General features: G+C 40.8%; 1 protein-coding gene across 3 annotated transcripts; it reads left to right on the top strand.

Moving 5' to 3' along the window:
* Window positions 1-78370: 78370 nt before the first annotated feature.
* Window positions 78371-108878, top strand: LOC140778148 (AT-hook motif nuclear-localized protein 14-like). Of its 3 annotated transcripts, none has more exons than XM_073122735.1 (6): window positions 78371-78824; window positions 81630-81682; window positions 84342-84473; window positions 89607-89765; window positions 89860-90124; window positions 108429-108878. In XM_073122735.1, exons 1-6 carry the CDS (start codon window positions 78425-78427, stop codon window positions 108488-108490), a joined length of 1071 nt encoding a protein of 356 aa, XP_072978836.1. In that variant the 5' UTR covers window positions 78371-78424; the 3' UTR covers window positions 108491-108878. The 3 variants fall into 3 exon arrangements, with proteins under 3 accessions (XP_072978836.1, XP_072978830.1, XP_072978844.1); XM_073122729.1 differs by lacking the exon at window positions 108429-108878 and adding an exon at window positions 97862-98016; XM_073122743.1 differs by lacking the exon at window positions 108429-108878 and adding an exon at window positions 91330-91406.
* Window positions 108879-144179: the final 35301 nt, after the last annotated feature.

Below are 144179 nucleotides of genomic sequence, written 5' to 3'. Positions count from 1 at the left end.
AAGAATATGGTGGATTGGCCGATTCCTACTAATCAGAGGGAATTAAGGGGATTCCTTGGATTGACAGGGTACTACCGGCGATTCGTTGCCAACTATGACAAAATTGCTGCCCCGCTGACCTCCTTACTCAGAAAAGGTGGGTTTCAATGGACGGGCAAAGCAACGGAGGCCTTCGAAGCCTTGAAGATAGCTATGTCTACCGCTCTGGTTCTAGCACTACCAGATTTCGACAAGCCCTTTGTGGTGGAGTGCGACGCTTCGGGTGAGGGCATTGGAGCAGTTTTGATGCAAGAGGGCAGACCCGTGACATATATGAGCAAAGCATTATCAAATCAGTCGCGACAGCTTTCCGCCTATGAGCGCGAAATACTAGCGATTCTACACGCCGTCACCATATGGCGACCCTACTTGATTGGCCAACGGTTTACTATCCGCACGGACCAGCGTAGCTTACCCTACTTCATGGAGCAACGTGTGCACACCTCAGCCCAACAACGGTGGGTCAAGATGCTCTTTCGTGCCAACTGGACACAAGTGAGCTTGCCTCATTTTCAGCACCAGCATTTCCTATATCTTCAGATATGTGGGGAGCCAATGCAGAAAATCATACCATGGAGGAACTTGAGTCAGAGTTCAAAGATCGCTTCACAAACTTCAAACCTTGAGGACAAGGTTGCGGAAGCGTGGTGGATTGATACGATTCGGACTTCACCGATGTCGTCTCGAGTATGGATTCACTTTAGGGGTGTTTTTGTTTAATGTTTTAGTGTTTAATTTCCATTAAAATAAGTTTTCTGTAAGTCACGTTCGAACGCGGATGGAGTGAGTTAGAACTTGAGTCAGAGTTCGAACGTGGGTGAAGAGAGTGCACTGTGCGTTCGAACACACTGTGAACGCTTGGATCGTGTTTGCAAATACTGAGAGGGGCGTTCGATCGCGTGTTCGAACGCCTGTATCGCGTTCGCAAATCCAGAGGAGTGAACTCGGTGCGTTCAAACGCGGTCGGCGAAAATTGTATTTTTAGGGTTAATTTTGAGTTGTTGGTTAGCCTTTAAAAGGATGTGGATGGCAACCAAAGTCAGGATTGATTATTGAATATTGAGATTGAGTTTTGCCTTGCCTCCTTCATCTTCTTCGCTCCTATTCTCTCATTCCCCGGCGACGCCGCTTCTAACCTCCCTCGACCGGCCAATCACCCTAGTCCCTTAGGGGTGACCCTCTCCTCCCCCTTCTTCCAATCTATCCAACACTCGCCCTAACCCTTCCATCAACCACAACCCTTCCACCAGCACTTTTTACCGGTGCCACCCCATTAACGCCGGTCCACCTTCAACCACCATTACCTAGGATCACGTGCCTCCATCCACGGATCCAAAACAGACCACCTGACCTTCTTCTACTAATCGGATGATATCTCAAGATCCCCATATACGATTTGCCTAAAAATAGATTCTTTGGAAAGCTCTTTTCTGGGTTTAGAACATATCAAAGTTTCACATCAATCCGACGGCGACATATTTCAGGATCTTATTTTAAAGTTCCGTGTTAGATCTAGTCCAGATCAGGAAATTGGAAGAGATTGAACCTTAGCCTAAGAAGAGATCGTATCAATTTGGTATCAGAGCTCCATAACCAGAGGCATGATCGTAATAGTTGGCACTGCGAGGAGCAGACATTGTCCTTGGTGCTTAGTGGTTACAAAGTTTGGGTCCCGTCATATTTGATTTTCGGAGCATATGGATGAAATATAAACAAGGAAACAAAGATGTGCGGCTTGATGGTGTTTGGTCTTCACTGATTCTTGCGATGCAGCCTATGGTGGGGCTGCCTTATGTGTATGATTTGGCTTATCTTCTTCAGTTAAGACCAGTAGGAGATGAGCCTTAAACGAGTTCAGGTATTACCATTGAATTGTCTAATTTATAAGATAACTTTTCTGAATTGTTTGAGGAGACACAGGAGTTGCCACCGAGGAGAGCGGCAGACCATCGCATAGAGATTATACTTGGGGTTGCACCGGTGAACGTGAGGCTATATCGGTATCCACATGTACAAAAAGAAGTTATCTCAAAGATAGTAGCCAAGATGTTGGAGCAAAGCCTTATACTGATACGATTCGGACTTCACCGACATCGTCTCAAGCTTGGATTTACCTTAGGATAAGATTGAGTTTTAGGATAAGATTGAGTTTTAGGATAAGATTGAGTTTTAGGATAAGATTGTGTTTTAGGATAAGATTGAGTTGTTGGTTAGCCTATAAAAGTATGTGTAGGGCAACCAAAATTAGGATTGATTATTGAGAATTGAGTTTGCCTTGCCTCCTTCATCTTCTTCGCTCCCGTTCCCTCAATCTCCCCGGCAACGCCGCTTCTAATCTCCCTCGACAGGCCAATCACCCTAGTCCCTTAGGAGTGGCCCTCTTCTCCCCCTTCTTCCAATTTATCCATCGCTATCCCTAACCTTTCCATCATCCATAACCCTTCCACCATCACTTTTACACCGGTGCCACCCCATCAACACCGGCCCTCTACAATCCACCATTACCCAGGATTTCGTGCCTTCATCCACGGAATCCAAAACAGAGTATCCTGACGTTCATCCACTAAACGAACGATATTTCGAGATCCCCATCTCCGATTCGCCTGAAACTAGATCCGTTGGAAAGCTCTTTTCCGGGCCTACAACATATCAAAATTTCACAGCGATCCAACGGCGGGATATTTCGGGATCTGATCTCAAAGTTCCGTGCAAGATCGTATTAATCTTGCAGAGCCATAGCACCAAAAGAGGGTTCGTATCAATCTGGTATCAGAGCCTATAGCCGAGGAAGGATCGTATCATATACAACTGAATCATAACTCATACTCATCCCCCGTGCTTTTGGTGCGAAAAAAAATGAGACATGGCGTTTTTGTGTCGACTATCGAGCACTAAACGCTATTACCGTCAAGGACTGATATCCCATTCCACTTATCGAGGAGTTGCTGGACGAGCTTATAGGGGGCGACTATATATAGTAAGCTTGACTTGAGGGCCGGGTATTATCAAATTAGAGTTCACCCGGTGGATGTGCATAAAATTGTATTTTGGACTCCGGACGGGCATTACGAGTTCCGAGTGATGCCTTTTGGTCTCACTAATGCTCCAACTACCTTTCAAGGTCTCATGAATGATATTTTTCGGCCACTCTTGCGAAGGTATGTCTTGGTATTTTTTGATGATATTTTCGTGTATAGTAGGACTGAATTGGAGCATTGGTGGTATTTGGAGGATGTGTTGAATTTGTTGGAGTAAAACCAATTGAACATCAAGAAGTCCAACTGCTTATGGGGAGTACCAAAGGTGGAGTATTTAGGCCACATCATTTTAGTGGATGGTGTAGCGACAGATCCTCAAAAGGTTGTATGTATGACCGCTTGGCTTTTTCCTACTACTACCATCGGATTGAGATGATTTTTGGGGCTGACCGGATATTATCGATGCTTCATCGCCAGATATGGCAGGATCGCTGCTCTTCTCACTTCTTTGTTGATAAAGGACTCTTTTAGATGGACGGATGAAGCCACTTCAGCCTTTGAAAAATTGAAAATAGCAATGACGACGGCACTCGTTTTAGCGCTATGGGACTTTACCAAAGAGTTCATTGTGGAATGTGATGCGTCGGGTGTTGGCATAAGAGTTGTACTAATGCAAGGATGTCTCATTGCCTATCTTAGCAAGGTTTTATCACAAAAATCTCAACAATTACCGGAGAATATCTGACAAATACTTTCCCACGATTGCGTAGACTAATTCCTATAATACATTCAGAACTTGAAGGAATCTTAGCGTAGCGTATCTTTTGTTCCAGAATCTATCACACATCAATTTGCTATCAGAGCCCATCAATTTGGTATCAGAGTCAGGCGAACCTCAGACTTCCATAAATGGTTGAAACAAGGAAGATGACATCAATGAGGAGACCTGTGGAGAGCACCAAGCTGAGTTTGAAAGAGTTAGTTATCATTATGAGCCACCGTGGCCCGAATGGATATTGATGAGTACATTTATTTTAGAGCTGTGGGATGAGATACAAGAGGATGTTTGTACTCTATGTCCTACTACTCTTGAGGAGGCCTTTGAGAAGGCCGTGAGGATGGAACGAAAGCATAGGGCTCTAAAGATGGAAACGAAAACTAATTGAGGCAATCAAGATGGGCGGTTTGCACCTAGAACCCCGGTTGGAAATTCTGCGGTTTCATAAACAACGGCTGCAAGAACTAGATCAGGACCACCTTTGAGACCTTCTTCTGATGTTAAATAAGGCACTAGACCCCCCGTTCAAACTCTCACACCTGCCTAGGTGGACGAGCGAAGAGCAAAGGGCCTTTGCTTTCGATGTGATGAGCGTTTTACCCCCGGTCATCGGTGTTCTAAACCAATCGGGAGTGTGATGCTTATCGACGGTCTTGAGGAGAATGATGAGGTTGTTGATGATGGAGATTGTCTAGAGGAGGTCCATGCAGAGGTCGTTGTGGAGGGCGTGGAGGAAGATATCCAAGCTAAAATATCGATGCATGCATATTCGGATACTTCCACGCCTAGGACGTTATGGGTAGACAGACTCGTTAGAAAGCATTGTGTGCACATCGTTATCGATTCGGAGAGTACACACAACTTTCTAGATGAGAGGTTAGTGAGGAGATTGGATTTGGATGCCGAACCGACCACGGGATTTGACATTGCTATTGGAGACGGCAGAATCTTAGGACGGAGAGCTTGTGTCGCTGAGTCGGTATATATGATATGATTCGAGCTTTACCGATGTCGTCTCGAGCATGGATACACTTTAAGGATGTCTTTGTTTCTTGTTTTAGTGTTTAACTCTTAAAAAAATAAGTTTTCTGTATTTCATATTCGAACACGGGTGGAGTGCATTCGAACGCGCTTGTGAACATCTACATCAGGTTCGCACACCTAGAGAGTGCAAAATCTACGTTCGAACGCTGCATTCAAACGTGCCTGCAAACGCCTGCATCGCATTTGCAGATACAGAGAATGCAAAATGTGCGTTTGAACGTGATCGGGCGCGTTCGAAAACGGTCGGCGAAAATCTACTGTTTTAGGGTTAATAATTGCCATTTTTGAATTGTTTGGTTAGCCTCTAAAGGTGTGGATGGCAACCATAGAATGATTATTGAATGAATTGCGTTTGGACTTGTCTCCTTCATCTTTTCCTCTCCCGTTCTCTCGCTCCCCGGCGTCGTCGTTTCTAGCCTCCCTCGACCGGCCAATCATTTTAGTCCCTTAGGGCGGTCCACTCCTCCCCCTTCGTCCAATCTATCCATTACTTTACCCTAACTCTTCCATCACCTATAAACCCTTCCACCACCACTTATTCACCGGTGCCACCCCGCTAACGGTGGTCCACCAACCTCCACCATCCCCAAGGATTTCGTGCCTCCATCCACAGATCCTAAGACAGACTCCTCGATATTCATCTACTAATTGGATGATATCTTTAGATCCTAATGTCCGATTCACCTGAAACTTTTTTTTTTGAAAACTCTTTTCCGTGGCTACAACATATCAAAATCTCACATTGATCAGACGGTGGCATCTTTTGGGATCTATTTTCAAATTTATGTGTCAGATCTTGTCCGGATCTGAAAATCGAAACAGATCGAGCCTTGGCCAAAAAGGGGAGATCGTATCAAGTTGGTATCAGAGCCATTGTTCCTTTGACACGCGCTTCCTATGACGACAACTAGAGCCATGGATGCACGACGAGATGAGGAAGAAGAGATTCTCCCAATAGAGGAGGGGAAACGGTTGCGGAGACTTCCGCCCATAGGACCGCTTATCCAAATCAGAATACGGAAGAGCCTAGCATTCAAGCCATATTTGGGTCTCTTTCCGAACAAATGGCTATCAACAACCAGATGATGATGGAGATGATGCGAGAATTACGGGCGACAAGGGAAGCTATGGTGAACGGGAATGCACCATCAACCCCACAACGCGAGTCTACCCCCATGAACCTGCCGCCATCGGTTCAGAATTTGCACCCTTAAGAGCCTTTGCTGCCACCACCTTATGGGCAAAGACAAGCAAGAATGGTTCCACCAGGCCCATTTGCGGGTGAGCCCATCCGACGAGCGAACCACTATGGAGATTGCCTTGGAGATCTAGATCAATGGGCGGGGCAATACGAACTAGAACCGCGTCGAGTTAATCAAAATTGAAGGAGGGATCATCAATCATTCATGGTGCATCCTCCTCTGGTTAGATAAGGACTTGGATATGATTCGGATCGAGACAACAATATCCGTGGGCAATTCGTGCGTCTTGAGTTCCCCAAGTTCAAAGGTGGCGATCTGATCGATTGACTGTATAGGGTGGAACAATTCTTTGCGTACCAGGGTACAGCGAAAGAATATAAGGTGATGCTCTTCTCTCAAAGACAGTGCGAAGGACCACGGTTGGGGCATACCAAGAAGAATTTAAGAGGATAAGTAGCCGATGCCAACCCCTATGGACGGATCAGCAACTTCATAGCACCTTCATCTCGGGGATACGGGGAGACATACAAGCCGACGTGAGGGCTTTAAGGCCTAGAACCTTAAAGGAGGCCTTCGAAGATGTGGTGCTCATAGAGGACAAACATCGAGCCATGAAGTTACACATGAAACAGAACTGGACGAGCCAAGGAAGCCGCAATCAAGCTCAACCAACCATAGCGGTAGGAAATGTTATCGGCGTACCAAGAACCGCTGCTGTAATGGTGCCTCCTCGAGCACTCCTAAAGCCCTCTCAAGATGTGAAGTATGCGCCCAGAGGTTCGGGATGAGCACTCACACCTGCTCAAGTGGAGGAACGAAGAGCCAAAGGCCTATATTTTTAATTGTGATGAGAAGTTTGTACCCGGACATCGCTGCGCTAAACCGATAAGATCGATGATGCTAATAGATGGATTGGAGGATGTGGATGATGAGGTGGTAGCTGAAGATGAAGGGGTGGCTGGACGGTAAGGAGGAGTAGCTGAGGAGCAACCTATGGAGGATATGATAGCCGAAATCTCCCTCCATGCCAATTCAGGGACAGACAGCCGCGCCAAAGATTTTGCGGGTGAATGGTGTAGTCAAGAAAACCATAGTGAGAATCTTGATTGATACCGGGTCCACCCATAGCTTTATTGACAGGAGGCTCCTTAGGAAGATTAGGCTTGAGTCAGAACCCACGGAAGGGTTCGATGTGACTATTGGAGATGGCACCACATTGTGGGTAGATTTTATTTGTGGAGGTGTGGAATTGAAGGTGCAAGGCCAAACTTTACCGTTGGCCTTGCGAGGTGCCGACATTGTCTTGGGAACCCAATGGCTTTGAAGCTTGGGGCCTGTGACATTTGACTTTACAAACCTCACATTGACATTTTGGAGGAATGACTGGAGAGTGTTGCTGGATGAAAGTCAACCACTGCTGGAACTTCTAAACGTAGGGGACGTAAGGGAGCTCGCTTCTTTCTTGGCACCCACCTTTCCTTTCTTCTCAGATCTGCATAGAGTGAGCGCAAAGGATAGTGATATGGTCTGACTCTTGGAGGACCTGAGAGAGAACCCATCAAGCCACCCCGATTACGAGGAGCGCGACGGGTTAGTACTCGAGCGCAGGCGGATCAAGGTACCCGCGGACGAAGAGCTACGAAGGCTATTGATAGCACACGTCCATGATACTCCTATAGCAGGCCATGAAGGTGTTACGATCCTTCCTCGGCTATAGGCTCTGATACCAGATTGATACGAACCCTCTTTTGGTGCTATGGCTCTGATTCAAGATTAATACGATCTTGCACGGAACTTTGAGATCAGATCCCGAAATATCCCGCCGTTGGATCGCTGTGAAATTTTGATATGTTGTAGGCCCGGAAAAGAGCTTTCCAACGGATCTAGTTTCAGGCGAATCGGAGATGGGGATCTCGAAATATCGTTCGTTTAGTGGACGAATGTCAGGATACTCTGTTTTGGATTCCGTGGATGAAGGCACGAAATCCTAGATAATGGTGGATTGTGGAGGGCCGGTGTTGATGGGGTGGCACCGGTGTAAAAGTGATGGTGGAAGGGTTATGGATGATGGAAAGGTTAGGGATAGCGATGGATAAATTGGAAGAAGGGGGAGAAGAGGGCCACTCCTAAGGGACTAGGGTGATTGGCCTGTCGAGGGAGATTAGAAGCGGCGTTGCCGGGGAGATTGAGGGAACGAGAGCGAAGAAGATGAAGGAGGCAAGGCAAACTCAATTCTCAATATTCAATAATAATTTTGGTTGCCCTACACATACTTTTATAGGCTAACCAACAACTCAATCTTATCCTAAAACACAATCTTATCCTAAAACTCAATCTTATCCTAAAACTCAATCTTATCCTAAAACTCAATCTTATCCTAAGGTAAATCCAAGCTTGAGACGATGTCGGTGAAGTCCGAATCGTATCAGAAGGGGTCTTACGTACCTACAAGCGGCTAATCGGAGGTATGTGTGTGAATGCCAAATCAGATCAAGGTACCCATGGATAGTGATGAAGTCAGACGTGAAGAAGTATGTGCGTGAATGCCAAATCTGCTAACGAGTCAAATCAGAGACACTCAAGCCTAGTAGGCTATTGCAACCACTGCCTATACCGGAGCATATTTGGGAGGATCTCCATGGACTTCATCGAGGGGCTGCCGGAGGTTCGAGGACAATCCGTGGTGTTCGTTGTGGTGGATAGGTTGAGCAAATATGCTCATTTCATAGCATTGACGCACCCATTTTTAGCGAAAAAGGTTGCTGATTTTGGAAGTGGCGAGCTTGCATGGGATTCCTAGGATATAGTGTTAGACCGGGATCGCATATTCATCAGCGAGTTTGGACCGAGTTCTTTAGATTGCAAGGGACTCGAGTCAACCTTAGTTCAACTTACCACCCCGAGACGGATAGCCAAACCGAGGTGGTGAATTGCGGACTAGAGCAATACTTGCGATGCTTTGTGGTGGACCGACCAAAGGATTGGGTCGAATTCCTTCCATGGGTCGAGTGGTCATACAATACAGTTCATCACTCTAGCATCAGCATGACCCCCTTTGAGGCGGTTTATGGGCGCACTCCCCCTGTCTTGCATGCCTACGATAGACTCGCGGCGGCAGATAGGATCGAGCTCGACTTGGAACTTGCTGATCAGTGTGAAACCTTGAGACGACTCAAGATTCACCTAGCAACAGCCCAAAACTGCATGAAGCAGATCATGACAAAGGCCGTGAGCGAGAGTTTGAGGTGGATCAATTGGTGTTTGTTCGAGCTCAACCGTATCGGCAATCCACATTGAGGCCAATTTTGAACCAGAAGTTGGACCTACCTGAGGGGACCAGGATCCATCCGGTTTTCTATGTGTCGGCATTAAAGGCCCAGATCAGGCCTAACCATGTGGTGGGTTCGGCCTTGCCCGAACCAATCGAGGAAAGATGGCTTAGCTGAACCGGTCCAAGTCTTAGGCCGTAAAAGAAGACGCCATGGATCCAGATTGGAGACGGAAGTGCTGATCGAGTGGCTAGGCAAGCCCACTGATGAGTCTACCTAGGAGTTAGAGTCAGATATCATGGATCGCTTCCCCAATTTCACACCTTGAGGACAAGGTTGCGGAAGCGTGGTGGATTGATACAATTCGGGCTTCATCGATGTCGTCTCAAGCATGGATATACTTTAGGGATGTCTTTGTTTCTTGCTTTAGTGTTTAATTCTTAAAAAGATAAGTTTTCCGTATTTCCGTTCAAACGCGGGTGGAGTGCGTTCGATAGCACTTGTGAACGCCTGCATCAGATTCGCACATCTAGAGAGCGCAAAATCTGGGTTCGAACGCGCCTGCGAAAGCCTGTATCGCGTTCGCACATACAGAGAATGCAAAATATGTGTTCGAACGTGATTGGGCGCGTTCAATGCGGTTGGCGAAAATCTACTATTTTAGTGTTAATAATTGCCATTTTGAATTGTTTGGTTAGCCTCTAAAGTTGTGGATGACAACCATGGAATGATTATTGAATAAATTGAGTTTGGCCTTATCTCATTTGTCTTCTTCTCTCCCGTTCTCTCGCTCCCCGGCGTGGCCGCTTCTAGCCTCCCTAGTCCTTTATGGGCGGCCCACTCCTCCCCCTTCTTCCAATCTATCAATCACTTTGCCCTAACCCTTCCATCACCACTTATTTACTGGTGCCACCCCACTAACGCCGGTTCACCAACCTCCACCATCCCCAAGGATTTCGTGCCTCCATCCACGGATCCTAAGATAGATTCCCTGATGTTCGTCCACGAATCGGATGATATCTCGAGATTCCAATATCCGATTCGCCTAAAACTTAATTTGTTGGAAAGATCTTTTCCGAAGGTACAACATATCAAAATCTCACATCGATCTGACAGCGGTATTTTTCGGGATCTATTTTCAAAGTTTCGTATTAGATCTTGTCTAGATCTAAAAATCAGAATAGATCAAGCCTTGGCCAAAAAGAGGAGATCGTATCATATGAGTACAAGGACACGACATCATTGTGGACTTGTATCCATTGGCGCTGCAAGGAGCGGACGTTGTCCTTGGTGCTCAGTGGTTACAGAGTTTGGGACCCGTCATATTTGATTTCCGAAGCATGTGGATGAAATATAAACAAGGAAACAAAGATGTGCAGCTTGATGATGTTCGGTCTTCGCCGATTCCTGTGATGCAGCCTATGGTGGGGCTGCCTTGTGCGTATGATTTGGCTTATCTTCTCCAGTTAGGACCAGCATGAGATGAGCCTCAAACGAGTTCAGGTACTACCATTGAATTGTCTAATTTATTAGATAACTTTTTTGGACTGTTTGAGGAGTCACAGGAGTTTCCACCGAGGAGAGTGGCGGACCATCGCATAGAGATTGTACCCAAGGCTGCACTAGCGAATGTGAGGCCATATTGGTATCCACATGTGCAAAAAGAAGTTATCTCAAAGATGGTAGCCGAGATGTTGGAGCAAGGCCTCATTCAACCAAGTCATAGCTCATACTCATCCCCCATGCTATTAGTGTGAAAAAAGGATGGGACATGGCATTTTTGTGTCAACTATCGGGCACTAAAGGCCATTACCGTCAAGGACCGGTATTCCATTTCGATTATCAAGGAGTTGCTAGATGAGCTTGTAGGGGCGACTATATTTAGTAAGCTTGACTTGAGGGTCGGGTATCATTAAATTAGAGTTCATCTGGCGGATGTGCACAAAACTGCATTTCCGACTTCGGATGAGCATTATGAGTTCCGGGTGATGCCTTTTGATCTCACCAATGCTCCAGCTACCTTTCAAGGCCTCATGAATGATATATTTTGGCCTCTATTGTGACGGAATGTCTTAGTATTTTTTGACAATATTTTAGTGTATAGCAGGGCTGAATTGGAGTATTGGCGGCATTTGGAGGATGTGCTGAATTTGTTGAAGCAGAATCAATTGAAGATCAAAAAGTCTAGGTGCCTATGGGGAGTACCAAAAATGGAGTATTTAGGCCACATCATTTCAATGGATGGTGTAGCGATGGATCCTTAAAAGGTTGCATGCATGACCGCTTGGCCTATTCCTACTACTATCACCGGATTGAGAGGATTTTTGGGGCTAACCGGATATTATCGCTAATTCATTGCCAGATTTGGCAAGATCACTGCTCTTCTCACTTCTTTATTGAAGAAAAACTCTATTAGATGGACAGATGAAGCCACTTCAGCTTTTAAAAAACTAAAAACAGCAATGATGACGACACCCGTTTTAGCGTTACCAAACTTCAACAAAGAGTTCATTGTAGAATATGATGCATCGGGTGTTGGAATAGGAGCTGTACTAATACAAAAAGGACATCCCATTGCCTATCTCAGCAATTATTGACTTATGAGAGAGAGATGTTGGTAATTCTGCATGCGCTGACAAAGTGGAGGCCTTATTTGATCGGTAGGAGATTCATTATCCGAACCAATTAAAGGAGCCTTCCATACTTTATGGGACAACGCATACACGTTCTGGCACAGCAAAGATGGGTCAAAAAATTTCTGGGATATGATTATGAAATCCGAAGGGGACGAAAAATAAAGCAGCAGATGCACTATCGTGCCAACCCGATACCGCCGAGCTTGCAGCCTATTCTTCTCCTACCTTCCCCTTACTTGATGAGCTGAGGTATGCATGTACATCTAACCCAGATATTTTGAGATTGTGCCAGGAGGTGATGGATGATCCGGAGCGCTATCCAAAGTTGGAGAACCGAGGCAGTTTGCTGCTGGATCGCGGATGCATTCGAGTGCCCGCAAATGATGGATTACGATAAAAATTGTTAGAGCACTTCCACCAAACTCTAGAGGCTTGTCATGAGGGTGTCTTGAAGACTTATAGGAGGATATCTCAGAGTTGCATGTGGCTAGGATTTGAGGCGGGATGTGAGGAGTTTTGTCCGTGCTTGCGAAGTCTGTCAAAGGGCTAAAGCAATTACATTGAAAGCGACCGGATTACTACAGCCTTTACCTATACCAGATCGTGTTTGGGAGGACATTTCTATGAATTTCATAGAGAGTCTTCCGCTGGTACGTGGATATTCTGTTATCTTTGTGGTGGTTGATAGATTGAGTAAGTATGCGCATTTTTTGACATTGTCACATCCATTTTTAACCAAGTCGGTGGCTGAAATTTTTATTAGAGATGTTGCTTGGTTACATGACATGCCATGCATGATTGTCTCAGATCGTGATCGTGTATTTATGAGTGACTTTTTGACTGAGTTTTTCAGATTGCAGTGGACTTGATTAAACTTCAATTCAGCCTACCATCCATAGACGGACAGCCAAATTGAGGTGGTTAATCGAGGCATTGAGCAGTATTTGAGGTGCTTTATTGGAGAGATGCTGAGATGATGGTTAGAGTTCTTACCATGGGCGAAGTGGTCTTATAACACCGCCTTTCATAGCAGCATTGCATGACTCCATTTGAGGTGGTGTATGGATGCACGGTTCCAGCGTTACACGCTTATGATCCAGTGGCATATGCAAACCGAATGGAGGTGGACTTAGCGTTGATGGATAGAGATGCCACATTTATGATCGTAGCCATAGGGAGCAGGAGTTCGACATCGACAGTTGGGTGTTTGTGAGGGTGCAACTATATCGACAGGTGATCTTGCGTCTGACGTGTAACCAAAAGTTAGCACATCGCTACTTGGTCCGTTTCGGGTGTTGGAGCTTATTGGTCTTCCATGTTTCATTGCTGAGGGAGCGCATTAGAGATCATGAGATCGTTGGATCAGTTCTACCGGAGCCATTGGAGGCGACAAAGATTGTAGAGCCAGTTCGTGTACTTGCTAAACATCGACGATGACGACATGATACTAGATTGGAGATGGAGATTTTAGTTGAGTGGCTTGGCAAGCCAACTGATGAGGTGACATAGGAGTTGGAGACTGATATCTTGGAGCGTTTTCCTGACTTTCACCTTGAGGGCAAGGTGGGGGAAGCGTGGTGGGCTGATACACTTAGTTATGATCTTTTCTTATTACATTAGTTTTTTAATTTTATTAAAATAAAATTCTTGTAGGTCGCATTCGAACGCAAGAGGGGTCGCGTTCAAATGCCGTTGTGAACGTTTGCATTAGGTTCGAAAATACAGAGAACGCATATTATGCGTTCGAATGCGATCGGGCAAGTTCGAACGCCCGCGTTCAAACGCCTGCATCGCGTTCGCACATCCAAAGATGGAGCTTTTTGAGTGCGTTCGAACACGATCGGGCGCGTTCGAACACGATCGACAGGAATCCTCTAGAATTAGGGTTTCATATTGTTTTAGGACTTGTTGGCTAGCCTCTATAAATATGTGGACGGCAGCCAACTTCATAATGCTATTGGATTATTGAATTCTTGCCTCTTATCTTCTCTCTAGACTCTCTCCCCCCTCTCTCTTCACGATCCTTCCACCTCTACAGTTGGTAAGGTTTCTCCTAACTTCTAATCCCCCTCGACTGTCAAGCCACCCCTCTTTTTTGGATCTCGACCACTTCGTTCCCTTCGTCTACTTTCCTTAATCACATCCACAATCCACCTTCATTTCCATACCCATCCATAACCCTAACATCCACTCCACCCATCACCACCACCATCACCCATGTTCTTTCATCTTTTCGTCCTAGTTACAGTTCTAATTTGCGAAGGCGTAAATATAAAAATTGTAGTCCAGGAAGTTATGGATCTAACCCACTTGGTTTCATAATTTTATGACTACCGAAGAATATCTGACAAATATTTTCCCACGGTTGCATGGACTGATTCATGTAATACATCAGGTCTTAAAGGAATCGTTGTGTAGCCTATCTTTGGTACGAGAACCCCATCAATTTGGTATCAGAGCACATAAAAAATCTAATAAACTATTAGTCTTATCCCCTAGGCATTTTTCACAAATTAGGATCTATTATATAATTATGTATATGCATATTTTAGCCTCTAGCATAATTATATGACCTTATTCAAAGTTGATTTCAGTCAAGCATATTTTATCATGCATTTGATTAGACTGATCTGGGATATGAATATACTGGTGATTTATAGAGATGACAACATGATACACTTAGTTAGGAGCTTTTCTTATTGCATTAGTTGTTTATTTTCATTAAAATAAAATTCCTTTAGGTTGCATTCAAACGCAAGAGGGGGTTACGTTCAAATGCCCTTGTGAACGCCTGCATCAGGTTCGCAAATATAGAGAACACATATTGTGCGTTCGAACGTGGTCGGGCGAGTTCAAACGCCCGCGTTCGAATGCTTATATCGTGTTTGCACATACAGAGAACGTCTTTTGGTGCGTTTGAACATGATTAGGCACATTCGAATGCGATTGGCAGAAATCCTCTAGAATTAGGGTTACATATTGTTTTAGGACTTATTGGCTAGCCTATAAATATGTGGATGATAGACAACTTCATTATGCTATTGAATTATTGATTTCTTGCCTCCTATCTTCTCTCTAGACTCTCTCCCTCCTCCCTCTTTACCATCCTTCCATTTCTACCGTTGGCAAGGTTTCTCCTAACTTTTAATCCCGTTCGACTGTCGAGCCACCCCTTTTCTTTGGGATTTCAACCACTTCGTTTCCTTCGTCTATATCCCTTAATCACATCCACCATCCACTATCCACCATCCACCTTTATCTCCATACCCATCTATAACCTTAACATCCACTCCACCTGTCACCACCACTATCACCCATGTTATTTCATATTTTCGTCCCAGTGTAGTTCTAATCTATGTGCGAAGGGTGTAAATACAAAAGTTGTTGATCGAAAAGTTACGGATCTAACCCACTTGATCTCATAATTTTCTGACTACCGGAGAATATCTGACGAATATTTTCCCACGGTTGTGCAGATTGATTCCTATAATATATCTAGATCTTGAAGGAATCGTTGTGTAGCCTATGGTATGAGAACCCATCAATTTGGTATTAGAGCCAGGCGAACACTAGACCTCCATTAATGGTTGAAACAAGGAAGATGACATCAACAAGGAGACCTATGGAGAGCACACCAACAAAGAAAGACTCAATCCATGATGATCCTAACCATGAGGCCGATTCCTTTAGAGTGACCACGGCAAGACCGAGTCAACCAACGTCCATACGTGTGAATATGGGCTTGGTGGATGAACTTAGGGGCATGTTGCAAACATTACTGCATAAAGTTGATACAATTCAAAAGGATCATAATGATTTTAAGGAATATGTCATGAACTGATTGGGTTCGTCATCTCCTCGATGACGATCGGAGTTTCAAGAAGGACCAGTAGTGGGACCTCATCGAACCGATACCTCACCGGTCCAGGTGCGTCATGGGAGTGAGTGTCAATGATCCCTTCTTACCTATGCCTACATATCATCCCCCACTTCCATTACAAAACCCAAGATCGGCGGTGGTGGAACCCGAGAGACGTGCGGCATCGGTGCACTTCGTCGATGAGAAGGATTGGCACTTTGAGGATGAGGCTGATCCCTTTGGAGATGGTGATAGACGTGCTCGAGGATTTAGAGAAGGTGATCAACATACACAAATATTTAGACCTGAACCAAGGATCTTTCAAGTTGAATAATATTTTGATTGCCAAGGTACAACAGAAGATGCAAAGGTCTAGATAGCAAGCTTTCACCTAAAGGAACGACATTGCATTGGTATAGATCAGTTATTCATGGTGGTGGATTTACTGGATGGGCTGATTTTTGTTTGAGGATTACATGCAGATTTGGAACTGCGGCATATGAAGATTTTGCTATCACATTAAGCAAGATGGTTTAGAGGATGACCGTATTGGAGTACCAAGCTGAGTTTGAAAGAGTTAGTAGTCGTTGTGAGCCACCTTAGCCCGAACTAACATTGATGAGCATATTTATTTTAGGGCTGCGGGATGAGTTACAAGCGGATGTTCGTGCTCTTTGTCCTACTACTCTTGAGGAGGCCTTTGAGAAGGCAGTGAGAATGGAACAAAATCATAGGGCTCTAAAGATGGCAGCAAAAACCAATTGGAGAAACCGAGATGGGCGGTTTGCACCTAGAACGCCGGTTGGAAATTCTACGGGTTTAAAAACAGCGGCTGTGAGCACTAAACCATAACCACTTTTGAGACCTTCTTCTGATGTTAGAGGAGGCACAAGACCCCCTGTTTGAACTCTCACACCTGCCCAAGTGGAGGAGCGAAGAGAGAAGGGCCTTTATTTTCGATGTGATGAGCGTTTCACCCTCGCTCATTGCTGTTCTAAACCGATCGGGAATGTGATGCTTATCGACGGTCTTGAGGAGGATGATGAGGTTGTTGATGATGGAGAGTGTCTAGAGGAGGTCATGAGGAGGCCGTTGAGGAGGGCATGGAGAAAGATATCCAAACGAAAATATTGATGTATGCATATTCGGGTATTTCCGTGTCGAGGACGTTACGGGTAGACGGACTCATTAGAAAGCATTGTGTGCACATCCTACTCGATTTAGGGAGTACACACAACTTTCTACATGATAGGTTAGTGAGGAGATTGGGTTTCGATGTTGAACCGACCACGGGATTTGACGTTGCTATTGGAGATGGCACAAAGCTCAAGGCGGAGAGCTTGTGTCGCCGGGTCGGTATACGAGTATAAGGATACGACATCATTGTGGACTTGTATCCATTGGCGCTGCGAGGAGCGAACATTGTCCTTGGTAATCAATGATTATAGAGTTTGGGACCCCTTACATTTGATTTGAAAAGCATGTGGATGAAATTTAAACAAAGAAACAAAGATGTACGGCTTGATGGTGTTCGCTCTTCGCCAATTCCTACGATACAGCCTATGGTGGGGCTGCCGTGTGCGTATGATTTGGCCTATCTTCTTCAGTAAGGATCAGTAGGAGATGAGCCTCAAATGAATTCAGGTACTATCATTGAGTTGTTTAATTTATTAGATAACTTTTCTGGACTGTTTGAGGAGCCATAGGAGTTGCCACCAAAAAGAGCGGCGGACCATCGCATAGAGATTGTATCCGGGGCTGCACCGATGAACGTGAGGCCATTGTGCAAAAAAAAAGTTATTTCAAAGATGGTAGCCGAGATGTTAGAACAAGGCCTCATTCAACTAAGTCATAGCTCATACTCATCCCCCATGCTATTAGTGCAAAAAGAGGACGGGATGTGAGGAGTTTTGTCCGTGCTTGCAAAGTCTATCAAAGGGTTAAGGCAACCACCTTGAAATTGGCCGGATTACTTCAACCTTTATCTATATAGGACCATGTTTGGACAGACATTTCTATGGATTTCATAGAGGGTCTTTCGCTGGTATGTGGTTATTCTGTTATCTTTATGGTGGTTGACAGATTGAGCAAGTATGCGTATTTTTTAGCATTGTCACATCCGGTTTCAACCAAATCAGTGGCTGAAATTTTTGTTAGAGATGTTGCTCGGTTACATGGCATGCCATGCATGATTGTCTTGAATCGTGATAGTGTATTTATAAGCGACTTTTGGACTGAGTTTTTTAGATTGTAGGGGACTCGATTAAACATCAGTTCATCCTACCATCCACAAACGGACGGCCAAACCGAGGTGGTTAATCGAGGCATTGAGTAGCATTTGAGGTGATTTTTTGGAGAGATGTCGAGACGATGGTTGGAGTTCTTACCGTGGACGAAGTGGTCTTACAACATCGCCTACCATAGCAGCATTGGCATGGCTCCATTTGAGGTGGTGTATGGACGCACGGCTCCGAAGTTACGCGCTTATGATTCAGTGGCATCTGCAAACCGGATGGAGGTGGACTTAGCGTTGATGGATAGAGACACTACATTGAGGAGGTTGTGTGCTCATCTTAAACTTGCTCAAAACCGCATGAAGCAAGTTTATAATCGTAGCCATAGGGAGCAGGAGTTCGACATCGACAGTTGGGTGTTTGTGAGGGTGCAATTGTATCGACAGGTAATCTTGCATCCGATGCGTAACCAAAAGTTAGCACATCGCTACTTTATTCCGTTTTGGGTGTTGAAGCGTATTTGTCCGGTTGCATATCGTTTGGAGTTGGCGGAGGGGTTGAGAGTGCATTTTCATTGTTGAGGGAGCGCATTGGGGATCATGAGATCGTTGGATCAATTCTACCGGAGCCATTAGAGGAGATAGAGATCGTAGAGCCAGTTCGTGTACTTGCTAAACGCCGATGACGACATAGTACCAGATTGGAGATGGAGATTTTAGTTGAGTGGCTTGGCAAGCCATCCGATGAGGCGACATGGGAGATAGAGACTGACATTTTAGAGCGTTTCATAGACTTTTCACCCTGAGGGCAAGGTGGGGGAAGTATGGTCAGCTAATACACTTAGTTAGGATCTTTTCTAATTGTATAGTTGTTTATTTCATTAAAATAAAATTCCTGTAGGTCGCATTCAAACGCAGGAGGGGGTCACGTTCGAACGCAGGAGAGGGTCACGTTCGAACGCCTTTGCGAACACCTGCATCAGGTTCGCAAATACAGAGATCGCATATTATGCGTTCGAATGCAATCGGGCGAGTTTGAATTCCTGCATCGCGTTTGCACATACAGAGAACGTCTTTTACTATGTTCGAATGTGATCGGGCGTGTTCGATTGCGATCGGCGAGAATCCTCTAGAATTTGGGTTACATATTATTTTAGGACTTGTTGGCTAGCCTCTATAAATATGTGGATGGCAGCCAAATTCATTATGCTATTGGATTATTGATTTCTAGTATCCTATCTTCTCTCTATACTCTCTCCCTCCTCCCTCTTTACCATCCTTCCATCTTTACCGTTGGCTAGGTTTCTCCTAACTTCTAATCTCTCTCGACTGTCGAGCCACTCCTATTTTTTGGGATCTCGACCACTTCGTTCCCTTCGTCTATATCCCTTAATCACATCCACCATCCACCATCCACGTTCATCTCCATACCCATCCATAATCCTAACATTCACTCCACTCGTCACCACCACCATCACTCATGTTAGTTCATATTTTTGTACTAGTTTCCATTCGAATCTGCGAATGGTATAAACACAAAAGTTGTAGATCAGGAAGTTATGGACCTAACCCACTTAGTTTCCTAATTTTCTGACTACCGGAGAATATTTGATGAATATTTTCCCACAGTTGCACAAACTAATTTATATAATACATCTAAATCTTGAAGGAATCGTTGTGTAGCCTATCTTTGGTATGAGAACCCATCACTATACTGTTGGGATTTTATGTCGAGATGATCTCTAGTATGAGTATGCATGTGATAGATTAGTAGAAGTATACATATGTTAGATATGTGGTTAGAGACTGCATTGCATCATTTTTTTGCGGGCAAGTGAATCCTTAGCTCCATAAAATAGGGTAAGCTCCGCTGATCTGTTCGGATCACAAATTGCCTCAAAATCAAATATGGTCTCCACCTCATCATTTCATGTAAGATAGCAAGCATCTCCCGCTCGTAAGTGGATAGCTGCTATGACCTCCCGGTCAAGCCTTTGCTAAGATAGGCAATTGGCCTCCTGGTCTGCATCAATACAACCCTAATGCTTGCTCCCAATGCGTCACATTCAATCACGAACTGCTTGGTGAAGTCGGGTAGTGCCAACACCGGTGCGGTCGCCATTGCTATCTTCAACTCCTCGAATGCCTTTGTCGCTTCATCATTCCATTCAAAGGCATCCTTCTTCAGCAAGGCTATCAGTGGTGTTGCGATTTTCCCATACTTGGCCACAAATCTACGATAGTAACCTGTTAAGCCAAGGATACTGCTTAGCTCCTGTACTGTCCTTGGTTTTGTCCAACTGAGCATGCATGCCACCTTGCTCGGGTCGGCTGTGACTCCCTCCGCTAAAGTGATGTGTCCCAAGTACTCTAGTCATCTCTCGCCCCATAGGCATTTACTCCCTTCACCCTGAGAGAGTGGTCCATCAAGAGTGCCAGCACGGACAGTAGATGAACCAAGTGCTCCTCCCAAGTCTTGCTGTACACTAAAATGTCATCGAAAAATACTAACATATATCATTGTAGGAGTGGACGGAATATGTCGTTCATTAGCCCTTGGAAGGTTGTCGGTGCATTCATCAACCCAAATAGCATCACTCGAAACTCATAGTGCCTGTCATGAGTTCGGAACGCTGTTTTGTGTATGTCCTCAGCACGCACTCAGATCTGGTGATACCTTGCATGCAGGTCAAGCTTGCTGAAGTATGAAGCTCCCGTCAGCTTGTCCAACAACTCCTCTATAACTGGTATTAGATATTTGTCCTTGACAGTTATGGTGTTCAGCGCGCGGTAATCTAGGGAGAAATGCCAACTGTCGTCCTTCTTTCTCACGGATAGAACCGGTGAGGAATAGGAACTCCGACCTGGCTGGATAATGCCCTGCTCCAACATCTCCACAACCAACCTTGAAATCTCCTCCTTTTTGACATGTGGATATCGATAGGGCCACACGTTTGCTGGTTCAGCCCCCGATACAATCTCGATCTTGTGATCGGCGTGCTTGGCAGGAGGCAACCCTCATGGGCCCTAAAAAAGTCCAAGAAAGTCAACTAATAAGCAATCCAAATTGAGACGAGTACCTAAGTCAGAGATGATCTCAGCCTCCATCGGCGCCAATTGAAAGAAGTAGGTAATTTCACCTATCCATGGAGCTCCTATCAATGGCTGTAAAGAGGGGCTCGTTTGCGTGCAAACTCCCTCGAGTTGTACCACATGTCCATCTCTCCGAAATGTGAGTCTCATTTGTGAAAAATCAAATGTGGCAAGAGCGAGACTCTGTAGACACTTGGTGCCTGGTACGACGTCAGCTCCTCGAAGTGCCAGTGGGTACAAGTCTAAGGTGAAGCTATGTCCCTGCACTTGTACCACAACTCCTTGATAGACACTGTCGGCTCTAAGGTGGGTGCCATCGTCGATGGTCACATCAAATCTGATAGTGGCCTCGGTATCGAGCCCTATACTACGTACCAATCTCTCATCCAAAAAGTTTTGCGTTCTCCCCATGTCAATGAGGATGTGCACACACTGCTTTTTGACGAGGCCATCCACCCGTAGGGTCTTTGGGGCGTTAGTACCAAAGTATGCCTGCATCGAGATCTCGGCTTGCATGTCCTCCTCCACTATCTCCTCAAGCTCCTCTCCAACTACCTCCTCTGTGACACCCCCCTCAGCCTCGTCATCATTGCCGATAATCAACATGACACTGCCTATAACCTTGGTGCGTTGATGCCCCGGAATTTAGCGCTCGTCGCACTAAAAACACAAGCCCTTTTTCATCCACCTACGCTTGGGACAAGGATCGACCTTTGGGTTGCATGCCTCCTCCTCTGAACCCGGTCGTCGGTCTCAGGGTACCCTACTGTCCCAAAGAGGGCGCGAGTGGTCTTGTCATAGAATTGGATTCACCATCCATAGTATATATCAGTTGTCTTTTGATGTCCAACTTGTCCTCATAGCCCCTTTTAAAGTAGTATACTTACGTTCCATCCTCGTGGTAATTTTGAAGTCTTCCATCAAAGTCTGTGATTGCATGGAATAGACATCGACTTTTATCTCCTCGCGTAGCCCTGAGGAGATGGCTTGATTACTTACCGTGGGTGGAATGGTCCTATAGTACTGTATTTTATAGCACTATTGAGATGACACCATTTGAGGCAGTGTATGGTAGACCACCACCCACCCTGAGTACATACAACCCCAAGGCATTTTCAGTTAGGATAGAGATAGAGATAGAGCTGGCAGATTGGGATGTACTACTACAAAGGCTACGGGAGCATATGACAGCGGCCTAAAACCACATGAAACAAGTATATGACCGCCGGCATCGGGAGTTAGAGTTTGAGGCTGGGGATCTTATTTTCGTGTGAGTTCAGCCATATCGACAAGTTACCCTATGTCCGGTAAGCAACCCCAAGTTAGCGCATCGGTATTTTGGATCGTTCCGTGTATTGGAGCGAGTTGGGCTAGTAGCATATAGATTAGAGTTATTGGAGGGATCTTTGGTTCATCCCGTGTTTGATGTATTGCTATTGAGGGCGAGAGTAGGGGCGGATCAGGCCGTAGGCACACATATACCCAATCTGATTGAGGAGATATAAGTATTCCAGCTAGTACGCATGTTGGCAAGATAGGGGTGACGCCGTGAAAGGCGACTAGAGATAGAGATATTAGTGGAGTGGCTTGGACGGCATTTTTACGAGGCAACGTGGGAGTCTGAGGAGGACATAATGGAATGCTTTCCAGACTTCTCACCTTGAGGTCAAGATGATGGAAGCATGGTGGATTGATACAACTAGAGCTGTATCAAGTTGTATCGAAAGAAATAAATTTACTTGAGAAATAAGGCTTTTTGCTGAAGGCGTTCAAATGCCAGGGACTCGCGTTCGAATGTACCATTCAAACACCTGCACGCGTTCACAAAGATAGAGAACGGGATTTGCGCATTCGAAAGGGGCCTCAATCCCGTTCGAACACACCCGTTCGAAGGTCTACATGCGTTCCCAAAGATAGAGAATGGAATTTGTTAGGTTTTTTTAATTGTTGGCAATTGTGTACAAAATATTCTAAGTATATTTTTTACATGTATATGAGCTTTACACAAGTCTAGAAAATCTCTAGTTTGAAGAATTGCAAAATTATTGAAGCAAAGTTGATGAGATCAAGTCATACCAACGAAGTTTGAAAATCTTGGACTTTCGTGAGTACGAATAAGACTCGGATTTGGCTCTATCTTGAAGATCATGACTAAGACTCGGATTTGGCTCTACCTTGAATATCATATATAAGGATTATAAAACCCTATCTCTAGGGTAGTTGAAGAAGATTATTGAAGGAGATTTCTTGAGGCTACATCGGTTCTTCAACTAACAAGGTTCCACTCATCTACAAGAATTTAATTTTTCATCTTAAGGGTTATCTAGACGAAAGATCAATCTCGAGGGCTACTAAGGTTGGACTTCAATCATGAGAAGCAGTGAATCGCGGGTTCTAGTGAGTAAGACTGAGAGGAACAAAGTCGTTTGGATCGACGGGTTGTTTTGTGAGTCAGTCTTGTAACTGCTAATATTCTAGTGATTGGTTTTGATCCAAGTTTGGATCCGTGGTTTTTTTTCCATTTGAGTTTTTCCACATTAAAATCTTGGTGTTCATCTCTACTTTCGTTTTTAATATTTCTTTCGACTTTTATTTAAGCGATCGAACGATATCATTGCCTAAATGTTAGATACATATGTGTGTCTAGGGGTTTTTTTAATTGGTATCAGAGCAGGTTCTCTCACTCTTTGAGAGAGATCAGATAGGCATGGATTTTCATAGAGATGGACCATCATCTGTTAGACCTCTTATTTTAGATGGATCAAATTATGGATATTGGAAAGCTAGGATGAGAGCTTATTTGAAGTCTATAGATGAGTAAGTATGGATAGCCATTGTGAACGGTTGGAGTCCACCAATGTACATGGTGAATGATAAGTTTTTTGAGAAACCGATTGAGTCATGGGATAAGACAGATTATGAAAAAGTTGGCTGGAATAGCAAAGCAATAAATGCAATTTTTAGTTGTGTTTCCTCAGAAGAAATTAGAAGAATTTCTACTTGTGAGATAGTAAAAGAAGCCTGGACGATCTTAGAAACAACTCATGAAGGAACTATGGCAAAGCTAAGTGATATAGTCAACTCTAGTTTCAACCTAGGAGAGAAAATTCCTGAAAACAGAATTGTCCGTAAGATCCCTAGGTCTCTTCCAGAAAGGTTTCATGCGAAAGTTACAGCTATTGAGGAAAGTAAGGTTATCGATTCTATGAAAGTTAAACAATTGATAGGAAATCTACAAACATTTGAGTCTAGTCTTTCAAAATCAAGGAAGTCCAAAGGAATGGCCCTATCCACAGTTGAACAAAATTTAGAGGAGTCTGATGATGAAGGTAATTTAGATGTTGAGATGTTGACTATGTTTGTCTTAAAGTTCAATAAATTCTTTCGAAAGCCAAACAAGTTGAATGCTGAAAAACTTGAGAAAAGCAAAGCCTTTGTGAAAAAGAAGAATTCTGTGAGTTCGAATATATGTGTGAGCAACAACAATATCAAACAGAAAAATAAGAATTCTGAGAATAAAATTCGATGTTTTGAATGTTCTGGTTTTGGACACATCACACAAGAATGCCCTAATCGTCTAAAAAGGAAGGGTAAAGCTATGAAAGTTACTTGGGATGACTCCGATGAATTTGATGATGATTCTGAAAAAGATGAAGAAAACTTTGTAGCCTTTGCCTCTTCTCTACTTAATACTGACTCTGTTGTTGATACTGATAGTACAGATGATCTTGATATGTTACCAGCTGAGGAAGATGAATCTGAAATTCAAAAGGCATATAATGACTTGTACCTGGAGTCGTTTAAACTCAAGAAAAGCAATCTTAGACTACTTCAACGACTCAAGGTAATCGAACCAGATTTAGTTGGAACTTGAACGTGTCAAAGACCTTTCTGAATAACTTGACAATGTAAAAAATAAGATGAAGGCTGATGAAATTGAACTAGAGCGATTGCAGAAGGAAGTGACATTTTTTGAAGGGAAGAACAAACTTGACGAGATTCTAAAAGCTCAGATCTCTGGAAAAAACAGGTATGGTGTTGGATACACTGGTAATTCAAATAATAATAAAACTGTTTTCGTTTCTGTAGGTATACAAAAGGAAGAATACCTAAAGTCATCAACCGCATTTACAAAGCAATCTTGGATGAATGCTTCTAAACTGAAGTTGAATCTACAAATTGGTGAATCTTCAACGGCACCAAAGGTAAACTTTAATCATACTCCTCGACAAAAGGTGAGTAGAAAAGGATTTGTTCCAATATGCTTTTATTACGGCATTCTAGGGCATATTCGACCTCATTGCAAATTATTTCAAAAACCTAGAAGTGCTTTCATTTATGGGATGAAAATAAAGGCCATATGGGTCAAGAAAAGTGATTTGAAATGTTATATTGTGCATACAGCCTTGAAAGCTTTAAATTCTAACTTGTGGTATTTAGACAGTGGCTGTTCAAGACATATGTCAGACGACAAAACCTTATTTTCTAATCTCGAAGAACATGAAGGAGGAGTTGTGACATTTGGAGATGGTAACTCATCCAAGGTAATAGGTAAAGGAAAGGTAAGTACTCCAGGTGTTCCTATTCTTGAAAATGTTATTTATGTTAAGGGCTTGAAAGCAAATCTACTAAGCATCAGTCAATTTTGTAATGAAGGTTATGAGGTAAAATTCTCCAAAAATAATTTTACTATTCTAGATCATGATGGTAATGTTATATGTTTTGGATCTAGAACATCTGATAATTGCTATGTTATTAGAACTTCACATAATCTGAAATGTAACAATGCAAAACATGCTAGAACTCATATGAGTACAACTACCAAACTAGGAAAAGACACTTTACGAAAAAGTGTTGATCAGACACTATATAGGAGCATGATTGATAGTCTTTTGTACTTAACTACTAGTAGACTAGACATTGCATTTAGTATCGGTGTGTGTGCTAGGTTTCAGTCTGAATTTAAGGAGACTCATTTGTTTGCTGTGAAAGGTATCATAAAATATGTCAGTGGCATAGTTGATTTAGGTATCTGGTTTACTTATGACTCGGGTGCTATCATATCGGGATATACGGATTCTGATTAGGCAGGTTCATGTGATGATAGAAAAAGTATTTCAGGTGGATGTTTTTATGTTGTAAACAATCTGGTTGCTTAGCACAGTAAGAAACAAAACTCGATATCTTTATCTACCGCGGAGGCCGAGTACATTGCAGCAAGGAGTTGTTGTTCTCAGTTACTATGGATGAAACAGATGGTCAAACATTACGGCATTGAACAAGATACTATGGTGCTTTATTGTAACAATATGAGTGCTATTAATATATCGAAAAATCCTGTTCAACACTTGCGTACAAAACATATTAATATCCGACATCATTTTATACGCGAGTTAGTTGAAGACAAAATAATAGCACTGGAACATGTTGAGACAGAGAAACAGTTGGGAGATTTGTTTACAAAACTTTTGGATATACAGAGATTTGAGTATCTTCATACATCTTTAGGGATTTGTGCTTTGGACTAATTTTATTGGGATTTGTGTTCTTTTTAGTTTGCGAGTTTCTTTTTATTTCGTTTCATTTTTTTTTAGGTTTTCTTTTACTCTGAAATTTTCTTTGGTTTTAGTTTCAGATTTGTCGAGAGTTTTTGTCATAAAAAAAATTGATGCACTCCTAGATTCAATAATATACTCTTGACATAAAAATATGATTTGTCTCTTGATTATGAGTTATTATAGTTAATTTTGTCATCTTGTAGTATATTGTATCAATTTTAATTTTGTCACTCTCTCAACTTCTATAATAATGAAACCAAATTTAATGCACTCATAACGTATGTATATTCTTGAGTGAGCATGATATCATGAATTATTTTTTTAAATAGCTCACTATTAACTTTGATTTGTACAGTTTGACCTCATTCTTAGTCATCAAAAATTTGTTCATAAAAGATCAATGAAAAGGGCTACAATGAGTTAGTATGAAAGCCGTCTTGTTTAGAGTCCAGTTTGACTCAGTACATTATTTGCAAATTAAAAAAAAATGATATATGTGAATTTCTTCTTTCACATTGGTTGATTTGTACTACAAGAAAAGGGCTACCTACTCATGTGTGAAAGTCATCATTGCACCTATATGTTTCAGTAAAAAAAAATTAAGGAAAAATTCTTGTCATGTTATGGAGAATAAGTCGAAAAGTGCAAAATTTTCTATACTAAGTCGGTTTGACTAATTGTTGCATCATTATTAAATAGAAAAGTTTGTTTAAATGATAGTTTCATGTTATCTATGCTCAACTTGTATATACTTATTGTTATGATCAATCAAGATTAATTTAATTTTGAGTGATGCATTAGAATTGATTATAATATGCTTTTGATGATTTGATTGATCTATGTATGACTTATTTCATTTAATTGTCATATTCTATGTCTTGAATCCATTTTGATTTTCTAGAATTGCAACTCCAAAAAGATTTCTGATTTTTTCTTAGACTTTTTACTTTAAAAAAAAGGGTTTTTTCAATGTTTTCTACATCAACGGCTGTAGGGCGATACAAACATAATTTTGGCACTCCACCTGTTGTATATGAACGGCCCGTAGTAATTTCTGATTTTTCTGAATTGGGGGTTCGAACGCAGATTTTTGCGATTGAACGTGATAACTTAGCATTTTCAAGTGGAAGATGGATTTCATTTAGGGTCTTCATGGTTTCTAGAATTTTTGGATTTCTTGTTATTTTTTTGTATACTTTGGGCATATGTTGAATCTTGCGACTTTTTTCCTTCTCTAGAATGCCTAAAAAAAAGCTACGGTTACTAAGAAACCAAGGCTGCCTTCGTCACTTACCTCGACTCCGTGTTGACGATTCTTCATCGTCAGTTCCCTCCGAGTTTCTAGTCTTTGGTATTTGTGTCAAAAAGGGGGAGAATGTGTGTGAGTTTAGACGTGAGTTTAAAGTTTAGGAGTTTACTGGTGTAGGGGGAGTGTTGGCATAAGGGGAGTTTATTATAGTTTACTTGTCTATGTTTACTGCATAATAACTTTGCTTAAGTACTTTTGAACTTATGCTTGCTTGATAACTTGTGTTTGGATTGTTATTCATTTCGAGTTATTTTCACTTGATTTTGGATTGGTATATTTTTATTATTTGCAAGGATTGAAGTGCGAAATCTTCTAGACTTGTTGAATGCTCATTTTGAATTCTTTGTAATATCTTGTAATCTAGTTGTTTTGTCACAAATTGCCAAAGGGGAGATTGTTAGGTTTTTTAATTGTTGGCAATTGTGTACAAAATATTCTAAGTGTATTTTTTACATGTATATGATCTTTACACAAGTCTAGAAAATCTTTGGTTTAAAGAATTGCAAAATTATTGAAGCAAAGTTGTACCAACGAAGTTTGAAAATCTTGGACTTTCGTGAGTACGGATAAGACTCGGATTTGGCTCTATCTTGAAGATCATGAGTATGGATAAGACTCGGATTTGGCTTTATCTTGAATATCATATATAAGGATTATAAAACCCTATCTCTACGGTAGTTGAAGAAGATTATTGAAGGAGATTTCTTGAGGCTACATCGGTTCTTCAACTAACAAGGTTCCACTCATCTACAAGAATTTAATCTTTCGTCTTAAGGGTTATCTAGACAAAAGATCAATCTCGAGGGCTACTAAGGTTGGACTTCAATCATGAGAAGCAGTGAATCGCGGGTTCTAGCGAGTAAGACTGAGAGGAACAAAGTCGTTTGGATCGACGGGTTGTTTTGTGAGTCAGTCTTGTAACTGCTAATATTCTAGTGATTGGTTTTGATCCGAGTTTGGATCCGTGGTTTTTTTTCCATTTGAGTTTTTCCACATTAAAATCTTGGCTAATATTCTAATATTCTTTCGACTTTTATTTAAGCGATCGAACGATATCATTGCCTAAATGTTAGATACATATGTGTATCTAGGGGTTTTTTCAGAATTTATGCGTTCGAACGCACCGTAGTGAGAATGCTTGGTTTTTAAGAATTTATTTTTGTTCTTTGGGTCAAAAGGGTAGCTTCTAAGTACTGTGGAGTGCACCCTAGTTGGGTTATACTATAAATGAATCTTCTTTCTCTCTATCTCCCTTCCTCTCTCTTCCTCCTCGTGCCCTAACTTCACGTCGACCCCTAGCCAATATTGGTTAGATCCTTTGCTTATCTATTGCTGCCCTACTTCTTCTAGGAGAAACCCCCTTCTCCTCCCTAGTCTAATTTCTTATCTAATCGCATGTATCCCTATCACTATATTCATTCCACTTTCCTTCCTTCCATCACCATTAAAGAACTTCCTTTAATCTAAATACCCAATCTGCACCTCTCTTTAGTTTGGTTTGTAACAAATTGCATTTTTGTCAACACTTATATTTGGATGTATAATTAGACATATTTAGCATTTTATTTTATAATTGCGTATTTACACTATTTTAATAAACATAAAAGAGTAACCCTTCTAATCTTATTTCACCACTAGCATTTTAATAATAATAGTATATTTATAATATTTAAACCTAATAAACCATCATATTTTACACGAACGGATTTTACTTAGATAAACGGCTAATTTCATGTTACCTAAACATTTTCAGATCTCGAACCTCTTACGTGAGACCCCGTTGATCCTGTTAGCGAATGTGAGGAATATGGGGTTTGTGTATTTTGATTAGATAAGAGTAGTCTTATCCTCTAGACGCTTTTCTCAAATTTGGATATATTATATAATTATGTATATGTATGTTTTGAGCTTCAGCATGATTATATGACCTTATCTATAGATGATTTCAATTGAGCATATTTTGTCATACATTTGATTAGACTGATCTATAATTTGAGTATGCTGGTGAAATATAAAAATGATCGGAGATGATTATACTGATATAACTTTATGTCAAGATTGTAACAACCTATCCTTAAAAAAATAATAATAATTAAAAAAAGTTATTTTGGGCATGACCTCGTGCCTATGCTATTTGCTTGATGCATAGGGGTGCCATGCAACGCCCTAACACACCGCTACCGTAGCGGGCCCTGGTACCATTGCAACCACCACTTTTTTGGCCTCCTCCACTACCTCTTTCTCTCTGTCTCTCTCTCCCTCTAATTCTCTCTCTTCCCCTTTTGGTCTTTCTCTCTCTTCTCTCTCAAACTCTCATTTCCCCCTCTCTACTAGCGCTAGTCTGTCATTGTTGCCGACACTGCCACCAAGGTGAGCTTCCTTTCTTTTCTCTCCTCTCTCCTCTCTCCTCTTTCTTTTTCTCTCTCTTCTCCCTCTCTCTTTCTCCCTCTCTCTTTATTTGTCATGGGCTCGAGCTTGCCAGAGCTTAGCCGCTGGCGAGAGGCCGACCATTGGCTGGCCAGCAACGATCGGTGCCCTCCCTGCCGACTTGGGTCTGCACCTTCCTTCCTTCTCCTTCTCCTTCTCCTTCTCCTTCTCCTTCTCTTTTTCTTTCTTCTCCCTCTTCTTCTTTCCTCCCTTCTCTCTTTGTTCTCCTCTCTCTCTCTCTTTCCTTCTAGCTACAGTGATGGGCTCGGTGCAACATTGTAAATAGAGAGAGACTTTTTTTCTTTTTTCTTTTAAAATATTTCTTTTGTTTATGTTAAATTTAAACGAACAATTAATTAGTTTAAAGATGTATATATATTCAGTAATATAATCATTAGTAACCATAAGTAGAACAAATATAATTAATTGTAATTATAAGTATCTTGATATTTATAGCCTAAGTATCATTATTAGATTAATATATTTAGTTTTATTAAAAATAATCAAATCATATAAGTTTAATTAATGTTCATGTTTATATATATATATATATAATGTATTTATATTATTATATATATTATTTTCCATAAAGTAAAATGCTAACCTCTGATAATTATTTTTATATTAATCGATAATGATTATTATATATATAATTAGTAATTAGTTAAATGAAGTAGTAATTGTAAACTAATTGAATTGTAATTAAATATAGTATATATAATTTTATTTTTAATTATATTATTGTATATTTGATCCTTTTATGTTTTATATCAAAAGAGAACAATTATTGTATGTCTAATATATAATTAGAAAGTAGAGTCTCTAGTAAATGCATATAATTTATAGTGTCAGCATGTTAATTTTATCATAACTTTATATTTATAATATAAACCCAGTTAATTAATAAAGTCTAATAAAACCATCATATTTTATAGTAACGGGTCCTAATTGGATAAACGACTAACTTCATGCTATTTAAACTTTTCAGATCTCGAACCCTTATGTGAGACTCCCGTGGATCCTGTTTGCAATGAGTTGACCATCGGTTGGCGAATGTGAGTAATTTTATCCCTTAGACGTCTTTCTTAAATTATGATATATTATATAATTATATATATATATGTCTTGGCCTCCAGCATGATTATATAATCTTATCTAGAGATAATTTCAATTGAACATATTTTATCATATATTTGATTAGAGTGATCTTGGATGAGTATGCTGGTCATATGTAGAGATGATTAGAGATTACTATACTATTATGACTATTTGTTGAGATGATCTCTAGCATGAGAATGCATGTGATACATATACCATTGGAGTTTTCATCGCATCATATATTTTTTTTGACTTTCCTACCATGCAAATTTCTGATATGCATGGCTTATTATAGTACTGGATAAAATGCATCTGATCTATCATTTAGAAGGGAAGCATAAAATCTGACTGATATGATAGTTGGTAAAAAGCATGAGGATACCCGAGTGGGCGCGTTGATTAGGGCATGCCTGGAGATGATTGATCGCTCAACATAGTCGCGATCTTGTAGCCTTATGTCCGAGGTCAGTAGTCTATGTGCATAGTAGACCTTCAAACACACGCTGTTTGCTAGGGCATATATGGCGAGTCACCCTTATGTGGTTTCTGTCAACTAGTTGGGTACCCGAGTTTGGATAATGATGATACTCTTAACGGTTGGCAGGATATGATTATATGATTGAGATACCCTTAACGATTGGTAGGGTATGCTTTGAGCCTTCGGGCTGGATTGTGAGACCAAGTATAGGATATTGACTATGCATAGTGGTCTAGTATGATGATGACATACAGAGATAACGTTGATGACTTAGATGTTAAGAAATGCATATAATTTTATTATCATTTGATATACCTGATTATCAAGTGGTCAATATGCATCATGTGTGGTTGCATTTAATATTGTAGCATTGTCATGGTTGACATGCATTAATGTGTCATATTTAAGAGAGAGTTATGATGATGGTGTGACATGGAGATTATTTATATATTGTTGAGAATATATACTTTGATCAATTATGACATGATATTTATATTTCATTTATTTATTATTGAGGATACATTCATATACTCATTCATGACATGATACTCCTATGTGATTCATATTAGTTAGTATATGATTTACTCTCTATTTGACATCACTGATTCGGGGTATGGTCTATTCATTGAGCTTATACCTCATGACTCTCTTTATTACTTTTCTAACCCTTAAGATATTATGATACATGATAACGACTTAAGATATCCTAAAAAGATATTTTAGAGTAAAGATAAGGTGAGCTATAGACGTGAGATGATATAAAAGATAGTTTATCTAGATATTGAGTTGTACCATTATTTGATATTTGTACTCCATTATATAAATGGTGATTTATATAATACAGGTCGAATTATAGTGTACTCATGAATCAGTAATTTTAGTTGTATCTTAATGGTTTGTCATGGTCTGTGTGGGTTCTGCCAGATTATGTAGCTATCTACTATCGTTGTTGTGGATTTAGATATGGATAAGTTAAACAGGTTTACCTTGATGATATCATGATATATTTTGTGATTGAGTATGTGAGCACAGGGGTGTATTTGTGCGTGACGGGCCCCACTCGGCGTGTTGCGTGAGTCGCGCATGCCATGTGGGCGCGTGGGTGTGCACGTGCTCGTGCCATGCGAGAGCGTTACAGAGATGATGTCTAATATGAGTATGCATGTAATAGACTAGCATGAGTATATATGTGATAGATATATGATAGGAGATTGCAATATTGTATTGCATCATATTCTTTTAACTTCCTTACTATCTAAATTCCTAAGTTGTATGACTTGTTATAGTATTCAATAAATGCATGTGATCTATCTTTTAGAAGAAAATGCATGAGTTCTCATGGATAGGATAGTTGGTAGAAAGCATGAGGATACCCAAGTAGGTACAAGGGTTAGGGCATGCTTGGAGTTGATTAATTGCTCGATATAGTTACGATCCTATAGCCTTATGTCTGAGGTCAGTAGTTTGTTTGCGCGGTAGACATTCGAACACATGCCGTTCGTTAGGGTACATGTGGTGAGTTATCCCCATGTAGTTTTTATCGATTAGTTGGGTACCTAGGTCTAGATGATGATGATATCTTTAATGGTTAGCAGAGTATGATTATTAGATTGAGATACCCTTAACGGTTGGCAGGGTATGTTCTAAGCCTTCGGGGGAGATTTGAGACCGAGTATTAGGTGTTGACTGTGCATAGTAGTTTAGTATGATGATATTGTTTAGAGTCGATATTGATGACCAAGATATTGGGAAATGCATATGATTTCATTATCATCTAATATACCTGATTTTTGAGTGGTCATTATGCATCATATGTGGTTGCATTTGATATCATAGTATGGACATGGTCAGCATACATCATATGTAGCATATTTAAGAGAGTTACGATAATGGTATGACATAAAAATTTATTTATACATTGTCAAAAATTATATACTTGATTAGTTATGACATGATATCTATCATACATTTACATATTATTAAGGAATCATTCATATACTCATTCATGACATGATGCTCCTATGTGATTCATATTATCCAGTATATGATTTACTCTCTATTTGACATCACTGATTCGTGAACAAAGGTAAGGTCTATTTATTGAGCCTTTAGCTCATGACTTTCTTTATTTCTTTTATAATCCCATTATATGTATGGTACGTGATAGCGACTTGAAATATATGTTGTGACAAATTAAGTAACACTCGTAAGCACACGAATCTATGGAGTAGATCAACAAGCAACGTATTGATCCCACGAGGACTTATTTGAAAACTTGAAGTGTTTAAAAATCTTTAAAATAATTTTAACCTAGTTGGAAAATGGGTTTAGGAGATTTATGGAGAAAGAAAACCTTCTTACAAATTTTTTTTAATTAAGTATGAGAAATAAGGTCTTGGAATCCACTTGTAGATAACACATTTCTATTAGATAATATAAATCTCTTCTTTTTCTACGATTCACCAAGAAATCAATCACTAGTGGATCGAAAGATTATCTTTGAATGAACAATTTAATTTTCATAAAAATTACGTTCTTCCTTCATTTTCAGAAAATATGGAGTAAGAATTTTAAATCATTAGATGTATCCTTTTAAAAAAAAATAACTAATATCTAAATTCTAAACAACAAATTTAAAATAGAAGAAACAAGAACCTATTGAGCAATTAAGAACACATAAGAGATTTAGAATAAAAGAAATATGTTCTCAACATGTTTCATCCTCAACCTTAAGAAAATTAGAAATTCATTTTAGTAGTTAATAACACAACTTGAATAAAAATAAACATGAGATTTAGCACTAGAGAGTTGCAGAATACTTCTTCAGAAATAAAATCTAAATCCAAAAACAAGAGATTATGCTAAAAGAAAATCAGAATATGAACTTTGCTGACTTACAAAGATTGAAATTTCTTCGAATATGCTCTATTGTTGTCAATTGAATTGAAACAATTGCAAGTTTGAATGCTGAATTTTAAACTACAACTACTTAAAAGAAAAACTTAATAGAAGATACACAAGAAAAGATATCATTCTCTAGCTCTCAACCCCTATATTTATAGACTTCTTGGAGCATGAAAATCTGGTCCAAATCGGCTGGAAATCTGTTGTGATTGTGTTCGAAATCTACTAAATATGTGCATAAAATCTGGTGAAAATCTGCATGAAATATGTTAGAAATCTGCCGCATTAGGTAAGAAATTTGCTTGGCTGGAATTGCTGCTCAAATAGAAATTTGAAATTTATTTACTGCTGAAATTTTGCCTGAATTGGAGATAAAAATCTGCTACATTAGGTGAAGATTTCTTGCTAAAATTCTGCAACTTGATAGAGATTTGATTGCTGAAAATCTATTGCGCGATAAAAAAAGAAGGAAGTTTGATTTATTCAGATTTAGATAAGGAAGAAAGTGATTAGTAGATCATGGTTTGACTTAAGCATGACTTGAAAGATGAGAGGTAGATTCAGTTGGTTAGTAGTGACTAAGCCTAATTCTGGTTTGAGCCCAAATTTGACCATTTTTAGTGATTAAATGAGATTCAGTTGACCAAAGGTCTACATATAACTAAAATACATTAATTAGTTAAAATAAAATATTAATATTTAATAATTTGCGCATAACAAATATTGCAATTATGAATTTAACAAATACCCCCAAACTAAGATTTTTACTAGTCCTCGAGCAAAATAGAAGAACGAAGAATTCAGAAAATAAAATAAAATAAATTCTAACTCACTTTCGGAGGCATCGCGATTGCATTTGGCATAAGCAACAAGCTTTTAAACCCCTAGCTTCCACTAGTGGATGAGTTGTGTCTCGTGAGGGTTTGCAGTGAATTTACCCACAAAATTTATTAAGTCAATTAAACAAAATAAAATAAAGAAAATACAAGACTCAAGTAATTAAAAAAAATCTTGAAAAGAAAACAATAAAATCACCTAAAAGTTTGCTCCTTATTGATTATGTAGCAATATTTAGCAAAATCAACCCAGGAATACTGACAATTACATCCACATAGATCAGCAAATCTCAAACTTTGCAATTATCCTCAAGACCTCATACTAAGAATATACACACGTAAATACTAGTAAATTCTCACAAAGCAAACATAGCTAAAGTCAATCAATCTAAAAAATGTAGGCAAGGTATCTAATTATCTTCTCATTTAGCATTAATATACATTCTAACCTTATTGAAACTATTCATTCTCCTAAAATCATAATAGAAAAGCATGCTGCAATTAAACACAAGGAGATAGATCTAGATCTGAATCACACTGGAACACCAGGGTATATATGTATAATATGCTTTATTACGATCTTAATTTTCTTATTAAGTTAACTTGGAATTTCATGGTTGAGCAATGCTAGTGTTATCTTGCTTTCTAGATGGTCCTTGTAGCGAGGATTCTACTAGTGGATTTGGCCACTAGGTAACGAGGCACCCCTCGGGCATCACACCTCGAACCAAAAAGGCGGTATACAACTAACAACCATGAATTAGAGATAGTAACTCTGCCTTTTGATGCGAACACTTCCCGAGTGGTTATGCGAAGGCCCGGTTACTCAGTAGAGAGACTGTTGCTCTAACATCAATTATACCTTTTTGCATTTTAATCAACTTGATATATTTATCATTAGCATATTATACATTCAACCTACATGTGATCTGAAAATTTCTCCTGAATAATAAGCATGAAACTCTATGATGATAGATAGAGAATTACTAAGAATACCAGATATTTTATACTGATCCTCGCATTTATTTCAGAAACATAATGGTAACAAGACTACATTTTGAGAATTGCATCACTAAAACACATGTCCCATTAGTTTTTTTTTAAATAAGTGTATAAAAATAGAATGAAGAAAATAGGATTTATGCTTCGCTTAATCAAAACATCACTTCGTGTTTGATCCTCGCTTTCTAACCAAATTGACTTTGCTAAATACCACTACATATTCTAAGGAGCAAAAACACATAGAAAAATACTGGAAAACAAAACATAACTACAAGTAAATGAAAAGAAAAGACCTAAAAAAAAGAAAAAATATGAAATATCACCCCCCAATCTAAATTCTACATTGTCCTCAATGCAAGAAAATAAAGCACAAAAAATGGTAGAATTTACCTGAGAAGGATAATTTATACTACAAGCTTCCTCCTATCAATTGTTGTACATATAATAATAAAAATAAAAAGTCAAATAACAATGTACAAAAATAATCTCTAGCAGATATAGAGATCAGCCTTGATAATTAGGATCTTCTAGAACTTGCTTCTTCCACTTCTCGATTGTGCAATTCTAAAAATGGTTTAAGCCTTTGACCATTCACCTTAAATACCCCACCATTTTTAGGGCTTTCAATCTCGACAGCTCTATAAGGATAGACAGTGCGTATAGTAAAAGGGCTTGTCCACTTCTCAATTTTCCAGGAAAAAGATGTAAACGCGAATTATAAAGTAGGACTCTTTGACCAAGACTAAATGATTTTCTCAAAATGTGTTTATCATGATATTGTTTCATTTTATCCTTATAGCTTTTAGCACAGTCATAAGCATCATTTCTAATTTCCTCTAATTCATTCAATTGTAATTTCCTATGAGCACCTGCCTTATCAAGATCAAAAGTCAATTGCTTAATCGCCCAATAAACTCGATGTTCTAGCTCTACAGGAAGGTGACAAGCCTTACCAAACACAACTTGATATGGGGACATCCCAATAGGTGTAACAACCCAATCCAAAAAAAAAAAAAATTCATGGCACGACGTGGCCGGCCACAGTGTAGTCGGCCTCGTGCCAAGCAGTGGTAGGAGGGGAGTGTGCCACGCACCCCCTCGCGTCGCCGCAGCCAACTGGCTTTGTCCAGCTGGCCGCGGCGAGCCCTAGCCAACCGGCTATGGCCAGCTGGCCACGGCGGGCCCCAGCGTCGTCGCAGCCACCGCCAAGACCCCCCCTACTGCCTTCCTCCATCTCTTTAAATCTCTCTCTCTCTATCTCTCTCTCAATCACTCTCTCACTCTACTCTCTCTCTACTCTCTCTTGCACTCCTTCCTCTCCTCATTGCCAACGTCGGCCTGCCGCCACCTTCCCGAAGCCACCGCCGGTGAGAAGCTCTTTCTCTCTCTATCTCTCTCTCTCTCTCTTACCTGAGCTCGGGCTCGTTGGAGCCGAGCCGCCGGCGAGAGGCCGACCACTGGGCTGGCCAACACCGGCCGGTGCCCTCCCCGCTAGCCTAGGTCCGCAACCTCCTCCCTCACTTTCTCTCTTTCTTCTCTTCCTCGTCTCTTCTTCTTCTTCTTCTTCTTTCTTTCTTTCTTTCTTTCTTTCTTTCTTTCTTTCTTTTTCTCCTCCTCCCTCAGCTCCTTCTCCTTCTTTCTGCATAGTGCTAGGCTTGGTCCAGCACTGATGGCAGAACTTATTTAATTAATTAATTTAGTTATTTATGTTATTTATTTAGGTATTTTTTTCTTAATTAGTGCAAGTAGATTATTTAGACATTAACTATTCTAATAATATTATATACTCTTCAATATAATTTTATTAATGATAATTTTTATAATCAATGATTAATTAGGTATAAATATAGGTAATACTTATATTTATTTATTTATTTATATATCTATTAGATTTATATTCTAATATTCTTATGATATACATTTTAAGTAATTCTATTAATTTATTATATATTGTTATTTTTGTAACAAATAAAATACTAGGCTTATGTATTTATTTATTATTTTATAAAGTAATCTTTAATTAATCAAGATATAATTATAGTTAGGTTTTCATCTATATTTTTATTTTTATTTTTATTTTCATCTGTAATTAAAAATCTAGCTAGTAATAAAGATAAGTAGAAATTCTAAAACCTTCTAAATCATCATATATTACATGAACGGATTTTAATCAGATAAACGGCTAACATCATACTACTTAAATAATTTCAGATTCTGACCCCCCTGTTCAGGATCCCGTGGACTTAGCTATCGAGGCTTGATCATTGTCGTAGCAACGTGAGCGAGTGGTTATTTGGTATTTGTAATGGTGGTAAGTAGTCTTATCCCCTAAACGCCTTTCTTAAATTAGGTTATATTATATATTATGTACATGCGTGTTTTGGCCTCCAGCATGATTATATGACTTTATTTAGAGATGATTTCAGTCAAGCATATTTTATCATGCATTTGATTAGGCTGATATGAGATATAAGTACATTGGTGATATATAGAGATGATTGGAGATGATTATACTATTATAATTGTATACCGAGATGATCTCTAGTATGAGTATGCATGTGAGAGACTAGTAGGAGTATGTATGTGTTAGATACATGGTTGGAGATTACATTGCATTATTTTTCTCTTGATTCCTGTTCCACCTAAATTCCTATTACGCATTGACTCGTTATTGTACTGGATATATGCATATGATCTATCATTTAGAAGGAAAGCATAAAATATGATTGATAGGATACCCGAGTGGGCGCAAGGGTTAGGACGTGTTTAGAGATGATTGATCGCTTGACATAGTCGCGATCCTGTTGGCTTTACGTCTGAGGTCGTTAGTCTATGTGTGCAGCAGACATTCGGACACATGCCGTTCGCTAGGGCATATGTGGCGAGTTATCCTCACGAGGTTTCTATCAACTATGTGGGTGCCCGATCTGGATAGATATTGATACCCTAGCGGGTGGCGGGGTATGGTTATATTTGAGATACTCTTGTGGGTGGTGGAGTATGCTCTGAGCCTTCGGATATGATGTTGAGACCGGGTATCGGGTGTTGACTATGCATAGTGGTCTAGTATGATGATAACATATAGAGCTAGCATTGATGACTGAGATATTGAGAAATGCATACGATTTTATTATCATTTGATTATCTAATTATCGAGTGGTCAATATACATCATATATGGTTTCATTTAATATCATAGCATGGTCATGATCAGCATGCATCATGTGTCATATTTGAGAGAGAGTTATGATGATCATATGACATGGAGATTTATTTATTCATTATCGAGGATTATATACTTTTATCAGTTATGACATGTCATCTACTTTTCATTTATGTATTATTGAGGATACATTCATATACTCATTCATGACATAATGCTCTTTCTGATTCATATTATCCAGTACATGATTTATTCTCTATTTGGCATCACTGATTCGGGGTAAAGTCTATTCACTGAGTCTTTTGCTCATGACTCTCTTTATTTCTTTTCTAACCTCCTCAAATATGTGGTACGTGATAGCGACTTGAGATATCTTGAGAAGATATTATAGAGTGAGGATGAGATGAGCTATAGATGTGAGATGGTATAGAAGATAGTTTAACCAGATATTGAGTTATACCAGTATTTGATATTTGTACTCTTTTGTATTAGACAATGATTTGTATAACATAGGTTGAATCATAGTGTACTCTTGTATTAGTTATTTTAGTTGTATCTTGATGGTTTGTTGTGGCCTGTGCGGGTCCTACCAGATTATATAGTGGTCTAGTGTATATTTTTGTGAACTTGGATATTTATATGTTAACAGGTTTATTTAGTTAATAGTATGATTTATTTGGTGATGGTATGTGATCATGGATAAATTAGCAGGTTTTATTTGATAATGTCATGATTATATGTGCACAGGAGAGTATCTATGGGTGACAGGCCCCGCTCGAACTATCGCGTGCGCTGCGCGTGCTATGTGGGTGCGTGGGCGTGCACATGCCCGTGCCAGGTGGAGGCATTACAATAGGAGTTTTAAATGCAGTTCGATATGCCCACAATGCATCACTAAGCCTTAATGGCCAATCTTTCCTAGTGGGGTTAACCGTCTTCTCCAAAATTCTTTTGATCTCTCTATTGGATATCTCGACCTGGCCGATAGTTTGGGGGTGATAGGGAGTGGCAACCTTATGTATGATAGAATATTTAAGCATAAGTCTTTTAAAATCTTGATTGCAAAAATATTTCCCTCCATCACTTATAATGGCACGCGGCGTACCAAAACGAGCAAAAACATTATCTTTCAAAAACTTGATTACAACTTTGTGATCATTGTTCTACAAGCTATAGCTTCAACCCATTTTGAAACATAATCTGCAACAACAAGAATGTACTCATAACCAAAAGAATTTGGAAATGGTCCCATGAAATCTATACCCCAGACATCAAAAATTTCAACAATTAAAATTGGATTGAGCAGCATCATGTTCCTCTTTGAAATACTCCCTAGTCTTTGACATCTCTCACAAACTTCGCAATACTCATGAACATCACGAAAGATGGAGGGCCAATAAAACCAACATTGCAAAAATTTTGCAGCAGTCTTTTGAGAGCTAAAATAACCCCCCACAGGCTTGATCATGACAAAAAGAAATGATTTTATAAAAATTATCATCAGACACACATCTCCTAATGATTTGATCTGGGCAATACTTAAACAAGTATGGGTCATCCCAGAAAAAGAACTTGACCTCAGCTAAAAATTTGGACTTATCTTGCTTGGTCCAATAAGGAGGCATTTGACCAGTAGTAAGATAGTTGACAATATCAGCATACCATGGTAGCTAGAAGCACTCATTAGCTGCTCATCAGGAAAAGATTCAGATATTGGTTTAGATTCATAAGATGATTCTAGGATAAGCCTAGATAAGTGATCTGCGACAACATATTTAGAACCTTTCTTGTCCCTAATTTTAAGATCAAATTCTTGTAGCAACACAATTGATACGATTCGGACTTTACCGATGTCGTCTCGAGCATGGATTCACTTTAGGAGTGTCTTTGTTTCTTATTTCAGTATTTAATTTCCAAGAAAAATAAGTTTTTTGTAAGTCGCGTTCAAATGCGGGTGGAGTGAGTTCGAACACGATTGTGAACGGGGTTGTGAACGTGGTTGAAGAGTGTGCATTGTTGAAGAATATATATTATTATTAAAATAATTAATGTCTAAATAATCTCTTTGCATTAATTAAGAAGGAAATACCTAAATAAATAACATAATAAATAAATAAATAAATAAAACACTGCCATCAGTGCTGGGCTTGGCCTAGCAATACTACTTTGGCCCAGCACTGTGCAGAAAAAGAAGGAGAAGAAGCTGAGGAAGAAGAAGAAGGAAGAAGAAAAAGAAAGAAGAAGAAGAAGAAGAAGAAGAAGATGAGGAGAAGAAGGGAGGAAAGGAGGAAAGAAGGGAGGGTGTCACGGACCCGGGCCGGTGGAAAGGGTACCGGCCATTGCTGGCCAGCCAGCAGCCGACGGCTCTGCTCCGATGAGCCCGAGCTCGAGTGTTAGCATGCGTGCACGCGCGAGAGAGAGAGAGAGAGGGAGGAGGAGAGAAAGGAGCTCACCAATGCTCACAGAGGTGGCGGCGGTGGTTTCCAAGGACGGGGGCGACGGTGATAGGTTGGCCTCGGCAAGATAGAGAGAGAGAGAGAGAGAGAGAGACCGAGAGAGAGAGCGAGAGAAAGAGAGATATAGAGGGAGAAAGAGAGGCGGTGGAGGGGGAAAAGAGCGGTGGCACTGGGCCCGCCACAGCCGGCTGGTAGCGGTAGCGACGGTGGGCGCGTGGCGCCACACCACACAAGCTGCTCATGCAACTTGCATGGGCACAAGGTTGGCCGTAGTGTGGTCAGCCACGTCATGCCCAAAAACTTCTTTTTTTAATTTTTTAATTTTTAATTTTTAATTTTTTTTAAGGTTGGGTTGTTACAAGTAGGGCTAATACGGGACCCTTGATCATGGCTCGCTTGACTTCTTCAAATGCCTGTTCCGCCTTGTCGCTCTACTCGAACCCACCTTTGCGGAGTAGGGCAATAAGTGGGGCTATAATCATTCTTAGGTGTCTTCGGTCATGGCTAGCAACCTTTGTGAAATCAGCCTCCACGCCTATGGAAGAGATGAAGTGCCCAAGTACTCAACTCATGGCTACCCCCAAAGGCACTTGCTTTTCTTCACCTTTAGCCCGTGCACCTATAGTATCTCCATGACCGTCCGTAGCGTGGTGTAGGTGCTCTTCCCTCGATCGATCATAAACGAGGATGTCGTCAAAATACACCAAAACATATCATCGAAGGAGTGGGCAAAATACATCATTCATAAGCCCATAAAAAGTTGTCAAGGCATTGGTGAGGCCAAAGGGCATTTCAAGGAACTCGTAATGCCCATCATGGGTTTGGAAGGCTATCTTGTGGACGTTGGCTGCCCGAACCCTGATTTGTTGTTAGTCAGCCCCCAAATCTAGCTTGGTGAAGATGGTGGCACTGACTAACTCGTCCAATAACTCATCGATAATCAGTATCAGATATCGATTCTTGATTGTGATGGCATTTAGTGGTCAGCAATCCACGTAGAATCGCCATGAATTATTCTTCTTCCACACTAGTAGCACCGACTAACAGTAGGTGCTATGGCTTGACTGGATGATACCTTGGTCCAACATCTCTCGTACTAGCTGTGTGATCTCATCCTTTTGGGCATGTGGATACCACTAGGGCCACACATTTGCTGGTCCTCCTCTTAGTGTGATCTCGATCCAATGATCGTTTGTCTCGGATTGGCGGTAGACCATGCAGCTCTTCAAAGACTTGACCGAACCCTTAAAGAAGTGAGTCAAAATTAGTGGCTATTGTGTTACCTAGGTTCGGTTCCTCCGTTGTTGAGACCAACTGCATAAATAAGGCATGGCAGCTGACTTGTGGTAACTCGGTTAGGGCTCGAATGTTAGCTCTAAGGTTCGATTGCAACCCTTTGAGGCAAATTGGTCTTCCCTCATTCTTGAAGTCCATCTACATCATATTGAAATCAACTAGGATTGGGTCGAAGCCCTAAAGCCATTGAACTCCTAGGACCAAGTTGGCCCTCTTGAGCGCCAATGGGTGTAGGTCCAATCGGAACATCTCACCTTGGATCTGCACCTCGACTCCATCTCACCTACTATCAGTCTGCAAGACTGTGCCAACTTTGACCCAATCCATCGAACCAACTTCTCATCTAATGAAATTAAGTGTGCTGCCCGAGTTGATTAGTATCTCGACTTGGTACTTCCTGAATGAACCCTCTACCCAAAGGGTTCGGGGTGCTCACGAGTCCGAATAGGCATGGTAGGCTACGGAATAATTCCTTCAAGATCTAAATTGATTGTAAGAAGCAGTCTGTGTAACCGAGGGGGAATATTCACCAAATATTCCTGTAGTCAGCAAATTACGAAACCGAGTGGGATGAAAACATAATATAATGCGGATGATGATGGTGGTGACGGGTGGAGTGGATGTTAGGGTTATGAATGATAATAGAGATGAGGGTGGATATTTGATGTTGTTTAAGGAATAAAGACGAAGGGGAATAAATGGTCAAGATCCCAAGGAAGAGGGAGGACTTGACAAATGAGGGAGATTAGAAGTTAGGAGAGACCATGCCAACAGTAGAGATGGTAGGTTGGTGAAGATGGAGGAGGGAGATTAGGATAGAGAGAAGATAGAGAAGCAAGAAACTAATATTCCAATAGCATAATAATTTTGGCTACCATCCACACCTTTATAAAGGTTAGCCAACAATCCAAAATAACAATTATTAACCCTAATTCTAATAGACTCTCATCGATCGCGTTCAAATGCACAAAAGGTGTTCTCTGTCGATGCGAACGCGATGCAAGCGTTCGAACGCGCTCGACCATGTTCGAATGCACATTTCGTGTTCTCTATTTTTGCAAACCTGATGTAGGCATTCGAACGTGCCCCTAACCATATTCGAACGTGACCTACAGAAAATTTATTTTGATGAAAGCAAATAACTAATGCAATATGAAAAGACTCTAACCAAGTGTATCAGCCCACCATGTTTCCCCTACCTTGTCCTCAAGGTATAAAGTCGGGGAAACGCTCCAAGATATACATCTCCCAATTCCCATGTCGTCTCATCGGATAACTTGCCAAGTGATACGATTCGAACTTCACCGATGTCGTCTCGAACATAGATACACTTTAGGGATGTCTTTGTTTCTTGTTTTAGTGTTTAATTCTAAAAAAAATAAGTTTTTTGTATGTCGCATTCGAACTCGGGTGGAGTGCATTTGAACGTGGTTGTGAATGCCTACATCAGGTTCGCACATCTAGAGAATGTGAATTGTGCGTTCGAACATGCCTACGAATGCTTGCATCACGTTTGCAAATCTAGAGAACTGTGAAAAATGTGCGTTCGAACGCGGTCGGCGAAAATGTACTATTTAGGGCTATTTTTTAATTGTTTGGTTAGCCTATAAAGGTGTTGATGGCAACCATGGAGTCATTATTGATGAATTGAGTTTTTGGCTTATCTTCTTCGTCTTCTTCTCTCTCGTTCTCTTGATCCCCGGCGACGCCGCTTCTAATCTCCCTCAACCGACCAATCACCCTAGTCTCTTAAGGCTCACTCCTCCCCTTTCTTCCAATCCATCCAACACTTGCCCTAACCCTTCTGTAATGCCCCCACCCGGCATAGGCACGTGCACACCCATGGGCCCATATGGCACGCGTGGCGCACGCAACAGGTCGAGCGGGGCCCGTCATACATAGATACTCTCCTATGCACATATAATCATGACATCATCAAATAAAACCTGCTAACCTATCCATGATCGCATAATCCATCACCAAATAAATCATACTATTAATCAAATAAACCTGTTAACATATGAATATCCAAGTCCACAATAATATACACTAGACCACTACATAATCTGCAGGACCCACACAAGCCGCAATAAACATCAAGATATAACTAAAACAACTAATACAAGAGTACACTATAATTCGACCTGTATTATATAAATCATTGTCTAATACAAAAAAGTACAAATATTGAAAAAATAAATCCCTAGACACACGTATGTATCTAAACACTAGGCAATGATATCACTCGTTCGCTTAAGTAAAAGTCCGAAGAAATATTAAGAACGAAAGCAGAGATGAACGCCAAGATTTTAACGTGGAAAAACCCAAAACGGGAAAAAAAACCACGGATCCAAACTCGGATCAAAACCAATCACTATAATAGTAGCAGTTACAAGACTGACTCACAAAACACCCCGTCGATCCAAACGACTTTGTTTCTCTCAGTCTTGATCGCTAGAACCCACGATTCACTGCTTCTTGTGATTGAAGTCCAATCTCAGTAGTCCTCGAGATTGATCTTTCGTCTAGATCACCCTTAAGACGAAAGATTAAATTCTTATAGATGAGTGGAACCTTGTTGGTAGAAGAACCGATGTAGCTTCAAGAAGTCACCCTCAATAATGTTTCCTCCACCACCCTAGAGTTAGGGTTTCATAATCCTTATATATGATATTCAACATAGAGCCAAATCCGAGTCTTATCCGTACTCATGATCTTCAAGATAGAGCCAACTCCGAGTCTTATCCGTACTCATGTTCTTCAAGATAGAGCTAAATCCGAATCTTATCCGTACTCATGATCTTCAAGATAGAGCCAAATCTGAATCTTATCCGTACTCATGAAAGTCTAATATTTTTAAACTTTGTTGGTGCGTTCGAACGGGCTCGAGTGCGTTCGAACGCGACAGCTTGAATTCTTCAGGTTGCGTTCGAACGCGTTTGTGAACACGGCTCTCTGTCTGTGTGAACGCAGTGCCCGCGTTCGAACGCGTTTGTGAATGCGGCTCTCTGTCTGTGTGAACGCAGATTTCGCGTTCGAACTCGTTTGTGAACGCACCGTGTTCGAACTCGTTTGTGAACGCAGCTCTCTGTCTGTGTGAACGCAGTGCCCACGTTCGAACGCGTTTGTGAACGCGGCTCTCTATCTGTGTGAACGTAGATTTCGCGTTCGAACTCGTTTGTGAACGCACCGCGTTCGAACGCGTTTGTGAACGCGGTGTGAACTCAACAGCTTTTCTCCAATAACCTTGCAATTCTTTAGACCAGAGATATTCTAGACTTGTGTAAAGCTCATATACATGTAAAAAATACACTTAGAATATTTTGTACACAATTGCCAACAAATAAAAACCTAACAAATATCAAATACCGATACAACTCAATTTCTATATAAACTATCATCTATACCGTCTTGTATTAATAGCTCACCTCATCATCACTCTAAAATATCTTCTCAAGATATCTCAAGTTGCTATCACATACCACATATTTGAGGGGGTTAGAAAAGAAATAAAGAAAGTCATGAGCAAAAGGCTCAGTGAATAGACTTTACCCCAAATCAGTGATGCCAAACAGAGAGTAAATCATGTACTGGATAATATGAATCAGAAAGAGCATCATGTCATGAATGAGTATATGAATATATCCTCAATAATATATAAAGAAAAATTAGATAACATATCATATTTGATAAAAGTATATAATCCTTGATAATGAATAAACAAATCTCCATGTCATATGATCATCATAACTCTCTCTCAAATATGACACATGATGCATACCGACCATGACCATGCTATGATATCAAATGCAACCATATATGATGTATATTGACCACTCAATAATCAGGTAATCAGATGATAATAAAATTATATGCATTTCTCAATATTTCAATCATCAATGTCATCTCTATATGTCATGATCATAGTAGATTATTGTGCACAGTCAACACTCGATACCCGATCTCAACATCATGTCCGAAGGCTCAGAGCAAACTCTACCACCCGCAAGAGTATTTCAAATAAAACCATACCCTGCCACCCGCTAGGGTATCAACATCCATCCAGACCAGGCATCCACATAGTTGATAGAAACCTCGTGAGGATAACTCGCCACATATGCCCTCGCGAACGACATATGTCCGAATGTCTGCTGCGAACACAGACTAATGACCTCAGACGTAAAGCTAATAGGATCGCGACTATGTCGAGCGATCAATTATCTCTAGGCACGCCCTAACCCTCGTGCCCACTCGGGTATCCTCACGCTTTATATCAACTATCCTATCAATCACATTTCATGTTTTCCTTCTAAATGATAGATCATATGCATATATCCAATAGAATAACAAGTCAATGCATAATAGGAATTTAGGTGGAATAGAAATCAAGAGAAAAATGATACAATGTAGTCTTCAACTATATATTCAACACATGCATACTCATGCTAATCTATTACATGCATACTCATGCTATAGATCAATTGGACATAACCTTACAACAGTATAATCATCTCTCATCTCTATTTATCATCATCATACTCATATCTAAGATCAGCCTAATTATATGCATGATAAAAATATGCTCGACTGTAATTATTTTAAGATAAAGACATATAATCATGCCAGAGGCCAAAACATGCATGTACATAATATATAACCTAATTTGAGAAAGGCGTCTGAGGGATAAGACTACTCACATCTGATCAGAAGATATGAACCACGCGTCTCTCACGTTTGTCAGTCAAATATCAACTCATCGTAAGGGTCCACAGGATCTCATATAAGGGGGTTCGGGGTCTGAAAATATTTAAGTAGTATGAAGTTAGTCGTTTATCTAATTAGAATTAAATCAAGTAAAATATAAAGGTTTATTAGGTTTAGAATCACTTCTTTTTATTTTTGATTACATAATTAAATCTATATTATAGATACGATTCAAACGCTATAATTATATTATTATCATAAAATGCTAGTTATAACATAAGGAGAAAGATTTGTTTCTTTTATTTAAAATATTCTAGATATGTAATTATAAAATAAAAGCTGAATAATTATAAATAAGATATACGTATAGATAAGATCTATTTTATAATAAATTTTATAATTCTTACTCATCTTGATTAATTAGAAGTTATATAGTATTTACTTAATTATGCAAAATAATTAATTAATTAATAAGACTAGTATCTTATTCTACACACGATAGTATATAATAAATTGTTAAGATTACTTAAAATGCATATATTATGAATATCAGCACATAAATCTAATAATTATAATTTACAACACTATCTATTAGTCTAATAGAAATATAATACATAATTAAATAAATATAAGTATTACCTATATTTATGCATAATAGTTTATAACCTAGTTAATCATTAATTACACTAATTATAATTAATAATCATCATGTTGAAGAATATACATTATTATTAAAATAATTAATGTCTAAATAAGTTATCTACATAAATTAAGAAAGGAATACCTAACTAAATAAATAAACAAAATTAAAATAAAACAAAAAAATTTATAATGCCACCAATGCTCTACAACAATGCTGGGCCAAGCCCAGCACTATGCAGAAAGAGGAGGAGGAGGAGAGCTGAGGGAGAAGAAAGAAGAAAGGAAGAAGAAAGAAGAAATAAGAAGGAAGAAGAGAGAAGAAGAAGAAGAAGAAGAGAAGAGGAAGAGAAGAAAGAGAGATGGTGACGGAAGGGGGGTTGCGGACCTAGGCCGGCCTCTCGCCGACGGCTCGGCTCCGACGAGCCCGAGCCTAAGGGCAAGAGAAAGAGAGCTAGATAGAGAGAGAGAGAGAGAGAGAGAGAGAGAGAGAGAGGGGGGGGGGAAGAGAGAAACTTACCCCGGTGGCGGCAGGCCAGCAGCGGCACGAGGAAAAAGAGAGAAAATTTGAGAGAGAGAGACAGAGAGAGAGAGAGAGAGAGGGGAGGAGAGAGAGAAAGACCAAAGGAGAGAGAGAGTGGGGAGAAGAAAAATATATAGAGAGAGGCGGTGGGGAGGGAGGCTCCGGCGGCGACGACGGTGGGTCCCACCACACCAGCTGGCTGCAGCCAGTTGGCTACGACAGCGGCAGTGGGTGCATGGTGCCTCACCACGCAAGCTGCATGAGCAGCTTGCTTGGGCACCACGTCGTGCCCAAAAACTTTTAAATTTTTATTATTTATTTTATTTATTTATTTATTTTTATTTTTTCTTTCTTTCTTTTTGTCTCTTATTTATTTATTTATTTATTTATTTTATACATTATTATTATTATTATTATTATTATTTTATTTATTTATTTTTCTAGGTTATTACATTATTTATTATTATTAGTTTTTATTTATTTATTTATTTATTTTTCTGGGTTGTTACACCTTCCATCACCCATAACCTTTCCACCACCACATATTCACCGGTGCCACCCCATTAACACCGGTCCACCACTAACCACCATCATCTAGGATCTCATGCCTCTATCCATGGATACTAAGATAGATCCCCTGACGTTCGTCCACTAATCGGACAATATCTCGAGATCCCTACATCTGATTCGCTTGAAACTTGATTTTTTGAAAAGCCCTTTTCCAGGGATACAACATATCAAACTTCCATGTTGATCCGACGGCGGCATCTTTCGGGATCTATTTCTAAAGTTCCATGCCAGATCTAGTCCAAATCTGAAAATCGGGAGAGATTGAACCATAGCGTAAAGGGGAGATCGTATCAAGCTAGTATCAGAGCCACCATTTCCCAGACACATGCTTCCTATGACGACAATCAGAGCCATGGCTATACGGCGACATGAGAAAGAAGAGATTCTCCCAATAGAGGAGAGGGAAACAGTTGCGGGGACTTCCACCCGCAGAAATGCCCGATCAAATTGGAATACGGAAGAACCTAGTGTTCAAGCCGTGTTGGGGTCTCTTTCCGAACAAATGGCCATCAACAACCAGATGATGATGGAGATGATGCGGACATTACGGGCGACAAGAAAATCCATGACGAACGGGAATGCACCATCTACCTCACGACGCGAGTCCACTCCCATGAACCTACCGCCACCGGTTCAGAATTTACAACCATAAGAGCCGCTGCTGCCACCACCCTATGGGTAAAGACAAGCAAGGATGGTTCCACTAGGCCCAGTTGCAGGTGAGCCCATCCAATGAGCTCCACTATGGAGATCACCTTGGAGATCTAGATCCATGGACAGGGCAATATGAACCTAAACCACGACGAATTAATCAAAATCGAAGGCGGGATCATCAACCATTCATGGTGCATCATCCTTCTGTTAGACAAGGACTTGGACATGATCCAAATCGAGACAATGGCATCCGTGGCCAAATCGTGCGTCTCAAATTCCCCAAGTTCAAAGGTGGCAATCCGATCGATTGGTTATATAAGGCGGAGCAATTCTTCGCATACCAGGGTACAGCGAGAGAATATAAGGTGACGCTTGCGAGCTTCCACCTTGAAGATGTGGCGCTTCATTGGTTTCGAGCAGCCAATGCCTATGAGGCTATCGAAACTTAGGCTGACTTTTGCACCGATATCACGCGGTGATTTGGAGCGTCGGGGTTTGAAGACTTCGATGCTCTCCTCTCAAAGACGGTGCAAAAGAACAGGGTTGGGGCATATCAAGAAGAATTTGAGGGGATAAGTAGCCGATGCCAACCCCCATGGATGGATCAACAACTTCGCAACACCTTCATCTCCGGGCTGTAGGGAGACATTCAAGCCGGCGTGAGAGCTTTAAAGCCTAGAACCTTAAAGGAGGCCTTCGAAGATGTGGTGCTCATGGAAGACAAACATCGAGCCATGAAGTTACATCTGAAACAGAACTGGATGAGCCAAGGAAGCCGCAATCAAGCTCAACCAACCATAGCGGTAGAAAATGTTATCAGCGTACCAAGGACCACTACTGCAATGGTGCCTCCTCGAGCACCCCTGAAGCCATCCCAAGATATGAAGTACGCACCTAGAGATCCGGGATGAGCACTCACACCTGCTCAAGTGGAGGATCTATGCTTTCGTTGTGATGAGAAGTTGTGGAGGAACTAAACCGATGGGATCAGTGATGCTAATAGATGGATTGGAGGATATGGAGGATGAGTTTGCAGCTGAAGATGAAGGTGTGGCTGGACATCAAGGAGAAGTAGCTGAGGAGCAACCCGTGGAAGACATGATAGTCGAAATCTCCCTCCATGCCTATTTAGGGACAGCTGAGCCAAAGACTTTGCGGGTGAACAGTATAGTCAAGAAAACCACAGTGAGAATCTTGATTGACACCGGATCCACCCACAACTTCATTGACAAGAGGCTCCTTAGGAAGATTGAGCTCGAGTCGAAACCCATGGAAGGGTTCGATGTGACGATTGGAGATGGCACCACATTGCGGGCAGATTTTATTTGTGGAGGTGTGGAATTGAAGGTGCATGGCCAAATTTTCACATTGGATCTTTATCCGTTGGCCTTACGAGGTGCCGACATTGTCTTGGAGACCCAATGGCTTCAAAGCTTGGGGCCCGTAACGTTTGATTTTTCAAACCTGACACTGACATTTCGGAGGAATGGTCGAAGGGTGCTGCTGGATGGAAACCAACCACGGCAAGGGCCAACGTTGCAACCACTTTTGGGCCTTCCTTGTGCAGGGGATCGAGCTCTACTATTGCAAATGGCTGGTGCTGAACCAAAACATCCACCACTAAGGGAAATAGCCACTGACATGCAAGAGCTACTACGAGAATTCAAGGATCTCTTCGAGGAACCCCGAGGACTGCCACCAACCCGTCGACACGACCATTGCATCTAGATCATTTTAGGGGCTGAACTAGCAAATGTCCGGCCCTATCGGTACCTACATGTCCAAAAGAAAGAGATTAGTAAATTGGTGGTGGAAATGCTCGAGCAAGGGATTATTCAATCGAGTAGAAGTGCTTACTCATCGTCAGTGCTGTTGGTTCAAAAGAAAGACGGGAGTTGGCGATTTTGAGTCGACTACCGAGCCTTGAGTGTGATCGCAGTCAAAGACCAGTGTCCAATACCGGTGATTGAAGAGTTGCTGGATGAACTCACAAGGTCGGCTTACTTCAACAAACTTGACTTAAGAGCGGGGTACCATCAAATCTTCGTCGACCCAGAAGATGTGCACAAAACGGCGTTTCGAACTCACGATGGCCACTATGAATTCCGAGTCATGCCGTTTGGGTTCACCAATACACCAGCCAACTTCCAAGGGCTGATGAATGACCTTTTCCGCCCGCTCTTGCGTCGGTACGTGCTTGTCTTCTTTGACGATATTCTAGTTATAGCAGGAAATGGAGCAAACACTTGCGGCATATGCGTGAGGTATTGAATATCTTACGACAAAACCAGTTAAAGTCAAGATGAGCAAGTGCCTTTGGGGAGAGCCACGAGTGGAGTACTTGGGACATATAATCTCAGCGAGAGGAGTGGAAGCCGATCCAAGCAAGGTCAAGAATATGGTGGACTGGCAGATTCCCACTAATCAGTGGGAATTAAGGGGATTCTTTGGGTTGACTGGGTACTATCGGCGATTCGTTGCCAACTGCGGCAAGATTACTGCCCGGATGACCTCTTTACTCAAAAAAGGAGGGTTTAAATGGACGGGCAAGGCGACGGAGGCCTTTGAAGCATTGAAGACAGCCATGTCTATCGCACCGGTTCTAGCAATACCGGATTTCAGCAAGCCCTTTGTGGTGGAATGTGACGCTTCGAGTGAGGGCATTGGAGCAGTTTTGATGCAAGAGGGCAGACGTGTGGCATATATGAGCAAGGCATTGTCAAACCGGTCACGACAGCTATCCACCTACAAGCACGAAATGCTAGCAATTCTACACGCCGTCACCAAATGGTGACCCTACTTGATTGGCCAACAGTTTACTATCCGCACAGACCAGTGTAGCTTACCCTACTTCATGGAGCAACATGTGCACACCCCAACATAGCAACGGTGGGTCACGAAACTCCTTAGGTATGACTATGAACTAGTCTACAAAAAGGGGATCGAGAACCAAGCGGCCGATGCCCTTTCACGCCAACCGAACACAAGTGAGCTCGCCTATTTTTCAGCACCAATCTTTCCTCTATTTTTAGATATGTAGGGAACCAATGCAAAGGATCAAATCATGGAGGAGCTCGAGTTAGAGTTCAAAGATTGCCTCCCTAATTTCAAACCTTGAGGACAAGGTTACGAAAGCGTGGTCGATTGATACGATCTGGACTTTACTGATGTCGTCTCAAGCATAGATACACTTTAGGGATGTTTTTGTTTCTTAGTTTTAGTGTTTAATTCTAAAAAAATAAGTTTTTTGTATGTCATGTTTGAACACAGGTTGAGTGCGTTCGAACACGGTTCTGAACCCCTATATCAGGTTCGCACATAGAGAGAGTGCGAATTGTGCATTCGAACGCCGCATTCGGACACACCTGCAAATGCCTACATCACGTTTGTAAATCTAAAGAAGTACGAAAAATGTCAAACTCCTGTTCCCAATGGCTGCGATCATAAACTTACTTCATGCAGTTTTGAGCAAATTTAAGATAGGCATGCAACCTCCTTAATGTGGCGTCTCTATCCATCAAAGCTAAGTCCACCTCCGTCTGATTTGCAGATGCCACTAGATCATAGGCACATAATGTCGGTGCCGTACACCCATACACCGCCTTAAATTGCCAACATCTCTCTCTCTCATAGGTCGATAATTGGTGAAATTTTTGTGATAAAGCCTTGCTAAGAAAGGATATGGGACGTCCTCCTTGCATTAGTACAGCTCCTATGCTAATTCCCGAAGCATCACATTCCACAATGAACTCTTTGGAAAAGTCCGATAGCGCTAGAACGAGAGCCGTCGTTATTGCTGTTTTTAGTTTTTTAAAGGTTGTAGTGGTTTCACCCGTCTATCTAAAAGAGTCATTCTTCAACAAAGAAGTGAGAGAAGCAGCGATCTTACCATATCCAGCGATGAAGCAACAATAATATCTGGTCAGCCCCAAGAATCCTCGCAATCCAATGGTGATAGTAGGGATCGACCAAGCGGTCATACATGTGGTACTCCCCATAGGCACTTAGACTTTTTAATCTTCAGCTGGTTTTGCTTCAACAAATTCAGCACATCTTTCAAATGCTGCCAATGCTCTATTTCAGTCCTACATACCAAAATGTCGTCAAAGAATACCAAGACATACCTTCACAATAGAAGCCAAAAAGTATCATTCATGAGGCCTTGAAAAGTAGCTAGAGCATTGGTGAGACCAAAAGGCATCACTTGAAACTCGTACTGCCCATCCGGAGTCCGAAATGTAGTTTTGTGCACATCTGCCGGGTGAACTCTAATTTGATGATACCCGCTCTCAAGTCAAACTAGCTGAATATGATCGCTCCTATAAGCTCCTCCAGCAGCTCCTCTACAACAAGAATAGGATACTAGTCCTTGACGGTGATAACATTTAGTGCTTGATAGTTGACACAAAAACACCATGTCCCATTCTTCTTTCGCACCAATAGCACGGGCGATGAGTAAGAGCTATGACTTGGTTGTATGAGGCCTTGCTCCAACATCTCGGCTACCATCTTGGAGATAATTTCCTTTTGCACATGTGAATACCGATATAGCCTCACGTTTGCCAGTGCAACCCCGGGTACAATCTCTATGAGACTGAATGCCATCAAGCTGCACATCTTTGTTTCCTTGCTTAAATTTCATCCACATACTCCGGAAATCAAAGTGATGGGTCCCAAGCTCTGCAACCACTGAGTGCTAAGGATAATGTCTGCTCCTTGCAGCGCCAACGAATACAAGTTCACAATAATGTCATGTCCTTTCACCCGCATATCGACCTGGCGACTCAAGCTCTCTGCCTTAAGCTTCCCGTCGTCTCCAATAACAACGTCAAAACCCGTGGTTAGTTCAACATGCAAGCCCAACTTCCTCACTAACCTCTCGTCTAGAAAGTAGTGTGTACTCCCAGAATTGATAAGGATGTGCAAACAATGCTTTCTAACAAGTCTGTCCACCTACAATGTCCTCATCACAAAAGTACCCGAATATACATGCGTCGATATTTCAGCTTGGATATCTTCCTCCGCACCTTCCTCCATGGCCTCCTCATGTTCCTTCTCTGAACACTCTCCATCACCAACAACCTCGTCATCCTCCTCGAGACTATCGATGAGCATCACACTCCCGATCAGTTTGGAACACTAATGACCGGGGGTGAAACGTTCATCGCATCGAAAGCAAAGGCCCTTCGCTCTTCGCTCCTTCACGTGGGTAGGTGTGAGAGTTTGAACGGGAGTCCTTGTGCCTCCTCCAACATCGGAAGAAAGTCTCAAAGATGGCCGTGGTCTAGTACTAGCAGCTGCTGTCTTTGAACGTGCATAATTTTCAACCGGCGTTCTAGGTGCAAACTGCCCATCTCGGTTGCCCCAACTTGTTTTCGCTGCCATCTTGAGAGCCTTGTGCTTTTGCTCCATCCTCACGACCATTTCAAAGGCCTCCTTAAGAGTGATAGGACAGAGAGCACGAACATCCGCCTGTATCTCCTCTCACAGCCCTAAAATAAATGTATTCATCACTGTCGGTTTGTGCCAAGGTGGCTCATAACAACTACTAACTCTTTCAAATTCAGGTTGATACTCCAAAATGGTCATGCTCTGAACCAGCTTGCTTAATGTGATAGTGAAATCTTCATATGCCGCTGTCCCAAATATACGTGTTATTCTCTTACAAAAGTCAGCCCAACTAATAAATCCTCTACCACGAATAGCTATACCAATGTAATGCCGTTCATTGGAGATGGAAGCTTGCCATTTGGACCTTTGCGTCCTCCGCTGTCTCTTGACAATCAAAGTATTGTTCAATTTGAAACACCCAATCCGTCAGATCACTACCTTATAATTTTGGGAAGTCAAGCATGCGATTCCCCCTCGGATAGCATTGTCAGGTTTGCGAAAGATCCTTAGTTCAGGTCTAAACTTTTGTGCTTATTGATCTCCTTCTCTAAATCCTCGAGCACGTCCATCACCATCTCCGAAAGGATCAACATCCTCTTCTAACTACCAATCCTCTTCATCGACGAAGCGCACCAGTGCTGCATGCCTCTCGAGTTCTGATACGATCACGCCTCGGGCTATGAAGCTCTGATACCAAATTGATACAATCTCCCCTTAGGCTAAGGTTCGATCTCTTCTGATTCTTAGATCTGGACTAGATCTGGCACGGAACTTTGAAATAAGATCTCAAAATATGCCGCTGTCGGATCGACGTGAAATTTTGATATGTTGTAGCCCCGTAAAAGAGATTTCTAACAAATTAAGTTTCAGACGAATCGAGGTTGGGGATCTCGAGATATCGTCCGTTTAGTGGATGAACGTTAGGATGATCTATTTTGGATCCGTGGATGGAGTCACATAATCCTAGGTAATGGTGGTTGAAGGTGGACCGGCGTTAATGGGGTGGCACCGGTAAAAAGTGGTGGTGGAGGGTTATGGTTGATGGAAGCGTTAGGGCAAGTGTTGGATAGATTGGAAGAAGGGGGAGGAGAGGGCCACCCCTAAGGGACTAGGGTGATTGGCCGGTCGAGAGAGGTTAGAAGCTGCGTTGCCGGGGATTAAGTGAATGGGAGCGAAGAAGACGAAGGAGGCAAGGCAAAACTCAATCTCAATATTCAATAATCAATCCTCACTTTGGTTGCCTTCCACATCCTTTTATAGGCTAACTAACAACTCAAATTAACCCTAAAAACATAATTTTTACCGACCGCGTTCGAACTCGCCCGACCGCGTTCGAACGCGACTTATAAAAAACTTATTTTAATGGAAATTAAACACTAAAACATGAAATAAAAACACTCCTAAAGTGAATCCATGCTCGAGACGACGTCGGTGAAGTCCGAATCGTATCAGGTTCCACCACCACCGATCTTGGGTTGCGTATCGGAGGTGGAGGATGATGTGTAGGAATAGGTAAAAAAGGATCATTGATATTAACATATCGCACCTAGACCTGTGGGGTATCTATTCTGTGTGGTCCCACCGTTGGTCCTTCTTGAGGCACTAATCTTCGTCGAGGAGATGACGAAACCGATCGGTTCATGACATATTCCTTTAAAGCATTATAATCATTCTGCATTGTGTCAACCCTATGCAATAATATTTGGAACATGCCCCTAAGTTCATCCGCCAAGCCCATGTTCACACCCATGGACGTTGGTTGACTCGGTCCTACCGTGGTTGCTCCAAAGAAATCGACCTCATAGTTAGGGTTATCGTTGTTTGATTCTTCCCTTATCGGTGTGTTCTCCATTGATCACCCTATTGATGCCATCTTCCTTGTTTCCACCGTTAATGGAGGTCTAAGGTTCGCCTGGCTCTGATACTAATGGTAGGCTACGAAACGATTCCTTCAAGATCTAGATTGATTGTAGGAAGTAGTCCGCGCAACTTTTGAATGGAGTTTTTCATATTATCAGGGACTCGATTGAACTTCAGTCCGACCTATCACCATAGTGGGACAGCCAAACTGAGGTGGTCAATCAAGACATTGAGCAGTACTTGAGGTGCTTTGTTGGAGAGATGCCGAGACAATGGTTGGTCAGAGTGGTCTTACATCACTGCCCACCACAACAGCATTGGCATGAGTCCATTTGAGGCGATATATAGGCGTAGAGCTTCGACATTACGCACTTTTGATCTAGTGGCATTTACAGATTAGACGGAGGTGGACTTAGCTTTGATGGATAGAGACGCCACATTGAGAAGGTTGCGTGCCCATCTTAAACTTGCTCAAAATTGCATGAAGCAAGTTTATGATCGCAGCCATAGAGAGCAGAAGTTCGACATTGGCAATTGGGTGCTCGTGAGGGTGCAATCGTATCGACAAGTGACCTTGCGTTCGATGCGAAACTAAAAGTTAGCACATCGCTACTTCGGTCCATTTTGGGCATTAGAGCGTATTGGTTCAGTTGCCTATCATTTGGAGCTACCAGAGAGATTGAGAGTGCATCTTGTCTTCCATGTTTCATTGTTGAGAGAGCAGATTGGAGATCATCAAGTCATTGGATCAGTTCTACCGGAGCCATTGGAGTAAACAAAGTAGAGGTAGTTTGTGTACTTGCTAGGTGCCGCTGACGTCATGGTACCAAATTAGAGATGGAGGTTCTAGTCGAGTGGCTTGACAAGCCATTCGATGAAGCAACATGGGAGTTGGAGACTGATAACATGGAGCGTTTCCCCGACTTTATACCTTGAGGACAAGGTGGGGGAAGTGTGGTGAGCTGATACATTTAGAGTCTTTTCTTATTGCATTAAATATTTGTTTTTATTAAGATAAATTTCCTGTAGGTCACGCTCGAACACTAAATGGGTCGCGTTTGGACGCTTTTGCGAACACATGCATCAGGTTCGCAAAAACAGAGAACGCAAAATGCGCATTCGAACGTAGTCGAGCACGTTTAAATGCCTACATCAGGTTCGCATTGACAGAGAATGCCTTTTGTGCATTCGAACGCGATTGGGCGCGTTCAAATGCGATCGGTAGGAGTCCACTAGAATTAGGGTTAATAATTGTTATTTGGCTTGTTGGCTAGCTCTATAAAGGTGTGGATGACAGCCAAAATCATAATGTTATTGAATTATTGTTTCCTTGCCTCTCTATCTTCTCTCTTCCCTAATCTTCCTCCTCCCTCTTCACCAACCTACCACCTCTACCATTGGCAAAGTCTCGCCTAACTTCTAATCTCCCTTGTCTGTTGAGTTCTCTTGGGTTCCACCACCGTGGGTCTTGGGTTTTGTATCGGAGTTGGGGAATAATGTGTAGGCATAGGTAAAAGAGGATTATTAACATTAACATATCGTACCTAGACTTGTGGGGTATTAGTTCGGTGTGGTCCCACCGCTGGTCCTTCTTGAGGCATCGATCTTCGTCGAGGAGATGACGAAGCCGATCAGTTCAAGACATTCCTTTAAAGCATTATGATCATTTAGCATTGCGTCAGCCCTATGTAGCAATGTTTGGAACATGCCTCTAAGTTCATCCGCTAAGCCCATGCTCACACTCATGGACGTTGGTTGACTCGGTCCTACCGTGGCACCCCAAAGGAATCGACCTCATGATTTGGGTTATCATGGATTGAGTCCTCCCTTATCAGTGTGTTCTCCATTGATCTCCTTGTTGATGCCATCTTCCTTACTTCCACCATTAATGGAAATATAAGGATCGCCTAGCTCTAATACCAATGATATGCTACGAAACGATCACTTCAAAATCTGAATTGATTATAGAAAGCAGTCCTTACAACCAAGGGAAAATATCCACCAAATATTATCTCATAGTTCGAAAATTACGAAACTAAGTTGGATCGATCTGTAACATTCTGATCTACATTTTTGGTATTTATGCCATTTGTAGATTCGAACTCTAACTATGACGAAAATACGATATAGTGCGGATGATGGTGGTGGTGACGGGTGGAGTGGATCTTTGGGATATGGATGATAATGGAGATAAGAGTGGATGGGGTATGTTGTTTAAGGGATAAAGATGAAGGGGAAGAAGTGGTCGAGATCCCAAGGAAGAGGGAGGACTTGATAGATGAGAGAGATTAGAAGTCAGGAGAGATCTTGCCAACGATAAAGGTGGTAGGTTGGTGAAGAGGGAGGAGGAAGATTAGGGTAGAGAGACTAGAAAGAGGATAGAGGAGGCAAGAAGCTAATATTCATTAAGCATAATGATTTTGGTTACCATCCACACCTTTATAAAGACTAGCCAACAAGCCAAAATAATAATTATTAATATTAATTCTAGTGGACTCCCGCTGATCGCGTTCTAACGCGCCTGATTGCATTCGAATGCACAAAAGGCATTCACTATCGATGCGATCCTGATGTAGACATTCGAAGATAGCGTTCGAACGCGCCCGATCGTGCTGGAATGCATATTTTGCGTTTTCTATTTTTGCGAACCTGATGCAAACGTTCGCAAAGGCATTCGAACGTGCCCCCCTTCTGCGTTCGAACGCAAATTTTTTTAATGAAAATAAATAACTAATACAATAAGAAAAGACTCTAACAAGGTATATCAGCTTAGTGTAGGCACGGTTCATGCCAAAATCAACCTTGCTCTATTTTAAAACAAACCCTAACTGCAGGTGGCTCGGTCCAAGTCCTAAGCAAGGTGGTTTGGGCCAATCCCTAGGCGCTGTCAGGTCAGACTAAGCCTTAGTCATTGGATGGGATGGAGTTTTAGTGTGCTGAATTCCATCTTGTTTGCCTAACCTTGGTGGTTCCAACCATTGTTGTGCACGCCCAAGGGATGGGTCCACCCCAAACATTATGGCACCCTCCTCTTCAATCGATTCAATACTCATCTGTTTGAGAGCCACAATGCTCCTCTCTATTTGTGTTCATGGCTTCTGTTCATCATGGAGTTGGCGAATAGCGGACATCATTTGTTATGAACCAGCTTGACTCGATTCAAATCAATTTTTGGACAAAAATTTGTACAATAATTCAAAGAGAGTTTTTGGTAGATCTGGTTGTTGGATTGATATGAAATTTTGACAGGTTATAACCCTAGAGATATATTTCTAATGAGTCTAATTTCTCATAGATTGGATGGCTAGATTAGAAGATATCTTCAAAAAAGTAGATGAAGGTCGAAGGTCAACTCTGAGTCATCCAAGAAGGGAGTTTGCTTTATCCAACTGCCCTTTTTGATAACAAGGCAAGAACCTCCGACCCAACATGAATGACTTGTTACAAACTAGATTTGAACCAAATATGAAGTACGAAAATTATTAAAATTTTGTTAGTGGTAGCCTCACGAGATAGGCTTCTAATGGCTCTAGTTTCACGCAATTGGATGCTTGGATGAAAAGATAAAATTAAAATAGTGGAGCAAGGCCCGAATGGGACTGCGCGATAAATATCCAACCTTGCGGCGTGTTCTAAACTGGCCCGGAGCTAGTTGGTCTAGTCGAGTCAGGTTGATCGAGTGAGTCTAGTCGAGTCAAGGTTAGTCTAGTTGAGTTGAGTCTAGGGTTGCTTGGAGAGCAAGTAACCTAGCATGGGGTAGCCACTAAAAAGATGGTGTGGTGAGCACCCTAAGAAGGCAATGAGAATTACCCTCGCTTTCCCTTTCCTTTCACTCTCTCCCACTCTCTCAGCTGGCAGCACTCCTAATGAGGCCACCAACTGAACCTACTGCACCCAACCAAGCTAACTATTAAATTCATAATTGTTATATTTGTTATGCCCAAATTATTAAATGTTAATACTTATTTTAACTAATTAATGTTTTAGTTATATGTAGACCTTTGATCAATAAAATCTCATTTAATCACTAAAAATAGTCAAATTTGGGCTCAAACCAGAATTAGGCTTAGCCACTACTAATCGACTGAATCTACCTCTCATCTTTCAAGTCATGCTTAAGTCAAACCATGATCCACTAATCACTTTCTTCCTTATCTAATTCATAATGAGTCAAAATTCCTTCTTTTTTATATCAAGCAATAGATTTTCAACAATCAAATCTCTATCAAGTTGCAGAATATTAGCAAAGAATCTTCACCTAATGCAGCAGATTTTCAGCTCCAATTTAGGCAAATTCAGCAATAAATAAATTTCAAATTCCTATTTGTGCAGCAATTCCAGCCAAGCAAATTACCCACCTAATGTGGCAGATTTTTAGCATATTTTATGCAGATTTTCACCATAATTCATGCACATATTAAGTAGATTTCAAATACAATCATAGTAGATTTTTAGCCGATTTGGAGTAGATTTTTATGCTCCAAGAAGTCTATTGATAGGCTCTAATACCAATTTGATGAACTCTGATACCACTTTGATAGGCTCTGATACCAAATTGATGGATTCTTGTACCAAAAGATCGACTATGGAACAATTCCTTAAGATCTGAATTTATTGCAGAAAGCACTCCGTGCAACTGTGGAAAAATATTCATCAGATATTCTCTAGTATTCAAACTGTAGTAGGGATGAAAACACGGAATAACTTGTGTGATGGTGGTGGTGACGGGTGGAGTGGATGTTAAGGTTATGGATGTGTATGGAGATGAATATGGATTGTGGATGTGATTAAAGGAAGTAGACGAAGAGAACCAAGTGGTCGAGATCCCAAAGAATAGGGGTAGCTCGACAGTCGAGGGAGATCAGAAACGAGGAGAAACCTTACCAATAGTAGATGTGGAAGAATGGTGAAGAGGGAGGAGAGAGAAGTCTAGAGAAAAGATAGGAGGCAAGAATTCAATAATCTAATAGCATTCATCATCATCATACTCCAATTAGGGTTTCCTCCACATATATATAGAGGCTCACCTTAGGGACACATCAACTAAATTAAACAACTCTAACAAATCCTAACAAATCAATAACTAAGTTAAAACCCTAACCAACCAACTAAACCAATATTCCTTATCTTCTCTAATTACCTCTCAGATTAAGCTTTCATTTTTTCACAGATAGATTCCCAATCTGGAGAAGTCATGAATATAAAAGTTGTAGATCTGGAGGTTGGCGACATTATCCAATTCATTTGATATTATTTGGATATGTGTAAAATATTCTATGAATATTTTCCCGAAACTGCGTAGAGTTGAATTTAGCTAATTAAAAAAAGTCCTAAGTGTATCATCTATAAATAAAGGGGTTGAGAGCTAGAGAAAAATATCTTTTCTTATGTACTTTCTCTTAAGTTTTTCTTTTGAGGAGTTATAGTTTAAATTTCAGCATTCAAACTTGCAATTGTTTCAATTCAATTAGCAAATCAGCAAAGTTTATATTCTGATTTTCTTTTAGCGTAATCTCTTATTTTTGGATTTGGATTTTGTTTTTGAAAGAAGTATTCTACAACTCTCTAGCGCTAAATCTCATGTTTATTTTTATTCAAGTTGTGTTATTAACTACTAAAATGAATTTTTAATTTTCTTAAGGTTGAGGATGAAGCTTGTTGAGAACATATTTCTTTTATCCTGAATCTCTGATACGATTTGGACTTTACTAATGTCGTCTTGAGCATTGATACACTTTAGGGGTGTCTTTTAGTCTTGTTTTAGTGTTTATTTCAGAGAAAAATAAGTCTTCTGTAGGTCGCGTTCGAACATAGTCGGGTGCATTTGAACGCATTTGCGAATGCCTACATCAGGTTTACAAAAATTGAGAATACAAAATGTGCATTCGAACGCGATCGGGTGTGTTCGCAGATGTCGTCTTGAGCATGGATACACTTTAAGGGTGTCTTTTATTCTTGTTTTAGTGTTTATTTTAGAGAAAAATAAGTTTTCTGTAGGTCACGTTCGAACGTAGGCGAGTGCGTTTAAACACGCTTGCGAATGCCTGCATCAGGTTTACAAACATAGCGAACGCAAAATGTGCATTCGAACGCGATCGAGCGCATTCGAACCCCGCATTCGATTGCCTGCATTAGGTTCGCATGGACAGAGAACGCTTTTAGTGCATTTGAACGCGGTCGACAAAAATTCAATATTTCTAGGTTTAATAATTATCATTTTTGAATTATTTGGTTAGCCTCTAAAGGTGTGGATGGCAACCAAGGAGGCATTATTAAATGAATTGAGTTTTTGCCGTAATCTTCTTCTTCTCCTTCTCTCGTTCCCTCATTCTCGGGCTTCGCCACTTCTAGCCACCCTCGATCGGCCATTCACCCTAGTCTCTTAGGGTGGCCTACTCCTTCCCCCTCTTCATATCTATCTATCCTTGCCCTAACCCTTTCATCATTCATAACCCCTCCATCACCACCTTACTCACCGGTGCCATCCCATTACCGCCGGCCTACCACCACCATAGTCACCAAGGATCTTGTGCCTCCATCCACGGATCCATAGATGGATTCTCTGATGTTCGTCTACTTATCTGATGATATCTCAAGATCCCATCGCCCGATTTTCCTGAAAGTAGGTTGATACGATTCGGACTTCACCGACGTCGTCTCGAGCATTGATTCACTTTAGGAGTGTTTTTGTTTCATGTTTTAGTGTTTAATTTCTATTAAAATAAGTTTTTTGTAAGTCGCATTCGAACGCGGGTGGAGTGAGTTCGAACGCGGTTTGTGAACGGGATTGTGAACGTGGGTGAAGATTGTGCGTTCGAACGCGATGCGTTCGAACGCACTGTGAACGTCTGCATCGCGTTCGCAAATACCGACAGGTGCGTTCGACCCCACGACGGGAACTATAAAGGGTAACAAGGGAAGCAATGGAGAACAAGAACGCACCATCGACCCCACGATGCGAGTCCACCCCCTTGAACCCCCTACCACCGGTTCAGCCTTTACACCCACAAGAGCCGCTGCTGCCACCACCCTATGGGCAGAGGCAAGCAAGGATGGTTACACCAGGTCCAGTTGTAGGTGAACCCATCCGACGAGCGAACCACCATGGAGACTACCTTGGAGATCAAGATCCGTGGGCGGGCCAATATGATCCAAAACCATAGTGAGTTAATCAAAACCGAAGGAGGGATCATCAATCCTTCATGGTGCATCCTCCTCTGGTTAGACAAGGACTTGGACATGATCCGAAACGAGACAACGACATCCGTGGACAAGTCATGCGTCTCGAATTCCCTAAGTTCAAAGGTGGCGACTCGATTGATTGGTTGTACAGGGCAGAGCAATTCTTCGCATACCAAGGTACGGTGGAAGAATACAAGGTGACGCTTGCGAGCTTTCACCTTGAGGATGCGGCGCTTCATTGGTTTCGAGCAGCCAATGCCATAGAGGATATCGAAACTTGGGCTGAATTTTGTGCTGATATCACGCGGCGATTTGGAGCATCGAGGTATAAAGACTTCGATGCTCTCCTCTCAAAGATGGTGCAAAAGACGACGGTTGGGGCATACCAAGAAGAATTTGAGAGGATAAGTAGCCGATGTCATCCACCATAGACGGATCAGCAACTTCGCAGCACCTCCATCTTCGGAATGCGGGGTGACATACAAGCCGATGTGAGGGCTTTAAGGCCTAGAACCTTAAAGGAGACCTTCGAAGATGCGGTGCTTATGGAAGATAAACATGGGGCCATGAAGCTACACCTAAAACAGAGTTGGACGAGCCAAGGGAGCCGCAATCAAGCTCAACCAACCATAGCGGTGGGAAATACCACCGGAGTACCAAGAATTGTCGCTGCAGTGGTACCTCCTCGAGCACCCTTGAAGCCATCCCAAGATGTGAAGTACGCACCTGGAGATCCGGGATGAGCACTCACACCTGCTCAAGTAGAGGAACGAATTGCCAAGGGCCTATGCTTTCGCTGTGATGAGAAGTTTGTGCCCGAGCATCGCTGCGCTAAACCAATGGGATCGGTGATGCTAATCGACGGATTGGAGGAGGCTGAGGATGAGTTTGCAGCTGAAAATGTAGGTGTGGCTAGACATCAAAGAGAAGAAGCTGAGGAGCAACCCGTGGAGGACATGATAGCCAAAATCTTCCTCCACGCCTATTCAGGGACAGCTATGCCAAAGATCTTGCGGGTGAACGGTGTAATCAAGAAAACCACAGTGAGAATCTTGATTGACACCGGGTCCCCACCCACAACTTCATTGACAAGAGACTCCTTAGGAAGATTGGGCTTGAGTCGGAACCCACGGAAGGGATCAATGTGACGATTGGAGATGGCACCACATTGCGAGCGGATTCCATTTGTGGAGGTGTGGAATTGAACATGCAAGGTCAAACTTTTACATTGGATCTTCATCCGTTGGCCTTGCAAGGTGCCGATAGTGTTTTGGGGACCCAATGGCTTCGAAGCTTGGGGCCCGTGACATTTGATTTTACAAGCCTCACATTGACGTTTTGAAGAAATGATCAGAGAGTGTTGTTGGATGAAAGTCAACTGCTGCTTGAACTTCCAAACGAAGGGGACACAAGGGAGCTCGCTTCTTTCTCGGCAGCCACCTTTCCTTTCTTCTCAGATCTGCGAAGAGCCAGCGCAGAGGATAGTGATCTGGTCAAACTCATGGAGAAGTTGAGAGAGAACCCCTCAAGCCACCCCGAGCACGAGGAACGTGATGGGTTGGTACTAGAGCACGGGCGGATCAAGGTATTCCGGAACGAAGAGCTACGGAGACTATTGATAGCACACTTCCATGATACTCCTATAGCAGGTCATGAAGAGGTATTATGTACCTACAAGCGGCTGGCCCAAAACTATACATGGACAGCGATGACGACGGAGTCAAATTGGAGGCACTCAAGCCCAACGGGCTGCTGCAACCACTGCCTATACCAGAGCGTATTTGGGAGGATATCTCCATGGACTTCATCGAGAGGCTGCCGGAGGTTCGAGAACAATCGGTGGTGTTCGTTGTGGTGGATAGACTGAGCAAATATACTCATTTCATAGCATTGTCTCACCTGTTTTCAGCGAAAAGGGTTGTTGAAAATCTTGTTCGGGAAGTATGCTTGCATGGGATGCCTAGGACGATCGTGTTAGACCGGGATCGCATCTTCATCAGCGAGTTTTGGTCCAAGTTATTCAGATTGCAAGGGACTCAAATCAACCTTAGTTCAGTTTATCACCCCGAGATAGATGGCCAAACCAAGGTGGTGAATCACGAACTAGAGCAATACTTGCGATGCTTTGTGGTGGACCGACCAAAGGATTGGGTCAAATTCCTTCCATGGGCCGAGTGGTCATACAATACCGCTCATCACTCTAGCATCGGCATGACCCCTTCGAGGCAGTTTATGGGCGCACTTCCCCTGTCATGCGTGCTTACGATAGACTCGCGGCGGCAGATAGGACCGAGCTTGACTTGGAACTTGTTGATCGAGATGAAACCTTGAGACGGCTCAAGATGCACCTAGCAACAGCCCAAAACCGCATGAAGCAAACTCATGACAAAGGCCAACGTGAGCGAGAATTTGAGGTGGATCCATGGGTGTTCGTTCGAGCTCAACCGTACCGGCAATCCACATTGAGGCCAATTTTGAACCAAAAGTTGGGTTACAAGTACTATGGTCTGTACCAACTGCTACAACGAATCGGTCTAGTAGCTTATCGGTTGGACCTACCTGAAGGAACTAGGATACAACCAATCTTCCATGTATCGGCATTGAAGGCCCATATCGGGCCTAACCATGTGGTCGGTTCAGCCTTACCCGAACCAATGGAGGAAGATGGCCCCACTAAACTGGTCTAAGTATTAGGCCGCAGGAGAAGACGCCATGGGTCTAGATTAGAGACTGAAGTGCTGATTGAGTGGCTAGGCAAATCTATCGATGAGTCTACATAGGAGCTAGAGTCAGATATCATGGATTGCTTCCTAAATTTCAAACCTTGAGGACAAGGTTGTGAAAGCATGGTGGTTTGATACAATTTGGACTTCACCGATGTCGTCTCGAACATGGATTCACTTTATGAGTGTCTTTGTTTCATGTTTTAGTGTTTAATTTCCATGAAAATAAGTTTTCTGTAAGTCGTGTTCGAATGCGGGTGGAGTGATTTCGAGCGCAGTTGTGAATGTAGGTGAAGAGTGTGCATAGATTCACTTTAGGAGTGTATTTGTTTTATGTTTTAGTGTTTAATTTCCATGAAAATAAGTTTTTCGTAAGTCGTGTTCGAACGCGGGTGGAGTGAGTTCGAACGCGGTTGTGAATGTGGTTGTGAACGTGGGTGAAGAGTGTGCATTGTGCGTTCGAACGCCTCGTTCAAACACACTGTGAACGCCTGCATCACGTTCGCAAATCTAGAGAAGTGGGAAACAGGCGTGTTTGATCGCGTATTTGGATGCCTGCATCGCGTTCGCAAATCCAGATAGGAGCGAACTCGATGCGTTCGAACACGGTCGGGTGCGTTCGAATGCGATCGGCGAGATTATATTGTTTATGGTTAATTTTGAGTTGTTTGGTTAGCCTCTAAAAGGATGTGGATGGCAACCAGAGTCATTATTGATTATTGAGAATTGAGTTTTTCCTTGCCTCCTTCGTCTTCTTCGCTCCCGTTCTCTGAATCCCCGGCGACGCCGCTTCTAACCTCCTTTAGGGTGGCTCTCTCCTTTCCCTTCTTCCAATTTATCCAACACTTGCCCTAACCTTTCCATCAACCACAACCCTTCCACCACCACTTTTCACCGGTGCCACCCCATTAATGCCAGTCATCCACCAACCACCATTACCTAGGATCTCATTCCTCCACGGATCCTAAACTGACCATCCTGATATTCGTCCACTAATCGAACAATATCTCGAGATCACCAACTCCAATTCGCCTGAAACTTGATTTGTTGGAAAGTTCTTTTCTGAGGCTACAATCCGAGGGCAACATCTTTCAGGATCTTATTATAAAGTTCCGTGCCAGATCCAGTCCCGGTTAGAGAATTGGAAGAGATCGAACCTTAGCCAAAGGGGAGATCGTATCAAAGAAACGGTTGCGGGGACTTTCACCCGTGGAACCACCCGATCTAATTGGAATACGGAAGAACCTATTGTTGAAGCTATGTTGGGGTCTCTTTCCGAACAAATGGCCATTAACAACCAGATGATGAGAGAGATAATATGGGAATTACGGGCGATGAGGGAAGCCATGGCGAACGGGAATGCACATCGACCCCACGACGCGAGCGCAGCCCCATGAACCCACCACCACCGGTTTAGCCTTTGCAACCACAAGAGCCGCTGTTGCCACCATCCTTTGGGCAGAGGCAAGCAAGGATGGTTACACCAGGCCCAATTGTAGGTGAACCCATCCGACGAGCAAACCACTATGGAGATCATCTTGGTGATCAAGATCCATGGGCGGGGCAATACGACCCGGAACCACGGCAAGTTAATCAAAACCGAAGGATGGATCATCAACCCTTCATGGTGCATCCTCCTCCGGTTAGACAAGGACTTGGACATGATCCGGAACGAGACAACGGCATCCGTGGCCAAATCGTGCATCTCGAATTCCCCAAGTTCAAAGGTGGCGATCCGATCGATTGGTTGTATAGGGCAAAGCAATTCTTTGCATACCAAGGTACGGCGAAAGAATACAAGGTGACGCTTGAGAGCTTCCACCTTAAATATGTGACGCTTCATTGGTTTGGAGCAGCCAATGCCAATGAGGCTATCGAAACTTGGGCTGACTTTTGCACTGATATCACGCGGCGATTTGAAGCGTCGGGGTATGAAGACTTCGATGCTCTCCTCTCAAAGACGGTGCAAAAGACCATGGTTGGGGCATACCAAAAAGAATTCGAGATGATAGGTAGCTGATGTCATCCTCCATGGATGGATCAGCAACTTTGTTGAAGAAGAGATTCTCCCAATAGAGGAGGGGGAAACAGTCGCGGGGACTTCCACCTGTGGAATCGCTCGGCCAAATCGGAATACGGAAGAACCTAGTGTTCAATTCATGTTGGGGTCTCTTTCCGAACAAATGACCATCAACAACCAGATGATGATGGAGATGATGTGGGAATTACGGGCGACAAGGGAAGCATGGCGAATGGGAACGCACTATCGACCCCATGACGCGAGTCCACTCCCATGAACCCGCCGCAACCGGTTTAAAATTTGCAACCACAAGAGCCGCTGCTGCCACCACCCTATGGGCAAAGATAAGAAAGGATGGTTCCACCAGGCCTAGTTGCAGGTGAGCCCATCCGACGAGCTAACAACTATGGAGATCACCTTGGAGATCTAGATCCATGGGCAAGATCATCAACCATTCATGGTGCATCCTCTTCCGATTAGACAAGGACTTGGACATGATCCGAATCGAGATAACGACATCCGTGGACAAATCGTGCGTCTCGAATTCCCCAAGTTCAAACATGGTGACGCAATTCTTTGCATACCAAGGTACAGCGGAGGAATATAAGGTGACGCTTGCGAACTTCCACCTTAAAGATGCGGCGTTTCATTGGTTTCGAGCAGCCAATGCCCTTGAGGCTATCAAAACTTGGGCTCACTTTTGCGTCGATATCACGTGACGATTTGAAGCGTCGGGGTATGAAGACTTCGATGCTCTCCTCTCAAAGACGGTGCAAAAGACCATGGTTGGGGCATACCAAAAAGAATTCGAGATGATAAGTAGCCGATGTCATCCCCCATAGACGAATCAGCAACTTCGCAGCACCTTCATCTCCAGGCTGTGGGGAGACATACAAGCCGACATGAGGGCTTTAAAGCCTAGAACTTTAAATGAGGCCTTCGAAGATGCGGTGCTCATGGAAGACAAACATAGGGGCATGAAGTTACACCTGAAATAGAGTTGGATAAGCCAAGGAAGCTGCAATTCGATTCAACCAACTATAGCAGCAGGAAATGTTACCGGAGTACCAAGAACCGTTGCTGCAATGGTGCCTCCTCGAGCACTCCTAAAGCCATCCCAAGATATGAAGTATGTACTTAGAGGTCCGGGACAAGCACTCACACCTGCTCAAGTGGAGGAACGAAGGGCCAAAGGTCTATGTTTTCATTATAATGAGAAGTTTGTACCCGAGCATCGCTGCGCTAAATTGATGGGATTGGTGATGCTAATCGACAGATTGGAGGAAGTTGAGGACAAAATTGTAGATGAAGATAAGGGTGTAGCTGAGAAGTAAGGAGGAGTAGCTGAGAAGTGACCTATGGAGCACATGATGGCCGAGATCTCCCTCCACGCCTATTCCGGGACAGCCACACCAAAGACTTTGAGGGTGAACGGTGTAATCAAGACATCTATAGTGAGAATCTTGATCGACACTGGGTCTACCCACAACTTCATTGACAAGAGGCTCCTTAGAAAGATTGAGCTTGAGTCGAAACCCACGGAAGAGTTCGACGTGACAATTAGAGACGGCACCATAATGCGGGCAGATTTTATTTGTGGAGGTGTGGAGTTGAAGGTGCAAGGCTAATTCTTCACATTGGATCTTTATCCGTTGGCCTTGCGAGGTGCTGACATTATTTTAGGGACTCAATGATTTCGAAGCTTGGGGCTCGTAACATTTGATTTTACAAGCCTCATATTGATATTTTGGAGGAATGACTAGAGAGTGCTACTAGATGGAAGTCAACCATTGCTTGAACTTCCAAACGTAGGGGACGCAAGGGAGCTCGCTTCTTTCTCAGCACCCACCTTTCCTTTCTTCTCAGATCTGCGAAGAGCCAGCACAAAGGATAGTGATCTAGTCCGACTCATGGAGGAGCTGAGAGAGAACCCCTCAAACCAACCCGAGCATGAGGAACGCGATGGGTTAGTACTAGAGCACGGGCGGATCAAGTTATTCGGGAATGAAGAGCTACGGAGACTATTAATAGCACACTTCCATGATACTCCTATAGCAGGTCATGAAGGGGTATTACGTACTTACAAGTGGCTAGCCTAAAACTGTATATGGACAGCGATGAAGACGGACGTGAAAAAGTATGTGCGTGAATGTTAAATCTGCCAACGAGTCAAATTGGAGGCACTTAAGCACAGCGAGCTATTACAACCACTGCCTATACCGGAGTGTATTTGGGAGGACATCTCCATGGAGTTTATCGAGGGGCTGCCGGAGGTTTGAGGACAATCGATGGTGTTTGTTGTAGTGGATAGACTAAGCAAATATGCTTATTTCATAGCATTGACGCACCCGTTTTCAACGAAAAAGGTTGCTGAAATTTTTATTCGGAAAGTGGCGCGCTTGCATCAGATGCCTAGGACGATCGTGTCAAACCAGGATTGCATCTTCATCAACGAGTTTTGGTCCGAGTTATTCAGATTGCAAGGGATTCAAATCAACCTTAGTTCAGTTTATCACCTCGAGATAGATGGCCAAATTGAGGTGTTGAATCGCGGACTAGAGCAATATTTGCGATGCTTTGTGGTGGACCGACCAAAGGATTGGGTCAAATTCCTTCCATGGGCCGAGTGGTCATACAATACCGCTCATCACTCTAGCATCGGCATGACCCCTTCGAGGCAGTTTATGGGCGCACTCCCCCTGTCATGCGTGCCTACGATAGACTCGCGGCGGCGGATAGGACCGAGCTTGACTTGGAACTTGTTGATCGAGATGAAACCTTGAGACGGCTCAAGATGCACCTAGCAACAGCCCAAAACCGCATGAAGCAAACTCATGACAAAGGCCAACGTGAGTGAGAATTTGAGGTGGTTCCATGGGTGTTCGTTCGAGCTCAACCGTACCGGCAATCCACATTGAGGCCAATTTTGAACCAGAAGTTGGGTTACAAGTACTATGGTCCATACCAAGTGCTACAACGAATCGATCCAGTAGCTTACCGGTTGGACCTACCTGAAGGAACTAGGATACAACCAGTCTTCCATGTATCGGCATTGAAGGCCCATATCGGGCCTAACCATGTGGTGGGTTCAGCCTTGCCCGAACCAATGGAGGAAGATGGCCCAACTGAACCGGTCTGAGTCTTAGGCCATAGGAGAAGATGCCATTGATCCAGATTGGAGACCGAAGTGCTGATCGAGTAGCTAGGCAAGCCCACTGACGAGTCTACCTGGGAGCTAGAGTCAGATATCATGGATCGTTTCCCAAATTTCAAACCTTGAGGACAAGGTTGCGGAAGCATGGTAGATTGATATGATTCGGACTTTACCGATGTCGTCTCGGGCATGGGTACATTTAGGAGTGCCTTTGTTTCTTATTTTAATGTTTAATTTTTAAAAAAATAAGTTTTCTGCATGTCGCATTCGAACGCAATTGTGAATGCCTGCATCACGTTCACACATCCAAAGAGTGCGAATTGTGCGTTCGAACGTGCTGCGAACGCTTGCATCGCGTTCGCAAATAAAAAAAAGTGGAAAATAGGTGCATTCAAATGCGCTACAAACGCCTGCATTGTGTTCGCAAATCCAGAGAAGACGGAAATAGGTGCGTTCGAACGTGATCAGGCGCGTTCAAACACGGTCGGCGAAAATGTATTGTTTAGGGTTACTTTTGAATTATTTGGTTAGCCTCTAAAGGATGTGGATGGCAACCATGGAGTCATTATTGATGAATTGAGTATTTTGCCTTGTCTCCCTCGTCTTCTTTTCTCCCGTTCTCTCGATCCCCGGCGACACCGCTTCTAACCTCCCTCAACCGGCCAATCACCCTAGTCCCTTGAGGGCGGCCCACTCCTTCCCTTTCTTCCAATCTATTCCACACTTGCCCTAACCCTTCCATCGCCACTTATTCACCGGTGCCACCCCATTACCGCCCGTTCACCACCAACCACCATCATCAAAGATCTCGTGCTTCCATCCATGGATCCTAAGACAGCGTTCCTGACGTTCGTCCACTAATCAGACGATATCTCGAGATCTCAACATCCGATTCACCTAAAAATTGATTTGTTGGGAAGTTCTTTTCCAGGGCTACAACATATCAAAATCTTAGGTCAATCCGACAGCAGCATCTTTTGGGTCTACTTCTAAAGTTTCGTGTTAGATTCTGTTCAGATCTGAAAATCAGAAGTAGATTGAACCTTAGCCTAAATGGGAGATCGCATCATAGATCTGAATAGGTTAAGGTATTATGGAGTAGAACATGATACAATTAATAGATGACAACACTTTCTATGTTGTTGAATTAGTTTACATTTTTTCTTTGCAGACTAGTGGTATTATCGATGCCTATGGATAGTATGATTACCTGACTAACCCAAATCTAGGAATTTATTTTTATATGGGGGTTACTTGTGGTTGTGTAATATTAAGAGTTAATGAGTAAATTGGTAAACGAAATATGAGTTCTGAATCTGAAAAGGTGAGATGATTTGATTAGAAGATAGTAGAACTAGATATGTTGATTTTCTTACAATACCAGTGTGATTTAAATTTTGGGGTTGAAATTTCTATAAGGGGGGAAGGAAAATGTAACAACCTATCCCTTGAAAAAAAAAACAAAACAAAAATTTTGCATGGCATGACGTGGTCAGCCTCGTGCCATGCTGCGGTGGCGTGGGCTTAGCCACCGACCCGACCAAGCAAGCCGGGCTAGCTAGCTCCGATGGGCCCGCCAGTGCTGAAGTTGCAGCACCGACGTCCCCACCGCGTCTCTCTCTCCCCTCTTGCTGACACCGGCCTACCACCGCTGAGGTGAGCTCTTCTCCCTACTCCTCTTCCTTTCTCTCTCCCTCTCTCTCTCACCCTCTCTTTCTTTTCGGTGGGCTCGGGCTGGTCGGAGCCAAGCCACTGGTGAGAGGCCAGTCGCTGGCTGGCTAGTGCCCTCCTCGTCAGCGCCGATCCTCCTCCCTTCCTTTCTTTTCTTCTTCTCCTCTTCTTCTTCTTTCTTCGTTCTTCTTCTTTTTCCTTAGCTTCTTCTCCTTCTCTTTCTGCATAGTGCTAGCCCAGCATTGATGGTAGTGTTATTTATTTATTTATTTTGTTTTATTTTTATGGATGTGATACGATTCGGACTTCACCGATGTCGTCTTGAGCATGGATTCACTTTAGGAGTATTTTTGTTTCATGTTTTAGTGTTTAATTTCCATGAAAATAAGTTTTTTGTAAGTCGCTTTCAAACACGGGTGGAGTGAGTTCGAACGCGGTTGTAAACGGGGTTGTGAATGTGGGTGAAGAGTGTGCACTGTGCGTTCGAACGCACCGTGAACGCCTGCATCGCGTTCGCAAATCCAGAGAAGTGGGAAACAGGCGTGTTCGATCGCGTGTTCGAACGCTTGCATCGCGTTCACAAATCCAGAGAGGAGCGAACTCGGTGCGTTCGAACGCAGTCGAGCGCGTTCGAACACGGTCGACAAGATTGTATTGTTTAGGATTAATTTTGAGTTGTTTGGTTAGCCTCTAAAAGGATGTGGATGGAAACTAGAGTCATTATTGATTATTGAGAATTAAGTTTTTCCTTGCCTCCTTCGTCTTCTTCGCTTCCGTTCTCTCAATCCCCGACGACGCCGCTTCAAACCTCTCTCGACCGGCCAATCACCCTAGACCCTTAGGGGTGGCTCTCTCTCCTTTCCCTTCTTCCAATCTATCCAACACTTGCCCTAACCTTTCGATCAATCATAACCCTTCCACCACCACTTTTCACCGGTGCCACCCCATTAACGTCGGTCCTCCACCAACCACCATTACCTAGGATCTTGTGCCTCTATCCATGGATCCTAAACATACCATCCTGACATTCGTCTATTAAACAGACGATATCTCGAGATCCCCAACTCTGATTCATCGGAAACTTGATTTGTCGGAAAGCTCTTATCTGGGGCTACAACATATCAAAATTTCACTTCGATCCGACGGCTTCATATTTTGGGATCTTATTTCAAAGTTCCATTCCAAATCTAGTCCAGATTTGAAAATTGGAAGAGATCGAACTTTAGCTAAAGGGGAGATTGTTTCAGGATGTTAATTATTTAGGTATTTCTTTCTTAATTAATGCAAATAGATTATTTAGATATTAACTATTTTAATAATAATAGATATGCTTCAATATGATTATTATTAATTATAATTAGTATAATTAATAATTAATTAGGTTATAAACTATTACTCATAGATATAGGTAATACTTATATTTATTTATTTATTTATATCTCTATTAAATTAATAGATAGATTTGTAAATTATTTCATTCCAAGCATACCTAACATACAAGCCATAAGGCTCTATTTATAGATATTAAATCAAAAAGTCTAAAATAAATTTAACTAAACTAGTCTTCCTTATCTTTTTAGATTAACCTTTCGTTTTGCCATAGATAGATTCTGGATCTAGAGAAGTCGTGAATACCAAGTTGTAGATCTGGAGGTTGGCGATCTTATCGAACTGGTTTGATATTATTCGAGTATTTGTAGAATATTCTGCAAATATTTTCTAAAACTACGCAGAGTTGAATTTAGTTAATTAAATAAAATTTTAACATACTAAGACTTTGAGTAAACCATATAAAAATAATAAATAAGATACCTATACTTAATCTATCAAGCCCAATGTCTTTTGAGGTGATTCGATCTAGTTCGAATCACATCAAGGTCACCCTGAATGAAGGGCTTTTGTGGACTTAAACAAGGTGATCCTCTGTCTCCCTACTTATCTATTTTATGTGCCTAGATTCTTAATAGTTTACTTAACGAAGAAATGCATGCTAGTATGCTTGATGGGTTTGCTATCTCCAAGATGTTAACATTTATCATCTCATGTTTGTTGATCATATTTTTATTGTTACAAAATTAAATACTAATAATTGTGATATTCTGAAGACTGATTTAGAAAAGTATTATTAGCTAGCCAATCAACACGATAACCAGAGTAAATCACTTTCTATCTCCCTAGTTGGGCAAGCCTAGGGAGATAGAAAGTCCTTGCTAAAAGCATTCTGGCCTATTACTTTTAAACCCGCCTAGTTATAAATGAGTGTGGGCTTTCAAACTGATTGTCAAACCAATCTCTACTTCAAATCACCGTGAACCAAGAAGAAAGATTGGGGCAATCAATCCTAGTCAATCAAAACCACATACGGTTGGCCATGTTAGGTCAAAGGGCAGACATGTCTCCACAGAATGCTACTCCTTCAAATGTTGGAAGAAATGAGGGTAGAACGGGAAGCGACAATGGCAACACAAGAAAAGATGGTGGCTCTCTTAGCTAATACACTTATAGTTACGGTGACCGTCCCCACACTCCTGGAACAACCTTAGGAACACCCATGAAGGAATAAACTATTGCTGCCCCTGTTGGTAAGCTGACTACTAAGGTTGGCTGGTTAGTGCTTTTGAGTCTACTAGTTGCTCTAAAAATTAAGCTGTCACTCTAGAAGATGTTGTCAGGATGGCTCCCTATCATTCACTGCATAGCTCCACAATATTATACTTGCTCATAGTTATATTTAGCCTTTTGCTTCATACAAATGGAGATTGTGGGCCATTTGTTGGTCTCTTGCTCGACTAGGGAGCTATGGCATGCGTTAGAATAACACTTTTATCTTAGGTTTGAGGATTGGTGGTGCCATAGCGATTGGCTACTAGAAGGTGGATATCTAGAAAAGGAAGTTGCTACTATGCTGCATTGTACTATTGCATGGCATATGGCAATTATAGAAAGCCCGTAATGATATTTTATTCTCTGCAAAAAATATGACCATAAATTAAATCCTCTATAGGTTGCATGCCATGACCTTAAAAGAGGCCATGCTAAAGATTAATTACGATGACACCTTCCTGAACTCCTTTTCCTTGACTGGTCTATGTTTCGTTGTGTGTAATTCTCTTGTAATACCTGTTCAGATGGGAGCTACCTTGACTACTTTGGATGATTTGTTCATTAATTGTTGAAGCGATTGCTCTTTTATTGCTCTCTCTCATGCCCGGGACCATAACTTTGTGATCTTTACTGGTGGAACCCGACTCCGAGGTTCAAATTAATATCATCGACTACAAGTTTGCAGCCTCATAGAATTGCAAACACCTTTGTTTCAATATCCTTCACATCTTGAGCTATTTCTCCTCTATATTGTTTTTTCTATTGTTTTACGACTAGCAACCAATGCTGATTATCTGGCAAAGATGGGGCAGTCTAAGAGTTGTTCTACTATTTGGGTATTGTTTACCCCTCTCGGTTTATACGAAATTTTGTATAGCAATGCACCAAGTATTTCTTTAAATTTATTTATTTTTGGGCCGTCTTTTTGGTGGTTAACGGAGTTTCTTTTCTAACAAAAAAAGAAAAATTAAAATAAAGGAAGAAAATTCCCCATCCCAAATACCACATCTCCCTCCATTCCCTCGTCCCGCGTGTGCGTGCGCTTTTTCGTGCCAGCCCCGCTCGACTCCAAATGGACGGGGACGACTATAACGCCCTCCCTCCGTCCTTCTACCAACACCATCGTCACCTCGCCCACTACCACGGCGGCGGCGCCTCCTCCGTTTCTTCCTCCGCCGCCTCCAGGGACGGGATGTTCTCCGCGGCTCCTCCCTCTTCTGCCCCCGAGGGCGGTCCCGTCCTTCTCCCCAATTCCGTCAGCGGCGGCCGGTCTTCCTCCCCGTTCGCCACTCCTGCTCCTTCCGAAACCATCAAGAGGAAGAGGGGTAGGCCGAGGAAGTATGGAGTATCACCGTCCCCTATTAGTCCCTCTGCTTCGTCTCTGAAGAAGGGATCACCGACGGCTCTCTCTTCTTCTAAAAAGAAGGAAGCCTCATCCTTGTACACCAAGAAATCTCAGATTGCAGCGTTAGGTTAGTAGTTTTGCATGCATGTCATAGATGTGGACTTAATCTTAAACCCTGCATTGTTATGTTTGTTGGTTGAGTTACGTTTGGAGCTCTTATTCTCGACGTTGCGCGTGATCTGCTTTATTTTCTTGCATTTTGCCTGATCTTTTTATTTAAGAATCGAAGAACATGCTGAAGGTTATTAATTCCAGGCGACCATTTTGTTTGTTGTGATGGGTTTGACATAATAAATTATATTTTTGGGCCCTCTTAAGAGTTTGTATTGGTTCTCATCATTGAGTTGATTCTGGTGTTTCCTTCATCTACATGTCTAGTCCTTTGTTTCAGTAATTTCTTTTTAATTAAATTTTCTCGTTCTGTTTGTGCTTTGGTGGTGAAAGAACACAATTAAGGATAGAGATTTTGGACTGTCATTTGCTTAATTTTGTTGGTTTTTGTTATTATGCTGTCTCCTTGAATATTCTTTCCTACTTACCTGTTGGTTTTTTTTTTCTAAAAATGACATGATGTGACTTCTTTATTTTTGGATACAGAATAGGGTAATGGTATTGTTTGGTGTGATGGCTATTACTTGTCTTTGGTGGTTTTAGTATATTCTACTTTCTTCTTTTCGGTTCTTACTACTTTGTTTTCTTCTTTTCGGTTCTTACTAATTTGTTTTTCTTTTTTCAAATTGATTACTGCTGCCTAGCTGATGAGCAATTGACTGTAGGAAGGATCTTCTAACTGTTTGCTCTACATATTGATTGTTGTAGGATGAGAGAATTTAGAGCTAAAACCTGTTTGCTTTTTTTCATATTATAAATATAAACGAACTTTGTGCTAATCAATAGTTCTAGTCCACTGCTAGTTGTGGATTTTTTTTCCTTATCATGAGGTACAAGAGATGATGGACCATAATAATGAGAAGACAGAAAATTGTTGTTAAGGAGATAATGGAGCAAGAAAAATAAAGAAGGTGGCTGAGTGATTTTTCTTTTTTCCATTTGTATCATGAAGCTGAAACATTTACATTCTGCAAGGCATGCCATGTAGGAGTTTTCATACTTTTATTAGTTTTTATGGGTCTTAAATTAGTTTCCAACATGATTTTAAGAGTATAAAGTCATATCAATCTTCTTTTATGGTAATAAAAAAGTACAATAATTGTTTATTGCAAGTATTTATAGAAAGCGAAGGAATAGCAGCAACCTCATTAATAAGGAATAATTATTGAAGCAACATTTCTTTAAATTCCTAGATTTTATATTTTAGAATGGATGAGAGGACTCATAATTTACTAGGGATGATATGTGGAAGAGTTTGTTATAGGCCAGAATAATGAATATTAATATCAACAGAAGTAAAGGGGTAGCAACTATAGAGAGAAAATTATGTGAGACTGGATTAGGAAGGTTTCGACATTACTAGAACGCCACATACTACTCCAATATGAGGGAGTGATTTTTTTGAAGTATAAGGTTCCTTAACAGGAAGGTAAGGCCAAAGGGTAGCAACCATTGGCAAATTAGTATGGAAAGACAACATAGCACTTAATTTGCCACAAATGCTTGGAGTGAATAGATATGAGCAGTGGAAAGGATTCAAATACCTAACATCAATTAGTTAGGAGTAAATGCTTGGTTGTTGTTTTTGTTGTAGACTAAATGCCAAGGTGATAGAAGATGATGATCTTAGGCAAATATAGCCTAAAGTTACGAGATTTATATTTCCTTTCTTCCTTAGCTGGCACAACTGCAATAGCAGCTTACTGACATTGACATAACAAATCCTCTCCTTTCCTTTCCCCTTAGCCCTTGAATCCCAACTCTCCTTCCCTTTCATTCTCTTCCTTCCTTAAAAAGATTTATCTTTCTCTTTCATTGGCAAAGAATAAAGCATGGAGGGATGCATTGACACGCTTCCACCTATTGAATAGTGAGAGGTTTTTCCCTCTTAGTAAGAAATCACTTATTTTGGTTTTATGTACTCGGCTGATTGGTGCTAGTGAGTTTTTTTTCTTCCTTCATCTATTCATTTTCTTTAGCATGGTTTACCATGCCGTGCATGAGCTGTGCTAAGTAGCAACTACTATGATGATTGTTGTTGTCCGCCTATAATTAGTATCCCTGTACTACTAGTAATGGGCCTGTGACACGACATGTGCCACTTGGCATGAACTGAAGTTCATTTTACTATTTTTCATCATATGGAGGATCTTTTATATGATGCATGGTTGCTACTGGCTTTCAATTGTACTGCTTATGCAGTTCTTTGAAGCACTATATCTTGCTTGTTGTTTACTTTTCATTAGTACTTCTGAAATTCATTTATTTAGGAATAATGTGTGCACAATATCTTATTCTGTCTGACTTGTATGGTGATGTGTTTGAAGGATTTAAAATTGATGGCTCTGTTACACTCATCTTTAGAAGGGGCATCATGAGAACCTTTGGTTGTGCTAACTTTTTCTTTTTTGCCTTTTTTTCTTCTGAATTTGTTGGCAAAACTATCTCAACATGACTCAAACCTTCTAATCTGCTTAATTAATACATATGCTGAAAATTTCTCAGCTTCGTAAACTAAACTAAGCATGTTGTGCAAAAGTCCCCAATATGATGACACTGGCCTATGCTAAAAGTTTGTTTAGCATGCCTTTGTATGATTGTATTGCTCCATAAGGGCCTTTAAAACCAGCATTTGAATGACATATACAGAATACAGACATTTTGAACTGTATGATATTCCCCTTTCTTGAGTGACATTTCAGCTGGCTTTAGAAAATAAGATTTCTACTGTGGCTTATGCACAATCATTATGCAAGTGCAGGAAATGCAGGGCAAGGGTTTACACCACATGTAATCGCAATTGCAGATGGAGAAGTATGTTATTTACTTTAATAAGTGCTATAATAGTATAATCCGTTGGTCCAATTAAGAATATCCAGTCTGAAATTGTTCTGTATTTTTATTTATTTTTCCACAAGAATGAGAAACTGTGGAGGAATTTTTGTTTGTTTATAACTGGTGGTATGGAAATTAAAATTAGAGTCTTCATTTGTGATAATTTCTCCTTTCGAAAGTTAGATCAAGTCCTTTCACTTGCACATTGTTCTCATGATAATAATTTAATGATTATTGTTGATTTAAGTGGCTATAAATTTGTGGCTATCATATTGGTGGAATTTGAAATCAAATTCAAGAAATCATCTTAGAGAATAGCCACTACTTCTAGGAGAAGGCTAGGCCAGAGGACATATCTGGTGTAATAATCATTTTGTACACAATGTCCTTGTGGCAGCATGCCAAACCAATTTTTAAAAGATAGGCAGTTATGATCATTATTGGTTTATTACAACATAAAATTTGGAGAATAATAAACTTTTATTTAGCAAATAACAGGTGTAACATGGATATTTATATGAACGTCATTTTATAAATTATAAATAGATCATGTTGTTGCATAGTTCAACACAATGTTAACACTTTTTATTTATCAAGTAACAGGCTAACACCTGTAGCATGGGAATTTGTAGGAACATAGACATAGAATATTACAAATGCATCATTGTGTAGTTCTACCTTGATATTTGAGTTGCCATACAGAAATTTTTTTGTTGCAATTTATTATTCAAGATGATAACAAATGTATTTGAAGTGCTGGAAATTTTACTGGCTTAATCTATTTGCTTGCCATGTTTATTTTTTCACATATATAACCCTTGACTGAAACAAGAGAATAAGGGCAGTTAGTAATACAAGTCTAATTATGTGCAATCTATGGTATGGATTTCCTGCCTTGACCAAAATCTCTCTTGCTTTAGGTCCCATGACCATTTCCCCTGCTCTAACACCATAAAAACTCAAGTATCTGATATTACTCATACTTTATAAGCTCAAAATTAATTCTACCTCATATGGGTCACACCTTGTCATGATTTTGCTACTTAAAAGTTAGGATGCAACAATGAAATGATAATCCAAATATTTTAATTCATTTCCTAATAAAATAACTGTAGAATAATCTTTAGGCACTTCACTCTAGTGCATATTATTTATACTCTAGTATTAGCAAACAGTTTGATTCAGTGCTGTCATTGTATTGAAATTACTGAAACCATGGCTTGCCCTAAACTGACATAATAGCACAATAAAGCTACGAACTTGCATGACTTAAACACAAGGATGACAGCTATGAAGCACGGATACTTTGTTTGCCTCTTCGTACCAGTATTCGATATGTATCGGATACGGCAGGAGGAGTATCTGAATTAAAAGAAATTATTTTTAATTTTCCGAAATGGCTCCGATAAGGCGGGATACGGCTCCGATACATTTCTTGATTATCCAATCCTTTTTCCTTTTTCTTTTTGTTTTAAAAGATGATATAAAACATATACTTTATATCTATATATAATTATCTAATCCTTCATGATACTTTAAGACTTTGTTTTTTTGATAATGAATTAAACATATAACTTGAAACCTACCTAAAGATCCAAATTAGTTGTATACTAATAGTTGAATTAAATTTCAATGTTTTGCTAATATTTTGAGTTTAATATCAGTTTCTATTATAATATTATTCTAATGTTTTAGGCATGTAGATATTCAATATATAGCTTTCTTTCCTTTTATCTTATCATTTATGGGATAATTATTTTTTATCATATGTTATATTAGTTGAAAAATTGAAAATATATTATTTATTTATTTATTAGCATATTTATGCCGTATCCGTATTTAAGAATTTATTGTATCCTCATATGCCGCATTTGTATCCATGCTCCACAGGACGACAGTGTTTGCGGGTGTTTCATTTGCTGACATGGTGTCGTCTTGGTTAGAATGTATTGTGCCAATAAGCCACTAGCATGACCAATAGAGGCAACACTTGGATCCGTGAATGAAACATTAAAGAACTAGATCATATTAACATGTAGCTTTGGTACCACAAGATCAAAAGATAATAAGTTATCGATTTAAATTAAGAATTACGAAATGAAGCTTTTCCAGAGGACAATCAATAAGTAGACTACTGAAGTTTATCTGTACCAATTAGACCCTGTGATTGTCCACCTTGAGATCTGATAAATGCTTGGAATTCTTTAGCATTTCTCAGTACCATTCTCTTTGTGAAATTATTAGTCAAGAATTTCAGTCATACCTTTTTCTCATTCTCTCTATACTGAATTAATTGTTTCCCTCTTCAAATTGTTGAATTTACTCTTTCTCATGTTTCATGCCCTAGATATTTGTTTGTGCTAGATTACTATGTTATCTGCAGTCTACATTGATCTCAGCTTATAGCTTGTTACAATCATATTCTACTTGCTACTCCTGCATTTTATGTATGAATACTATATGCCTAAATTGGAAATGAGTGTGCGTTTGGATTCTCATCTATCTATTTGTAAATTAAAAATAGCTCTTAAAGCTTTAGTGTGCTGACTTTCCCGTTTATGTGTTTTTCATTATAAGTTAGAGTTGGCCCTTCTCTAATACCATTCATTAACATCTGGCATGTAATGTCTCTGAGAAGGATGTGGCCCAGAAAATTATGTCATTTATGCAACATGGCGATCGTGCACTTTGTATTATCTCTGCATCAGGTTCTATTTCAAATGCATCTCTGCATCAGCCAGCAGTCTATGGGGGTTATGTAAGTTATCAGGTTGGCTGCTCCTAAACCATTTTTCTTTTCTGTTTTCTGTAATACTGCAAACTGCAATCAGATTGTTTCTCAGTAGATCTTGGTCTTAATTTGTTAACATTGCAGCCTCTCCAAATTGTGTCCTGCTTCAGAAATTATTAATTCTACAGTTTGAATATGTCTTGTATAGTGGACAGAGGCTATCCTTTAACACCTTTAGAATTCTAACCCGTGAGCTGCCTTAGAATTTCAAAATGTATAGTAATGCTTTCTTTTTGTCTTTTATTGGTTTGCATGGCCATATATTCTTTCCTTCCATTGTTTTTACTTGAACCATTTCTTTCTTAATAGCATCATGTTGATGATTTATATATTTTCTTCTACCTTTAATTAGGACTATAGGAATATGATGAATCGACCTTTTAATTGGTATTTCATTTCACATCATTGTACATTAATATGTAGTGTTTTGATAAAAATTTCTATTTTTTCATCACATTAAGAAAAGACTTATATACATGTATATGAGGTATATTATCCCTCAGTCAACATAAGTTATTATACATCAACACCCCCTCAAACACACGGAGTTTATTTAAAATGTAATATGTCCATTTATTGCACTCAAGTCCACGTTTTGAATCCATCAAAATATCTCAACTCTGAAATAAGGGAGACTGTTAAATATAAAATATAAAAACTACCATTCTTTAATAGCCGACGCTAATGGGGTCAAGAAGTGGACTTATGAGTGGAGATTTTATATTTTAATTTGTTAGAGAACGATTGTTTTTATATTATATATATTAAATTCCTTTACTTCAAAGCTGAGACATTTTAATGGATCCAAGAAATTGACCATTAAATTGGGTGGGCTATCAGAAAATAGTGATTTTTGTATTATATTTTTAACCCTCCCTCTTATTTTGGGATTGAGACATTTTAAAGAGCACAAGAAGTGGACTTGATTTAAATGGGTGAAGGTTTTATATCCTAAATGATACATAAATTTGTCAGAATCTGAATTTAGGTTATTTCTCTAATATCATGTTACAATAAAATTCTCTATCTTCTATCTCGTCAATGAAAGACCTGTATACGTGTAGATGAGGTATATTATCCCTCACTCATAACATAAGTTATTATACATCAATATGTAGATTAGGCTCCATTAGTTCCTGAATGTTAAAGTGCGATCTTATACTTAACATTTATGAAAAGAGATGCAATACTATTTGATGTTCAGTTCTGCTTATGACCTCTTTATTTTTTGGAACTTAGTATGGGGGGGCGGATTCCACTTCTATTAGACTTTCATAATGTCCGTAAAGTTTGGGCACCAATATTTGAGCTGAATTCTTACATTTGCTAGCTCATGGTCGTTCAGAAAATGTTTGGTTTGGATGAATGTACTTTTTATGTTGGGCTAGATAAGTTACTAAGCTCTCTAGAATAAAGATATTGACTTTATAGCAAATTTATTAACGAAGGATGAAGTAATAAAAGTTTTTAGACTTAAGGTTATTTGTTATATTTTTAATTTTCTAAATTTACTATACAGCTTGAGAGTTATAAGATATAGTTGTAGTAACTTTAGCATTACTGAATTGCTCAACTCTCAATCTATGTCTCTTTATTTGAAATATTATTGCATACATTTAATAAGAAACTAATTATATTGAAAGTTAAAACTTGACATAAATAATAATAAAATTATTTATTGAATCATAACTCACTTCTCTATTGTAAAGAATTTGTTTATGAATGTCGGGCTCTAGTCTGCTGATTACCTTTGTAACTCTCAACAAGACTTCAGTATCATATTAATATTTGTAGAAACTCAGTTGGAATGTTGAGATATGAAAAGCCATATGAATTGCAACCATCGTTGAGTTCTCTCAATTTTTTGATTTATCTTTTCGGAGGCATTTCAAATGCGAAATCTTGGATTAAGAAAAATATCCTCTAAAAATTTAAAATTTAAAATTTGTAAGTATTTAAATTTTTAAATATTCATAAATAAAAGTAAATTAAAAGCATGCTTACTAATAGCGTGCATCTAGTTGTTTGTTCCATCTGAATCAATCATCTTTCATTGTTTCCTATGACTTTTGCCATTAGTTTTTATAACAACCCAAAAATTTTAAAATAAATAAATAAATAAATAATTAAATAATTAAAATTAGAAATAATTATTTAGATAATGAGAGATTTAAAATACTTAATACTTTAGGATTCATATTAAATTAAATTAATTCTTTTATATTCGGTATATCTTAAAGTAAGAAAAGAGATTAGCATTCCAATCATAGTAGGATTCCTATATTTTTAACTATAATAAGGAAGGCTTAGAAAAGAAAAGAAAACCCTAGGTTTTATGGGGCAGCATTGTGCCAATGCTACAGTGATGAGGAGAGAAATTAATAGAGATCGTACCTGAGAGAGAGAATAGAGAAAGAGAAGAATAGAAATAAAGACCAAATAGAAAGAGGGAAGAGAAGATAAGAAAAGAAAAGAGAAAGTCAATAGTGGATCGCATCAAAATCTGTGCAGACTATGATTAGAATTCTAAAAAGTAAAATCAAATAAATTAGGATTAAGTGATCAAGGCAAGTTTCTACTCATATTTTCTTAAATTTTGTTATTCTAAATAATATAGAATTGATGAACTGAAAATTATCTCTTTTTATTTATTCTTATCATGTCCAACTTTATAAGTAATTTTGAGATGATGTCAGTTATGCGACATGCATTGGGAATTAAGAAATTCATTATTTTAAGAATTTTTATTTTAGAATCAGCATTATTTATATTTATAGAAAATTCAGATTTTCTATGTTTTGAGAATAAAAAGAGATTATGACATTATATTTCTAATGGGTTAGAAATATTTCAATCTAAAGGAATTTCAGATTTATGAAAATATTTAATAGTATATATATTTTCAGAAAATAAGATATAAGAGGAAAAGAAAAAAAGAAAGTTTTTTAGAAATTCCAATATATTTTATTTATAGTAAATTAAATATAGGAGATCTTTATAAGAAAAAAAGAAAGTTTTTTAGAAGATTTTTAATAAAAGATAATTTATGAGATGTGAAATTTTATGGGATCAAATATTAGATTTTGTTTTGTTCATGTTTTCTTTACATGATTTAGAAGCAGATATATATATTAGAGAAAATATTGGTATTTGGATTTATAGATAATTTATAAATTGTATTTAGAAGAATTGAAAATCCTGATTATAGAAGAATTATGATATTTGAGATTCAAAATGAATTCGTATAAATGAATACCGGTAAAAGTGAGAATTGGAACCCAATTTTGTTTTTAAGGAGATAAGTCTAGGGAAAAATATTTGGAATGTAACGTTATGACTTGCTACTTAGTGACTCTGATGGGATTACGGAAAAGATTTTTGGATTTTCATCGGTGGTGATTCTAAACTTACTCAATGGCTAGTAAAAGTCAGTGGGTACTATGGAGGTACTTAGTTTTTCATATCCCTTATGCATATTCATGCTTCATTGATGAATGACAAAAGAAGAAACCTTCGAGGTTGGGACCAATAAGGTTGTACCTCAATTAAGAGCCTTAACCTCAATTTATAGCCTTATGTCTGTTGTTCAGTTGTTTGTTGGACTTACTAATAAGTTAGATGTCCTGTGACTGGTTTTAGACTTTTAGTTACTTACTGTACCTATATCAAAGTCCTTCCTTCCGTAATAGAGTTGTGTGTTGGATATGCTAACACATTATGTGTTTATGACTGGCCATCCCTCTAATATGGAATATAGCATATATTGCTAAGATGGGCAATCCACCTTGTATTAGTAGGTTACCTTTCAAATGAGAGGTTTGTTAGACATTTCTTCAAGTGGATGATACCAATGGAGGTTCCAGTGGATCTTTGATAAGGCATCTTCAATGTCCTGGGGGATCAGTGACCCAATAGAGATATGGTGAAATATCATTTTTGCTGAGAACTCCTTTTGTGGAATGTACTATATAAAGTAGATACTTGCTAATGAAGAACTATGTTCTAAAGTCTGCCAAGGTACTGCCGACACTGACAGTCAAGCATACCAGATATTGCATGTATGGTAGGTAGATGCATATACTTATGCATGTGGTCTGCATGAAAAATATCTAATATTAAGCAAATATATACTTATAAAGGTCACTAGTGTAGAAATTGGATTATGTTAAGTAGTATTAGATCTCTAAAATTTACTGAGAAACCTATTGAATTGAAGGAGATCAATATTTGTAAAATTTGTTTTTCTTGTATCTTTAGCTTACTGTTTGTTTTTTATTTTAAGGGAAATTTCAGAAAAGACCCTATATTATGGGTTTTTATGGTTGAACCCTACATTATTGTTTTTTCTAAACAAGCTCCTATCTTTACCAAAAATGTTAAAAATATCCCTTGATAAAACTTAAATTCACATTAGTCTAACTAAATAGGAATATTCTATTTTATTTAGTTAATATTTTTAAAATTCTAAAATTACCCTTAGCATCTTATTCCATAGAAATAGTCTTGAATAAGATGATGATGGTAACTATGGAATTTTAAAAATATTATTTCAAATAAAATGGGATATCCCTGTTTTGTTAGGCTAATGTGAGTTTAAGTTAACTCAGGGTTTTTCTAAATATTTTTAGTAAATGATAGGGGTTTTTTAGAAAAAAACGATAAGATAATGTCCGAACCATAAAAACCCCACAATATAGGGCCTTTTTTGTGCAAATATCCCCTTTAATTTTCGTTTTGGACCAAGTGACTTATAAGTAGTGGTTTAGGGCGTCCCTGAGCCATTCCATATATCTCTTTTCATTTCTTTCTGTTATACTAACATTTAAATATATTACATTGAATTTATTATTCACACAACAATTTGTGTATGAAATCATTTCTTTAACTGTTACTGTACCAATTTACTTGTAGGACAAGAAGAATTTTAATTTTATATTGATTGACTTATTACTATTTTCCATTTAATTTGTGTTGTATGCTTTCGCAAGCAGTACTAATAAACTGCTTCATTATTGCTTTGGATGCTTAACCTTTGTTTTGCATTGTTTTAATCCTGAAATTCAGCATAATTCCTGAACCTTATGTTTCAGACAACTTTTGGCACTGTTGCAGGGTAGGTATGACATCAATTCCCTCTGTGGATCTTTCCTACCTGGGGAAGATGGTGGGGCATCTAGAACTGGTGGGCTAAGTGTATGTCTTTCTGGTACGGATGGTCACCTTGTGGGTGGTGGAGTTGGCGGACCTTTATTAGCCGCTGGCCCAGTACAGGTAGACCTAACATTTCATACTATGGAATATTTTCTTTTTCCTGTTTGAACCTTTTTGATATGTTTGAAGAACCTTAGTAACTGAGATGACACAGGTGATTGCTGGTTCATTTTTGGTAGATACTAATGACGTCAGAGCTCCCAAAACAGTGGATAACTCTGCCAGCAAACTGTTGATGCCAATTCAAGCTGGATCAATATTAGTCACATCTTTTGCTCTAAAATCTGCAACTGAGTCTACAGGAAGAACCACAACTAGCAGGGCAAGTGGTGATTACCAAAGTGTTGCTGGAAGTAGTTATATGCAACATTCTCGCACAATGCATGTGCAGCCACTGCGATCACCAACAGATTGGAAAGGTGTGTAAACTTTATCTTATACTTACTCGTATGTTGCAATTTGCGATGTTCTTTTTCAATGTCAGGATTGTTTCAGCAAGTATAATAGTATACAACATCATTCCATTTCTTATTCCATCAACTACCAAAATGCTTAGTAGTTTCGTTTTCTTCACCATCACATTTCATTTTAAGTTGGAGTTAGTAAACAACTAAACAAATATAGGTGTTATGCTCCTTTCTGTAAGAGTCACCAAAGTAATCCTAGTAAGAAGTCCACAACCTTCTTTAGCCCCTTCAGGACATGAGCTGAGCACCAATCCAACCAGTAAGAAGCAAGGGATAGCAGGATATCTAGTAAGCTAAGACAGGTGATGAGGCATGACCAAAGCAAATGAGAGAGGAAATTTCAAGAATCGGTGGTTGACCGACTCTGGTGCTTGTGTTCCAAAGCGAGCAAGTCAAGGCTGTTGGCCCGATTAGGATAGCCAATAGGGGGTGAATTGAATTTATAAATTAAATAAGAAGATAAAAACTAAGTATGCTAGTGTATGCACAAATTGTATTGATAATTAGAAACTCAAAGCTTTATGTGCAAATTGTATTGATTACCAAAGTGTTGCCGGAAGTAGTTATATGCAACATTTTTTGCATAATGCATGTGCAACCACTACGATCACCAGCAGATTGGAAAGGTGTGTAAACTTTATCTTATACTTACAACCAAGCAGATTGGAAAGGTGTGTAAACTTTATCTTATACTTACAACCAATGAAGCACGGACACGGGACACGGGACACGGGACACGGACACAACACGATATGAGCACGGCGACACGGTAAATTTTGAAAATATAGAACACAGGCACGGCATAGGACATGGTGAAATAAATAAATAAATAAATAAATAAATATATATATATATATATTATTGATATATCTAAAGTAAAAGTTTGCAATCTAGTAGTGTTAAATATACATACATCAAGCTATAAGAACCAAGGTTCCCAGTTTCGGCCGATCCCAACCGAAACGGGTGGGAACGGGTCGGATCCGACCCGGGGGACATCAATAATTGATGTCCCCATCCCCCACCTGCCTCTCTCCCTTTTCTCTCTCTTTCTCTTTTTTCCTCTCTTAGTCTCTTTCTCTCTTTTCTTTCTTTCTTTCTTTCTTTCTCTCTTTCTCACGGATCTCTTACTCTCTTTCTCCCCGGCGACTGAGTAGTGAGTAGATCTCCGTCTCTCCGGTGACCTTGACCTCCGACGACGTTCTCCGACGACCTCGATCTCCGGCGACCTTCGGTAAGTTTTTTTTTTCAGTTTTTTCCCCTTTTATTTATAGCAGCACTGCAGCAGCAAGCTGCTGCTGCTTCTCAGCACAGCAGCAGAAGCAGCAGGCAGCAGCACCTGGTGCTGCTTATGCAATTATGTCTCATAAATTTTAAATTATTTTATATTTTATTTTGATTTTTGTTTATGTTTTTTAGTTGCAGTTTTGCAGAGCTAAAATATCAATGGCTCCAAAAGAGAAGTCATATGATACCGACATTGGGTGACAACATTGTAGCATTATTGGGCAAGATAAAAGGCGCGTTAAATGCAACTGGTGTGGAAAGGAAATGAGTGGTGGTGTCAGCCATTTGAAAAAACATTTAGCTGGAAGACAAGGAAATGTAGCAGCTTGCACTCAACTGTCTTTGGAAGTTAGAAAATAGATGTTGGCTCATTTAATTGGCAAAAAGAAGGATAAACAATTTGCACAACAAAGAGAGTCAATAATTCGTGAAGAATTGATACATAATCCTGTACAGATTGATGATGATAGCAGTGAGCAAAGTGAGGAGGATGAGGAGGAGAGACAGATGAGGAGGGCAATGAAAGAAAGCAGAAATATGCATAGAGAAGAGGAAGAAATGAGAAGAAGCACTGGTGGTAACTTTCAGAGATTTAGATCAGTTAATATACGAGGAGAGAGAATATGGGGGCAGCAGTTCTACCCATAGGACTCCTGATGTTACAGCAGAGTCTGGAAATATTGGACCAATGGATACATATCTTCAGAAAAAAGAGGTCGTACACAGACTTCAATCAAGACAGCTCTCAAAGGAATTAAAAATGCAAATAAACACATTGGTAGAGCTATCTCTAAATTTTTCTTCTACAACTATATTCCTTTCAATGTAGCTAATAGCTCTTACTATCACACTATGGTGGATGCTATATAATCAATAGGGCCTGGTGTTCCCCCTCTTGACTCAGAGGTAGATGAACTTCATACTTATATTGAGACATTTAAACGGTATTGGGATGAATTTGGTTGTACACTGATGTGTGATGGGTGGAGTACACAAAACAGAAGAAATATAATTAATTTCTTAGTGTACTCTGGCATGGGGACAATATTTTTGAAGTCTGTGGATGCTACTGCTCATTTTAAAAATACAGATTATATTTGTCAGTTGATGGATGAGGTAGTATAAGAAATTGGTGAAAAAAGAGTAGTCCAAGTGGTTACTGATAATGGGGCAAATTATAAAGCTGCTGAAAATTTACTGATGATTAAAAGACTTCATTTATATTGGACGCCATGTGCTGCACATTGTATTGATCTGATGTTAGAGGATATTGTAAAAGAGCCTGAAATTGACATGATCATATGTGAAGGTCAGAGTTTAACAAATTTTATATATAACCATGATTGGGTTCTTAATTTACTCAAGCAGATGATTGGTGGTAGGGAGATCATCAGACCCGGCGTCATTAGATTTGCCACTCACTTTTTAGCCCTGGAGAGCATCATGCGCTACAAGGATGATATTATATGGATGTTTACATCACAGGAGTGGTCTATGAAAATTAAGAATATGAAACCTAAAGATAAATCTTTAGGTGAAATTTTGAAAAATATGGCTCTTAAAAATATATTTTGGGATAATATTACAATTGCCACCGCAGTATTTGAGCCTCTTGTCAAAGTATTAAGACTTGTAGACAGTGATGACAAGTCTGAGATGAGTTTCTTATATGAGGCAATGGACATAGCTAAATAATCAATAAAAAAAAATGTGGGCCAAAGTTATAAGAAGTGGTAGAAGATGATTGATTCTAGATGGAACAAACAACTACATAGAGATATATACGCTGCTGGTAAGCATGCTTTTAAGTTTTAAGTTTTAATTTACTTTTATTTATGAATATTTAAAAATATGAATGCTTATAATTTTTAAATTTTTACAGGGTATTTTCTTAATCCAAGATTTCAATTCTCTAAAAATGTCAATAATGATAGTGAAGTCTTGTTGGGGGTTAGAAAGGTAATCAGTAAGCTTGAGCCCGATATTCATAAACAAATCCTATGTGATAAAGAAGTAAGTTATGATTCAATTAAATAATTTTATTATTATTTGTTTCAAGTTTTAACTTTCAATAATCAATATAATCAATAAGCTAATAATATATTTCTGATTTCAGATGGAGAGATATAGATTGAGAGTTGGGTAATTCAGTAATGCTAAAGTTGCTGCAGCTATATTTCATAACACTCCAGCTGAATGGTGGTCTATTTATGGATGGGAGGAGGCACCAAATTTGACGCCAATAGCAAAGAAGATTTTAAGTCAAACTGTGTCTTTATCTCAATGTGAAAGAAATTGGACTACTTTTTCCTTAATCCACACAAAAACACGCAACCGATTGACAATGGAAAGATTGGAGAAGTTAGTTTTTTGTCATTATAATATGAGATTGAGGGAGAGAAATTTAAGAAGAAAGGCAGAAAATGAACAACTGATTAATTTAAATCATGTTAACAACTTTAATTCTAGCTGATTCTAATAGAAACTTATTTCCTAATAGGACTCTAATTGATCATCTTACCTAAATTGATTGATCCAATTTAGGTAATAAATCAATGTGGACACCCCACATATAAGCTTACCATAACTATCAATTGAGATTCTAATAGGAATTGATTTCCTAATAGGATCCTAATTGATTAAACCTTACCTAAATTGACTAACCCAATTCAGACCATAACTCAATACGAACATCCACCGCATATAGGCTACCATATCTGTCAATTGACTAATTCAATTGATTATTTGAATTAAAAAGCAACAATTAGACCAAAATTGGACTCAAGTAATTCTATTTTGGTCAAATTGAAGATGGTGCCCACATCACAGAGAGAGAGAGAGAGAGAGAGAGAGAGAGAGAGAGAGAGAGAGAGAGAGAGAGAGAGAGAGAGAGAGAGAGAGAGAGAGAGAGAACCTATCGTCCTCGCCATACTCTGCCTGTCGCGCTTGCTCAGCAGCCCGTCGCGCCTTGGATCATCGCTCGGCAGCTGCTCGAGAGTTTTAGGGCTTCGATCGTCGATTCGTGGCTCAACAGTGAAGGTGAGGACGACAATTTAGGTTTTAGTTTTTCTTATCGGGTTTGGATCCGAGTTAACAACATTTGACTGAACTTGACCCGACCTGTTAAACATTATCCAAAATTCTGCTCGTGTCCCCGCCTATGTCCCAGTACTGTCTGATATTTTTTTTTTGATATGCTGGACACATGTCGGACACACGCGTGTGACACACGCGTGTCCGGTGTGTTTCCATGTCTCCTGGGAGAGGTGTCCGTGCTTCATTGCTTACAACATAGTGCATGTTGCAATTTGCGATGTTAGGATTGTTTCAGCAAGTATAATAGTATGCAACATCATTCCATTTCTTATTCCATCAACCACCAAAATGCTTAGTAGTTTCGTTTTCTTCACCATCACATTTCATTTTAAGTTGGAGCTAGTAAACAACTAAACAAATATAGGTGTTATGCTCCTTCTGGAAGAGTCACTAGAGTAATCCTAGTAAGAAGTCCATGACCTTCTTTAGCCCTTTCAAGACATGAGCTAAGCGCCAATCCAACCAGTAAGAAGCAAGAGGCAATTGGATATCCAGTAAGCTAAGACGGGTGATGAGACATGACTAAAGAAAATGAGAGAAAGGAAATTTCAAGAATCGATGGTTGACCGACTTCAATGCTTGTGTTGCAAAGCGAGCAAGTCAAGGCTGTTGGCCCGATTAGGATACCCAATAGGGGGTGAATTGGGTTTATAAATTAAATAAGAAGATAAAAACTAAGTATGCTTGTGTATGTGCAAATTGTATTGATAATTAGAAACTCAAAGCTTTATGCAAATTAAGATATTCAATGTACTTTTGTAGGTTGTATTGCACATTGGTAACATCTGAATTTTTAATATATTTGTATATGAAAATTATGGAATATCCAATGTACTAAAATATCATATTTATTAGATACCTTTAAAGAAAGTTATAAATGAAAAACTATATAGGTGTTAAGAATCTATTTGCCAGAAATATAGTTTTGTAACCTATAAAATGTGATATAAGTTTCAAAAATAAAACTTGAGAATTGAAAATTATATATTATAACTATGGATGATTGTGTCGACTGGCACTTGCCGTGCCGGTAGTGGTATGACACTTGGCACAGGGTGTGCTAGTGTCACACCCCCGTGCTGGGCCGTGTCATTCGGCACTGCGTGCCAATCATGTGCCATGTTTTAATTTTTTTCCTATTTTCATCAATCATTATTAAATCAACTAATCAATGGATCATTTGGAAAATCAACTAATTAATGGATCATTTGGAAGGCTTAGATAAAATTGATGATAGTAAGACTAGAGATGATGATGGTGATGGTGATAATAACAAGACTTAGTCTGGTGGCGGTGATAATGAAGATGAGATGTGTCTCTGTTACACAACCTTCTCAGAAAGGTATTGTTTTTATGGAGGACTTAAGTCTGTAGGTGGTAGGACATCAGGAGAGGTGCACCTATAGAATGATATGAGTTTATTATCATTACCATCATATCAATCACACCCACTAGAGTCACAACACCCTTATTATACTCTATATCCACAATCTGTATATGATTATGGTGTGCCTATGCCTATGCTTATGTCGATATCGATGTCGGTGTCAGTGCTAGTCATTTTCGTGTATATTCATATCATATCATAAGAGAATTACAATATTCATATTTGTATGGAAGATAATGTGAGACGTTATAATGAGTAATATTATCAATAGATGACTTTTGAAAAATATCGCGCAATATTTAATGAAATATTCTTATGTTATTCTTATGTCGATAAATGAAGTTTTTGATCTTCCTCGTTATTCTATGTTCAACTAAAAATTAGTTTTATTATTGAACTACCAATTAATATTATGTGTTCAATTTTATTACCGAGTGTTCCATCATTAATATTAATTTTAATGAATGTATTCAATCATATTATGTGTTGAATAATATTTATATTCAATTGTTTGTTTTAGCTTTCATAAAATAGGATATTTATAAAAATAATCTAAAGATAAAGCATTATATTATAGGTTTTAATGTATATTTAACAATTAAAAGTGTTCGAATTAATTTAGTTTTTACATTAAAGAGAAAGAACTTCTCAATTGATAATTATTATTTTAATTTGTTTGGTATCATCAAAATAATATAGCTAATCATTTGTTTGTTATCATCAAAATCAAATAGCAAACCATTAAAACTAAAGGGCAAAAAAAGGCTCTATTGTAACCTTTCCTTGCGTTGACATTCCCTTGTGTAGACTTTGCCCAGTGTGGCCGGCCAAAGGAAGTTCATGACTTTTAATCCCTTTAAAAGGATCTTTATCATCGACTTGGAGGAGTAGAGGCTCTTCGTCATCGATTCTGCATTGCTTCTAGAAACCCGCAAGTAATCCTAGGCTACTTGAGCTTGGTGGGCACTTGCCCTAGTCGGTGCGCACCTACCCTGGTCGGTGTGCATTGCATACAGATAGATAGCAAGGAATCCTTTTGCTATATACGATCGATTCAATTGCAATCCTTCGCAGGGTCACATCAATTTGGTATTAGAGCCAAGTTCCTCAGCATGTCGAACACACAAGCCATGTCCATGAGAAGGAACATCACTAATCCAAGTTCTTCAATGCCATATGCCACACCACCTGATCTCTTGATGAAACTTGGTATTGAAGGATGTCCATGAGGAGAGGTCGACTATAGTAGACCTAGATCTCAAGTCTTTGATGACCATGATGTGTTCTACCCTTGTTGATTTGAAGACCATCACTCTGGAGAACGTGAGGGTGCTCTAAGAGATTAGAGGCAACAACATATTTGGGCTTACCATTGGATCATTCGCTAGGGCTGTCAAAGCTATACCTTTAGGTAGTCCTAGGCCATTTGCAAAATCTTGGTCTCAGCAAGAGGACAGGCTTCTCTTACCTCCGAGACAACAAACACATGTGTTGTTGCTGCCCGCTCCAGAGCTGAGAGGGAATGATGCTCTCGTGGATTGGTTCCATGCTCTCCCCCGTTCATGGACTTGTGCGAATGATGCGGACATCACTGATAGGACGCGATGACGTGTGTATCAGCGCAGGAGGCGCCGACAGTTGATGATCCCTCCTATAGGGATCTGGTTTTGATTTTGATTTATTTAGGGTGTCTTTTGTTTATTTCCTATGTAGGGTGTTTTTTGCTTAATTTCATTGTAGGTCTATATATAGACCCGTTATATTTTCTTTGGAACTTAATGAAAGTTTATGTGATTTGTTCTCTAGAGGATTTTGGTGTGAAACCATTCTTAGGGTGGAGGTGTGAGACCCTATTCCTTCCCTTCTTATTTCCTTATTTCATCTTTCTCCATCACGTTTTGCATCATTTTTGGTATCAGAGCAAAGGATCCTAGTTTATGGACGTCCATCCTCCCGGGTTCTACGCCGCTCCACATTTGTTCTTCGCACGACCAATCTCTCCACGAACACCGGAACGTCAAGAAATCCGACGTACAACGAGCAAAGAAATTACCATTGACGAGGAACAAAAAGAATCTATTGTCATAGCGGAATTGCCACCGCGTAAGATTCCAAGTCCTTCAAAAAATTAATTGTTGTTGCATTATTTAGTAATCTACTGTTCCATCTTTATTTTTATTTTTTTTAGATTAAAAAAAAGAGAAAAAAATAAAAAAATTCAGTGTTTCAAATTTTCGAAAATTTTCATTTTTGGCTCTTAATTTCTATTAAATCCCAACAAATCCTATCTTTCCTAAACTTCGTACCAAATTTTCTATTTCTTCTCAACATTCAAACAAATTCTATCTTTCCTAATTTTTCTCCCTCCAATATTTCTAATTTTCGAATTCCCTCCCTAACTTGAAACTAACCCCTTCAAATCAGCTCCAAATCCAAACCCATTAACCACCCATTAACCCTCACACTTCCAACTCAACCCAATCCTCTTAAACCCATTAAACCCATCAAACCTGAACCCAAAATCCCTTAGTCCAAAACCCGCAACCCGTTAATCATAACCACTCAACCCATTACCCAACTTCATCCCCAACCTTCCCCTCACCTCACACCAAGCCCGAGCCCTTTGCCGTCGCTCCACCTGACGACGTCGCCCCGGCTTTGCCTCGCCCCAACAACGCCACCCGATGCCGTCGCTCCACCCGATGACGCCGCCTCGACGCCACCTCAACGACATTGCCTCGACCCGTTTGCTCCACTCGACGACGATGGCACCGCATCGACGCCTCCCACCGACAACACCGCTATCAGGGTATCTCGACAGCCCACCTCCATCTCCGACGACTACGTTCGTCACCGACGACACCATCCCTTTGACGCCTGCAGCCGTCACTGACAACGCCGACGCCGACGCTCGTGTCGTGATCTCCCGTGCCTCGTTCTTTGCCGTAGCTAACTACGACCACCACTGCCGGACCATCCGATCTCTCTACTGTCTCGGACTTTGCCGCCGACGTCGTCGATATTGCTGCTGACCATTCCCTGGTGCTGACGAAGAGGACCTGTACAACGACCCATTCTGCACGAAGAGAAGAGGGGAGGAAGAAGGGTGAAAACAAATTAATTAATTTCAATTCTTTTTTTTTCTCAAATGGTTAGGTACATGCTCTTTTCAATGTATTAAATATTTTTGGGCCATTCTTTTCTAGTATCATCTCTAAACTGTTATCAATTCCTGCTGTCTACAAATAGTGAGGGAGAGACTACATAGAAACCTTATATGCTTTAATCCTGATATTAAGAGATGAACTGTGCCAAATAGAATATTAGTATTATGTTAATTTTTGGAAAAAAATTTAAAGGGTTTGGCATTTATTAAATGTGTCTTTTGTTTAAAAACCATTAAGTCTTGAAATTAGTCTTTGAATCTCCTGAATAGATAATCTAAATTCAATTAAGTATTCATTTTTAAGATTTTCTTGATTGCATAGCATATCATCTCATATCATTTAAATTAAGACATTTGTATTTGGATTAAATATAGGAGACGTCTACATTTCATTAGGTTAGAACACTATTTAATTTTGTTTAAATTAGCAAGCATAAAATTAAAAAGATAAAATATATATAATAATAATAATAATAATAATAAATATTAAAATTTTTTTTTAAAGCAATACCTAACTCACTCATTGCATAGTAGTGTATGCCAACACGTAGAGGTAAGGCTTATCTCTTCAGTGATTCTAGTGAGTCCAGTAGTAGCAGTATGGATCCCAAACTTATTAAGAAGTTCAACGATATTATGGGACAACTAGATACCTTAGCTCAACAAGCCAGAGATACTAAGGATATTTTGCTTGGGTATCAACGGGTGACCGATGAACGACTATATAGGATAGAAAGACTCCATGAGCACACCGCTCCTCAAAATAATCACCGCCTTGACCTTAAATGTGGTGAATCTCCCACTCCTTTACCTCGTCAACACTTTCAAGGGAATGAGCGAGATCCTAATGAACGGTACCTTCGAAGCAGTAAAATTGATGCTCCGATGTTTGATGGTCGTCTAGATCCGCAGCACTTCTTGGACTGGATCAAAGACATGGACCATTACTTTAAATGGTATGATATGTCGGAAATTCGTAAAGTCAAGTTTGTTGCCATGAAATTGATTGGAAAAGCAAATCAATACTGGACTAACGTTGAGACTCTTCATGAGATTAGGGGTGAGCTTCCAATTGAAATTTGGGTTGACATGAAAAATGAACTAAAACGTAAATATTTTTCACCTTATTACCCTAAACTTCTAGATAGATGGAACCGACTTACCCAAGGGAGTAAGCCAGCTAAGGATTATGTTGTGGCCTTTGATGAATTGCTTGTTCGGTATAGCGTAATCGAATCAGAAACCCCTATGCAAATCTTGTCCAGATTTAGGATTGGCCTACGTGAAGAATTGAGAAGTGAACTTTTTGCTCGTAATATTGATACTTTGAAAAAGGCCTATAGCTTAGTAAAAGACTTAGAGGAGTCTAGACCTAACCACATCTCAAGAAATTACGAAACAAGACCTCAAATTTATAAATTCTCCACAGGTCCTCATCAAGCCAAATCTACCAATCAATTTTTTAATCGATCTATCCCTAGCCCTTCACAATCCAAGGTAGAATACAAAGGTAAGAGCGTCGAGAAAGACTTTTCTAAGATTAATCCTCGGATCAAATGCTATAATTGTCAAGGCTATGGACATGTTGCTGCAAATTGTGCGAGTCCGTATAAAATAAGTTTAATTGAGGAACCCTTCGAAGAAGACTCCGAGCAAGACTTTGATGGATATGTTCACTATGTAGACGGTGAAGAAGGAGATTTTGAAGATGAAGAGGAAGAAAATACCCTAGGATGCCTAAGGCACATAGACTCTATAAGGTTACATGTTAGATGTGCCCTCTCTCAACCTAAAGTCAATGATGATTGGAGGTGCAGCTCCATTTTCCACATGTTCACGAAAATTGGAGGTAAAAATTGTAAAGTAATTGTGGATAGTGACAGCTGTATAAATGCCGTGTCCTCCACCATTATTTCAAAACTAAACCTAAGAGCGGTTTTCCATCCTAATCCTTACAAGGTTTCGTGGATCAATTCAACCACGCTGGAAATAAAAGAGAGCTGTTTGGTTCCAATTGAATTCACGACTTATAAGGATAAAATATGGTGCAATGTATTGACCATGGATGTGGGTCAAATTATCCTTGGAAGGCCTTGGCTATTTGATAATGATGTGCATATTTATGGCCGTTCAAATATCTGCATGTTTGAACATGAGGGTAAGAAAATCAAGATTCTTCCATCGCAGCCTAGAGGTGGTAAGATGGAAAAGAAGTTTGATCCCATCCACTCGGACAATAAAGTCAGCTTGATTAGTGCGAGAAGCATTGAACGCGAGATGAGTAAAGGAACTCCTATTTTGATTTTTGCTGCTCGAGAAATTCTGAATGAGCCTAATGAATCGATTCCTTTTGAAGCCACTGCTGTGATTGAGAAATTCTCGGATGTCTTTCCAGAGGATCTCTCGGATGAATTGCCACCAATGAGAGATATTCAACATGCTATCGATTTCGTCCCAGGTGCATCTCTTCCTAACTTGCCTCATTACAGACTTAACCCAACTGAACACACTGAACTCAAACGGTAAGTTGACGAGTTATTGAAAAAAGGCTTTTCGAAGGAAAGCCTAAGTCCTTGCACAGTTCCCGTATTGTTAACGCCAAAGAATGATAGAACCTGGCGCATGTGTGTCGATAGCCGCGCTATTAATCGAATAACGGTAAAATACCGTTTCCCCATTCTTTGTTTGGATGACTTGCTGGACATAGCAGGGGCCACGATCTTTTCAAAGATAGATTTAAAAAGTGGCTATCACTAAATTCGTATATGCCCTGGCGATGAATGGAAGACTGCGTTTAAAACAAAAGATGGGTTATATGAATGGACAGTTATGCCTTTTGGCTTGACTAATGCTTCGAGTACTTTCGTGAGAGTGATGACTCAAATATTACGACCTTTTATGGGACAATTTTTAGTTGTATACTTTAATGACATCCTTATCTATAGTCGATCTCGGGAGCAACATAAAGATCATCTTCGTCAAGTCTGCGTTGTCTTGAGGAGAGAGCAACTGTATGCAAACCCTAAGAAATGTATGTTTTTGACAAACAAAGTTGTTTTCTTGGGTTTCATTATTTCATCTGAAGGAGTGTCTGCTGACCCTGGTAAGATCAAAGCTATAAAAGAATGGCCTGAACCCCGTATCATAAGAGACGTGAGAAGTTTTCATGGACTCGCTACCTTCTATCGTCGGTTCATCAAAGGGTTTAGTACCATTATGGCTCCAATAACACAATGCCTCAAGAAAGATGAATTTAAGTGGTCAGCAAGTGCTACTAAAGCTTTCACTGAAATCAAAAAGAAAATGGTGGAAGCCCCTGTCATGCGACTCCTCGATTTTATTAAAGTTTTTGAGGTCACTTGTGACGCTTCTAGAGTTGGTATAGGGGGAATCCTGAGCCAAGAGGGCCATTCGATTGCCTACTTTAGTGAAAAGCTGAATGAAACTAGACAACGATATACTACTTACGATAAGGAATTTTATGCTGTGGCTCAATCTCTTCGCCACTGGAGACATTATTTGCTTCCTCAAGAATTCGTAATCTTCTCTGATCGTGAAGCTCTTTGCTACCTCAACTCCCAGAAGAAGCTTAATTCTAGACACGGCAGGTGGGTCGAATTTCTCCAGGACTATACGTACACCTTGCGACATAAGTCTGGAGCAGACAACAAAGCAGTTGATGCACTGAGTCGTCGCATGATTCTTCTTTCAAGGATGAATGCAGAAGTAATAGGATTTGATAAAATCAAAACTGAATATGAATCATGTTTGGATTTTCATGAAGTTTACAATTTATTAAGCGATGGAGCGACTCAAGAAATAGATGGTTTCATCTTGCAGGATGGCTATCTATTTAAGTCTTGAAGGTTATGCATTCCCAGCACCTCGTTAAGAAAATTTTTAATTTGGGAATTGCATGCTGGGGGTTTAGCTAGACATTTTGGGCACGCAAAAACTATTGAAGCTACAGAACATCGATTTTTCTGGCCAAGCTTAAAGAGATGTGTTATGAGACTTAGTCGATGTTATGCATGTCAACTCGCTAAGCAACGAAAGCAAAATACAGGATTGTACACGCCTTTACCTGTTCGTAATTGCCCTTGGCAAGATGTTAGTATGGACTTCGTACTTGGACTTCCAAAGACTACCCGAAAGCATGATTCTGTTTTTGTGGTGGTGGATCGATTTTCAAAGATGGCCCACTTTATACCCTGTTCCCGAACTTTTGACGCCTCTCGAGTTACTAAAATCTATTTTGACGAAATCGTTAAGTTGCACGGGCTACCAAAAACTATTGTATCAGGTAGGGATGTAAAATTCACTAGCTATTTTTGGAAAACCCTATGGCATAAGATGAGAACTAAGCTTTAGTATTCAACTACTTTCCACCCACAAACTGATGGGCAAACTGAAGTAGTCAATAAGAGTTTAGGTAACCTACTGAGAGCTCTTGTCGGCGAGAATCTAAGAGACTGGGATCAAAAACTGCTAACTGCTGAATTTGTATATAATAATTCTGTTAATAGATCCATAAGTCTGAGTCCAACTGAGGTAGTATATGGTTACAAACCTAGACAACCTATAGATCTCATTCCTATGTCCCATTATCATAGGTTGTCTGAGTCTGCATCTGCATTCGCATCACATATTCATGACTTGCATAAAGAAATCAGTAACAGAATTGCTCAAAATAATACTAATTATAAAATTTGAGCTGATCTAAAAAGGAGATTCAAAGAATTTAATGTTGGAGATTTTGTGATTGTCCGGATACGTCCGGAACGGTTTCCACCTGAAACTGTCAAAAAGTTGTATGCACGAAGTGCTGGACCTTTTAAAATTCTCAAGAAAATTAATAATAATGCTTATGTTCTAGATCTCCCTAGTGATTTCGACATCAGTTCTACTTTTAATATTGAGGATCTAGTAACTTATAAAGGTCCAGATTTTACTCCAGATAACCCACTAGATACTGAGCCTACCCATGAGCCTGTTTATGAGAGACCCTCTTTACCTTCGCTTCCCAATATTCCACCTAACACAGCAGCGAAATTGATAAAATTTTAGATGATGAAATTATTTCAACTAGAGAAGGTGGATCCTAAGGTATCTAGTACGTTGGAAAGGACGGCCTACATCTGATGACACGTGGCTTGATCGTCATGATTTGGAGGTGCATCACCCTGATACCTTAGAGCAGTATGAGAGCAGCACACTCGATGGAGTCGACTTCTCTCCCACCCGGGGAGAATGATGCGGACATCACTGATAGGACGCGATGGCGTGTGTATCAGCGCAGGAGGCGCCGACAGTTGATGATCCCTCCTATAGAGATCTGGTTCTAACTTTGATTTATTTAGGGTGTCTTTTGTTTATTTCCTATGTAGGGTGTTTTTTGCTTAATTTCATTGTAGGTCTATATATAGACCCGTTTTATTTTTTTTGGAACTTAATGAAAGTTTATGTGATTTGTTCTCTAGAGGATTTTGGTGTGAAACCATTTCTTAGGGTGGAGGTGTGAAACTCCATTCCTTCTCTTTTTATTTCCTTATTTCATCTTTCTCCATCACGTTTTGTGTCAGCGATTCTATGCATGACCCATGTGTAAAGCATGATGCTACATGGTGGCCATACCAGAGGGTAGCGAAGGTGCCCTAGCATGGCCGAGAGGAGGATGGATCTAGAGACACTTGTGGAACAGTGATTCAAAGCCAGACCTACATGGCTAGATGTGGAATGAGTTTGCAATTGCAATTTGTCTATGATTCGAGCCATTTGGAGACTAGAACTTCACGGCGACTCACTAAAAAATTGTTCAAACGATCTCTGTCCAAGCTTATCAAGAAAAATTTGAGAGAATTTTAAGTAGAGTTTGAAAATAGTCAAACTCCGCTCTCTGAAGCACTTTCATTTGCAGACTTTGCCTAGATGTCCAAGCTGAAGTAAAAACGGTTCGACCTACTTCTATTGTGGACACCTTCCACACCATATGGGTGATGGAAGAAAAGCTTCAGGCACTGAAGATGCGGCGAAAAGTGCTCTGGATTGGGATAGACTTGTAGGGGAGCAGCAGGCTACCTACGACCACTACGGGCACGAAGGGTCTAGCTCGGCCAACTGCGGTTAGGGTTGGTCCAAAGATTTATCAAGACTCCCCATGGCCTCCGGCACGATGCCTCATAATAGCCCAAGTAGAGGAGCAAAGAGCCAAAAGTTTGTGCTTTTATTGTGATGAGAAATTCGTCTTAGGGCACAAATGCGCGAGATCGGCAACAATAATGTTAGAGGGCATTGAGATTGGGGCTGTGGCATATGAAGGAGATAGACCAAAGGAGAAGGTCATTGAAGAGATTGGGGATGTGGAGGAGATCTACACCGCATAGATATTAACGGTCCACCACACCATGAACTATGCCGGTGGATGGAACAGTGAAGAATTATTTGATTCATGTTGTCATTGATAGTGAAAGTACCCATAACTTTCTCAATGAGAAGGTAACACGGAGAATAGGATTTGAGGTGGGGTCTTCTATTGGTTTTCGATGTCACCATTTGTGACGGCATGAAATTGAAAGCCTAAGGAATTTGTCGCGGTCTAACGCTTATAGTCCAAGGATCATATCTTCCTCCTGGACTGACACCTATTGGACCTTTGAGGAGTAAACTGAATACTTAGCATTTAGCGGCTTCAAGGGCTTAGCAAGGTTTGCTTTGACTTCAGAAAGTTAACAAAAAACTTTTGAAGTGGTGACGAAGAAGTACACTTGGAAGAGCAACAGTCGGATTCGAGTGTAGTCTTACATCTGTTGAATGGTTTGCCCAAACTAGGGTGTGGGGCTACTCCATGAAAACTAGTCAAACCCTTGACGGAGCGATCCATCAATGTTTTACCAAGAATTCAATGAGGTATTTGAGGAACCAAAAGGTTTGCCGTCGACTAGATTACATGATCATCAGATTGAGATCATGTCCAGGGGTGTGACCATATCGCTACCCTCGTATCCAAAAGGAGGAAATCACTAAGTTGATTGCTAAAATAGTGGCTAGTGTCATCATTCGTCCAAGCCGTGGAACTTACTCCTTGCTAGTGTTGCTAGTAAGAAAGAAGAACGAGACTTGGCGATTTTCTGTAGATTATCGAGCACTGAATGCCATTTTTGTCTAAGATCGATATCCAATTCCAGTGACCGAAGAGTTGCTAGATGGGTTATCTGAAGCAGCCTACCTCTCCAAGTTAGAATTGAGTGCCGGATACTATCAAGTTCGAAAACGCCCACCGGATGTGCACATGGGGATATTTGCACTCATGATAGCTTTGAGTTTTTGGTGATGTCGCTTTGTGGAACTAATGCACTAGTGACCTTCCGAGGACTTATGAACGATATCATCAGACCCCTTTTGCATCGATGTGTTCTTGTATTTTTTTTATGATATCTTGGTGTATAGCCTTACGTGAGAGGACCACTTGAATAATTGCAAGGAGGTTTTATTGTTACTCTGCCAACACCTACATGTGAAGATATCCAATGAGGTCATGAGAGAGTAGATTATTTGGACAATTATCTCACCCACAAGGGTTAAGGTAGACCCAAGAAAATTGTGAACATGGTGAGATGGCCAGTACCGATGAACTTGAGGGAACTATGTGGTTCCTTGGTCTTACAGGCTATAATGGTTGATTCATCAAAGGGTATGTGAAGATTGCTGCCCTTCTAACATCCTTAGTAAAGAAGGGTGAATTTAGATAGATAGATAAGACGCGTGATGCATTTGAGAAGTTGAAAGAAGCCATGGCCTCTGCTCCTAGTTTGGTGATACCTAATTTTTGGAGGACATTTGTTGTTAGGTGCGATGGTTCAAGAGTTGGCATTGAAGCCGTGCTCATGCATGAAGGTTGACCTGTGGTTTACCTTATCAAGGCTCTATCACCTAAATCTCAACAACTATCTACTTATGAGTGGGAGATGTTGGCAATTATTCATGTTGTCACAAAGTGGTGTTTATATCTTATCAGTTGCCATTTTATTATCTACACTAATCAACGAAAAATAGTGTATAAGAAGGCACTGGGAATTGAACGGCGAATGGCGCTATCACGACAACTCGATCCAAGCGAGCTAGTGGCTTTCTTAAATGAGTTGGATCCAGAAGAGGTTGAGCTATATGAGGATCCAAATAAAGATTGTACTTCACCTTGAAGCCAAGGTTGACTAAGCATGGTGAATTAATATGATCCAAGTCAGAATTTGAGTTCTGAGTCTGAAATTAGTCTGAGTCACTAAATTGGAAGAAGTAACAGTTAGCACAGTTTTAGAAAAATAATTATAATATATTCGTATGGCGTTTGAAAATTATGCAACCAAAAAGATTAGATTAGTGACAGTCATGATTTCTATTTTCATATTCAGATTTCTTTAGATTCTTACTCTATCTAGGGATGGAGTTAAAATTAGAAAGAGATATGATAGCTAGTCTAGATTGATTTTTTTCTTATTCGATTTGAGAATTCTTTATTTTATTTACTATAAATAGGGCTTTATAGCTTGTATCTTATAATGCTTATGAACTGAATGAATTTTTCTTCCTCAATCTCTCTCTCTCCCTCTTTCTAGCTCTCGTTCTCTATTTTCTAGCAAGTCTTTCTCTACATATGCTGTCGTCTTGTTTTAGCAGCTTCCCTCTTCACTAGACGGTACTCATTCTCATCGTGAATAATCCTATAGAGTTATTAACCATGTTCCACCATCATTTACATCAATCTTAGCCCTCATCCATCCACCATCCCCTAGATTATCCTTTCGTCTACCTATGCCTTTCCACGACCTCCCCTTTAGTCCAAACACCATCCACAACCTCTTACAATCTCTAGAAGTTTCCCTTATGTCCCGTCCATATTAGGCCATCATATTAGCCTCATCGAGATGTGCTTACATATGTTTGTGCACACTCAAGAAGGTCGGTGTGCATCGTTTCTAGAAACTCGCAAGTAGTTGCAGGCTACCTGAAATTTGCACGCACCCGCCTTTTGCACCGCATCTAGATGGACAACAAGGACTTGTGTTTATTCTGCTATTTTCAAGCACTTGTTTAGTGGCTACTTCTTCAAGAACTTAGTTGTGGTGCTTCATACCCCAAACTTCATTCATACATCTGTGGAGTTGGTCCTCATATACAGTTAACTCCTGTCGACCAGCATTTCTTCTTTGCTGCTTATGAACTCATGCATGATTATCTTTCTTTCTGAATGTACATAAGTAACGAAATTAGCAAAACTTTTTGGATCTCAAGATTTATATAGCTTTCTTGTTTGGCTTCTGCAGGAAAGCAAGATGATCCCAGTGATGCATCTCGTTCTCCAGTTGAGAACGATAGCATTGGATAGTAGCTGAAATTGCAATATAGTGGTTCTGCTAATGCTATTGATAGCTTGGCAACATCTTATGTTTAGAAACGACTAGTCTTGAGAAAAGAAGGATGTATATAAAACTATTGACTGTCATAGGAGCATTAGTTGCACGAAATCCATGTATGATTTTGTTTCATTAACTTGGGGAACGGTGGAGGCTTTTTATCGATTGCTATTTATCTTTTATGGCACATTAGATACTTAACCTCACTGGATGTTTGACGTAGCGGAAGCAAAGAAGGCAATAACTAGAGAGTAACTCCCTCAAATCTATCTCAATGTATGAAAAGAAATTTTTTATTGAATAAGAATAGTATTATATGCCTAATACAAGGCTCTAATAAATATTTATAATTTTTCTCCATGTAATACCAATCCTAAACAAACTCTGAAAATAATATTCCTACTCTAAATAAAATCCTATTGTAAGACTTAGAGGTTATTTGGTTTCATGTGTTTCAAGATATATTATTTCTAGTGTTAAATGAGAAATTAATGTAAACAAAACTCTCATATCTTTCTCTTTTTCAATTAAAGATTGAGGGAATGTGTTTTGACACCCACTTAATTGAAGTGGATGTCAAGATGCTATATGTAAGCCCATTCTAGCCATTGAAAATCATTTTATATTACATTATATAAATGTAGATGTAGTTTTTGTAGATACATGTAGCCAAAGGACCCTTGTGATGCGAATCGGATCAGATCGGATCACATCAAAGGGAGATTAAGCTCAATAGATTGAGCCTAATTATCTTATTTGGTTTAGTTAAAGTTTTAGCAGGTTAGGATTTTATTTAATTAGCTAAATCCAGCTCTGTACAGTTTTGGAAAAATATTCGTAGAATATTCTATACATTTCCAAATAATATCAAACCAGTTGGATAAGGTGGCCAACCTCAAGATCTATAACTTTGATATTCATGACTTCTCTAGATTCGGAATCTATCTGGGACAAAATGAAGGGTTGGTTTGTTAGGATTTGTTTGGAGTTGTTTAACTTAGTTGGAGTCCCTAGGGTGAGCCTCTATATATATATGTGGAGGAAACCCTAATTAGAGTTGTATGATAATGATGATCTTGTGATTGGAATTGGCTTTAGCCCTATCTCCTTCTCTCTTGTCTCTAGCCATTGGCGTCCTCTCCCATATCCCTTCTTCCATCGCCCAAGTCTTTGGTCGGTCTCTTCCAGCCTCTAACCACTCTCTTCTACAACAACTTCTCCCCCTTCACACCAAGAATTAAACCCTAGCATCCATTTAGCCATTGGAGGGCTACCAAGCTAGGATCTAAGTTTCAAAACCGTTGCGGATCGGATTAGGCCGGTTCGTAACAACTGGTATAAGAGCCAACTTTTTTTGGACCACTATGGCTACCACAAGATCCAAGGCGGCTAAGCAAGTAAGTGATCAAGGCGTGGAGACGAACCACGTGGCTATATCAAGATCTCCATCCCTTTAGAGTTCTTGAGGACGGACAGAAAGCTCGCTTGATCTCGCGTAAACCCTAGCGTTTATGGCACAAACATTGTTGGAGATCAAAGCCACCCTTGCTGATAGGAATAAATACCCTCTAAGGCATACCCTTGAGCGTCATCAAAGACATGAAGAACCCCCCTTACCTAGAGAGGGGAACCGACGAGGACCGATCCTAAAGGCACCATGGCAACGGCGCGACGAACCGCACGGGTGCCACACCGACTTACCACCCTTGCAACCGAGGGCACCTCCAGAACATGACGAACGACCACCTAGGTATACAACACCATCAAAAGAGACCTTGTTGCCCACACCGACAGCTAGGAACCCTAAAGCAGTCGTCAGCCATCACCAATCGCCACTCGAGCCATTGATTAAGAGCATTGAAGCTTTGAAAAATATTGAGGATTTGATACCTCGACGGCCCGATCCTATGGTCATGGCTGCCCATCAAGTTTTTTTACCGATCTAAAGGACAACCTCCTCAACCCATAAGCAATGTGCCAAAGCCTAAATAGATCAACCCTTGCGGGAGGCCTAGACTAGACTCGAGCGTACATTGGATTGTGGGTGAGTTAAATCTTAGCCTTGGGCTAATTGGTCGAGCACAAATCAACGCGCTACATTGTGTTACACTTGGCCGAGCCATGGCCTCCTCCATAAGTGTTGCGCTCTTGGACTCGGCTCGGATGTTGGTGGAAACGATTTGACAAATTTGGAAGGTTTGGAAACCACCATGAACACCTTGAGGACAAGGTGATCAGAAGCGTGGTGGATTGATGCGAACCGGATTAGACCGGATCACATCAAAGGGAGATTAGGCTCAATAGATTGAGTCTAATTATCTTATTTGGTTATTTGGTTTAGTTATAGTTTTAGCAGGTTAGGATTTTATCTAATTAGCTAAATCCAACTCTGTGTAGTTTCGAAAAAATATTCGTAGAACATTCTACACATATCCAAATAATATCAAACCAGTTAGATAAGGTTGCCAATCTCGAGATCTACAACTTTGATATTCATGACCTCTCCAGATCCAGAATCTATCTATGACGAAATGAAGGGTTAATCCAAGAAGATAAGGAAGACTGATTTAGTTGGTTTGTTCGGGTTTTAACTTAATTGTTAGTTTGTTAGGATTTGTTTGGAGTTGTTTAAATTAGTTGATGAGTCCTTAGGGTGAGCCTATATATATATATATATATATATATATATATATAAAGGAAACCCTAATTAGAGTTGTATGATGATGATAATCTTGTGATTAGAATTGGCTTTAGCCCTATCTCATTCTCTCTTGTCTCTAGCCATTGGCGTCCTCTCCCACTTCCCTTCTTCCACCACCCAAGTCTTTGGTTGGCCTCTTCTAATCTTTAACCTCCCTCTTCCACAACAACTTCTCCCCCTTCACACCAAGAATTAAACCTAGCATCCATCTAGTCATTAGAGGGTTATCAAGTTAGGATTTAAGTTTCGGAACCGTTGTGGATCGGATTAGGCTGGTTCGTAACACCTTGATTGGATTAAGGTAAACCATCAGTACAAGTCCTATTAAAACTAAGAATCGACGACCCAAAGTCAATGTTTTTGTCCCGTACACAACGTCTTGCATAACAGATTCCTAAGATTCCTTTTATAGATGTCCATATTGAAGTTCCTTTTTGTGTGTAGGAAAGGTAGTATATTACCTCAATCATTGAACACCCTCTCTCTTACCCATTGGCAAGGTTGCTGTCAAAACAAAGTACCGATACACAGTCCTGTGAGATTGTTTTCTTCGTTTCTTTTTGTAAAATGTCATCTGGTTATAAAGTTTAAAATAAAAAAAGTTATCAAGAGATTGGGTGTCGCCTATTTCCTAGCTTGTTTGATTCTAGTTAATTACATCTTAATCGACAACCTCCAATTAAACTTGACTTTATTATGAATGAATCATTTACTTCAATGCAGTAAACTTATTAGATAAATGTTATGGATTTAAGAATTGCACTAAGTTACAGAACTTAATGAACAATTCTTTGTTCATCTAGGATTCATTCGAATTGAAGTAAAGTATAATTATCAAATCAAAGATGGCACAGAGATGGTAATCCATAATGAAATTGAATGTATGAATGACAAATGCCAATATATATGTCTCAACTAAAGGGAGTGACAGAAGGCCAGAGAAACTCCAAACCTCTGAATTTGGGGTATTACAAGATAAACAATGAGATGAGTATCAAGATGAATAGCTCGATTGACTATTAAGACTAGCAGTATTGTTGATCACTGATCAAGATTAACAAGATATTTGATAAAAACTGGCAATGTGATTGACTACCAATCAAGATTAATAAGATATTTGATCATGATTGGCAGTGTAAGTGACCATCGATCAAGATTAAAAAGATATTTGATATATTATGGCTAATGGAGATAAAACTTTGGAGGCGGAACTTTAAGCCTCAATTATAATGATTATAAGATGATCTTCATATGATCACCTTCTTGAATGTTGATGTATCGACATCTAAATGATGTAGATTCTTCTATGGTGGATATTTTTAAACTAGCGATCTCGGAATTGATTGACAAAATTCCGATCCCTCGATCTAATGGATCAAAATGTCGATCCCTTGGGCAGTCCCTTCGATTTAATTATAGTTGATGAATTCTATGTAGATGAAAACTTCTTTGATTCGGTTTTATCTTCGAGGAGTTGTAGATGAACTCAAGCATTGAGAAGATACGCGTCAATGTAACACGTGCACGTGGCGGGAACAGAATCTGAACTCCCTCCGTAGATGAACTTGTACCAGCAGTAATGGGTTTTGGATAGATTCAAATTACTCACATCTAATTATAATCTGGCAACTAATTCTCTAGAAGAAATCTCTTTTCGAGTCTGAAGTTTGCGTTTAAACTGACTGAAATATGCCAGAATAAGAAACGTGCTGCTATGAGGAAAGAGACGGAAATACATAGATGTAACCCAAGGAGAAATAGCATTCTGAGATCCTTTTCCTGCCGCCAAGAATCTTATCTATATCAAGTTACCAACGGTAAGATAAAGGAGGAGACAAGGAAGGGTAATGAGAAGATAGAATCCAACTCAAAAGAAAAGGTTACCAAGAATATATCTTTAATCTGAAAGTTAATACAAAAAAACTATTTTGATAACATTTAAGAATCAGTGTAAATTTACTGCTCCATTGAGATATATTTAAGGCAAGGTCTAAGGTTTAAAAGAAATGAGGAGCTAGGGAAGTGGAAACCAGAAAGGACATGAAAATTTGAAACTAGAATAGGAAGAGAACGTTACAAATTTAGCCGGCTTGTTGGGTGTAGTAATGTAGTAAAATGCATAGATAACGAAATCAGATACCTATCTCACGATATTGCAGCAAAGGAGCTTACTTTATTGCAAGAAATCTTCTAAAAGCTCTATAAATTAGCAGCAGCAATTGTCCAGAACATTCTTGCAGACTAGCAGTAAAAGTAGTGGACAGCTACAGTAGGAAATCTTCCAAAAGCTCTAGAAGTTAGAAGCAGCAATTGTCCAGAAGATGAACGAAGGGGAGAAATAGCAACATTCTTGCAGACTAGCAGTAACAGTAGTAGACAGCTACAGTAGCAACAGCTGGAACAACAGCAAAGCACATTGGAAAAGAAAGGGAAAAGAACAGCCAAAAAGGAGAAAAGGGAGAAGCAAGGAAAGAAGAGTAAATTTAAAGTACGAGAATGGAGAGTGTGAGGAGACTGAGGAAAATGGGGGAAAAGTAGCTCACATGGGTCTTTTCAAGCCTCAATTTCTCCTTTCCCAAAGGTTGCTATGCGATTTTTATTGAAGGCACGGTTGAGCAATTCATCAACTTTTGAAACTGAGATAGCATCTTTTAAGATCTACTACTTCTGCAACAAGCATTTGAAGTATTGTTTCCACATTACTGTCGTATTGCCTTTACCTCATGCCTAAGTATCAAGCATGTTGAGTTGCAGCAAAACTCACTTTACTCGAAAAAGAGTAATACTTACTGTCCAAGGAAGGGCTTCGAATGATGCATGTCTAACAATAAAAATTCCAATCCAGTAGAACCATGCGAACTTCTTCATGAATTCTATACGCCAAAATGAACTGGAAACTTCCTACTACCGCCATGAAGAGAAGAAGACTGACATAAGAAATGCAACATCAAGTTGAAAGAGATATTACATGGTGGTGGACTAATAGTGGCATAAGTATAAACAGGGTGGATGTCTCACACGATGTCAAGTTAGACGCTGTCCCATCGGAGTGCAAGGCGGATTCACACCTGGGTGATCCAGTCATTGACTTGGCGGCTCAGTATTGGCATCCAAATTGTTTGTGTATTTTAGGTTGGAAGAGGGGCCAGATGTCAGTAAGCTTAGGCTGGAGAATGTGTATTCAGACAACTTTGGAGGGATCAACATGATCTAGCTACACGAAACCAAACCTGAGCTTGAAGGGACCAAAACCACTGAACCACAATGAGTAGAAGTTGTGGAATTTCTGCACGAGACTTGGTGGATCGAGCCTGAGCTGAGATCCAAAGCGAGGAGATCAAACCAAACCAAGAGGATGTAGCTTCAAGACAGACTTGAATCGGGTGGAGGTGAAGCAATTGGAGTTTGAGAAGGTGAAACTAGGCTACGATAGACTGATGCAATTGGATCAGTTTTGCGAACATAAGTGTAGATAGATTGAGTCTAATTTGATGCGCCGAACTAGCATTGCCAAGTTCAAAACTGTTACCTAGTGGGATTAATCCCGAGCTGAGTCCCACGACAAGGAGGTCAAAACCATCTAAGAGGATGCAAGTGAATGAGAGGGGCTAACATCAGACATGGACCCAACCCAATTGAGATTGGACCAGCACGGAAGGTCAGATCAGCATAGAACTTGCGAAGGCAATTGAGATCGATCTAATAATTAGAACGATATGAGATTTGGAGATATTGTTCCTTTAAAAGTTACGAATCCAACGCAACTAAAATTTTATTGATCGGGCTAGTAGATCAAAAGTTATGAAGAAAATAATCACAAAATATTAGGAGGTGACGGGATGGACGTAGATCATGTGGTTAGGGTTATGGGAGATGATGATGGCTATGGTGGCTAGATTAATGCCTTGAACAAGATGAGGTGGGAGAAAGAAGCTTTTAGGTATGGTTGGTAGCTGGAGTGAGAAGGGAGAAGCAACAAAGGATTAACCTCGGCTGTAGATGAGAGCCAACCAATGATCAATAATCCAAAGACGACTTTGCCTTTCCACATATTTAGAGGCTAGCTAATCATCCAAAATCCTAAACAAATCTTAATACAAAACAACTTATCTGACGTGCACTTGAATGCCCTATCATCGTATTTGAATGGCTAAAACCAGGGCTCTATATATGCAAACACAAATGAGGCGTTTGAATGCCCTCCACTTGCATTCGAACGCACCTGTTAGAAGTCATCTTATTTTCCTAAAACAAAGATAGAAAATGATACAATTTGAATCGGTTTGATCGTGTTAAATCTGTATCTAAATAAAAAATTGCAATAACCTACCATGCTTCCCTTATCTATCCTCAAGATGCAAAGTGAGGAAAACGGTCCATCAAGTCATCCTTCATCTCCCACGTCACATCGTCGGTGATCCATCCAAGCCACTCCACTAGAACCTCCTTCTTCATATCCTGATGGTAATCCCTTCGGCTCCTCAAAGAGGACCGAAAACTCCTATAGGAGATGAGCCAAATCACAACTACACTTGCCTGGTTTGTCTTCTTAGGTTCGGTAGGAGCCAACTACATCAAATAAGCCTCGATAAGGCTTGAAGTGGCTACAAGGTTGCTCCCTGATGTAGTCGAATGCCATTAAGCCGCACTTTCCTACCATTGTACTTGAAGGTAAGGCACATTTCACCAAAATCAAAAGTGACTAGCCCTAAGCTTTGCAGCCACTATGTCCCCAAGACAACGTTAGCTCCCAGGAGTGTAATCGGATACAAGTCCACGACAAATGAATGCCCTTGGACTCGCACCTGAATATCACTACATATATAGTCAGCTCGAAGCATCGTCCCATCTCTAATGGTGACATCCAATCCTAGCATCAGTTCGGAAGTGAGCTCAATCTTTTGAACTAGCCGCTCATCTAAGAAGTTGTGCGTACTCCCTATGTTAATGATGATATGCACAGTATACTTCCTAATGTTGCCATCCACTCGTAGGGTCGTCGACGATGTCGCGGGTCGTAAGTAGGCATGTAATGCGTTGCCTTCTCGTATTTCCATCGAGTCTAACTCCTTGGTCACTAGCTATTACTCATTCTTGTGTTGTTTGCCAACAATGACCTCATCCTCGGGCACATCCTCCTTGGTCTCTCCATCAATAAGCATCACTGAACCAATTTGTTGCATACAACGATGTCCAAGGGTGAACTTCTCATCGCACCTAAAGCATAACTCCTTAGCCCTTCTCTCCTCCACTTGGCTAGGTGTGAGAGTCTATATAGGGGTCCTAGGAGCTATTCTCACATCATTAGAAATGCGAAAGGGTGGTCATTGTCTAGCTGCATGTAGGTAATCCGAGCCATCAAGTACATGCATCAGCTTTGGCTGTAGCTTGCTACTCTATGGTTGCCTCAAGTGCCCTCTAAGTTTTCGATATTTGTCCTTCATAAGGTGTCCTCCACTGATTATCCTAAGTTTAGAGTTTGCAAGGCATGTACATCGGCTTGAATTTTTTTCTTAATCCAGTGATAAAAGTGGCTTTGAGTTGCCGGTCCATCCAAGGTAGTACACATCGACTAGACACCCACTCGAACTCCTCTTGGTATGCCCTCACCATTGTCTTCTAGACTGTCTTCATCAACATAGCATCAAAGTCCTCGTATTCCCATGATCTAGATCGTTTGTAGATCAAATGGTACTTTGCCCAAGTTGCTATTCCTCTATGCGTTATTGCCGGGCAATACCACCTCAATGCCGCGTCTTCCAAATGAAAAGATGCAAGGGGCACCTTTTGGTCTTCTTCGGTGCCATGGAAGTTGAAAAATTGCTCGATGTGATAAAGCCAATCTAGTGGGTTGCCTCCTTTAAATTTGAGAAGTTCCAACCGCACCGTCTGCCTACGGATATCGGTGTCATAGTTTGGATTGAAGCGAGCTTCAGCCCTAATCGAGGGAGGATGCTCCTCAAGCCATTCTATCTCTCTATGACATCCTCTTGCAGTAGCCATGATGTTATTGTCTTCTTCATCCGTCTCAATCCAGAGATCATCATCTTCTTCCTCTACAAACTGCACTCATCGGCAATGCTCACCATTCCTCAACTCGGGTATGGTCTTCTTTTGTGGTCATTGGCCAATCGGTAGAACCATCATGGGGGGTTTGGGTGTGGAAGACCTGGGTACCTCTGGTCCTTGACTTGGCCCTTCTTCGATCGCCCGCAATAAATCGACCTTAATAGCATCTCTATGTTTTGGGTCGATGATGGAGGATGGAAGATATAGGATAGAGGAGGTAGCGCTGTGTGCGCGTGCTCCTCTTATGCTTCGTTGCCCGATGATGGAGTTGTAGAGTTCCTCTCTCCCACGCGCATAGATGTCTCCCTGTTAGGTTTTTTATTTGTTGGCAATTTTGTACAAAATATTCTAAGTGTATTTTTTCATGTATATGAGCTTTACACAAGTCTAGAATATCACTGGTGTGAAGAATTGCAAGATCATTGGAGAAAAGCCATCGCGTTCACAAATGCGTTCGAACGCGAAATCTGCGTTCACACAGACAGAGAGCCGCGTTCACAAGCGCGTTCGAACGCGGGCACTGCGTTCACATAGACAGAGAGCCGCGTTCACAAACGCGTTCGAACGCGGGTACTGCGTTCACACAGACCGAGAGCAGCGTTCACAAACGCGTTCGAACGCAACCTGAAGAATTCAAGTTGTCGCGTTCGAACGCACTTGAGCCCGTTCGAACGCACCTGAGATTAAGTTAGGCCGTTCGAACGCACTCGGGCCGCGTTCGAACGCACCTATGAAGTTTGCAATTTATTGGATTTTCGTGAGTACGATTATGACTTGGATTTGGCTCTATCTTGGAGATCATATATAAGGATAGTGTTGCCCTAACCTAGGGTAGTTGAAGAAGATTATTCAAGGAGACTTTTTGGAGGCTACATCGGTTCTTCAACAAACAAGGCCCTTCGCATCTACAAATCTTAATCTTTCGTCTTAAGGGCTATCTAGACGAAAGATCAATCTCGAGGGCTACTGAGATTGAACTTCAATCACAAGAAGCAGTGAATCGTGGGTTCTAGCGATCAAGACTGAGAGGAACAAAGTCGTTTGGATCGACGGGTTGTTTTGTGAGTCAGTCTTGTAACTGCTACTATCATAGTGATTGGTTTTGATCCGAGTTTGGATCCGTGGTTTTTTTTTCCGTTTGGGTTTTCTACGTTAAAATCTTGGCGTTCATCTCTACTTTCGTTTTTAATATTTCTTCCGACTTTTACTTAAGCGAACGAGAAATATCATTGCCTAGAGATTAGATACATACGTGTGTCTAAGGGTTTTTCAATTGGTATCAGAGCAGGTTCTCTCACTCTTTGAGAGAGATCAGATAGGCATAGATTTTCATAGAGATGGACCCTCATCTATTAGACCTCCTATTCTAGATGGATCAAATTATGGATATTGGAAAGCTAGGATGAGAGCTTATTTGAAGTCTATAGATGAGAGAGTTTGGATGGCCATTATGAACGGTTGGAGTCCACCAATATACATGGTGAATGATGAGTTAGTTGAGAAACCGATTGAGTCATGGGATAAAACAGATTATGAAAAAGTTGGCTGGAATAGCAAAGCAATAAATGCAATTTTTAGTTGTGTTTCCTCGGAAGAATTTAGAAGAATATCTACTTGTGAAATAGCAAAACAAGCCTGGATGATCTTAGAAACAACTCATGAAGGTACTATGGCTGTAAAACTTTCGAAACTTCAGAGGTTGACTACTAATTTTGAAACCCTATGTATGGAGGAGAATGAAACATTTGATGAGTTCTATGCAAAGTTAAGTGATATAGTCAACTCTAGTTTCAACCTAGGAGAGAAAATTCCTGAAAATAAAATTGTCCGTAAGATCCTTAGGTCTCTTCCAGAAAGGTTTCAGCCGAAAGTTACAGCTATTGAGGAAAATAAGGACATTGACTCTATGAAAGTTGAACAATTGGTAGGAAATCTACAAACATTTGAGTTCAGTCTTTCAAAACCGAGGAAGTCCAAAGGGATAGCTCTATCCACTGTTGAACAAAATTTAGAGGAGTCTGAAGATGAAGGTGATTTAGATGTTGAGATGTTGGCTATGTTTGTCAAAAAGTTCAATAAATTCTTTCGAAAGCCAAACAAGTTTAATACTGAAAAGTTTGAAAAAAACAAAACTTTTGTGAAAAAGAAGAATATTGTGACTTCGAATACAGGTGGTAGCAACAACAATGTCAAACAGAAAAATAAGAATTCTGAAAATAAAGTTCAATGTTTTGAATGTTCTGGTTTTGGACACATCGCACAAGAATGCCCTAATCGTCTTAAGAGAAAGGGCAAAGCTATGAAAGTTACTTGGGATGATTCAGATGAATCTAATGATGATTCTGAAAAAGACGAAGAAATTTTGTAGCCTTTGCCTCTTCTCTACTTAATACTGACTCTGTTGATGATACTGATAGTACAGATGATCTTGATATGCTACCGGCTGAGGAAGATGAATCTGAAATTCAAAAGGCATATAATGACTTGTACCTGGAGTCGTTTAAACTCAAGAAAAACAATCTTAGACTACTTCAACGACTCAAGGAAATTGAACTAGAAAGAATTCAATTTGAGGAGAAGTACAAATTGGAGCTTGAACGTGTCAAAGACCTTTCTGAACAACTTGACAATGCGAAAAATAAAATGAAGGCTGATGAAATTGAACTAGAGCGATTACATAAGGAAGTTACATTTCTAAAAGGGAAGAACAAACTGGATGAGATTCTAAAAGCTCAGATATCTAGAAAAGACAGGTATGGTGTTGGATATACTGGTAATTCAAATAATAATAAAACTGTTTTTGTTTCTGCAGGTATACAAAAGGTAGAATACCTGAAGCCATCAATCGTATTTTCAAACCAATCTTGGATGAATCCTTCAAGATTGAAGTTGAATCTACAAATTGGTGAATCTTTGACGGCACCAAAGGTAAACTTTAGTCACACTCCTCGACAAAAGGTGAGTAGAAAAGGGTTTGTTCCGACATGCTATCATTGCGGCATTCTAGGGCATATTCGACCTCATTGTAAATTTTTGCAAAAACCTAGAACTGCTTTCATTTATGGGATGAAAACAAAAACCATATGGGTCAAGAAAAGTGATTTGAAATGTTATGTTGTGCATACAGCCTTGAAAGCTTTAAATTCTGATTTATGGTATTTAGACAGTGGCTGTTTAAGACATATGTCGGGTGACAAGTCGTTATTTTCTAATCTTGAAAAACATGAAGGGGGAGTTGTGACATTCGGAGATGGTAATTCATCAAAGGTAATAGGTAAAGGAAAGGTATGTACTCTAGGGATTCCTAGTCTCGAAAATGTTCTTTATGTTAAGGGCTTGAAAGCAAATCTACTAAGCATCAGTCAATTTTTTGTGATGAAGATTATGAGGTAAAATTCTCCAAAAATGATTGTACTATTCTAGATCATGATGGTAATGTTATATGTTATGGATCTAGAACATCTGATAATTGCTATGTCGTTGGAACTTCACATAAACTGAAATGTAACAGTGCGTCTTTCGACATTGCAGATCTTTGGCATCAACATCTTGGACATGTGAATCACAAGGAATTATTTACTCTGTCCAAACATGAAGTGGTAAGAGGAATACCTAAGATAAAAGAAATGTCAAAAAGAGTGTGCGGTTCGTGTCAAATTGGAAAACAAATTCGTATCTCACACAAGAAGGTAAATACAGCTACCACTGACCGTGTGCTACAATTAGTTCACATGGACTTGATGGGTCCAACAAAAACCGAAAGTCTTGGAGGTAAACGCTATATATTCTTAATGGTCGATGATTACTCCAGATATACCTGGGTTGCCTTTCTATGTGAGAAGTCTGAAACTTTTGAAGTTTTTAAATCACTATGCTTAAAATTGTAGAATGAAAAATCTACAACCCTAGTTAGGATTCGTTCTGATCATGGTAGAGAATTTGAAAATGAAAATTTTTCTATATTTTGCGATTCTCTTGGTATTCAACATGAGTTTTCAGCTCCTATAACTCCACAACAGAATGAGATTGTTGAAAGAAAAAATCGAGTTGTGCAGGAAATGGCTAGGGTTATGCTTCATGCTAAAAAGGTTACTCAAAGGTTTTGGGCAGAGGCGATCAATACAGCGGTACATGTAATAAATCGTGTTTATCTAAGAACAGGTACAAATATGACTGCTTATGAAATCTGGAAAGGTAAGAAACCTAGTGTTAAATATTTTCGAGTTTTTGGTAGTAAATGTTATATCTTGCGTGATCGAGAATATTTGACTAAATTTGACACTAGAAGTAGCGAAGGCATCTTCTTGGGGTACTCGAATAATAGTAGAGCCTACAGAGTATTTAACCTTGAAACTTCTACTGTTATGGAATCTGCTAATGTTATGATAGATGAATCCTCGACTGACTTAACTAAAGCTACTTCTATTTCTGTTTCTACAGATACATATTACGAAGAAATAGGAAAGGAGCTTGATCTGGAAATTGAGAATCAGGACGAGGACAAAGTTGAAATGAATAAAAATGACTGCAACGTACCGGAACCATCTGCTAGAGTGAAATCAAATCATCCACTGTCACAAGTGATCGGAGACGTGAATGGACCAATTAAGACAAGACGACAAATCCAAAGTGAGGTATCATTTACTTGTTATACATCTTCTTTTGAACCTAAAAATGTGAAGGAAGCATTGTTAGACGATTCTTGGGTAAATGCTATGCATGAGGAATTAGAGCAATTTTCTAGGAATGATGTTTGGTATTTAGTTCCTAGATCTAAGAATGTGAACGTTATTGGAACAAAATGGATTTACAAAAATAAAAGTGATGAACATGGCAATATAGTTCGAAATAAAGCCAGACTAGTAGCACAGGGATACACTCAGGTTGAGGGTATAGATTTTGATGAGACATTTGCTCCTGTTGCTAGATTAGAGTCTATTCGTATACTGCTTGCCATTGCTTGTCATTTAAAATTTAAATTGTTTCAAATGGATGTTAAAAGTGCTTTCTTGAATGGTATTCTGAATGAAGATGTTTATGTAGAACAACCTAAGAGTTTCGAAGATCAAAAATTTCCTTCTCATGTTTTTAAATTGAAAAAGGCTTTTTACGGGCTAAAACAAGCTCCAAGAGCTTGGTATGAGAAGTTGACCATCTTTTTAGTGGATGCGGGGTTCACTCGAGGGGGAGTGGACAAGACATTATTCATGAGACGTGAAAACAAGAGTTTAGTTGTGGCACAAATATATGTTGATGACATTGTCTTCGGGGCGACGAGTCAATTATTAGCTAAGGAGTTTGCAGATCTCATGCACAGTCATTTTGAGATGAGTATGATGGGTGAGTTGAAGTTCTTTTTAGGGCTTCAAATTACTCAATTGGAGAGAGGGATTTTTATCGCTCAAACCAAGTATGCTAAGGATCTTGTGACTAAATTTGGTTTAGAAAATGCAAAACATGCTAGAACTCCTATGAGTACAACTACCAAACTAGGTAAGGACATGTTAGGAAAAAGTGTTGATCAGACAGTGTATAGGAGCATGATCGGTAGCCTTTTGTACTTAACGGCTAGTAGACCTGACATTGCATTTAGTGTCGGTGTGTGTGCTAGGTTTCAGTCTGAACCCAAGGAGTCACATTTGTTTGCTGTGAAACGTATCATAAAATATGTCAGTGGGACAGTTGATTTAGGTATCTGGTTTACTTATGACTCGGGTGCTATCATATCGGCATACACGGATTCTGATTGGGCAGGTTCATGTGATGATAGAAAAAGTACTTCAGATGGATGTTTTTATGTTGGAAACAATCTGGTCGCTTGGCACAATAAGAAACAAAACTCGATATCTTTATTTACTGCGGAGGCTGAGTACATTGCAGCAGGAAGTTGTTGTTCTCAGTTACTATGGATGAAACAGATGGTCAAGGATTATGGCATTGAACAAGATACTATGGTGCTTTATTGTGACAACATGAGTGCTATTAATATATCAAAAAATCATATTCAACACTCGCGTACAAAACATATTGATATCCGACATCATTTTATATGCGAGTTAGTTGAAGACAAAACAATAGCACTAGAACATGTTGAGACGGAGAAACAGTTGGGTGACTTGTTTACAAAACCTTTGGATTTACAGAGATTTGAGTATCTTCGTACTTCTTTAGGGATTTGTGCTTTGGACTGATTTTATTGGGATTTGTGTTCTTTTTAGTTTGCGAGTTTCTTTTGTTTCATTTTTTTTGGTTTTCATTTACTCTGAAATTTTCTTTGGTTTTAGTTTCAGATTTATCGAGAGTTTTTGTCATAAAAAAAAATTGATGCACTCCTAGATTCAATAATATACTGTTGACATAAAAATATGATTTTTCTCTTGATTATGAGTTATTATAGTCAATTTTGTCATCTTGTAGTATATTGTTTCAATTTTGATTTTGTCACTCCCTCGACTTCTATAATAATAAATTTTTAATGCCTCATAACGTATGTGTATTCTTGTGTGAGCATGATATCATGAATATTTTTTTTTAAATAGCTCTCTATTAACTTTGATTTGCACAGTTTGACCTCATGCTTAGTTATCAAATATATTTTTATAAAAGATCAATGAAAAGGGCTACAATGAGTTAGTGTGAAAGCCGTCTTGTTTCGAGTCCAGTTTGACTCAGTACATTGTTTAAAAAAAAAAGATATATGTGAATTTCTTCTTGCACATCGTTTGATTTGTACTACAAGAAAAGGGCTACCTACTCATGTGTGAAAGCCATCATTGCACATATATGTTTCAATAAAAAAAAATGCAGGAAAAATTCCTGCTGTGTTATGGAGAATAAGTCGAAAAGTGTAAAATTTCTATACTAAGTCGGTTTGACTACTGTGTTGCATCATTGTTTATATAGTAAAGTTTGTTTAAGAAGATTGGTTCATGTTATCTATGCTCATCTTGCATATGCATATCGTTATGATCAATCAAGATTAATGTAATTTTGAGTGATGCATTCGAATTGATTATAATATGCTTTTGATGATTTGATTGATCTTGTATGACTTATTTCATTTGATTGTCATATTCTATGTCTTGAATATATTTTGGAATTCTAGAAGTGCATCTCCAAAAAGATTTTTAACTTGTTTTTAGTTTAAAAAAAAAAAGGGCGTTCGAATGAGGATTCTTGAGTTCGAACGCGCGGACTGGTGCGTTCGAACGCACGCGTGGGTTCTTTAAATATTGCGTCCGAACCCAAGGGTTTCATCCTCCATTCTCCAAACCCTAAAAACCCTTCTTTTTCCCCTTCTCAAATCTTCAAGATCTTGGTGTTTTTCATCGAATTTTTCACTTCAAATCCTTTTTGGCGGTAGATCTCCTCCGGATCTAGTGTCTTTCAACCAAAATTTTGAGTTTCTCCCCACATTTGCAAGGTATGATCATCCATTATTTTCTTAGTTTTTTTTTTCAATAAACATGCTTGATCTTGAGTGATTTGTGCGTTCTCAACTTTTGATCACGTTAATGTTAAACTCTTGATGGTTCTTGTGAGATTGAACATGATATCTTAGCGTTTTTCAAGTGCAAGATGTTTTTCCTTTTGGGGCTTCATGGTTTCTACCATTTTTTTTTGGATTTCTTGCTATTTTTTGGTTGCTTTCGGCAATGTATTGAATATTGAAACGTGTTTTCTTTTCAAGAATGCCTAAGAAAACGACGGTGACTAAGAAACCAAGGCCCGCCTTCCTCGCCATCCTCGGCTCCCAAGTTTTCTTCAACAACGGCTGTGGGTCGTTACAAGCATAATTTTGGCACCCGTCCTATTATCTGTGAAAGACCCGTGGTTATATCTGATTTTTCTGAGTTGGGGATTGAACAGATCTTTACTGAACGAGGATGGTTATCAGTGTGTCGGATGAGCGGGACTGCTTATGTGGAAGTTGTTCGAGAATTCTTTAGTAATGCCATGATTTTCGATCACTGTATACGTTCTACTGTTCGTGGTGTATCTATATACCTGGATTCTGATGTTATTCGTGCTGAACTGAGTCTGCCTGATGGTGAGTTTCAGTATCCAACGTCTGCTCCGCTCCCTGATATAAATGACTATGCCGGTACTGTCCTGATCAAAGGGGAACGTTGGAAAGGTAACATGATGCCGCATGCAAGGCTGACATCTGTGGCTCGCATGCTTCACCTCTTTTGTCTGTACAATGTCACCCCCAAGACTCGACATTCCAGCATTAGTCTGGATCGTGCGTTCCTTCTTCATGCCATGTTATCAGGAGTCTCTATTGACTTAGCTGCAGTGATCTATGATTCCATTCTCTCAGCTGCACAGAAAGAAGCACCTCGTGAGGGATTACCTTTTGGCATTTTTCTTACCAATTTGTGCACTCAGAGTGGGGTGCGAGTAGATGCTTCGGAACCTTCTCTTACTTCGCAGAAACCATTGGATCGGATTACTTTAAAGCGGAGTCAAGCTCACGACCAGACGTCTCCTCTCAAACCATCCTCTTCCGCCGCTGGTCGGTCATCGCATCTCGACAGTTCTGATGATAGCTCTGCCGATGACTCATCTCCCACTGAGGGGGAGTTACCATAGTACTCGGACCGGTTCGATCAACTTAGTACTCAAGTGCAGGATCTCCATTCCGCGGTGAATGATCTACGTACTGAGCAAGTCCGTCAGGGAACTGTACTTGATTCCGTGTTGACGATTCTTCATTGTCAGTTTCCTCCGAGTTCCTAGTCTGTGGCATTTGTGCCAAAAAGGGGGAGAGTGTCCCAGTGTTTAGGTGTCTAGGTGTGTAGGGGGAGTATAGGCATAGGGGGAGTTTAGTGGAGTTTACTTGATGGTTGAACTTTGCTTTGTCTTAGTGTCGTTGGCATTTGAACTTAACTTGAAGTAATTGTGATAACGTGTGTTTAATCTTTGTCTGTTAAATTTTTGCTCTTGTGATAACTTGTGTTTTGATTTTTTTTATTTCAAGTTATTTTCACTTGATCTTGGATTGGTATATGTTTCCTTACAGGGATTGATGTGCAAAATATTCCAGACTTGTTGATTGCTCAGTTTGAAGTCATTGTAATATCTTGTAACCTAGGTGTTTTATCACAAATTGCCAAAGGGGGAGATTGTTAGGTTTTTTATTTGTTGGCAATTTTGTACAAAATATTCTAAGTGTATTTTTTCATGTATATGAGCTTTACACAAGTCTAGAATATCACTGGTGTGAAGAATTGCAAGATCATTGGAGAAAAGCCGTCGCGTTCTCACCGCGTTCACAAACGCGTTCGAACGCGAAATCTGCGTTCACACAGACAGAGAGCCGCGTTCACAAGCGCGTTCGAACGCGGGCACTGCGTTCACATAGACAGAGAGCCGCGTTCACAAACGCGTTCAAACGCGGGTACTGCGTTCACACAGACCGAGAGCAGCGTTCACAAACGCGTTCGAACGCAAACTGAAGAATTCAAGCTGTCGCGTTCGAACGCACTTGAGCCCGTTCGAACACACCTGAGATTAAGTTAGGCCGTTCGAACGCACTCGGGCCGCGTTCGAACGCACCTATGAAGTTTGCAATTTATTGGATTTTTGTGAGTACGATTATAACTTGGATTTGGCTCTATCTTGGAGATCATATATAAGGATAGTGTTGCCCTAACCTAGGGTAGTTGAAGAAGATTATTCAATGAGACTTTTTGGAGGCTACATAGGTTCTTCAACAAACAAGGCCTTTCGCATCTACAAATCTTAATCTTTCGACTTAAGGGCTATCTAGACGAAAGATCAATCTCAAGGGCTACTGAGATTGGACTTCAATCACAAGAAGCAGTGAATCGTGGGTTCTAGCGATCAAGATTGAGAGGAACAAAGTCGTTTGGATCGACGGGTTGTTTTGTGAGTCAGTCTTGTAACTGCTACTATCATAGTGATTGGTTTTGATCCGAGTTTGGATCCGTGGTTTTTTTCCCGTTTGGGTTTTCCACGTTAAAATCTTGGCGTTCATCTCTACTTTCATTTTTAATATTTCTTCTGACTTTTACTTAAGCGAACGAGAAATATCATTGCCTAGAGGTTAGATACATACGTGTGTCTAGGGGTTTTTCACTCCCCTTCTTTTTTTTCTTCAAGTCGCCATGGATCTAATGGTTAGCGTCATTGCAGATGTGCGCCAAGGAAGGCTGGCTCTGATACCAACTTGTTACGGTCGCCCTTTAGGAAAATGATTGTCTATCCAATTTATTAATCTGGACAAAACTTAACAAGGAACTTAAAAAAGTAATAGGAACAATTCCACCGTTGGAATGATCTAAGATTTAGATATGTTATTTCTTTGGAAGTTAGAAATCCAACGCAACCTAAATATTGTCAATCGGGCTTGTAGATCAAAAGTTGTGAAGGAAATAATGATCAAAGGTCAGGAGGTGGTGGGATGGACGTGGATTATGTGGTTAGGGTTATCGAAGATGATGATCACTATGGTGGACGGATTAGTGCCTCGAACAAGATGAGGTGGGCAAAGCGAGCTTTTAGGTATGGCTGATCATTGGAGTGAGGAGGGAGAAGTGATAGAGGATTATTCTCGGCAGTAGGTAGGAGCTCAGGTTGGATACCGACGTGGAGGAAGGAGGAGGGAGAAGTTAGCTCAAGTCTAGATGCAAAACAAGTTTCAATAATTATGATATGATCACGCCTCGGGCTATGGAGCTCTGATACCAAATTGATACGATCTCCCCTTAGGCTAAGGTTCGATCTCTTCCAATTTCCTGATCTAGACTAGATCTGGCACGGAACTTTGAAATAAGATCTCGAAATATGTCGCCATCGGATCGATGTGAAACTTTGATATGTTGTAGACTCAGAAAAGAGCTTTCCAACAAATCTAGCTTTAGGCGAATCGGATATGGGGATCTTGAGATATCGTCAGATTAGTGGACGAAGGTTAAGTGGTCTGTTTTGGATCCGTGGATAGAGGCACGTGATCCTAGGTAATGGTGGTTGAAGGTGGACCGGCGTTAATGGGGTGGCACCGGTAAAAAGTGATGGTGGAAGGGTTATGGTTGATGGAAGGGTTAGGGTAAATGTTGGATAGATTGGAAGAAGGGGGAGGAGAGGGCCACTCCTAAGAGACTAGGGTGATTGGCCGGTCGAGGGAGGTTAGAAGCGGCGTCGTCGGGGATTGAGAGAACGGGAGCGAAGAAGACGAAGGAGGCAAGGCCAAACTCAATCTCGATATTCAATAATCAATCATGACTTTGGTTGCCATCCACATCCTTTTAAAGGCTAACCAACAACTCAAAATTAACCCTAAAAATACAATTTTCGTCGACCGCGTTCGAACGCACCGAGTTCACTCCTCTGGATTTGTGAACGCGATGCAAGCGTTCGAACGCGCGATCGAACGCCCCTCTCGGTATTTGTAAATGTGATGCAGGCGTTCATAGTGCATTCGAACGCACAGTGCACTCTCTTCACCCACGTTCACAACCCCGTTCACAAACCGCGTTCGAACTCACTCCACCCACGTTCGAACGCAACTTACAGAAAACTTATTTTAATGGAAATTAAACACTAAAACATGAAATAAAAACACCCCTAAAGTGAATCTATGCTCGAGACGACGTCGGTGAAGTCCGAATCGTATCAATCCACCACGCTTCCGCAACCTTGTCCTCAAGGTTTGAAATTTGGGAAGTGATCTTTGAACTCTGACTCAAGCTCTTCCATGGTATGATCTTCTGCATTGGCTCCCCACATATCTGAAGATATAGGAAATGCTGGTGCTAAAAATGAGGCAAGCTCACTTGTGTCCGGTTGGCGCGAAAGAGCATTAGCCACTCGATTCTCGATCAGCAAGTTCCAAGTCAAGCACGGTCCTAGCCGTCGCCGCGAGTCTATCATAGGTACGCAAGACAGGGGGAGTGTGACCATTATCGCCTCAAAGGGGTTTATCCTCAGTCGAGCTTGGATACTTGTACTCCTACTAGCCCAAGGTGGAATTCGGGTCCATCTACATTGAGTCCACTTGGTCTCGGGTGGTCGAACCACTTGACTCAATGTCAGTTCAGCAATAGAAATCTGGTGCATCCGATTGTGCTCAGTTGGTGGATCCGGATTAGGTCCTCCCAATGACTCGAGTTAGGTTCAGCGACATCCATTTGCAATAGTAGAGCCCGGTCCCCTGCACAAGGAAAGCCCACAAGTGGTTGCAATGTCGGCCCCTGCCGTGGTTGATTTCCATCCAGCAGCACCCTTCGTCTATTCCTCCGAAATGTCAGTGTGAGGTTTGAGAAATCAAAGGTTACGGGCCTCAAGCTTTGAAGCCATTGAGTCCCTAAAACAATGTCGGCACCTCGCAAGGCCAATGGATAAAGATCCAATGTGAAAGTTTGGCCTTAAACCTTCAATTCCACACCTCCACAAATAAAATCTGCTCGCAATGTGGTGCCATCTCCAATCGTCACATCGAACCCTTCTGTGGGTTCTGACTCGAGCCCAATCTTCCTAAGGAGCCTTTTATCAATGAAGTTGTGGGTGGACCCGGTGTCAATCAAGATTCTTACTGTGGTTTTCTTGACTACACCGTTCACCCGCAAGGTCTTTGGCGCAGCTGTCCCTGAATAGGCGTGGAGGGAGATTTCAGCTATCATGTCCTCCACAGGTTGCTCCTTAGCTTCTTCTCCTTGATGTCCAGCCATATCTGCACTTTCAGCTGCAAACTCATCCTCAGCTTCCTCCAATCCATCTATTAGCATGACCGATCCCATCGGTTTAGCGCAGCGATGCCCGGGTACAAACTTCTCATCACAACGGAAGCATAGGCCCTTGGCCCTTCTTTCTTCTACTTGGGCAGGTGTGAGTGCTCATCCCAGACCTCTAGGTGCATACTTCACATCTTGGGATGGCTTCAAGGGTGCTCGAGGAGGTACCATTGTAGCAGCAACTCTTGGTACTCTGGTGATGTTTCCTGCCGTTATGGTTGGTTGGGATTGATTGCGGCTTCCTTGGCTCGTCCAACTCTGTTTTAGGTGTATCTTCATGACCCTATGTTTGTCTTCCATAAGCATTGCATCCTCGAAGGCCTCCTTTAAGGTTCTAGGCCTTAAAGCCCTCACATCGGCTTGTATGTCACCCCGCAGCCCGGAGATGAAGGTGCTGTGAAGTTGCTGATCCGTCCATGGTGGATGACATCGGCTACTAATCCTCTCAAATTCTTCTTAGTATGCCCCAACCGTAGTCTTTTGCACTGTTTTTGAGAGGAGAGCATCAAAGTCTTCATACCCCGATGCTCTAAATCGCCGTGTGATATCGGTGCAAAATTCAGCCCAAGTTTTGATGGCCTCTATGGCATTGGCTGCTCGAAACCAATGAAGTGCCGCATCCTCAAGATGGAAGCTCGCAAGCGTCACCTTGTATTCTTTCGCCATACCTTGGTATGCAAAGAATTGCTCCGCCCTATACAACCAATCGATCGGATCACCACCTTTGAACTTGGGGAATTTGAGACACACGACTTGTCCACGGACGCCGTTGTCTCGTTCCGAATCATGTCCAAGTCCTTGTCTAACCGGGGGAGGTTGCATCATGAAGGTTTGATGATCCCTCCTTCGATTTTGATTAACTCGCTGTGGTTCTGGTTCGTATTGACCCGCCCACAGATCTTGATCTCCAAGGTGGTCTCCATAGTGGTTTGCTCGTCGGATGGGTTCACCTGCAACTGGACCTGGTGTAACCATCCTTGCTTGCCTCTGCCCATAGGGCGGTGGTAGCAGCGGCTCTTGTGGTTGCAAAGGCTGAACTGGTGGCGGTGGGTTCAAGGGATGGACTCGCGTCGTGGGGTCGATGGTGCATTCCTGTTCGCCATTGCTTCCCTTGTCGCACGTAGTTCCCGCATCATCTCTATCATCATTTGATTATTGATGGCCATTTGCTCGGAAAGAGACCCCAACACAGCTTGAACGCTAGGTTCTTCCGTATTCCGATTAGATCGGACGGTTCCGTGGGTGGAAGTCCCTACAACCGTTTCTCTCTCCTCTATTGGGAGAATCTCTTCTTCATCATCTCGCCGTGCAACCATGGATCTGGTGGTCGTCATAGAAAGCGCTTGTCTGAGGAACGGTGGCTATGATACCAAGCTTGATACGATCATGCCTCGGGCTATGGAGCTCTGATACCAAATTAATATGATCTCCCCTTAGGCTAAGGTTCGATCTCTTCTAATTTCCTAATCTAGACTAGATCTGGCACGAAACGTTGAAATAAGATCCCGAAATATGTCGCCGTCGGATCGACATGAAACTTTGATATGTTGTAGACCCAGAAAAGAGCTTTCCAATAAATCTAGCTTTAGGCGAATCGGATATGGGGATCTTGAGATATCGTCCACATCCTTTTAAAGGCTAACCAACAACTCAAAATTAACCCTAAAAATACAATTTTTGCCGACCGTGTTCGAACTCGCCCGACCGTGTTCGAACGCACCGAGTTCACTCCTCTGGATTTGCGAACGCGATGCAGGCATTCGAACGCGCGATCGAACGCCCCTCTTAGTATTTGCAAACGTGGTGCAGGCATTCATTGTGCGTTCGAACGCACTGCGTTCAAACGCACAGTGCACTCTCTTCACCCACGTTCACAACCCCGTTCACAAACCGCGTTCGAACTCACTCTACCCGTGTTCGAACGCGACTTACAGAAAACTTATTTTAATGGAAATTAAACACTAAAATATGAAACAAAAACACCCCTAAAGTGAATCTATGCTCGAGACGACGTCGGTGAAGTCTGAATCGTATCAAATTAATAATAATCCAAAGACAGCTGCTTTTCCACATATTTGGAGGTTAGCCAATCATCCAAAAATCCTAAACAAACCCTAATACGAAACAACTTATCCGACATGCGTTCGAACACCCCTAGATGAAAACCAATTCCAATGATCAATTAATTGCTTTTCCACTGATACAATCTCCCATTTTGGCCAAGGCTCGATCTATTTCGATTTTCAGATCTGGACAAGATCTGACACAGAACTTTGAAAATAGATCTCGAAAGATGCCGTTATCGAATCGACGTGATATTTTGATATGTTGTAGCCCTAGAAAAGAGCTTTCCAATAAATCAAGTTTCAGGCGAATTGGATGTTGGGATTTCGAGATATCGTCCGATTAGTGGACAAACAATGGGGAGTCTATCTTAGGATCCGTGGATGGAGGCACGAAATCCTTGGTGATGGTGGAGGTTGATGGACCGGCGTCAGCGAGGTGGCACTAGTAAATAAGTGGTGGTGGAAGGGTTATGGGTGATGGAAGGGTTAGGGCAAAGTGATGTATAGATTAGAATAAGGGGGAGGAGTGGGCTGCCAGCCCCTAAGGGACTAGGGTGATTGGCCGGTCGAGGGAGACTAGAAGCGACGACACCGGGGAACAAGAGAACAAGAGAGAAGAAGATGAAAGAGACAAGGCAAAACTCAATTCATTCAATAATGATTCCATGGTTGCCATCCACACCTTTAGAGGCTAACTAAATAATTCAATAATGGCAATTATTAACCCTAAAATAGTAGATTTTTGCCGACCGTGTTTGAACGCGCTCGATTGCGTTCGAATGCCCATTTTGCGTTCTCTGTATGTGCGCACGCGATGTAGGCGTTCACAGGCGCATTCGAACATAGATTTCGCACTCTTTAGATGTGCAAACTTGATGCAAGCGTTCACAAGTATGTTCGAACGCAGTCCACCCGCATTCGAACGCGAATACAAAAAATTTATTAATTTTTTTAAGAATTAAACACTAAAACAAGAAATAAAGACATCCCTAAAATGTATCCATGCTCGAGACGACATCGGGGAAGCCCGAATTGTATCAATCCACCACGCTTTTGCCACCTTGTCCTCAAGGTGTGAAATTAGGAAAGCGATCCATGATATCCGACTCTAACTCCTAAGTAGACTCGTCAGTGGGCTTGCCTAACCACTCGATCAGCACTTTCGTCTCCAATCTGGATCCATGGCGTCTTCTACGACCTAAGACTCGGACCGGTACAGTTAAGCCATCTTCCTCAATTGGTTCAGGCAAGGCCGAACCCACCACATGGTTAGGCCCGATCTGGGCCTTCAATGCCGACACATGGAAAACCGGATGGATCCTTGTCCCCTCAGGTAGGTCCAACCGGTAAGATACTAGACCGATTCATTGTAGAACTCAGTACGGACCATAGTACTTGTGACCCAACTTTTGGTTCAAAAATTGGCCTCAATGTAGATTGCCGGTACGGTTGAGCTCGAATGAACACCAATTGATCCACCTCAAACTCTCGCTCATGCTGGCCTTTGTCATGAGTCTGCTTCATGCGGTTTTGGGCTGTTGCTAGGTGAATCTTGAGCTGTCTCAAGGTTTCATCCTGATCACCAAGTTCCAAGTCAAGCTCGGTCCTATCCGCCGTCGCGAGTCTATCGTAAACACGCAAGACATGGGGAGTGCACCCATAAACCGCCTCATAGGGGGTGATGCCAATGCTAGAGTATGAGCTGTATTGTATGACCACTCAATCCATGGAAGGAATTTGACCCAATCCTTTGGTCGATCCGCCACAAAGCATCGCAAGTATTGCTTTAGTCTGTGGTTCACCACCTCGGTTTGGCCATCCATCTTGGGGTAATAAGCTGAAGTAAAGGTTGACTCGAGTCCCTTGCAATCTGAAGAACTCAGACCAAAATTCGCTGATGAAGATGCGATCCCGGTCTGACATGATCGTCCTAGGCATCTCATTAAAGTGCGCCACTTCTTGAACAAAAATTTCAGCAACCTTTTTCGTTGAAAATGGGTCCGTCAATTCTATGAAATGAGTATATTTGCTCAGTCTATCCACCACAACGAACACCACCGATTGTCCTCGAACCTTCGGCAGCCCCTCGATGAAGTCCATGGAGATGTCCTCCCAAATATGCTCCGGTATAGGCAGTGATTGCAACAGCCCGCTGGGCTTGGGTGTCTCCGACTTTACTCGTTGGCAGATTTGGCATTCACGCACATACTTCTTCACGTCCGACTTCATCTTTGTCCATTTGCAGTTTTGGGCCAGCCACTTGTAGGTACATAAGACCCCTTCATAGCCTACTGTAGGAATATCATGGAAGCGTGCTATCAATAGTCTTCGTAGCTCTTCGTCCGCGAGTACCTTGATTCACCCGCGCTCGAGTACTAACCCGTCGCGCTCCTTGTGCTTGGGGTGGCTTGATGGGTTCTCTCTCAGCTCCTCCATGAGTCGGACAAGATCACTATCCTTTATGTTGACTCTCCGTAGATCTGAGAAGAAAGGAAAGGTGGGTGCCGAGAAAGAAGCGAGCTCTCTTGCGTCCCCTACGTTTGGAAGTTCCAACAGCGGTTGACTTTCATCCAACAGCACTCTCCGATCATTCCTCCAAAATGTCAATGTGAGGTTTGTAAAGTCAAATATGATGGGCCCCAAGTTTCAAAGCTATTGAGTCCCCAAAATAATGTCAGCACCTTGCAAGGCCAATGGATAAAGATCCAATATGAAAATTTAGCCTTGCACCTTCAACTCCACACCTCCACAAATGAGATCTGCCAGCAATGTGGTGCCATCTCCAATCTGATATGATTCGGACTTCACCGACGTCGTCTCGAGCATGGATTCACTTTAGGAGTATTTTTATTTCATGTTTTAGTGTTTAATTTTTATTAAAATAAGTTTTCTGTAAGTCGCGTTCGAACGCGGATGGAGTGAGTTCGAACGCGGTTTGTGAACGGGGTTGTGAACGTGGGTGAAGAGAGTGCACTGTGCGTTCGAATGCACTGTGAACGCTTGCATCACGTTCGCAAATACCGAGAGGCGCGTTCGATCGTGCGTTCGAACGCGGTCGGGCGAGTTCGAACGCGGTCGACGAAAATTGTATTTTTAGGATTAATTTTGAGTTGTTGGTTAGCCTTTAAAAGGATGTGGATGGCAACCAAAGGGAGGAATTGATTATTGAATATTGAGATTGAGTTTTGCCTTGCCTCCTTCGTCTTCTTCGTTCCCGTTCTCTCAATCCCCGGCGACGCCGCTTCTAACCTCCCTCGACCGGCCAATCACCCTAGTCCCTTAGGAGTGGCCCTCTCCTCCCCCTTCTTCCAATCTATCCAACACTTGCCCTAACCTTTCCATCACCCATAACCCTTCCACCACCACCTTTTCACCGGTGCCACCCCATTAACGCCGGTCCTCCACCAATCACCATTACCTAGGATCTCGTGCCTCCATCCACGGATCCAAAACAAACCATCCTAATGTTCGTCCACTAAATGAATGATATCTCGAGATCCCCAACTCCGATTCACCTAAAACTTGATTTGTTGGAAAGTTCATTTCCGGGGCGACAACATATCAAAATTTCACATCGATCCGACATCAGAATATTTCGAGATCTTATTTCAAAGTTTCGTGCCAGATCTAGTCCAGATCAGAAAACTGGAAGAGATCGAACCTTAGCCTAAGGGGAGATCGTATCAAGCTTGGTATCAGAGCTCCATAGCCTGAGGCATGATCGTATCAAGCTTGGTATCAGAGCTCCATAGCCCGAGGCGTGATCGTATCAAGCTTGCTATCAGAGCCACCGTTCCTCGGACAAGCGCTTATTATGACGACCACCAGATCCATGGCTGCACGGCAAGATGATGAAGAAGAGATTCTCCCAATAAAGGAGAGAGAAACGGTTGTAGGGACTTCCACCCACGGAACCGCCCTATCTAATAGGAATACGGAAGAACCTAGCGTTCAAATCGTGTTGGGGTCTCTTTCCGAGCAAATGGCCATCAATAATCAAATGATGATGGAGATGATGCGGGAACTACTTGCGACAAGGGAAGCAATGGCGAACGGGAAAGCACCATCGACCCCACGACAAGAGTCCACCCCCTTGAACCCACCGCCACCGGTTCAGCCTTTGCAACCACAAGAGCCGCTGCTACCACCACCCTATGGGCAGAGGCAAGCAAGGATGGTTACACTAGGTCCAGTTGCAGGTGAACCCATCCGATGAGCAAACCACTATGGAGACCACCTTAGAGACCACCTTGGAGATCAAGATCCGTGGACGGGTCAACACAATCCGGAACCACAGCGAGTTAATCAAAACCGAAGGAGGGATCATCAACCCTTCATGGTGCATCCTCCCCCGGTTAGACAAGGACTTGGACATGATCCAGAATGAGACAATGGCATTCGTGGACAAGTCGTGCGTTTCGAATTCCCCAAGTTCAAAGGTGGCGATCCGATCGATTGGTTGTATAGGGCGGAGCAATTCTTTGCATACCAAGGTACGGCGGAAGAATACAAGGTGACGCTTGCGAGCTTTCACCTTGAGGATGCGGCGCTTCATTGGTTTCGAGTAGCCAATGCCATAGAGGCCATCGAAACTTGGGCTGAATTTTGCGTCGATATCACACGGCGATTTGGAGCATCGGGGTATGAAGACTTTGATGCTCTCCTCTCAAAAATAGTGCAAAAGACTACGGTTGGGGCATACCAAGAAGAATTTGAGAGGATTAGTAGTCGATGTCATCCACCATGGACGGATTAGCAACTTCGCAGCACCTTCATCTTCGGGCTGCGGGGTGACATACAAGCCGATTTGAGGGCTTTAAGGCCTAGAACCTTAAAGGAGGCTTTCAAAGATGCGGTGCTTATGGAAGACAAACATAGGGCCATGAAGATACACTTGAAACAGAGTTGGATGAGCCAAGGAAGCCGCAATCAAGCTCAACGAAACATAGCGGCGGGAAATACTATCGGAGTACCAAGGGTTGCTGCTACAGTGGTACCTCCTCGAGCACCCTTGAAGCCATCCCAAGATGTGAAGTATGCACCTAGAGGTCTGGGACGAGCACTCAAACCTGCCCAAGTAGAAGAAAGAAGAGCCAAGGGCCTATGCTTCCGTTGTGATGAGAAGTTTGTACCCGGGCATCGCTGTGCTAAACCGATGGGATCGGTGATGCTAATCGATGGTTTGGACGAAGTTGAGGATGAGTTTGCAGCTGAAAGTGCAGATGTCGTTAGACATCAAGGAGAAGAAGCTGAGGAGGAACCCGTGGAGGACATGATAGCCGAAATCTCCCTTCACGCCTATTCGGGGACAGCTGCGCCAAAGACTTTGCGAGTGAACGGTGTAGTCAAGAAAACCACAGTGAGAATCCTGATTGACACCAGGTCCACCTACAACTTCATTGACAAGAGGCTCCTTAGGAAGATTGGGCTCGAGTCGGAACCCACGGAAGGGTTCGATGTGACGATCGGAGATGGCACCACATTGCGAGTAGATTTTATTTGTGGAGGTGTGGAATTGAAGGTGCAAGGCCAAACTTTCACATTGGAACTTTATCCATTGGCCTTGCGAGGTGCCGACATCGTTTTGGGAACTCAATGGCTTCAAAGCTTGGGGCCCGTAACATTTGATTTCTCAAACCTCACTCTGACATTTCGGAGAAATGGTCGAAAGGTGCTGCTGGATGGAAATCAACCACGGCAAGGGCCGACATTGCAACCACTTGTGGGCTTTCCTAGTGCAGGGGACCGAGCTCTACTATTGCAAATGGCTGTTGCTGAACCAGAATATCCATCGCCAAGGAGAATAGCCGCTGACATGCAAGAGCTGCTGCAAGAGTTCCAGGATCTCTTCGAGGAACCCCGAGGACTGCCGTCGACCTGTCGGCATGACCATCGCATCCAGATCATTCCATGGGCTGAACCAGCAAATGTCCGGCCCTATCGGTACCCGCATGTCCAGAAGGAAGAGATCAGTAAATTGGTGGAGGAAATGCTCGAACAAGGGATTATTCAACCAAGTAGAAGTGCCTACTCGTCGTCGGTGCTGTTGGTTCGGAAGAAAGACGGGAGTTGGCGGTTTTGCGTTGACTACCGAGCCTTGAATACAATTACTATCAAGGATTGATGTGCAAAGTCATTGTAATATCTTGTAACCTAGGTGTTTTGTCACAAATTGCCAAAGGGAGAGATTGTTAGGTTTTTTATTTGTTGGCAATTTTGTACAAAATATTCTAAGTGTATTTTTTCATGTATATGAGCTTTACACAAGTCTAGAATATCACTAGTGTGAAGAATTGCAAGATCATTGGAGAAAAGCCGTCGCGTTCTCACCGCGTTCGTACGCGAAATCTGCGTTCACACAGACAGAGAGCCGCGTTCATAAGCGCGTTCGAACGCGGGCACTGCGTTCACAAACGCGTTCGAACGCGGGTACTGCGTTCACATAGACCGAGAGCAGCGTTCACAAACGCGTTCGAACGCAACCTAAAGAATTCAAGCTGTCGCGTTCGAACGCACCTATGAAGTTTGCAATTTATTGGATTTTTGTGAGTACGAATATGACTTGGATTTGGCTCTATCTTGGAGATCATATATAAGGATAGTGTTGCCCTAACCTAGGGTAGTTGAAGAAGATTATTCAAGGAGACTTTTTGGAGGCTACATCGGTTCTTCAACAAACAAGGTCCTTCGCATCTACAAATCTTAATCTTTCGTCTTAAGGGCTATCTAGACGAAAGATCAATCTCGAGGGCTACTGAGATTGGACTTCAATCACGAGAAGCAGTGAATCGTGGGTTCTAGCGAGCAAGACTGAGAGGAACAAAGTTGTTTGGATCGACGGGTTGTTTTGTGAGTCAGTCTTGTAACTGCTACTATCATAGTGATTGGTTTTGATCCGAGTTTGGATCCGTGGTTTTTTTCCGTTTGGGTTTTCCACGTTAAAATCTTGGCGTTCATCTCTACTTTCATTTTTAATATTTCTTCTGACTTTTACTTAAGCGAACGAGAAATATCATTGCCTAGAGGTTAGATACATACGTGTGTCTAAGGGTTTTTCACAGAAAGTTACGGATCTAACCCAATTAGTTTCGTAATTTTATGACTACTAGAGAATATTTGATGAATATATTCCCATAGTTGCGCGGACTGCTTCCTACAATAAATTCAGATCTTAAGAAATTGTTCCATAGCCGATCTTTTGGTACAAGAACCCATCAATTTGTTATCAGAGCTCATCACATTCCACCTCAAAGGCTTTAAAAAAGTCAGGAAGACGCATTACAGGCGCTATTGTCATTTTCCTCTTAATTTCTTTAAAAGCCTTATTTGTTGCCTTACTCCAATGAAAATCTCCTTTCTTCAAGCAAGCAGTGATCGGCAACATGATAGTACTAAACCCTTGAATACATTTATTTCAGGGCTGCGAGAGGAGATATAAGCGGATGCTCGTGCTCTATGTCCTACTACTCTTGAGGAAGCCTTTGAGAAGGCCGTGAGGATGGAACAAAAGCATAGGGCTCTAAAGATGGCAGTGAAAACCAATTGGGGTAACCAAGATGGGCAGTTTACACCTAGAATACCGGCTGAAAATTCTGCGGTTTTAAAAACAGCGGCTGCGACTACTAGACCACGACCACCTTTGAGACCTTCCGATGTTAGAGGAGGCACTAGACCCCCCATTCGAACTCTCACACCTGCCTAGGTGGAGGAGCGAAGAGTGAAGGGCCTTTGCTTTCGATGTGATGAGCGTCACCCCCGGTCATCGGTGTTCTAAACCAGTTGGGAGTGTGATGCTTATCGATGGTCTTAAGGAGGATAATGAGGGAGTTGATGATGGAGAGTGTCTAGAGGAGACCCATAAGGAGACCGCTGAGGAGGGCGTTGAGGAAATATCAATGCATGCATATTCGGGTACTTCCGCGCCAAGGACGTTACGGGTAGACGGACTTGTTAGATGGCATTATGTGCACATCCTCATCGATTCGGGGAGTACGCACAACTTTCTAGATGAGAGGCTAGTGAGGAGATTGGGTTTAGATGCCGAACCGACGACGGGGTTTGACGTTGCTATTGGAGACGGCACGAAGCTTAGGGAGGAGAGCTTGTGTCGCCGAGTCAGTATATCTCAAAGATGGTAGCCGAGATGTTGGAGCAAGGCCTCATACAACCAAGTCATAGCTCATACTCATCACCTGTGCTTTTGGTGCAAAAAAAGGATGGAACATGACATTTTTGTATCGACTATTGAGCACTAAACGCTATTACCGTCAAGGACCAGTATCCCGTTCCGGTTATCGAGGAGTTGCTGGACGAGCTTACAGGGGCGACTATATTTATAAGCTTGACTTGAGGGCCGGGTATCATCAAATTAGAGTTCACTCGGCGAATGTGTACAAAACTGCATTTCGGTCTTCGGACGGGTATTACGAGTTTCAAGTGATGCCTTTTGGTCTCACCAATGCTCCAGCTATCTTTCAAGGCCTCATGAATGATATATTTCGGCCTCTCTTGCGAAGGTATGTCTTGATATTTTTTGACGATATTTTGGTGTATAGCAGGATTGAATTGGAGCATTGGCGGCATTTAGATGACGTGCTGAATTTGTTGGAGCAAACCTAATTGAAGATCAAGAAGTCCAAGTGCCTATGGGGAGTACCAAAGGTAGAGTATCTATGCCATATCATTTTAGCGGATGGTGTAGCAGTGGATCCTCAAAAGGTTGCATGTATGACCGCTTGGCCTATTCTTACTACTACCACCAGATTGAGAGTATTTTTTGGGCTGACCGGATATTATTGACACTTCATCGTCAGATATAGCAAGATCATTGCTCCTCTCACTTTTTTGTTGAAGAACGATTCTTTTAGATGGACGGATGAAGCCACTTCAGCCTTTGAGACATTGAAAACAGCAATGACGACGACACCCGTTCTAGCGCTACTGGACTGCACCAAAGAATTTATTGTGGAATGTGATGCATCGGGTGTTGGCATAGGAGCTGTACTAATGCAAGAAGAACGTCCCATTGCTTATCTTAGTAAGGCTTTATTTCAAAAATCTCAGTAATTATTGACTTATAAAAGAGATGTTGGCAATTCTGCATACGGTGACAATGTGGAATTTGATCGGTAGATGATTCATTATAAGAACCAATCAAAGGAGTCTTTCATACTTTATGGGACAACGCATGCACACTCCAGCACAGCAGCGATGGGTCACAAAATTGCTGGTGTACGATTATGAAATTAAATACAAGAAGGGAACGAAAAATAGAGCGGCAGATGTACTATCGCGCCAACCAGATACCGCCGAGCTTGCAACCTATTCATCTCATACCTTTTCCTTCCTTGACGAGATGAGGTACGCATGTACATCTGACCCAGATATTTTGAGATTATTGCAGGAGGTGATGGATGATCCGGAGCGCCATCTAGAGTTGGAGAATCGAGACGGTTTGGTGCTAGACCGCGGATGCATTCAGGTGTTGGAGCATATTGGTCTGGTTGCATATCGTTTGGAGCTGTCGGAGAGGTCAAGAGTACACCCTGTCTTTCATGTTTCATTGTTGAGAGAGCACATTGGAGATTATGAGATTGTTGGATCGGTTCTACTAGAGCCATTGGAGGAGATAGAGATCATATAGTCAGTTTGAGTACTTGCTAGACGCCGACGACGACATAGTACCAGATTGGAGATCAGGATTCTAGTTGAGTGGCTTGGCAAGCATTTGATGAGGCAACATGGGAGTTGGAGACTAATATCTTGGAGCGTTTCTTTGACTTTTCACCTTGAGGGCAAGGTGGGGGAAGCGTGGTGGGCTGATACACTTAGTTAGGATCTATTCTTATTGCATTAGGTGTTTATTTTTATTAAAACACAGGTGTAGTCGCATTCAAACGCCTTTGTGAATGGCCACATTCGAACATGGTCGGGGGAGTTCGAACGCCCGCGTTAGAACGCCTGTGTCGCGTTCGCAAATCTAGAGAACGGGCTTTTCTGAGTGTGTTCGAATGCGATCGGGCACGTTCGAATGCGATCGATGAGAATCCTCTCGAATTAGGGTTTCATATTATTTTATGACTTGTTGGCTAGCCTCTATAAATATGTGGATGGCAGCCAACTTCATTATGCTATTGGATTCTTAATTTTTTGTCTTCTATTTTCTCTCTAGACTCCTCCCTCCTCCCTCTTCACCATTCTTCCCCCTTTACCATTAGCAATGTTTCTCCTCGCTTTTAATCTCCCTCGACTGTCGAGCCACCCTCTTCTTTGGAATCCCGACCACTTTGTTCCCTTCATATACTTCCCTTAATCACTTCCACAATCCACCCTCATCTCCATACCCATCCATAACCCTAACATCCACTTCACCCATCATCATCACCATCACCCACGTTATTCTATATTTTTGTCCCTACCACAGTTTGAATCTGTAAAGGACGTAAATACAAAAGTTGTAGATCAGGAAGTTACGGATCCAACCCAATTAGTTTCGTAATTTTCTAACTACCGTAGAATATCTGAAAAATATTATTTCTATAGTTGCACGGACTGCTTCCTACAATAAATGTAGATCTTAAGGAATTATTCTGTAGCCAATCTTTTGGTTCCAGATCCTATCAATTTGGTATCAAAGCCCAATATTGGTATTAGAGCCTTATCATACCACCTCCATAATTCACCTAGGATCCTGTGCCCTCATCTACGGATCCAAAGAATAGACTCCCTGATGTTTGCCCACTTATTCGAAGATATCTCCGAATCTCACCGTTCGATTCACCTAACATTAGCTTTGTTAGAAAGCTCTTTTCTAGGGCAACGTCCTGCCTAGATTTGATAACGAGATAGATCAAATCTAATCTAGGGGAGATCGTATCACAAACCCAATCCAAGGAAGATCGTATCACAAACCCAATCTAAGGAAGACCGTATCATGTAGATCATGATGTCTTCGATCTTTTCCAAGTGGTCTCAGAATATTCGATCAAATGATAAATATTTACATAATATTTTTCTAAAACTGCGTAGAAGTTAACGAACTTAGCTAATTAAATAAACTCTAACCTACTTAGATTCTAACTAAACTACATAAGTAGAATAAATAAGATAACTGGACTCGATCCATCGAATCCAATGTTTCATAATGTAATCCGATCTAACCCGGTTTGCATCACAAGTAGGCACCTTGGATGCCTTCCTTCGCTGGAAGGGCTTTAGCTGGTCTATTTGGCCCAGCTGTTAGCGGCGGTGGCCACCGGCAGCCACCCATCCTTCCTCTTTCCGATAGGGGTGAGGCAAGAGGGAGGGGTTGTCTCGGACTCAGGCTGGGTGCAACCCAGCCTGAGTTGTGAGCTGGGCTAGGCGGCCTAGCTCGTGTGCCGGGTTGGGCTAGGTGCAGCCCAACATGAGCTTGGGGTGTGGTTAGGCTACATGTAGCCAGCCCAAGTTTGTTGTGGGTTTGTTAGTGGGTTGGGCGACGACCCAACCCATGAGGCCTTTAGGGCTAGTTACCTTGGGGCTTTATGCCTAATTTTAGTGGGTTTGAGCTTGGCCTTGAGCTGGCCAAGCGGATTAGTTGCAACATAATCATTAATTATACTAGTCATCTTATTCTTTTATTCTTGTCAACTTGTGCCTTAATATTAATTAGCGACAAAGAATGGTTTGGTTAATTTTAATAATTGCTCTTAATAGGGATTTAGTTCTAGGTAGCATTTAGCATGATTTATTTTAACTTTGGTTAAATTAATTTTAGCAAATGAGTCGATGATCTGGATGTATCTCTATTAATTGTTGCTCCCGGAGAATTAATACAGATTACTATAGGGAAATTATACTAAGTAGATTGTCTTTTGTAACGAAGCGGATTAATTCAATGTTGCCCTTGTGATTTACCTAAATGATAATAATTAGTGAAACGAAAATTCAAGGTAAATTATTTTAAATTGCATTTAATAACATGTTAGGCGCTAATACAGCTATACTAGCTTGACCTAATTAATAATATGGGAATCTGTAGATGGACTTACCCAAGCCTATAGTGAACATTAGTAGAGTTATTTAATTA

This window comes from Typha angustifolia, chromosome 3 (genome assembly GCF_048772165.1).
Source record: "Typha angustifolia cultivar Huaian chromosome 3, ASM4877216v1, whole genome shotgun sequence".
Lineage (NCBI taxonomy): Eukaryota > Viridiplantae > Streptophyta > Magnoliopsida > Poales > Typhaceae > Typha > Typha angustifolia.
Note: the sequence above shows the minus strand (reverse complement) of the source record. Positions and strands in the feature narration are given on the sequence as shown.

Bases quoted from the DNA above. Each gene is read 5' to 3' on its own strand.
- LOC140778148 (XM_073122729.1), top strand. From the start codon at position 78,425: ATGGACGGGGACGACTATAACGCCCTCCCTCCGTCCTTCTACCAACAC. The intron at 84,474-89,606 runs GTTGGCTGCTCC...GCACTGTTGCAG, and splicing joins GGGGTTATGTAAGTTATCAG to GGTAGGTATGACATCAATTC. The intron at 89,766-89,859 runs GTAGACCTAACA...GAGATGACACAG, and splicing joins TAGCCGCTGGCCCAGTACAG to GTGATTGCTGGTTCATTTTT.